Source organism: Myotis myotis, unplaced genomic scaffold (assembly GCF_014108235.1).
Source record: "Myotis myotis isolate mMyoMyo1 unplaced genomic scaffold, mMyoMyo1.p scaffold_m19_p_5, whole genome shotgun sequence".
Lineage (NCBI taxonomy): Eukaryota > Metazoa > Chordata > Mammalia > Chiroptera > Vespertilionidae > Myotis > Myotis myotis.
The window spans coordinates 103790567-103920543 of NW_023416357.1; the positions used below are offsets into that span (position 1 = coordinate 103790567).

At 48.5% G+C, this 129977-nt stretch overlaps 9 protein-coding genes and 1 pseudogene across 22 annotated transcripts in view; 5 read left to right on the forward strand and 5 right to left on the reverse strand.

The window, feature by feature from the left end:
* The window catches only part of TBC1D10B (TBC1 domain family member 10B), a 13599-nt gene extending 7562 nt beyond the window's left edge, over positions 1–6037 (reverse strand). Inside the window, exon 1 of the mRNA XM_036308195.1 lies at positions 4397–6037. Coding sequence (XP_036164088.1) covers positions 4397–5709 — 1313 coding nt within the window. The 5' untranslated portion in view covers positions 5710–6037. The remainder of the gene's footprint in view (positions 1–4396) is intronic.
* Positions 6038–9553: 3516 nt separating this feature from the next.
* MYLPF (myosin light chain, phosphorylatable, fast skeletal muscle) lies at positions 9554–11937 on the forward strand. Its single transcript, XM_036310288.1, has 7 exons — positions 9554–9691; positions 10430–10525; positions 10769–10844; positions 11047–11151; positions 11247–11325; positions 11625–11673; positions 11766–11937. Exons 1-7 carry the CDS (start codon positions 9689–9691, stop codon positions 11868–11870), a joined length of 513 nt encoding a protein of 170 aa, XP_036166181.1. The 5' UTR covers positions 9554–9688; the 3' UTR covers positions 11871–11937.
* Positions 11938–12102: 165 nt separating this feature from the next.
* On the reverse strand, positions 12103–18182 carry SEPTIN1 (septin 1). 6 transcript variants are annotated; one of them, XM_036310286.1, is made up of 11 exons: positions 17255–18180; positions 16778–16868; positions 16609–16695; positions 16262–16385; positions 15799–15933; positions 15587–15704; positions 13692–13793; positions 13474–13573; positions 13068–13233; positions 12725–12815; positions 12103–12621 (listed from the first exon to the last, which is right to left on the reverse strand). In XM_036310286.1, the coding sequence occupies exons 1-11, from the start codon at positions 17282–17284 to the stop codon at positions 12535–12537; spliced, it is 1131 nt and encodes a 376-aa protein (XP_036166179.1). In that variant the 5' UTR covers positions 17285–18180; the 3' UTR covers positions 12103–12534. The 6 variants fall into 6 exon arrangements, with proteins under 6 accessions (XP_036166179.1, XP_036166174.1, XP_036166180.1 ...); XM_036310281.1 differs by lacking the exon at positions 17255–18180 and adding an exon at positions 17026–17216 and having other exon boundaries at positions 16804–16868; XM_036310287.1 differs by lacking the exon at positions 17255–18180 and adding an exon at positions 17026–17135.
* A 7595-nt stretch (positions 18183–25777) lies between these two features.
* ZNF48 (zinc finger protein 48) lies at positions 25778–29713 on the forward strand. Of its 2 annotated transcripts, none has more exons than XM_036310138.1 (3): positions 25778–25926; positions 26439–26531; positions 27625–29713. In XM_036310138.1, exons 2-3 carry the CDS (start codon positions 26453–26455, stop codon positions 29424–29426), a joined length of 1881 nt encoding a protein of 626 aa, XP_036166031.1. In that variant the 5' UTR covers positions 25778–25926; positions 26439–26452; the 3' UTR covers positions 29427–29713. The 2 variants fall into 2 exon arrangements, with proteins under 2 accessions (XP_036166031.1, XP_036166032.1); XM_036310139.1 differs by lacking the exon at positions 25778–25926 and adding an exon at positions 26069–26270.
* A 10557-nt stretch (positions 29714–40270) lies between these two features.
* On the forward strand, positions 40271–47677 carry LOC118656762 (zinc finger protein 771-like). 4 transcript variants are annotated; one of them, XM_036310392.1, is made up of 4 exons: positions 40271–41015; positions 41195–41341; positions 41757–41861; positions 45872–47677. In XM_036310392.1, exons 1-4 carry the CDS (start codon positions 40977–40979, stop codon positions 46778–46780), a joined length of 1200 nt encoding a protein of 399 aa, XP_036166285.1. In that variant the 5' UTR covers positions 40271–40976; the 3' UTR covers positions 46781–47677. The 4 variants fall into 4 exon arrangements, with proteins under 4 accessions (XP_036166285.1, XP_036166282.1, XP_036166283.1 ...); XM_036310389.1 differs by having other exon boundaries at positions 40271–40822; XM_036310390.1 differs by lacking the exon at positions 41757–41861 and having other exon boundaries at positions 40274–40822; positions 45869–47677.
* Positions 47678–58250: 10573 nt separating this feature from the next.
* On the reverse strand, positions 58251–60414 carry LOC118656432 (selenide, water dikinase 2-like). The gene has a single exon (XM_036309768.1). It carries the CDS (start codon positions 60247–60249, stop codon positions 58906–58908), a length of 1344 nt encoding a protein of 447 aa, XP_036165661.1. The 5' UTR covers positions 60250–60414; the 3' UTR covers positions 58251–58905.
* Positions 60415–61157: 743 nt separating this feature from the next.
* Positions 61158–61740, forward strand: LOC118656433 (eukaryotic translation initiation factor 1-like). The gene has a single exon (XM_036309770.1). The coding sequence runs from the start codon at positions 61220–61222 to the stop codon at positions 61559–61561; it is 342 nt and encodes a 113-aa protein (XP_036165663.1). The 5' UTR covers positions 61158–61219; the 3' UTR covers positions 61562–61740.
* Positions 61741–69609: 7869 nt separating this feature from the next.
* Positions 69610–85135, forward strand: LOC118656380 (zinc finger protein 771). Of its 5 annotated transcripts, XM_036309645.1 has the most exons (5): positions 69735–69846; positions 70002–70122; positions 70469–70624; positions 70913–71017; positions 84034–85135. In XM_036309645.1, the coding sequence occupies exons 3-5, from the start codon at positions 70478–70480 to the stop codon at positions 84844–84846; spliced, it is 1065 nt and encodes a 354-aa protein (XP_036165538.1). In that variant the 5' UTR covers positions 69735–69846; positions 70002–70122; positions 70469–70477; the 3' UTR covers positions 84847–85135. The 5 variants fall into 5 exon arrangements, with proteins under 5 accessions (XP_036165541.1, XP_036165538.1, XP_036165537.1 ...); XM_036309648.1 differs by lacking the exon at positions 70002–70122 and having other exon boundaries at positions 69610–69846; XM_036309644.1 differs by lacking the exon at positions 69735–69846 and having other exon boundaries at positions 69853–70122.
* Positions 85136–89329: 4194 nt separating this feature from the next.
* On the reverse strand, positions 89330–93049 carry DCTPP1 (dCTP pyrophosphatase 1). The gene is made up of 3 exons (XM_036310396.1): positions 92882–93049; positions 92113–92223; positions 89330–89823 (listed from the first exon to the last, which is right to left on the reverse strand). Exons 1-3 carry the CDS (start codon positions 92980–92982, stop codon positions 89523–89525), a joined length of 513 nt encoding a protein of 170 aa, XP_036166289.1. The 5' UTR covers positions 92983–93049; the 3' UTR covers positions 89330–89522.
* An 11264-nt stretch (positions 93050–104313) lies between these two features.
* Positions 104314–105885, reverse strand: LOC118657038 (annotated as a pseudogene).
* Positions 105886–129977: the final 24092 nt, after the last annotated feature.

A 129977-nucleotide genomic window follows, 5' to 3' on the forward strand; every position in this document is an offset into this window, starting at 1 on the left:
CATTTAACTATCCAAGGCCCTAGTTAACCAAACTGAAAGGACTTCTTCCCTTTGGAAGGAATCTCTGCACAGAGATTGTGTTCTCCTGTTGGATTTCTATACAGACGTGTGTTTAAATCAGCCGTGGGCAAACTACGGCCCGCGGGCCGGATCCGGCCCGTTTGAAATGAATAAAACTAAAAAAGAAAAAAGACCGTACCCTTTTATGTAATGATGCTTACTTTGAATTTATATTAGTTCACACAAACACTCCATCCATGCTTTTGTTCCGGCCCTCCGGTCCAGTTTAAGAACCCATTGTGGCCCTCGAGTCAAAAAGTTTGCCCACCCCTGGTTCAAATCCTACTTCGGATGTATATAAGTTTGGGAAGAGAGTACAGAATATGTAAAACCATAGTTTGCATTAGACCTAAAATTCAAGTTCTAGCTTTTAACACTTATTTATTGTATAATCCTGGATAAGTCACTTAATTCCTCTAAGCCTCAATTTCCTCATGTATAAGATGTAGAGAAAAATAATATCTACCTGACAGTTTATGAGACAATACATATAGAGGTGCAGGAGATAATAACAATTATTACCCATAAAATAAAATATAGAATATACTTCTCTGTCTCCTTAGAAGCAACTGTCTTGAGTTTCCTCCTATCAGACTCTTGAGATTCCCTTGGGCCACCTGCAATTCTCTTTACCTCCTCCTCTCTGAAATCACCCCGACTCCCAGGCAAATGAAGCTTTCCTTACACTGTTTGCTCACTGTCTGTCAGAGCTACACATCAAGATGCCTCATCATGCCCTGGCCGGGTTGGCTCAGTGGATAGAGCGTCGGCCTGCGGACTGAAGGGTCCTGGGTTCGATTCCGGTCAAGGGCATGTACCTTGGTTGCGGGCACATCCCCAGTGGGGAGTGTGCAGGAGGCAGCTGATCAATGTTTCTCTCTCATCGATGTTTCTAGCTCTCTATCCCTCTCCCTTCCTCTCTGTAAAAAATCAATAAGATATATTTAAAAAAAAAAAAAAAGATGCCTCATCAGTCTTTTTTTTTTAATAGACTTTAAAAAATATTTTTGTTGATTTGAGACAGAGATAAAGAGACAAGAGAGAAAGAAACTTCAATTTGTTGTTCCACTTATTTATGCATTCATTGGTTGATTCTTGTATGTGCCCTGATTGGGGATCAAACCCGCAACCTTGGCATATAGAGATGATGCTCTGAGTGAACTACCCAGCCAAGGTCCCCATCGTCTTGAAATAATTACTTTTAGGAGTCAATACCAGGAGGTGAGTAGAATGGAAGAAAGAGCTTGGGGTTTCCAGACAGACCTGAGCTCAAATCCCATTTCTGTCCTTAGAAGTCGGGGAGTCTTGATAAGTGATAACCTGAGTCTCTTCCTCATCTGTAAAACAGGGATGTCACAACCTACATCACAAAGTTATGGGAGCCCCAGCTGGTTTGGCTCAGTGGATAGAGCATCAGCCTGTGGACTGAAGGGTCCCAGGTTTGATTCCAGTGAAGGGCACTTGGATTGCAAGCTCAATCCTCAGTGCGGGGCACGCAGGTGGCAGCCAATCAATGATTCTCTCTCATCACTGATGTTTCTATCTCTCTCTCCCTACCTCTCTGAAATCAATAAAAATATATTTTAAAATAACAAAAGAAAAACACAAAGAGATGAGAAGTCTATTGAGAAACTGTATATAAAGGACTATTAAAAGAGAGGGTTCACCCGGCCAGCATGGCTCAGTGATTGAGCGTCAACCTATGAACCAGGTCACGGTTCGATTCCCGGTCAGGGCACATGCCCAGATTTCTGGCTCGATCCCCAATTTGGGGCTTGCAGGAGGCAGCCGATCAATGATTCTCTCATCATTGACGGTTCTATTTCTCTCTCCCTTCCTCTCTGAAATTTAAAAAATAAATATGTTTTAAAAAATGCACAGAAGAGCCTGGCCAGTGTGGCTCAGTGGTTGAGCGGCAACCTATGAACCAGGTGGTCCCCAGGGCACATGCCTGGGTTGTGGGCTTGATCCCCCCTGTGGGGAGTGCAGGAGGCAGCCAATCAATGATTCTCTCTCAGCATTGATGTTTCTTTTTTGTTTTTATTTTAATATATTTTTATGGATTTCAGAGAGGAAGGGAGACGGAGAGAGATAGAAACATCAATGATGACAGGGAATCGTGATTGGCTGCCTCTTGCATGCCCCACTCTGGGGATCGGGCCCACAACCCAGGCATGTGCTCTGACTGGGAATCAAACCGTGACCTCCTGGTTCATAGGTCGACGCTCAAACGCTGAGCCACGCTGGCCTGGCTCATCACTGATGTTTCTATCTCTCTCTCCCTCCCTCTTCCTCTCTGAATTCAATAAAAAATATATTTTTAAAAAATAATAAAAATAAGCCCTAGCCGGTTTTGCTCAGTGGAGAGTGTCGGCCTACGGACTGAAGAATCCCTGGTTTGACTCCAGTCCAGGGCACGTACCTCAGTTGCAAGCTCGATCCCTGGCCCTGGTTAGGGTGTGTGCGAGAGGCAATCAATTGATGTGTCTCTCTTACATCAATGTTTCTCTGTGTCCCTCTCCCTTCCACTCTCTCTAAAAATCAATGGAAAAATATCCTCCGGTGAGGATTAACAAAAAGAAAAAAACAAAAAATTTTAAAAATGCACAGAAGAGGCATCTAATTGAAGTAGGGGAGTGGATACCAGGAAAGGCTTCCTGGAGAAGGGGACCTGTCAGGTAAGCCACAAAAGACTGGGTAGAACTTAGCGGGAAAAGGGGGAGAAAGGCATCCCTGGCCTGAGTGTGAATCAGTTCAACAGGAGCACAGCACGAAGTGCTTGGTGAGGAGCGGCAGGAGAGCAGACCAGAGGGGCTGGCAGGGCCAGATAAGGAGGCTATGCGCAGGCTAGAGCACTTGGACTTTAACCTGTGGCCAGTGGGGAGCCACTAAAAGTTTTTAAGGTGCATATGGCCCAGTCAGCCTTGTGCCTCAGTAGATTCCTCCAGCACAGAAGATGGATTTTAGAGGGACAAGACTATAAAGCAGAGAAACAGCATTCAGCACAGTGCCTGGCATACAAGGGGGGCTCACTAAAATCCGATTCAATCCAAGAGTTCCTTAGGGTGACACGGTGCTAAGGAGAGAACCACTGGTCACAGATCCAGATTGAGTAGAGCAATTCATTCAATTGCTTCTTCATTTGTAAACTGGGGACAGCACATCCCTCAAGCGTGGGAAAGCACAGGGTCAAATTTCAGTTGCCTTCCTCTTACAGGACCAAGAATGCGGGTGCACAAAGGTTTTCTGATTTTTTTTTTTTTTTGGTGGGTAATAATCCCTGACTAGAATATTCTCTCACCACCAGGCAGGTCCTCCACCAACCCCAACAGGCCCAGCCATGATTAAATGTTACATCTTCTTAAGATTCAGATTAGCTTCAGCAGGATTCCCAGACTGGGCAAAACATCCCTTCCCCAGGTGCTCACAAAATCCTGTGACCACCTCTAAGTGAAACCTAACATACACTGAAACCAAGTATTTAGGTACATTTCTCCCTCTAAATGATGAGCAACTTGAAATGACTGTTTTATCCTTAACATCCTGGACAGGGCCTGCCACCTGGGTACTCAGGTGATGCTGAACTGACCAGCAGGTTACAGGGGTAGCGGAACAATGTGCAGGATCCAAAGAGAGAAGGAAGAAGCCGGAGGTGATCACACCCCCCCTCAGGAGTGACTCAGGCCCCTGGAGGGAACTAGGAAAGAGTAAGCTGGGCTGTGGAGATGAGAAAATGGGGAAGAGACCTTCCCCACCCCCTTTCCCTCAGTGAAAACACAAGACTGTCCTCTGTTCCGCAGAGGGGCCCTGTTTTCAGAGTCTCCCTCCATCACCAGATTTCTCCACCTCCCCACCCATCAGACCTAGGGTTATGAGGAAGGTGCGACACCTGCTTCACTCACAGACTCTCCCCCTAGGGGACCAAAGATCTCTACCAGAACCCCTGCCCAGCCAACACTGTAGAATATCTGGCTCAAAGTTAGAGTCTCAAATAAAGGAGCTGGGATGATCTTAGATATCATCTCATTCAGCCTTTCATTTCATAAACTGAGCACGGAAATGGGGAAGACACCAGCTCAAGGGCACACAACCCACCAAAGGCAAAGCTTAGGCTCAAACCCAGAACTCCTGACACCGGCTCTGAAACTCACAAAAATGTGCAGAACTTCTGGGTGAGGATGCTCTAGGCTAGGGCATGATAGGAATGGCCAGGTATCCCACACCCACTGTCACCCCTGGATCCTCAGAGGAGGCTGGGCTGCCAGAGTCTGAGCAAGCTACTTCTCCCCGCACCCCCAAAACCTGCTTCACTGAAGCAGCCCCACTGGGTACTCACAGGCTGCCCGAGTACTGGCTGCCCCCAAGGAAGCCATACTTGTCCGTCTTCCGCAGGGCCAGCCCGTTTATCTCTGAGTCTGAGCCCACGGAGCTCATATCATCCAAGGACTCCAAGGTCCCAGACATGAGGCTCACGGAGTCCACGTAGCTCAGAGTGTCCGGGGCCTGCCCTCGAGGCCCAGAGATGCCAGGTCCCAGGCTGGACATGGAGCCTAGATCCTGAGAGTTTTCTGCAGGCTCTGGAGCAGGGGTCACCATCACAACCGCGACCAGAGCCTCACCAGTCCCTGAAGGCCCTGTGCCGGACCCGGAGGGGTCCTCTGGAGCCGGTCCTGTTGATGCTGATGGTGCAGCTCCATGTCCACTTGTCACCTGTCCTGCTGTCACTGCTGCAATCCGTGCAGTCACTCCTGAGGCCGCTGTGGTTCCCGGCTTGGGGGCAAGCGGGGGTTTGGCGGTCAGGGCTCCAGGAGCCGATCTGGACGAGGTTCTGGTGGAGGTCCCGGTGGAGGTTCCTGGTCCAGAGGCGGGTGAGGTTCTAGTCTCCTCCGTCTTTGGAGAGTCTGCCCCTAGGGTGTGAGCCATTGACGTCTGGTCTCCGATTACTGCCGCGGGCACCAGGACCTCCGGGCCGGAGGAGACCTGCGCTTCGGGTGAGGCCTCCAGTGTTAGCATCACCACTGTGCTGCCCGTGAACGTCGGGGCCGGGGCTGAAGCCGGGACCGGGGCTGAAGCCGGGACCGGAGCTGAGGCCGGGACCGGGGCTGAGGCCGGGATCGGGGCTGAAGCCGGGACCGGGGCTGAGGCCGGGACCGGAGCTGAGGCCGGGACCGGGGCTGAGGCCGGGATCGGAGCTGAAGCCGGGACCGGAGCTGAGGCCGGGACCGGGGCTGAGGCCGGGGCCGGAGCTGAAGCCGGGACCGGAGCTGAGGCCGGGACCGGGGCTGAGGCCGGGACCGGGGCTGAGGCCGGGGCCGGAGCTGAAGCCGGGACCGGGGCTGAGGCCGGGACCGGGGCTGAGGCCGGGGCCGGAGCTGAAGCCGGGGCCGGAGCTGAGGCCGGGATCGGAGCTGAGGCCGGGACCGGGGCTGAGGCCGGGGCCGAGGTCTGGGTGGGCCCCGGTAACCAGGTGGGCCGCGCCTCCCCGGGGGCCACCAGGGTGACCGGGGCTGAAGTGGCCGTGGTCACTGGCGGCCCCGGAGCCACCACTAAGACGGGCCCGGCCCGGGAGCCGCGGGGCGGCGGCGAGGGGGCCGCGGGGGCGCCATGACGGCGTGGCGGGGCCACAAGGGGCGCCGGGCCCGTCTCCATGGCCGCGGGCCGCCCCTCACATCCCCCTCCCGGCCAGGACGGCCGCAGAAGGCGCCGCCCTCAGGCCGCTCCGCGCCGCCCGTCGAGGAAGGGGAGGTGAAGGGCGCGGCCCGGCGCGCGCTGGGGGCGGGGACGGCGCGCGGGCGGCCGCCGGCCCGCGGAGGCGGCGCTCGGGTCCGGGGGCTCCGGGTGCCGGGGTCTCTCTCGCGCCCTCTCACCCCTACCTCTCTCTCGCCGCCGCCCCCTCTCTCCTGCTTTGGGCGAGCAACCGACCTCGCGCCTGCGCACACGACCGGGTGCCGGCTGAGCGGCCAGCGTTGCGGCGTTTCACGCCTGCGCGCGGGCCGTCCCATCGCGCTTCTTTTTGTTCCCGCCTCGTTAGAGGGCTTGGGCGAATAATAGGAGAAAGGGAACTGGGTTTCTGCCAATCGTTGTACGGGTGGGTGAGGTTGGAGGTGGGAAGAGGAAATGGAGAAAAGGTATGAGACCAATGAGAGGGCGGGTGAAGGTAGGGGGAGGCGGGACGAAAGGAGCAACTAATAGAAAATCAGGAAGCTGAACCTCCTGGCCAATAAAAATGGCGGGAGAGTGAATGACCGCGGAAGGAGGCGGGTACTGTGCGAGAAGAGGCGGGCCTGGCTAAAATAAACGATAAAAAGGCAGCCAATGAAAAGGAATAGGCGGAGGTCAAATTGACAGACAGTCACATCTATTTGGGCGGTGACAGACAGCATCTGCAGTCAATAGGAAGAACTGCGATATCCTTTACGTCTCCCAAGAAGGTCAGAAGGAATGACAGCTGGAGGGCGGGCCAAATTTGCAATTAATTTGCCTCGTCAGCCAATGAGCGCATTCTCTCCCTTTAGCCACAGGCCAAAGGGGAGGGGTGCTGCCAGCAGGCGGTGCCAGCCCAGGGATATCGGTGACAGCCGGAGACTAGCGCCGGAGGGAGGTGACAGTTGGGGACAGCGCGGAGTAGAGACGTGGGCCAGGGGCATTAGCGAAACCTTTAGCCAATCAGGATGCCGTGCTGCCCTGCCCGAGTCCTTTCTGGGCCCCCATTCTCCAGCCAGCTACCGATCTCCCCTCGCTCTCCCCCACCCTGGTGGCAGGTGCGGTCCTGAGCTCTGACACAGATCCAGTGCCCGATCCAGCGCTCTCCACCTCCACTCTGTCTGAGTCTCGACCCGGCTCCCAACCAATCCCTACACTTCAAGCCCAAACCTCCAGTGGCCAATTTCTCTGAATCCGCCATTTCCTGGGGGAATCCCAAGCCCCAAGTCCTCACACCTCATCCTTTCAATTTGCCATTCTAGTGGGGATCCCAGACCCCAAACCATGAATTCCCAGTACCATGAAATCTTACATCTGTGTTCTTATTCTTTCGGTAATTCAAAACCCTTCAGTCAACCACTATCCCCTCGTTGCCACACTTCTCTATGCTCATTTTCTGCTAAGAAACCAGACCCCAATCTTATGAGCGCCCCAGCCTATCCTAGATGCAAACACAAAGTCCTGACTTTCCGAGCCTTTTCTCCCTCTGACCCTCATTACCCTGAGCTCCCGGCTTATATGCTGATTTCCATAGAGTCCATCATCTTGAAACTTCAGTCAGGCCTAACGCCCCTGTCCTCCTGGGTTTCTGAGTTCCGGAACTCCCTCCCATTCCATGTCTGAAATATATTGCTGCTGATCTCCTTCTCAACTTCCCCACTTTCCAAGCTCCCCCGATTCCTGTCTTTGGAGTTCGCCTCGCCTCCCAGAACCCAGTAATAAGTGGGTTTCCCCTTCCCCATAGTAACCTTATAAGGTGAGGCAGCTGTCGATCGAGGCAGGGAGGGGCCAGTTCAGGAGGCCAAGAGCAGCTGCTAAGTTTAGGGTGGTTTCTTCTCTCTTCTTAGAGACAACAGGTGGCTGGGCCCCAGTGCCCAGAAAAGAAAATGTCTTAGAGGCATTGGCATGAGGCTGGAGGAGGGAAAGGGAAGGAGGCACCTTGCTCAGGACATTGGGTCCTAGAGGGAGCAAGAAGAGGAGGTGTCATTGCCAACCTGGGGCCTCCTGGAGCTTCCTCAGCCAATACTGCCCCAGACCTCCACTGTATGGAGGGGACGGGACACCGAGGCCTAGAGGGGTGGGAGAGAATACCTCAAAGTCACAGTCAGCCAAGCGGGGTTTTGTCCAGAATGGATTGAGAAGCCACTGACCATTCCAGGCAACCAAGAGGAGGTGACCAACTAATTTCTCTCTTCGTGTCTCTGACTCCCTTCCTCTGAGTTCTAACTTTCAAACTAGAATCCAAAGAAATGGTTATAGACTCACACTAGACTATGCCTTTCTCCTGTTTCAAAACTTTTCAAGGCTCCCATGGTCTCAGCTCCCAGCCTGGTGTTGAAGGCTCTCCAGTTCCAGCATCAGAGGTTTCTAGCCCCTCCGTTCATGCCCCATCATGATTCTGGCAACCTGAACACTTCTGATCTTTTGCTTCTCCAGGCCTTTGCCCATCCATGCCCTCTGCTTGGCACGCCTGCTCCTCCATGTTCACCTGACTCACCTCTACTGATCTTCATAAACTCATTTTTATGCTCCTGGACAGGGCTACTCTGCATTTATCCTGTCTTCATGACTGGACTGTAAGTTCTAAGGCAGGGCCTAAGTTATAATATGATTACATTTCACTAAACTGTTTCCAAATAGTGTTCACATCCACAAGTTCTGTGGGATGAGAGTTAAATTCTATTTTACAGAAGGGGAAACCAAGGCCCAGGGAGTTGAAGCACAAAGCCCAAGATGACAGAGCAGTCTCTCTGCCCTAGGCTGTCTAGTCTCTTCATACCTAGTGATTCCACATTTTATATCTTTCCTCACAAAATCCTCCTTCTCTGCCCTAACCGGTTTGGCTCAGTGGATAGAGCGTCGGCCTGCGGATTGAAGGGTCCCGGGTTTGATTCTGGTCAAGGGCATGTACCTGGGTTGCAGGCACATCCCCAGTAGGGAATGTGCAGGAGGCAGCTGATTGATGTTTCTCTCTCATCGATGTTTCTAACTCTCTATCCTTCTCCCTCTCCCTTCTTCTCTGTAAAAAATCAATAAAATACATTTTTTTAAAAATATAAATAAATAAATAAAAACAGTGAATTTACTTTTTTTAAAAAAATCCTCCTTCTCCATGAAGGGAATGTGGAAGACTTTCCTGGTCCTTTAGATTCCCCAGAGGGCTCTCTCCCACCTCTAAATTCTGCCACTACCCCTACACATACTCTCACTTGACTGTGAACTCCAGATGGGAGCGGTTGTGTTTGTCAAAGTGCACCCATAAAACACAGCACAACACCTGGCACACTATAGGTGCTCAATAAATTGACTGGGTTTAAATCTAGGCACACCCCACTCAGGGGTACAGGGATGTGGTTCATCTCTCTCCAAGCGCTGTGGCCCGTCTTGGGCCTTCTCTGAACTCTGCCACATTCTAACCCACTTTTGAGAGAAAGAACAACCTTTCCTGCCCAGGTCCTAGTGCAGGGGTAGGCAAACTTTTTGACTCGAGGGCCACAATGGGTTCTTAAACTGGACCGGAGGGCCGGAACAAAAGCATGGATGGAGTGTTTGTGTGAACTAATATAAATTCAAAGTAAATATCATTACATAAAAGGGTACGGTCTTTTTTTTCAATAGTTTTATTCATTTCAAACAGGCCGAATCCGGCCCGCGGGCCGTAGTTTGCCCACGGCTGTCCTAGTGAGACATGCATCCCAAGACTCATTCCCTCCTCCCTCTCTCCCTGGACTCCAGCTGCTGCAGGCCCTCCAAGAAAGGAAAGGCCCTGAGCCAGGCTATTTTGGTATCTGGGGTGGGCACCCGCAAGGCTAAGGTTACCCTGGTATGTTAAGGGCTCCCTAGGGCAAGACTATATAACCCCAGAGAGACTGCGGCAAGCTTGCTCTCTGCCACTTTCCAGCCTTGCCCCCGGGGAACTGAAGACATGGTAAGAATCCCCCCACCCCCTGCCCGCATCCCTCAGACCTCAGAGCAGCCTCACCCTTTGAAAGAAGGTAGCTGGTTCCCAGTCCATCAAGAGGAAAAAAGATGAGTCCTTCTTTTCTTGGTATCACTAATGGGTGCGTAGGGTAATCCACTCAGACACTCCATTCACTGGAGCCCAATCCCTCTCAAAGCATGCTCCATACTGCCCTGTTCTCCATCTTCCTAAAACCCTCTGGGGCCAAGCTGGCAAGGATTCCCACTCCCATGTTTTTTTAAATCTTTATTGTTGAAAGTATTACAAATGTCCCCTTCTTCCCCCATTGATCCCTTCTGCTCCCCCCCCCAACACACACACACACACACACACACACACACACACACACACACCTTCCCCACTCCCATTTTATAAATGAGAAAGTAGAGCTTCATACAGAATGAATGAGTGGATCGGGGTCACACAGGAAGTCTGGGACTCAGAGGAGGAAGGCTCAGGACACTAAGAAGAGGAAACTTCCACTTGGGTAGGATGGAGGGATGGGACTCAAGGGCTACAAGGTAGGAATTTGGGAACGCAACTGAAACAAGCACCCACAGCAAAGCAGTCACAAAGAGAAGGAAGCCTAGAGCCAGATGAGTTGCTTTACAAGAATAAACGCAAAGAACCCGGAGTCTAATCCATTGCCTCCAGAGAATAGTAGGATCTGGCCCATGGATGTCTTTGCCCAACCCTCACCCCCAGGCACCCAAGAAGGCCAAGAGAAGGGCAGCAGCAGAGGGTGGAAGCTCCAATGTCTTCTCAATGTTCGACCAGACTCAGATCCAGGAGTTCAAGGAGGTGAGTGAAGGGAAGTGAGACTGAAGGCTGACCAAAGGCACCCTTGCTGCCCTCCCCCACCCTCCCACCCCGGAATGTGCACCTGTTTTAGTGGGAGGGGAAGGGTTTAGAATTCCTTGCTCCCCTCCCTTCTTGGCACGAAAGAGGACAGCTGGCTGGGGGCCACAATCTGATCTGCCTGGAGTAAGGATGCTAAAGCCTGGCCATGGGGGCCTAACCCCTCCCTGCCCTTGCCCTCCACAGGCCTTCACAGTAATTGACCAAAACCGTGATGGCATTATTGACAAGGAAGACCTGCGGGACACCTTTGCAGCCATGGGTGAGCCCCCCACCCAGTCCCCTTAAAGGTCCAAGGCTGTAGAGTCCTGGGAATTCAGCAGCCTTGGGGGCCAGCCCTGCTGACTCCACCTCAGTCTACCCAGATGAAAAATGGGGGGGGGGGATGATGTGAATTTATGAGAAGAATCACCCTCTGATCCCAGGACCCCACTCCAGCCCATGCTTCCCCCGCCCCATTCCAGGGCGCCTCAATGTGAAGAATGAGGAGCTAGATGAAATGATGAAGGAAGCCAGCGGCCCCATCAACTTCACCGTCTTCCTGACTATGTTCGGAGAGAAGCTCAAAGGTGAATGAAGCGTCCTGGGTCCAAGCTCCCAGCTGCCCCTTCCCAGATCTTTCAGAGACAGACGCTTCAGGGACCCCTGTGCCCTCTTACTCCAGGTGCCGACCCCGAGGACGTGATCACTGGAGCCTTCAAGGTCCTGGACCCTGAAGGGAAGGGTGTTATCAAGAAGCAGTTGTAAGTGACCCCTCCAGCTGCTCACCCACAGAAAGCCTCCTTAAGTCCCTGCCAAGGGTTAGGCGTTGCGAGGGATACGGGAGAAATGAAGGCTGTGATTAGGATTAAATTTGCACATCCCATGTGGGGAGAAGGGCAAAAGCCTTTCGTGTTTGTGTTTGTGTGATCACTGGAAGGATCCAGAGTGACCCTGGTTTTCAGGAGAAACTGGGAATAGCAACAAGGATGAGGTGGGAGTGGGAAGAATTTACAAGGCCCCATCTCAACTCCCCTTGTGTCACCTCTTCATCTCTCTCCAGCTTGGAGGAGCTGCTTACCACCCAATGTGACCGCTTCTCCCAGGAAGAGGTGAGTGGGGTAGGGGCCTGGGAAAGGCAGAGGGGTGGGGGACGGGCGCCCCAGGAACCCGCAGGAAACGCGACCTGGCCGTCTTTCCCCAGATCAAGAACATGTGGGCGGCCTTCCCGCCCGACGTGACCGGCATGGTAGACTACAAGAACATCTGCTACGTCATCACGCACGGCGACGCCAAGGACCAGGAGTAGAGGGCCCTTCGGGACAGCTTGACCCCCACCCCAGTCCTAATAAAACTGAGCTGGTCTTTGTTTCTTACCCGCGGCCCCCAGCGTGTGATTGTGGGGGCGCCGGGGGAGAGTGGCTGGAACACTGCAAGGCGAGTACCCGACCAATGAATGAAGGCCGGGCCCGCCGCTATTCCCGCGGGGAAAGCGAAGACGCGTGGCCTCAGGAAACTTAGTTTTGTTTTTTAATGTTTTAATTGATCTTAGAGAGAAAATGACATCTATTTGAGGAACATCGATGCGAGAGAGAAACAGGGAACATCGATCGGTTGCAGTTGCCTCCCGAACGCACCCCGGCCGGGGCGGCATCTGGCCTTGTGCCCTGACCGGAGTCTGACCAGTGACCTTTCGGTGCACGGGACAGCGGTCAACCCGCTGAGCCACACTGGCCAGGGCAGGAACCTTAGTCGGGGTTTACTGGGGCTTGGCTGGAAGCCCCGGCTCCGGGAGGGGCGGGGGGCGGGACGGGGCCAAAGGCAGGACCGCCAGCTCTGGGGTTGGGAGAACTGTTGGCCCAGAGCCCAGTGCCAGGGCGGCTCGGGGCGAGGCGCGGGGCCGCCGGGGCTCGGGGATTGGACAAGAGACGGACGAAGGCGGAGCGGATGTAAAGCGGCACCGGCGGGGGTCCTCACAGAGCGGCCGACTGCTCGCCCTGAGCCTGGCTCTGCTGCACCTGCGCCTGCATCTTCTCCAGCATCTCTTGCATGCGACGCAGCTGTGGGGCAAGATCGCAGGCGGTGGGGCCGGGCGTGGCCGGAGGGCGGCTTCTTCGAAGAGGACTGGGGCTTTGGTCAGTGGGGGGCGGGCTGCTGGCTCACCTCTTCGTCTTTCTCGCGGATCAGCTTCTCCGTCTCGGCCAGGGGCAGCATGGGCAGCGGGATCTCCGTGGTGCTCCGGCGGGAAAGCTTACTAGAGGGAGGAAAAGGAATAGGAATCAAGGGCGGGACCGTGGTTGTGTGGGTCACGACCGCGAGGCGGGGCCTGGAAGGGGGTTGGCCTCTAGGAGGTGGGCTCTTGTCCTTGAGGTTAGGGCCGGAAGCTAGCTGGGTGGGGAAAGACTTGGGGAAAAAGATCTGGATGGTGAAGGCGGGGTCAAGGCGGGGTCATGGATGTGGTGAGGGCGAGATCATGGAGCACCTGTGAGTCCACTGCGGCTCTCACCTGCGGCTGGCCCGATCGCGAGCCCCAGGCCGGGCCAGGCTCTGTAGACAGCGGGCCCGGTAGCCCTCATAGAGCAGATCGTGTGTCACCTCCTTCAGGTCCTGCAGGTGTGTCTGCACCAGCATCCGTCGCAGGTTCAGGAAATCGCAGTGATGTGGGTTCTCCACTGGGGGACCACCGTGTGCATCAGGAAGCTGCCGGGTCCGGGCCCACCCTCTGGGTAAGGTCTGCCCGAAATCCCACCCCGCTCCTGGGGAGGGTCCACCTCTGCAGCTCAAAGACCTCTCATCTGGCTCCTAGGACCTCCCAGACCGGAGCTCACCCGCCATCACATGTTGGGTGCGGTTGACTTGGCGGTGGCCTGGGCTCCCCGCTGGCCTCAGAATGCACGCCCAGCCTTACTCACCCTCCACGGTGCCCCAGGAGTAGCGGCGTCCCCTCACTGGTCGGGTGCCTTTGTCCCTCACTACCTCGCATGAACCGACAACTGCGAAAGGGATGCTTTCCTAGAGGGTGGGAATCAGGATCACCACTGGCCCCTCAAGGACAGAAGCTTCTTCCTCAGCTTCCACCTCCACCTCTGCCTCCCCTGCTTCTCGGCCCCTTCCTCCCTTGCCTCTGCACCTTCATCTCGGCATCCTGCCTCTTGAAGTCTTCATCCTCATCTGAGTCACAATCGGGGAACTGGTAGATGTTGATTTCCTCCTCCTTCAACTGGTCCCGGATCTCAGAGCAAACAGATGCAGAGACAGTGAGAATCACAGAGGCTGTGAACAACAGACATTGCATGGCCCAGGCAGATTCAGATACTGACACTTGCCCTAGCCAGTTTGGCTCAGTGGATAGAGCATCGGCCTGTGGATTGAATGGTCCTGGGTTGGATTCCAGTCAAGGGCACCTACCTAGGTTGCAGGTTTGATCCCTGGCCCTGATTGGGGCACCTGCAGGAGGCAACTAATCAATGTTTCTCTGTCTCTCCCCCTCCCACTCTCTCTAAAAGTCAATGAAAAAATATCCTCAAGTGAGGATTTACCAAAAAAAAGTGCTCAGATACAGACACTGGGTGGTCAGACAGGAAAGACAGATGGTGAGAAATGAACTGAAAGTGCAGCCCTGGGCTGTGTGGCTCACTTGGTTGAGCATCATCCTGGGCACCGAAAGGTTGAAGGTTTGATTCCTGGTCAGGGCACATGCCCAGGTTTCAGGTTCTGTCCCTGGTCAGGGTGTGTGGAGGAGGCAAGTCATGTTTCTCATGTCAATGTATCTCTCCCTCTCCCTTCTCTCTCTAAAATCAATAAAAAAAAAAAAAATGCTCTAGCCAGTTTGGCTCAGTGGATAGAGTGCTGGCCCTCGGACTGAAAGGTCCCAGGTTCAGTTCTGGTCAAGGGCACGTACCTCAGTTACAGGCTCAATCCCCAGCCCTGTGTGGGAGGCAACCAATTGTGTCTCTCTCACATCTGTCTTTCTCTCTCTCTTTCTCTCCCTGTTTCTTCCACTCTCTAAAAATCAATGGAGCCTTAGCCAGTTTTGCTCAGTGGATAGAGTGTCAACCTGCCAACTGAAAGGTCCCAGGTTTGATTCCAGTCAAGGGCACGTACCCAGGTTGTGGGCTCGACCCCCAGTGGGGGGCTTGCAGAAGGCAGCCAATCAATGATTCTTTCTCATCATTGATGTTTCTATATTTCCCTCTACCTCCCTCTCTGAAATCAATAAAAATATATTTAAAAAAGAAACACAAATCTCACACAAGGGAGGGGCATCACACTGAATTTAATAAAAAAATTAAAATAAAAAGCAATGGAAAAAATATCCTCGGGTGAGGATTAACAAAAAACAAATAAAAGAAATGAACATAAAATCTCAGAGATAATGGGACAGTCACAGGGTGAAAAGACTGGGACAAAGACACCCTAACAGCCAAGGCAGAATCCTGGAAAGATTCTAAGATGAGGCAGATTCCAAAATACCCGGAGAGAGACATAGAAGCAGAAACAGTAGGCGCGGGCTCTGAAGACACTGGAGGGTGGGGGGCATCCGGGGTCATCACGTCTATGTTCCTACCCTCAGACAGGCTAGGCATCCAGCCCAGGGGTTCCATTCTGAGCTTCCAGAGGCACGGCTCTTTCAGGCAGCTCACTACCTACCTTCCGCAGAAACTCTAATAGCATTACACATCATGCTCCAAGAAGCCTACCCCAAGATCAAAGGAGTCAAAGCTGAGTTCAGGCCCTGACCAGTTTGGCTCAGTGGGTAGAGCATCGGCCTGTGGACTGAAGGGTCCCAGGTTCGACTCCGGTCAAGGGCATGTGCCTTGGTTTCGGGCACATCCCCAGTGGGAGGTGTGCAGGAGGCAACTGATCAATGGTTTTCTCTCATCGATGTTTCTAACTCTCTATCCCTCTCCCTTCCTCTCTGTAAAAAATCAATAAAATATATATTTTTTAAAAAAAGCTGAGTTCAGGTTTGAGCATGACTTTTGGCTTCATGTGGGGCCAAAGGTCAAAAGTCACCACACCCACCTTCTGCTTGAGAGCCTGGGTTTCTCTGGGCATCAGGGCATCTGCTTTGCCAATGACTGGGATGATGTTGACTTTCTCGTGCACCGCCCGGAGGAAGGCCACATCTAGGGGCCGGAGCCTGCACCCAAGGATTGGCCAGGGCTTGGTCTCCGGATATGGAGTCACCTCCCAAGCCCTCCCCAAACGCCCCACCCCCAGGGCGGCCCTCAGACCCCCGGCCAAAGGGTGAGATGAAGTAGAGGCAGCAGTGGACACGGGAATCCTGGATGTTCTTCCGGTTCAGGCCGCTCTCGTCCCTAAGGTACTGCTCAAATTGCTCCTCAATGAAGCGCACCACGGGCAGCCAGCTGGGGTGTGGGGAGGGAGAGAGCATGTGGTGGGAGAGCAGGGGTCACACGGCAGGCAGGGAAGGGGGCAAGACTAGCCAGGACTGTGGGGGTGGGGAGTAGTTTCTTTGTCTCCAACCAAAGAAGTCGGGAAACTGGCAGGGTCCTAAGTGAGATGTCGGGAAGCACAGGGCACTTTGGGACACACAGCCACCAGAAATGCCCCCCACCTTTCAGTCAGGGTGGGTGGGAGGCCAGGGCAGACCAGCCCTGTCACTGACCCCTCAGTTTCCACCAAGTAGCCAGCCATATTGGGAGACTATCCTTCATTCCCTCCCCCGCTCCTCACCAGTCTGAGCAATCCACCGAGTCCCCAAAGCCAGGTGTGTCCACCAAGGTCAGCTTCACCTTAATGCCCCCCTCCTCGATCTCCACGCCCCGACGCTCAATGGTCAGCGTTTGTGTCAAGCGAGCTATGGGTACGGGAAGAGATCAGGGAACTGGGTAGGGGTCTGAGGAAGGACTAGTTTCCTTTCTCAGTATCACAATTGCCCCCACCTATTGTTTTTAGGGGAAGAAGCCGTAAGCTGCCCGAGTCCCCCAGAAAGTCATGGGAGTGCAGATGGAAAGGAAGATAGTGTAGCCTGGGGAGATAGGAGGGGGTAGAGGGCCTGGAGAGGATGGGGAGGGTCTTACCGCTGGCCTCTGGCAGTTGCCGATCCTCATAGAGGTTGGTGAGAAACAGGCTGTTGATGAGGGTGGATTTCCCCAGGCCTGACTCCCCTGTGGACAGGCAGGCCCAGTTGGTCAGGTCAGAGGACAGCCAGGGTCTCTTGAGGACCCACCACCTCCAAAACCCCCAGACCTGCCACCATGAGTGTGAAGTCAAACCCCTTCTTGATGGACTTGCGGTGCAGCTGGTTGGGAAGGGCTGCGAAACCCACATACTCCTTGTCCTGTTGGTGGGGGGTAGACAATATCAGGCTGCTGGGAGCTGCAGACAGGGCCCCCAGTATAACCTGATCTCAAGGGCTAGAACTGTGGGTTGACCTGGGCCTGGCTGCCCTGGCGGTTGAGGCCTGGGGACCTGGATTCTTAGGCATAAGGACTCACCATGGCCCCCGTCGCTGTTGCTGTACCTGCTGTCTCTCCCCACTTCCTCTGGTGAGGCAGGAAGTTGAGTGCAGCAAGCAAGGGGGCGGGCAATGTAGGAAGCTGAGATGCTTAACTGGCCCCGAGAGGTGGGGAAAGCCAAGACCAAGAACACCTGGGGTCCTCACCATCTGGATCCCTTTGCCCATCATCCCTACGGGAAGCTTGAACCCCTCTGTCCTTTGCACACCTTTCTCCCAAGTCCCATTGTCTGGTGCATCACCCTGGTGGGAGGTGCAGTGTAGGCGGAGAGGAAGGAAGCAGGTTGGTCTGTCTAGCAGTGAGATGAAGGCTTTGACAGAGATGGTTAAAAAAAAAAAAAATCCTCGGTCTAAGTGATAAAACCCATAAAAGGATTGGAGGTGGGAGGGGCCGTCATTTTTTCTCACCAGCTCGTACAATGGATTTTTTTTCTTTAAATGCAATGGATTCTTAAAAAGACTACAGGTCATTGGACAACCGCCAGAGAGACCGTCCTTAGAATCCTGGCCAAGGCATTCCCTGCTTGAAACTCTTCCAGGGTTCCCCAGCGAGCTCAGAATCAAGTCCGATTTCCCGCCCGGCAGCAAAGCCTTCCCCATCTGGCCTCATCACGCCTTTACTCACTCTCCCTTCGCAAGGGCCCGCGTCCTGGACTCTGCCCATACCGAGCTTTTCCTTTTTTTGCATCAGGTGAACTCTTCATCCTTCAAGGATTTGATTAAAAGGGCTCTTCCTCCTCTGAAATCTTCCTCAACTTACCCTAGGCAGAGTCATTTTCCCTCCTCTGGACTTCCCAGCACCTTTAACAGGCCCCTCCAATGACCACATTTGCTTACCTGGATGTCTCTTCTATTCATGGCTGGGCTTTCTAAGGGCAGGGGCCATGTTTCCCTAATTTCTATATCCTCCGTGTCTTACACAAGGCCTGGCACACAGAAAGTGCCAATAAAACTCAGAAAGAACTTCTTCTATGCGGCCCTAGGCAAGTCATTTGGCCTCTCTGAACTCCGTTTCCCTAATGTAAAATGAAATACACACATTTCCACTTTATCAGGACTCAATGGTTTCAGATTACATGAACTGTGGAGTCAATCAGTTATATATCAATTGACCTTAGCATTTATGAACTGAGTGACTTCTCTGAGCCTTTTTTAAAAAAATTATTTTATTTATTTATTTATCTTAAAAATATATCTTTATTGATTTCAGAGGGGAAGGGAGAGGGAGATAGAAGCATCAATGATGAGAATCATTGGCTACCTCCTGCACGCCCCCTACTGGGGCTTGAGCCAGCAACTGGGCATATACCCTTGATCAAAATTGAACCCAGGGCTCTTCAGTCCACAGGCCTATGCTCTATCCACTAAGCCAAACCAGGTAGGGTTCTGAGCCTTTTTTAAAAAAGATTTTTTCTTGAGTTTTATTTTTTCAAAGACTTTTAGAGTGAGAGGAATGGAGAGAGAGAGAGTGAAACATCCATGTGAAACATTGATCACTTGCCTCCTGCACAACCCCTTCTCCCCCTATCAAGCCAGAAATCGGTAACCCAGGCATGTGCCCTGACCTGGAATTGAACCTGATAGACTCACCTTTCCCGGGAATGTGATTACTAAACCCACCCGTCCCTGGAATGGCGATGACTTACTGTAAATGTGATGTGGCCCCAACCCAGAAGGAACACCTTGTATGGACATATACATTGACTAACCAACCAGCTCTCACCAAGTACCCCAAGCCCTCCTGTCTTCCTCATTCTCCTTAAATAAGAGTTCTTATCGCTGCACGAGCTGCTGCTCTCCCTTTGCGAGACAGCCCGCCAGGTCTTTCCTCTAATAAAGCCTGTGTCACCTGTTTTTTCGGCCTCCGACTGACCTTTCAGAACCAGCAACCTTTAAGTGCACAGGAGGATGCTCAACCAACTAAGCCACACAGGCCAGGGCCTCTCTGAGCCTTTAAAGCTAGTCTCCTTGCCCTGGCCAGTGTGGCAAAGTGGGTTTCTGTAGATTCGGGCCTGCACACTGAAGGACCGCAGGTTTGATTCCCCGTCAAGGGCAGGCACGTACTTGGGCTCCCCACCCCCTGGACAGGGCACGCTGGGGAGGTAGCCAGTCCATGGTCTCTCTCACATCGATGTTTCACTCTCTCCCCATCCCTCCTTCCCTTCTATTTTCTCTGAAAAAGCAATGGGAAAATATCCTCAGGTGAGGATTAACAACAACAATACAAAAAGCTAGCATTAAAAAAAAAAAAAAAAAAAAAGCTAGGGCAGCCGGCATGGCTCAGTGGTTGAGCGTCGACCTAAAAACCAGGAGGTCATCGTTCGATTCCCAGTCCAGGCATATGCCTGGCTGCTGGCTGGATCCATCATTGATCTCTCTCTCTCTCTCTCTCTCTCTCTCTCTCTCTCTCTCTCTCTCAAATGAATGAAAAAATATTTTTAAAAAATAAAAAAGCTAGTCTCATTATTATGCCTTGTAAGGGCCTGCTTGATCTGGATCCTGCCCATTTTCTTTCTCCACTTCTTGTGGTTTTATTATGTCCCTTTTAGCCCATGTTATGGACTGACTTGTGTTTCTCAAAAATTCATGTGTGGGAACCCTAACCCCCAACGTGATTGTATTGGAGATAGGGCCTTTAAGGAGGTAATCAAGGTGAAATGAGGTCATAAGTGTGGGGCCCTCATCTGGTAGGTCTGGAGTCATGAGAAGAGATACCACTGATCTCTCTCTGCAGAGAGGAAAGACCATGTAAGGACCAGTGAGAAGACGGCAATCTACAGCCTCTGGAGAGAGGTCTCGCCAGAAACCAACCCTGCTGGCACCTTGAATTTGGACTTCCAATCTCTAGAACTACGAGAAAATAAATGTCTATTTAAGATTGTGGCATTCTCTTATGGCAGCCTGAGCAGATTAATACAGCCTATAGCTCAACCCTTTCCCCTCTTCACTCTAATGAGTTTAATGGGTAATTTTTGTATTGTATAAATTTTGAAATATGTGTACAATACAGTACATTTTTTATTTCATTATTATTTATTTTAGAGAAAGGGAAAGAGAAAGAGAGAGAGAAACATCTATCAGTTGTTTCCTGCACATACCCCAACCCACAACCTGGGTAAATGCCCTGATGGGGAATCAAATTCTCCTTTCGGTGTACAGAATGATGCTCCAACCAACTGAGCCACACCAGCTAGGGCTAGTATACAGTATAAATTTATGCAAATGGTTTTATATATTAATATATAAATATATGAATACATTTCTGTGAATTTTTTCATTCAGCACTATTTTTTTAAAATATATCTTATTGATTTTTTTTTACAGAGAGGAAGGGAAAGGAATAGAGAGTTAGAAACATCGAGGAGAGAGAAATATTGATCAGCTGCCTCCTGCACACTCCCCACTGGGGATGTGCCTGCAACCAAGGTACATGCCCTTAACTGGAATTGAACCTGGGACCCTTCAGTCTGCAGGCAGATGCTCTACCCACTGAACCAAACTGACCAGGGCTCAGTACTATTTATTTATTTATTTATTTATTTTTGCTACTTTATTGTGTGTGTGTGTTTTTTTTTTCAGTACTATTTTTAAAAATATATATATATTTTTTTTAAATATATATTTTATTGATTTTTTACAGAGAGGAAGGGAGAGAGATAGTTAGAAACATCGATGAGAGAGAAACATCGATCAGCTGCCTCCTGCACATCTCCCACTGGGGATATGCCCGCAACCCAGGTACATGCCCTCGACCGGAATCGAACCCGGGACCTCTCAGTCCGCAGGCCGACACTCTATCCACTGAGCCAAACCGGTTTTGGCTAAAAATATATTTTTATTGATTTCAGAGAGGAAGGGAGAGGAAGAGAGAGACAGAAACATCAACGATGAGAGAGAATCATTGATCAGCTGTCTCCTGCACACCCCACACTGGGGATCGAGCCCGCAACCCGGGCATGTGCCCTGACCAGGGATAGAACCTCAATCTCCTGGTTCATAGGTCGATGTTCAACCACTGAGCCACGCCGGCCGGGCAATTCAGCACTATTTTGAAGATTTATCCATGTTGCCATGTGTATATCTTACCTTTACTTCAACTCCGTTTTTAGTACTGTTCCCCTCATGTAACCTTGGGAAAAATCACCTCTGAGCCTCACTTTTCTCATCTACCAAATGGGTTTGGAAGCTCCTGCCACACTGAATTCACAGAAGTTGTGCAAACTTCACATGATTATAGAGACATTAAGAGTGTCCTCTTACTAGTTGTGTGACCATGGCATTTTCCTTTAACCTCTCTGTGACTTACTTTCTTTTTCTTTTATTTTTTTTGAAGGTGGTATAGCAAAGGCGGAGATTTATTGAAGAACGAGTACAGATGCCCAAGTGGGGAGGAGGAAAGAGTCCCTGACTTAGTTTCTTTATCTGTTAAATGGCACCATCAACAAATTCTACCTGATAGGGTCATGATGAAGATATGATCTAATACACAAAAAGCTGTTAGTACCGTGCCCGGCAGATGAGATGAGCCCGCACAGAATGCTAGTATTGTTATGGAATGAGCTGGGGGTGTGACAGTGCCACCAGTTCACATCTAGTGCGTTCTTGTAAATTCGTTGCTGAGGATCCAAACAGAGTGAATCAGTCAGGGTTACTTACGGTCCTCTGGGGAGACAGAAATAGCCAAAAGTGTGACAGCACTGATGCTAAGGTAGTGTAAGAGGGATAAACAGTCCTTCCAGAAGCCACGGGAAGGGAAAATGCTCCTCTCCCTTCACCACAATCCTTCCTCCTTGCTCATCAGGCTGAGCAGCCCTACTGTCAGTTAAAACTGAACTCCCCCCCACCCTTGCTCTCCACAGGATATAGCCAATGTGTGTCCAAGTGCTTCCTATCAATCAGAAAAATTGGTCCCTTTCTTTCTATACCCTCTACCCTCTTGCTCCTGCCCTCGGTTCAGACTCTGATCAGCTCTTCCCTGAGTTATTCAGCAACCTTTAAGACAATAACATGGGCCTGGCTGGCATGGTTCAGTGGTTATTGACCTATGAACCACAAGGTCATGGTTCAATTCCCAGTCAGGACGCATACCTGGGTTGCGGGCTCGATCCCCAATTTGGGGTGTGTAGGAGGCAGCCGATCAATGATTCTCTCTCATCATTGATGTTTCTATCTCTCTCTCCCTCTCCCTTCCTCTCTGAAATCAATAAAATATATTTAAAATAACATGTAAAATAAACATGTATATTCATTTATTGTACAACCAACACATATTCTCATAGAAAATTTTAAAAAATGCAAATAGATTAGAAAAATTTACATCTAATATCACACTATTAAGCCTTTTTATCTTTCTAGATTTTCTCCTATGCCTCTACATATTAATATATATTTACAAAAATAGGATCATACTATAACTTTGTTTGGAAGCCTGTTTCTGTCCATTCATACTAGTATGTTCTATACATCTTTCTCTTTTAAAATATATATTTTTATTGATTTCAGAGAGGAAAGGAGAGGGAGATAGAAACATCAATGATGAGAGAGAATCATTGACTGGCTGCCTCCTGCACGCCCCACACTGGGGATAAACCCACAACCTGGGCATGTGCCCTTGACTAGAATCGAACCAGGGACCCTTTAGTCTGAAGGCCAACGCTCTATCCACTGAGCCAAACCAGCCAGGGCTATACAGCTTTCTTTTATTTTTTATTCTTTGTACATTTTTTCTTTTTCTTTCTATGATAATAAATGCACTTCTACTTTGCTATTTTTACAGATGCTCAGTATTTAGGTTGATTCGCATTCTCCACTGGGATAAGCAATGTTGAGCAGGGACGAACATCTTTGTGGTAATATCATTGTGTACTTGTCCAGCCATTTCCTTGGGCCTAATTCCTATAAAAGGAATTGCTGAGTCAAAGGAAGTAACATAGCTCTAGCCAGTGTGGCTCAGTTGGTTGGGCAATCGTCCTGTGCACTGAAAGGTCGCCAGTTCAAGTCCCAGTCAGGGCACTTGTCTGGGTTGCTGGTTCTATCCCAGGTTGGGGTGCGTGCAGGAGTCAACTGATTGATGCTGATGTTTCTCACTCTCTCCCTTTCTCTCTGAAATCAATAAAAACATTTTAAAAAATAGTAAGTGGAACAAATCAATGTTTCTGTCTCCCTCACTCACTAAAAAATCAATAAATATATTTTTAAAATTTGCTCTGCAGAAAAGGTGCTTGGCTGGTCTTTTGTGTTAAGTTTAGAGATGATGTGAATTAATAGTGATGCAATATTCTATTTATATGCTTTTTAACTCCAACAAATCATGCATAGTCATTCATGTGATAAGGTCTGGGGGTTGTTTAGACAAAGATCCCACCTTGAGCTTCCTAAGGGGCAATGCATGGTACACAGCAGTTTTTCCATTTAATAATCTGGATTAGTTATTTTTATTTTTTTAAATATATTTTTAGCCAGGCCGGTGTGGTTCAGTGGCTGAGCATCAACCCATACACAGGAGGTTGCCAGTTCGATTCTGGTCAGGGCGGGCTGCAGGTTGCCCAGGGTGCAGGCTCAGTCCCCAGTAGGGGGGCAGGTAGGAAGCAGCAGATCAATGATTCTCTCTCATCCTTTTTTTTTTTAAATATATTTTATTGATTTTTTCACAGAGAGGAAAGGAGAGAGATAGAGAGTTAGAAACATCGATGAGAGAGAAACATCGATCAGCTGCCTCCTGCACATCTCCCACTGGGGATGTGCCCGCAACCCAGGTACATGCCCTTGACCGGAATCGAACCTGGGACCCTTCAGTCCGCAGGCCGACGCTCTCTCCACTGAGCCAAACCGGTTTTGGCTCTCTCTCATCCTTGATGTTTCCTCTCTCCTCCCTTATTCTCTGAAATCAATAAAAACATATTTAAAAATATGTTTACACATATCTACATAGTTTTTATTTGGATTAGTTCTTTTTATCTTGCTATGTTTTCATTTCCTGGAGGGGCTACTGTATCTTTAAACCCAAGTTCAGGTTCAGACCTAGTAACTCGCGGCTTTGTCTTCTCAGTCAAAGCCAGCTCTGCAAGAGTATGATGTGTGGGCTGCTCAGCTTTGGGGGGAAGGTTCCTTCAAGAGGGGCTAGCTCTTGGCCATTTTTTAACTTCTTACCTGTTTGCTGCCACAGATACCTGCCACATGTTGGACCCTCAAATGTCTGTGGCATAAATGAATAAACTTACCACACACGCTTTCACTGCTTTCCTATTATATAAACTCACGACACATTAAAATGGGAATGTTCTCAATTGCCCTCTTTGAGGATAGGTCTTAATCATCTTGGATCGCAATCTGCTAGCACATTCTAGGTTTTCAGTTAGTATGTGGGCCACTGTGCATTTCATTCCCTCCGTATGGAGTTCTTCATTCAGCCCCCACTTCAGCTGTCAGGCACAAAGACTTTGGACTTTGAAATCTTAGCTGTCCTTGAAGTACCAGCTCAAAAATGCCACACCTTCCTTGGTTACTCTAGCGGCGCCAAAGGACCAACGGCTGATATTTTTTTGCAAAGTGATTTTACACATACTAATCTTCAACCATTCAAATGAGGTATTAATGTTCCCATTTCACAGTTGAGGAAACAGAAGTACTTTCCCCAAGGTCAAACAGTAGTCAGTGACAAAGCCAGAAATCAAACAAATGACCTTAAAGCAGGTCCAACGCCACTACACTCTACAGAGGTATCCCGCTCTCTGCACTACTCCCCTTCGGTATCGGGTCATCTGCACATTTCCACACTCCAGTGGGCCGAGCGCTTCCGCATAAGCTTCTTTGTATTATTTCCAAGGCCTAAACATTGTCTAGATTGGTTGGTGAGCCATACGCAGGTGTTGACTTGTGGTCCTTGTTTCTGTCTAACATCCACGCACACAGACACCCAGAATCAAGCGGACTCGTTCCCCCATCAGAACGCCTCCTGCCCTCCCGCTACGGGGGCAAGTAACACAGGCCTTGGCGTTCATTTTCCACGATCTGCGTGCTTGTCCCTTCAGCCTGGCAGCACCCCAAGGACAAATCTTACATGCGTTCCATCGCTTGATACCACATTCTTGGCTTAGCAAAGAGTGGCTAATAAATGTGGATTAATACTGTCCCCCCTCCCCATCATCAGACGGGCTGCAGGGACTCCCAAGCGCTCGGCCCCACAGAAAGGCCGCCCCAAAGGACAGACACTGGGACTCAGGCCCAGCCAGGGCCCCCCAAGCTGGGAAACGGGGCTTAGGTTTCCGCCTCTCCCGGCGCGGCCTTGGGCAGGGCTGCGACCTGTCCCGGGTCTTGGTCTCCCCGTGGCCCTATGTCTCTGCTGGTTTCATTGTCTTCGTTGCTCGGCCTGGAGCCCTGCCTCTCCAGGACCCTGGCTGTTCTCAGCTCCTCCGCCTCCGCTCCATGACCGTGTATCTGTTTCTGCATCAGCCGCGGCCTCTCGGCTCGGCCTCAGCGTCTGCAGACTCGGCGCCCTCAGGGCACGACTCTGAGTCCGGCTCCGGGGCTCCGCTCCGGCCGCAGGTCCGACGCCTCCGCCCGCCTCTCCCCAGCGGCGTCCCCGGAGGCACCCGGCCTCCGTCTGCGCGCCGCCCCGGCCCATCCCCCGCCCCGCCCCGCCCCCACCCGGCCCGCGGCGCGCAGACCGGCCCCGCTTTGTTCCGAGGCGCGGGCCGGCCGGCTTTGTTCCCAGCGCCTCGGAGCCACGCCCCCGCCGCAGGTCGCCGCCGCCCTTTGTCTGCCGGCCGGCCCCGCACCCCGGCCGGTCCGCGGCGGGAGCTCTTTGTCTCCCCGGCCGCCGACCCGAGGGCCCGGCCCAGCGACAGTTGGGAGCGTCCGGCTCGTCAGCAGGAGGCACACGGTTAATACCACCGAGTTCGGGCCCGTCCTCGGCTCAGAGCCGCCCCCTCCCCGCCCGCCCGCCCGCCGCCCCCGAGCTCGGCCGACCGCCCGGCCGCCCCCGGCGCGCGGCTCCTCCGGGTCCTAGAGCGGCTCCGCGCGGCCCGCTCTTCCGTTTCCCGTCCCCGCCCCCGGCGGCCGCCCCGGGACGCTGGTCCGAGTCCCCTCCCCGTTGGACGCGGAGCCCGCATCCCAGAGCTGTCGGGGGCCCGGGCGCCGCGCTCACCCCGGGGCTCCGGGGAGCGCGGGGCGGCGGAGCCGGAGGCGCCCAGGGGGCGGGCGGCCGCGAGCCGGAAGGAGCAGCAGGTGCAGGGGCGCCGGCGGGGGCGGGGGTGCGGGGCGGGCACCGGGAGCCGCGCCCGGCACCTCGGACCCAGATGGTGCCCGGTGCCCGCGCCCGCCGGCGGAGGGCAACGGCCGGGCGCGGGCCGCACGTGGCCGCGTGACCGGGGCTGTGCTTGTCCCCTTGCCCAGGCGGCGAGCCTGCGATGGAGCGCGCGGGGGAGCCCTGGGGTCCGGACCTGCACGGCCGCGAGGAAGGGGAGCCGCCGGGCGGCGCCCGCACAGGTGAGGCCGCGGCGATGCGCCGCCATGTATAGGTGAGAGCTGGGCTGGGGGCCGCGATGCTGGGCTCCGCCTCGCCAAGACGCAGGAAAATCGGCCATGAACTGTGTTTCCAGGGAGAGAGGGGAGCAGGAGCAAAAACAGAGGGAGTCCGTGTGTCTGTGCACCTACTGTGCGCCGGGCCGGTAGGGCATCATCTCAGGGACTCGCCCTCCACAGCAGTCCTCGGCCCTCGCTGCCTGTGCCCGGCAGCGGGTCTCCTGCTGCCTCACCGGGCAGTGGCAACCACCTCCCTCAGCCCGCTTTTCTCCAGCGATGCACCCTGCGCCCGCATGGAGCCCAGACTGCATCCGATCTGGTCTCCTTCTAAAACCTCCCCTAGCTCCTTCTGCCTCCTAATTAAGAGTCTTAGCTTAGTGTTCGGTTCAGCCCCTAGTCCCAACCTCCCTTTCCAGCTTATCCTCTAGTGTCTGTCTGTCTGTCTGTCTCTCTCTCTCTCTCTGTATTTATACATTTGCTACTTTGGTGACAGTGCAGTTATTCTGAACCCACAAGTATGATTATTTTTGCTTTGCCTTATTTCTCCTACCAGCCCTAAGCATCTTGAGGGGTCGGTGTGTGTCTGGGGCATCTCCAGTAAACACAGACGACTGAAGTAATAAATTACAGAATGGGCTAAAACCAAAAAGACAGCATTGAAATAGCAAATACCAGTTTTTCTAAATAGGGACAATATGATGTAGTGGTGACACAGGCCTGGGGGTCAGACAGACCTGAGTTAGAAACCTGGCTGTGCTCCTTGCTAATCTTTATAACCTTGAGCAAGTGACTTAAATTCTCTGAGTCTGCAGATGGGCATAGTAATGGCATTACCTCATGGGGTCGTTTGCAAGTGTTGAGTAATGCTTAGTTCGGTGATTGGCGCGTGTCAAAGGCGTGGTTAAAAGGAAAATACTATTATTAATGAGAGGCGCAGACAATAGTAAGTTCTTTAGAAGCTCAGAGAGAGAGAGAGATCCTTGTGACGACAGATTGTCAAGAAGCCTTTCTGGGCTGAGCGGCAGGGCAGGTCTACAAATCGCTTTTCTTTCCCCAGGTCCCGGGGGTGAGAATGTGGAGATGTCTCGGGCAGATGAGTTTGAACCTACCCCACAGGAGGATGACTTGGGGTTCAAGGAAGAGGACGATTTGGCCCCAGGTGATGAAGTAGGAAATGCCTCTCTCAAGCCTGAAGGCATCCAGACCTGGGATGACTTGTGGGTCCAGAGAGAGGGACCAGGAAAACCTCAGGCTCGAGACAGAGGCCCCCGGCTCCTGGGAGAACCACGCTGGGGCCAGGCTAGTGATCGGGCTGCTGTATGTGGCGAGTGTGGCAAGAGCTTTCGGCAGATGTCGGATCTGGTGAAACATCAGCGGACACACACCGGGGAGAAACCCTACAAGTGTGGGGTCTGCGGCAAGGGCTTTGGGGATAGCTCTGCCCGGATCAAACACCAGCGAACTCATAGTGGCGAAAAGCCCTACAGAGCCAGACCGCCAGCCCAGGGCCCTCCAAAGATTCCTAGGTCCAGGGTCCCTGCCGGGGAGCGCCCCACTATCTGTGGTGAATGTGGCAAGAGCTTCCGGCAGAGTTCAGACCTGGTGAAGCACCAGCGGACACACACGGGCGAGAAGCCCTACAAGTGCGGCATCTGTGGCAAGGGCTTTGGCGACAGTTCTGCTCGCATCAAGCACCAGCGAACACACCGTGGGGAGCAGCCCCCCCGGCCCATGGTGCCCCGGCGGCCGCCCTCTCGAGCAGCCACAGCAGCCGCACAGGGACCCAAAGCCCAGGACAAGCCATATATCTGCACCGATTGCGGCAAAAGATTTGTGCTCAGCTGCAGTCTTCTGAGCCACCAGCGCAGTCACCTGGGGCCCAAACCTTTTGGCTGTGATGTGTGTGGAAAGGAATTTGCCCGGGGCTCAGACCTGGTGAAGCACCTTCGGGTGCACACGGGAGAGAAGCCCTACCTCTGCCCTGAGTGTGGCAAGGGCTTCGCCGACAGCTCTGCCAGGGTCAAGCACCTCCGCACCCACACCGGCGAGAGGCCTCACGCCTGCCCTGAGTGTGACTGCACCTTCAGCCTCAGCTCCACGCTTCTCCGCCACCGCCTGACTCACATGGAGCCGCAGGACTTCAGCTTCCCAGGCTACCCCCTGGCTCCCCTGATCCCCAGCCCACCCCCCAGCTCCAGCTCCCCGCCACCTCCTCTTGGTACCAGCCCCCCACTGACACCTCGAAGCCCTTCGCACTCAGGTGACGGGCCTTTTGGCCTGCCTGGCTTGGAGCCAGAGCCCAGGGGCCCACAGGCTGGGGAGCCACCCCCACCACTCGCGGGTGACAAGCCCCACAAGTGCCCCGAGTGTGGCAAGGGCTTCCGCCGAAGCTCAGACCTGGTGAAACACCATCGGGTGCACACGGGGGAGAAGCCCTATCTCTGCCCTGAGTGTGGCAAGGGTTTTGCTGACAGTTCAGCCCGAGTCAAGCACCTCCGTACCCACCGTGGTGAACAGGCTCGGCCGCCACCACCATCCACTCTCCTGAGGCCACATAACCCCCCCGGCCCAGCGCCCATGGCCCCTCGACCCCGAGTCCGGGCCCAGCCCTCGGGACTCAGCCAGCCCCATGTGTGCGGCTTCTGTGGGAAGGAGTTCCCGCGGAGCTCAGACCTGGTAAAACACAGGCGCACACACACGGGGGAGAAGCCATACAAGTGTGCAGAGTGTGGCAAGGGTTTTGCTGACAGCTCTGCCCGGATCAAGCACCAGCGTGGGCATCTGGTCCTGAGGCCCTTTGGGACCGGGGGTGGTCTGGCAAGGCCCCTCAAGGAGGAGCCACCAGTGGGACTGGAATGATGGGGCAGAGGGAGGGTGGAGGAGCAGGAGACCACAGGGGTGGCATCTTGCCTAATCAGAGAAGAAGGGACCTGGGAGTTGGTGGGAGAGAGAAGGAAAGAAGGTGGGAGGGGAAGAAATGGAGAAAGCAGTGAATAGATGAAGATTGGAGACAATGATCTTGAAGCTCAGGAAACTGTCCCAGCTGGGCTCAGTCAGGACCTTGCCAGTGTGGTCTATACCCCCAGCTTCTAGAACACTGCCTCGTGCACAGTAGGCACTCAATAAATCTTTGTTGAATTAAGAAACTGGTCTGAGCCTGACGTCTTTAACCCTAAATTCCTGTAGCCTCTAACCCAGGGGTGGGCTAACTTTTTGACTCGAGGGCCACAATGGGTTCTTAAACTGGACCGGAGGGCCGGAACAAAAGCATGGATGGAGTGTTTGTGTGAACTAATATAAATTCAAAGTAAACATCATTACATAAAAGGGTACGGTCTTTTTTTATTTTATTTTAGTTTTATTCATTTCAAACGGGTCGGATCCGGCCCGCGGGCCGTAGTTTGCCCACGGCTGCTCTAACCTGTTAAGAATGGGTCAGCACCCTGGACCATGGTTTGGTCCAACCTTGTGAGACTTGGGATTTAGGGGCCAGAACTAGGCAGGGGCAACTTGATCATCCTTCTAAGGAGAGTATTGCTGTGCGGCAGGCAGTGCCTAGCCTCAGGCCACTGGACATGGTCTTGGCCAGAAGGGCCCCCGTGGACAGAACCCAGACCTGCCTGCCTGGGAGGACCCCACCCACCCTGACACCTGGACGCTGGCAGAATGGGCCAGAGAGCAGGAGGAGAACTGCACGCCAGGCCCAGGCCCTGTGCACACCCGCAGAGAAAGCGGCTGGGAGGGCAGGACTGGAATGAGAAGCCAGGGAAGTTCCAAGGCCAGACAGACACAGCTCCACGTTTCCTTGCCAATAAACTGCTTGTCTGCGGCTTGGACTCGTGTGTGTGTGTGTGTGTGTGTGTGTGTGTGTGTGTGTGTGTGGTGAGGGGTGGAAAAGGTGTCCAAGGGTCACAACAGGCGGAATCCCCAAGCTGTGTGTAAACGTGTGGGTCCCTTGCCTTCTGTTCTGGTCAAAGAAGTGGACTTAGCTGTTTTCTAGCCCTGACATCTGGTTAAATAGCCACCAGTTGTCAGCAGGTCCCAGATCTTGGTGCCCACAAGGTGCCATCCACACCACGCACGCCATACAGTGTGGCCCTTAACAGGAAAATCTCTGGATCCCACAGGCTGAGGGTGTTCAGTGGCAACAAGTGGGCCGGAGTGTGGTGGGCTGCGCTGGTGCAGACAGAAGGCCCCAGCACTGATGCTCTGCCTGCTGAGAAGCCCCACTTCTCTGAGACCCTTTTTCATTTATCAAGAAACAGGTCATTTGGCTGCACATCGCAAAGAGAAGGCAAAAGGTGTACCTCTATCACCTGGAAAAGGCCAACATATTTCCCAGCGACCCAGGTGTCTTTAGGAGCGGGACTCCGATTGCTGGCTTTTTCTAAGGAGGGTGGCAATGGGGAGGAAGGAGTGAGAGGAGCTGATATGATTGGCCAGGGACAAAAAAGGCTGGGGTGGCCCTGGCAGGGTAGCTCAGTTGCTTAGCGTGTCCCCCACATGCTAAAGTTGCAGGTTCCATCTCCAGTCAGGGCACATAGAAGAGGTAACCAATGAATGCATGGATGGTCGATGCGTGTTTCTCTCTTTTCCTCCTCCTCCCTCCTCTCCTTCTCCTATTTTTCTCAAAATCAATTTAAAAAAGGAAAAAAGAGAGAGAGAGAGAGACTAGGGCAGTTCACCCACCTAAGAAATGAAGTACAAGACCGCTCTGCTACTTCCCTGGTTGGTTGTCTGCTAATCTGCATGAGGCTCTCAGATAGGAGCTCTCAGATCATAACCCTCGGACAAGCTAGCCTGAAACCCATGAGAGATGGTTACAGTGCGGTTCCTCCCTGTCCTCCCTCCCCGCCCCCCAGGTTGTTATACACACTTGAAACCTTAGAGTTTTGCATTCAGGCCCGGGCTTCTTGGAGGCTCTGGCTCACAAACCCATCGGCCTAACTGGAGGCCCTCCTTGCTGGTTTTCCTCATCTCCCCTCCTGACCAGACTGGGCCTGAAACTCACCCTGCAGAGAACTTTGTAAAATTACATCAGACTGTGGACGAAAGGGCCACACACTAAACCTGACAAGCTCCGGGGAGGCCTGCACGGCGGCCTTACAAACTCGGAGACCTGGAGTAACCACAGAGGATGGTCTGAAATGGAAACTTTCTGACTAGCCCGGCTGACGTGGCTCAGCGGTGGAGCATTGCCCTATGAACCAGGAGCTCACCGATCAATTCTTAATCAGGGCACATGCCCGGCCTGTGGGCTCGAGCCCCAGTGGGGAGGCAGCTGATTGATGATTCTCTCTCATCATTGATGTTTCTATGTCTCTGCCTCTCCCTTCCTCTCTGAAATCAATAAAATATATATATATATATTTTTAAAACAGCTTTCTGACTAAAAGCAGTTCATGGTGAGCAGTCATGCCCTAGGCAGGTATTTTCCCTAACAGAGGTCCATCTGTACCTAGGCCGAGCCTGTTGTCTTTTTTGCATCTGCAAAAATATACCTAATAACATGCCTTTGGGATATCAAAGAAACTTCCTTTTTTCAGACCCCCTCAAAGCACAACTACCAGGCCAGAGCAGAGACTACAAATCCCCTCATTGTTATGATCATGTTAATTAACTGTTAGCTATCCTATGCCCGCCTACTGTGTAAAAGAAGTATGTGTCGCCGAAACCGGTTTGGCTCAGTGGATAGAGCGTCAGCCTGCGGACTGAAAGGTCCCAGGTTCGATTCCGGTCAAGGGCATGTACCTGGGTTTCGGGCACATCCCCAGTGGGAGATGTGCAGGAGGCAGCTGATTGATGTTTCTCTCTCACTGATGTTTCTAACTCTCTATCTCTCTCCCTTCCTCTCTGTAAAAGTTCAATAAAAAATATATTAAAAAAAAAGAAGTATGTGTCTATTCCTTTTACTTTTTATTCAATCCCAGAGATTCTCTCCCCGCTACCCCTCCCCCCTCCCCCCCCCCCAATTTGCTTTGTCCTGCCTCCCTAATCTATCACCAGTGAATTTCATGTAACCCTTATGCCTCCTCCTTTGTTTGTAGTGTATAAATAAGGTGCAAAACTGCCATTCTCTGGAGCATTTTCTCAGTCTGTTGGGATTTTGCTTCCTGGCAATTGTCATCAATTTAGCTCAAATAAACTAAAAAAAAAAAAAAAAAAAAAAAATCTATAGGTTTGAACATTTCTTATTTTGACATTTACTTGGTGTAGTGCACCAAGATTCCAAAGAGGCCCACCAGGACCACCAGACCTGGACCAGCAGGAACCCAAGGTGCCCCACTGACCCGTTCTTTGTTTTGCATCTTTTTTGCATTGGGTGAACTTGGGTGAGTTTCCATTGGAATTCTGGACCTCCTGGTTTTAAGATAAGAGGCCCTGATTTTATGTGAGCCAGCTTTAAAATTTATTTATTTATGTATGTATGTATGTATGTATGTATGTTAATCCTCACCCAATGATCTTTTTCCATTGATTTTTAGAGAGAATGAAAGGCGGGCAAAAGTGAGAGAGAGAGAAACATCGATGTGAGAGAGACACATTGGTTGGTTGCCTGCCACACATACCTGATTGGGGTTGGGGATCGAACTTGCAACCCAGATATCTGCCCTTGACCAGGAATCAAACCCATGACCCTTTGATGCATGGGCTGACACTATAACCACTGAGCAAACTGGCCAGGGCATTGAGCTGTTTTTTTAAAAAAATATTTTTATTGATTTCAGAGAGGAAGGGAGAAAGAGAGAAACATCAATGGTGAGAATCATTGATTGGCCTCCTGCACGCCCCCCATTGGGGATCGAGCCTGCAACTGGCAATTGGGCATGTGCCCTGATTGGGAATCTAACTGCGACTTCCCAGTTCATAGATTGACGCTCAACCACTGACCCACACTGGCTGGGTGTGAGCTGCTTTTAAAAATCCTCCAGTAGAGCCCTGGTTGGTGTGGCTCAGTCGGTTGGAGCATTGCCCTGTACACCAAAAGACTGCAAGTTCGATCCCGTGTCAGAGCAGGTATGGAAGGCAACCATCTCTCTCTCTCTCTCTCTCTCTCTCTCTCGCTCTCAAAAATCAGTAAGCATATCCTTGGGTGAGTGTTAAAAAATAAATCCTGCCCTAGTTGGATTGGCTTAGTGGATAGAGTGTCAGCCTGTGGACTGAAGGGTCCCAGGTACGATTCCGGTCAAGGGCACATGCCTGGGTTGTGGGTTCTGTCCCCTGTAGGGGGTGTGCAGGAGGCAGCCGATCAATGAGCCTCATCATTGATGTTTCTATCTCTCCTTCTCTGAAATCAATAAAAAATATATTTTAAAAAAACCCCTCCAGATAGAACTAAGGGTTAAGGGTTGGTAGAACCCAGGCTATGGCAGGACAGGAGCAAAAAAATGAGTGGCTAATTTTTAATTTTGGTTTTTCAATTGGAATTGCTTTCTGAGAGCCTGACCAAAGAACTTTTTGCTGAATAAATGAGAACCTAAACTCGTTTGGCTATGAAGATAAGGGGCATTTCCTCCCTCCAGCCCAAATTTCCATTTTCTTTCTTTCTTTCTTTCTTTCTTTCTTTCTTTCTTTCTTTCTTTCTTTCTTTCTTTCTCTCTCTCTCTCTCTCTCATTCTTTCTTTCTTTTTAAATATATTTTATTGATTTTTTAAAATATATTTTATTGATTTTTTACAGAGAGGAAGGGAGAGAGATAGAGAGTTAGAAAGATCGATCAGCTGCCTCCTGCACACCTCTTACTGGGGATGTGCCCGCAACCCAGGTACATGCCCTTGACCGGAATTGAACCTGGGACCTTTCAGTCCGCAGGCGGACGCTCTATCCACTGAGCCACACCAGTTAGGACCCAAATTTCCATTTTTCTTTGTAGAGATGCCAGGGTGTTACCAGACAGGGGACCTGGTCCTGAGCAGGTCTGCCCAGGGCCAGCCTGTAGCATGTGGGTTCTTGACCTTGTGCAGGAAAGAGGTCACAGCATGAGTCCAGGTGATTGGGAGGATGTTTATTAAAGCTGGGCCAGTGAACCAAGGAAGGGCTTAGCATAAAACCAGCAGCAGGACAGACCTAAGGGAGGCTGCCTGGCTCTAGAAATGTTACAGGGATGAAATGAGGCCAGGCTGGGCTGCTTTTGCTCACTGGAAAGTCACAGAAAAGGGGGCCTTGGAGACAGATTCAGGCGGTGAGCCCAGGAGGAGCTGCTGTTGCCTGTTGCTCCCCGGGTTACAGGTCTCATGGGAACCCTTAAAGTTTAGGAGATGAGTGCCTGTGGGGGAGGAGGGGGGAGGGAAAGGCACGTGTGCTCCCGGGCTGGAATCTTAGGGGAAGTCTAAGGGGGAGGGATTCAGTAGAAAATGCATCAGTTTTCCAGGTGTGCCCTTTTAGGGTCATGGTCTCTACTGATTGGTCAGCATCAGGGCAGGGGGTCATTAGTCATTGCAGCTGGTCCTGGTGCAGCCCACCTGGTTTTGCTGCTTTTCTGGGCCTGGAGCTAAAATACAAGAGCCTAGATGTTATCTCTGGGGAGGTGACCGTCTGTACTGGCTGTAATTGCTGGACCAGTTTGTTCAGCATCTGTCTCATTTTCCTCATTCCACTTGGCAAGGAATTTTCTAGTGCTTTACTGGCCTGCTGCAAGGAGGCATCCCCCATGAGATGTAAGAGCCCCATAGGGAATGCCAGCTAAACTGTAATTAATTAATTGACTCATCTGGGGATGTGCACTTCAAAGGTTGTTACCTAGTGCTCTCAGTTCTCACCACTGTTTCAGAGAGCCAGGGAGAGAAAGCAGGACTCTAAGAGGGCTGAATGCAATTACGGAGGTGATGCCCCTTGCAGTCAACTCAAGCAGCACACTTCAACTCACCACACAATATCCCTAGAAATTTGTTCAGACTCTGCAGACATCCAAATAAAACTAAAATTAAATTAGGAGGCCCTAACCGGTTTGGCTCAGTGGATAGAGCATTGGCCTGCGGACTGAAAGGTCCCAGGTTCAATTCCAGTCAAGGGCATGTACCTTGGTTGCAGGCACATCCCCAGTAGGAGGTGTGCAGGAGGCAGCTGGTCGATGTTTCTCTCTCATCGATGTTTCTAACTCTCTATCCTTCTCCCTTCCTCTCTGTAAAAATATCAATAAAAAAAAAAAAATTAGGAGGAGCACAGATCAATTCTTTTTTATTTTATTTATCGATTCATTTTAGAGAGAGAAACATTGATTTGCTGCTTCACTTATTTATGCATTCACTGGTTGATTCTTGTATGTGCCCTGACCAGGGATTGAACCTGCAACCTTGGCATATTGGGATGATGCTCTAACCAACTGTCCAGCCAGGGCCGATAATTTTATTTTTAGCCGGGCCAATGTTGCTCAGTGGTTGAGCATTGACTTATGAACCAGAAGGTCACAGTTCAATTCCTGGTCAGCTTGTGGGCTTGAGCCCTACTAAGTGGCATACAGGAGGCAGCTGATCAATGATTCTCTTTCATTATTGATGTTTCTCTCTCTCCCTCTCCCTTCCTCTCTGAAAGCAATAAAAAAAAAAAATTTTTTTTTTTTTAAGTTAACAAGAAATTTTAGAGTTCTGTCTGGGTAGCTCAGCTGATTAGAGCACCATCCTGATATGCCAAGGTTGCAGGTTCGATTCCCAGTCAGGGCACATATAAGACTCAAACATGAATGCATAAATAAGTAAAACAGGGCAGGGGAGAATAAAAAAAAAAATAAGTAAAGCAACAAGTTTCCCTCTCTCTCAAATCAATAAATTAAAAAAAAAGGAACTTGTAGAGCTGTCCCTGATCTAAAGAAGACTGCTAACGCTAATAAATGCCAATACCCTGTTCTTCCCCCTTCTACAGCTCTTCCCCTATATCCTTTGCTCTCTGAGCTTTCTTGTCCGGACTTGCCCTCTCTCTCCCTTCTTCCTTCCCCTTCTATCGCCTCTCTATCTCTTCCACTACCACCTCCCATACTGACCTAGGACAGTGGTCAGCAAACTGCGGCTCGCGAGCAAACTGTGGCTCTTTGGCCGCTTGAGTGTGGCTCTTCCTAAGCCTTAGGAGTACCTTAATTAAGTTAATAACAATGTACCTACCTATATAGTTTAAGTTTAAAAAATTTGGCTCTCAAAAGAAATTTCAATCGTTGTACTGTTGATATTTGGCTCTCTTGACTAATGAGTTTGCCAACCACTGACCTAGGGGAAAGTGAGGATAGAAATTCAGACAAGGATAATGCAGGAATTCTAGCAGCTCCCTTTGGAGAAAAGCTGGTCTCAGGCAGAGGGGAACCAGCAACTGTATGTATTGCTTGGACTAGAACATAATTAAGGAATCTACCTAAAGATTTCCCTGATTTTCTCCGGGACCCTGATGGACTCACAAAGGAACTTAATGTAACTTTTAGAGCATGTGATCGTGGCCATTCCGACCTATTCCAATGAATGTACCTACTGGTTTCTGGGAGCAAAAGCAACAGAATTAATAGTTGGGGCATGCGTGGGAGGCAACTAATTCAATGTGTCTCTCTCACATTGATGTTTCTCTCTTTCTGTCTCTCCCTTGCCTTCTTCCACTCTCTCCAAAAGTCAATGGGAAAGAAATATCCTCGGGTGAGGATTAACAAAACAAAAAGAAGAAGAAGAAGAAGAAGAAGAAGAAGAAGAAGAAAGAGAAAGAGAAAGGAAGGTTATAGAAAACTGAAATGGGATTTAGAAAAAAATAAAAAGAGCCCAGCTGGTGTTGCTTAGTGGCTGAGCATCAACCTATGAACCAGGAGGTCACGACTGGATTTGGGGTTGATACTGAGTGTGGGGTGTGCAGGAGGCAGCTGATCAGTGATTCTCTCATCATTGTTTCTCTCTCTCTCTTCCTCTCTGAAATCAACAATAAAAATATATTTTTTAAAAAGCTCTACATTTATATATTTTAATTTTTTTCCTTTTTTAATAAATTTATTGGGGTGACATCGGTTAATATGATCATATAGGTTTCAGGTGTGGGTTTCTATGTTGCAGGATCTGTATATTGCATGTGTGCCCACCGCCCTGTTACAGAGCTAAAGAAACACTGCCTCAAGCTCCCACGCTGGGACACCTTCATTATAAACTTTCTAACTTTTTATTTTATTTTTAAAAATATATTTTATTGATTTTTTACAGAGAGGAAGGGAGAGGGATAGAGAGTTAGAGACATCAATGAGAGAGAAACGTCGATCAGCTGCCTCCTGCACGCCCCCTACTGGGATCAAGCTCACAACTCAGGCATGTGCTTTCATCAGGAACTGAACTGGCAACATTTCCCACCCAGTAAGCCATACTGTCGGGGCTTAATGTAACAGTCTTAACTCAGCAACTTCGCTACCTTCTCTGCCGGATGAAGACAGCAATGATTACGTTCTGCCCACTGACCACCTTCTTGTTCCTAGGAATGGTTTACAGAAAACTCCTTGGTAATGCTGACTTAACTTGGCTTCCAGATGGAGCTGTAAAAGGTGACCAGTGATATTACCTAGCTGGATACGCGATTAACTTCCAGGGTGGATATAATGGAAGGTTCTTATTTACCTCAATAAGATCTGTCCAACAAGCTGAATTAATTATTCTAACTCGGACTTGTCAATTGGCCAACAATCAAATAGCCAATATTTGTACTAATCTATCCCCTTGGTGTAGCTCACAACTCCAGAATGTTTTAGAAACAGTGAGGCCTCTTAACTTTCTCAGGACAGCGCATAAAGAATAGAAAATAGGTTGCAGAATTATTAGATGTCATACAGAAATCAAAACAATTGGCAATTATAAAAATTCCAGAGCATTCTAAAGCTGCCACCATGAAAGCAAAAGGAAACCACTTAGCTGGTGCTGCAGATTGACAGGCAGCATTAAACAGCCAAATTATCTAGACCCGAGACTGATCCTTGCTTCCTATGAAATCAAAAGGTTCACTTTTACCGTTCCAATGGACAGCTGCAGAAGGAAAGAGGATATGGCAACAAGGGGGAACCTTTGCCTTGGCCAGTGTGGCTCAGTTGGTTAGACCATTGTCTCACACACCAAAAGGTTGTGGGTTTGATTCCCGGTTGGGAAACATACGGGAGTCAACAAATCAATGTTTCCCATTCACATCAATGTTTCTCTCCCTTCCTCTCTCTCTCAAATCAATAAACAAATCCTCGGGTGAGGATTAAAAAGGTCAGGTATCGGGAATCTTTGACCCAGGCAAACACATATGGCTTGGACTCAATCAGAAACCAATCTTACCTATAGGGGCCCAACTCCCTATACTTCAGCATATACATGTAAATTATCCCAAAAAGATGATTTCATGAAGTAAGCAATATTACTAGAAATCTTCTCTTACTGTATCATAAAGTATACAGCCGATGTGCTATCTGTCCAGATATAATCCTGGAAAACCAGTCCATGGATCCCAAGGACATTTTCCACTTCCTTTAGAACCATTTGAGGTATGGTAATTCAATTTAAAAAAAAAATTTTTTTGCATATTTTTATTGATTTCAAAGTGGAAGGGAGAGAGAGATGGAAACATCAATGATGAGAGAGAATCACTGATCAGCTGCCTTCTGCACGCCCCATACTGGGGATCAAGGCCACAACCCAGGCATGTGCCCTTGACCAGAATTGAACCCAAGACCCTTCAGTCCACAGGTTGACACTCTATCCATTGAGCCAAACTGGCTAGGGTGGTATGGTAATTGAATTTTATCCAAATGCCACCATTTCATATATGATGATTTGTATGCTTTCTCACTGGGTTGAGGCATTTCCTGGCAGGAGAGCAACAACCTTAAGGCTAGGTAAATTATTATTGGGAAAAATTAAATCCCAATTGGGAAATTCCCTCTGAGTTACAGTGACTGAAGGACTCATTTCACTGGGCAAATAGTGCAATCCATTTGTAATATTTGGCCTATTTTACAGTGTTTTTATTGTGTTTACCACCCCAGTTCTCTGGGTGGGTAGAACATACAAATGGCACAATTCAAACTCAGCTAGGGAAAACCCACTGGGGCTCCCTCCCTGCCTGCTGCAGGGAGTCCCTCTGTCTCTCAATAGACTTTGCTTCCGCTTACAAAAAACAAACCACTCAACCAGGTTTATTTCCAGAAGCTTTTAATCTCTGTTGGCCAAAAGATCTCCCTATAGTGCTCCTCAACCTGAAATCTACTTCTTTTGGCAAACATAGTCTTTCTCCTTATGAAACAGTCACCAGTTACCCCATAAATCTGGATGAAGGAACATACGAACCAACTTTACTAAAAGGAGACATTCTGAATTATTACCAAGGGCTCATTACCAGCTTTTAGAAAATGATAAATGGGTGACATTTCATTTCCCTGCATACTCCTGGGAGAGGAAGACTTCAAAGACCACGACTTAGCCCGGCTGGTGTGGCTCAGCAGCTGAGCAGCTGTACCGCGGACGCAGGCTGCATCCCGCCCCATCCGGGCTCCTGCGGAAGGTTAGCCATTGATGTGAATCTCTCACATCCATGTTTCTCTCTCTCTCTCTCTTTGTGTCTCCCACTCCCACTCTCTCTAAATTGAAAAAATATCCTCGGGTGAGGATTAACAAAACAAAACAAAACAAAACAAAACAAAACAAAACAAAACAAAACAAAACACACCGACACATATTTAATTTTCAAGCGATCGTGAGACGCTTGGCATGCTGGCGCATAGCAGGCACGTGACACAAGACCGGGCAGGGGTAGCCTTTGGTGGGCGTGGGTTCGGTAAGCGTATTTCCAAGGAGCAAGATGTCTCAGAGTCCAGGGAGAGCAACGCCGGGAAGGAGAAAAGACAGCGAAGGAGGAAAGAGGAAAAGGGACGAGGTGAGGAGGAAGCAGGGTGGAGGGCGCCTGCGAGAGGCCCAGGCCGGGGCTGGAGCGCACGAGGCCTAGCTTGGGCGGAGCGGAGACCCCGAGCGGCACAGAGGGAACGCCCTGAAGGTGGGTCCGAACCGGACTGCGAGGACCTTGAGAGTCGGGGTGGAGCGGACGGGGGTCCTGGGAGCTGGGGAACGGCGGCGGCCACTGCTTCTGGGCTCTCCATCCTCCAGGGGCAGCTCGGACTGGACGCCCGGGTCCTCCGGATCCCGCCCCTAGGGGCGGGGTTAGCGGTTCTGACCAATGACAGGCCGCCCAGAGGCCCCGCCCCCGAAGCATCACAACTGTCCAAACCCGGGGAGCCCTGTCCTGGTGGGGGGATTGCGCGAATGCGGAATCTGCGGCTGGTGAGTGCGCACCCCCAGGTCTCCGCACCGATCCCGCCTCCAGCCCGTGCCCTGCAGATCGGGCCCGACCAGGCGCCGGCAGTGACTCAGCGCGGGGAGGGTGGCGACTCGTTGGCACTGGAGATTCGAACTGTTCTGGGCCTTGAACGCCGGGATGCGTGGGGTGAACAAGTGTCTTCGGAGCTGGTCGCGGGCAAGTGCTGGTGCCTAGGGCCGAGCTGGGGTGGGAGGGAGAGGGCCAACCCCCAGGGTCGGCCGAGGGAAGCCGCGCTGCACCGCCTTGCCTGGGCCAGGGCCGGGGTGCGGGGTGCGGGGTGCGGGGTACGGGGTGCGGGCTGGGTCCTGAGCTTCTGACCCAGCTGCCCGCCCTAGGACACCAAGATGCCTGACGAACAGCAGACACCGAAGGAGGAGGAGGAAGAGATGCAAGAGGAGATGGTGCTGCTGGTGAAGGATGACAATGAGGGTGAGGAGAAGTATGAGGTGTTGAAACTCAAGATCCCCGTGGACAACAAGCAGGTACGTGTCCCACACCCCGATCCCTAACCTGGAATCTGAGGATGAGCAACCCATCCTTCTGCCCCACTGCCCATGCTGAGGTCAAAGAGGTGTCACACCCACTGTGCCAGGGTCTGTGCTGGGTGACCACCATATATATATTCCGGGGTTCCCCATGGAGCCTGATGCGTAGCACTGGTAGACTGCTGAGTAACCGCGCAGCTAAAATCCTGTGTGATGAGAGCAGGCGCGGGGGCGGGGGGGGGGGGGGGGGGGGGAGAGAAGCCCGGAGCTGGGAGCCTAATGCAGACGGGGTGGGGGAGGGGCCAGGTTAGGCAACAGAAACCCCGGACCCTTGGGAGCATTTACTGTTCTCCAGGCACTGTGTTAAGCACCTCGGTTCTATAACATAGGTAGTATTTGTTCCATTTTACAGGTGAGGAAACTGAGGCCCAGGAAGCTTGATAGTTTGGTGACTGGCCAAGGTCCCAGAGTTAGTAAAGAGATGGCTTATCCGAGACCAGTGAGAGTGAGGGGTGAGGTGAGTGGCGACTCCAGGCAGAAGAAATGGGCCTTTCAGTGGCCCAGAGGGAGGGAGTGGGGCACGGGGAGAAGCGTGGATGAGCTCAGGGTGTTTGGCAGGCCAGGTAGGGCATTTGGGATTTATCCTGAGGGAGAGGAAGGTTTAACGAGAGGAGCTTTAATATCAGAATAGGAGTTAGATTTCCCCCTTCAGGCCCCAAACTGCCACAACTTCCAGTGCAGCCCTGCTCATACCTGGGGAACAGTTCTCTGGCTGGGCCAGGTTTCTGGGCCCAGGCTCTGGTTTCCTCCTGCAGGGGAGCCAGTTCCCAGGGAAAGACGTTCGGCTGCCCCCTAGTGGGTGTGGTGGGCCCTAGGGGGAGGGGACTGGCTGCTTTGGCCTCTGCTCCCAGTCAAAATAGCTCTGTAGGTCTGTATTTCTCAGGCCTCCTTGGCCCATCATCCTAGCTTACTCTGCCTCTTCTGGCCCTGTGATCTCCTGATCTCCCCATTCCACCTGTAAGTGAAGAACTCAGACTCCAGCCTGGCCAGCGTGGCTCCGTGGTTGAGCCTCAACCTATGAACCTGGAGGTCAGGGTTCCATTCCTAGTCAGGGCACATGCCCAGGTTGCAGGCTTGATTCCCAGTGTGGGGTGTGCAAGAGGCAGCCAATCAATGATTCTCTCTCTTCATTGATGTTTCTATCTCTCCGTCTCCCTTCCTCTCTGATATCAATATAAATATATTTTTTAAAAAATAAAAAGAGAACTCAGACTCTAGAGCTCAAGATGGACTTCCATCTCCATCAGCTACCAGCTGTGTCACCTTGGGCAATCTCTTCTAGATTAAATGTCTTAATTTTAAAGTCTTTGTGCCTCACTTTCCTCATTTGTAAAAGGAAAATCATACCCGCACCTACTCCTTAGGGTTGTGAGGATGAAATGAGTTAGTACATGTAAAGAGCAAGAACTGTGTATGGCACATAACAAATACTAGGTAAATATTATTCATTCTTCTTCTTCCTAAAATTTAAGGCCTTGGTCTACATCATCCTTCTGGAGGATTTTTTTTTAAATATGTATTTTTTTGTTGATTTCAGAGAAGAAGGGAGTGGGAGAGATAGAAACATCAATAATGAGAAAGAATCATTGATCTGCTGCCTCCTGCATGCCCCCTACTGGTGAACAAGCCTGCAACCCAGGCATGTGCCCTTGACCAGAATACAACCCGGGACCCTTGAGTCCCCAGGCCAACGCTCTACCCACTGAACAAACCAGCTAGGGCCTTCTGGAGAATTTTCAACTCATTTTTATCAAAGGCCTTTTTGGGGTGTATCCCGGGGCTGGGTGTGAAAGGGGAGACCCGCATGAGGGCGTAGACAGAAGATTGAGGGCCGACAGCTCAAGGCAGTGGGGAAGGTTCACAGACAAAGCTCAGTGGGCATTTGGCAAATGGAGGCAGAGGAGGGGCATTCCAGGAGGAGGAAACAGCAAAAGCAAAGGCTCAGAGGAGACGGGGCCAGAGAGCTACAGGTATTGGAAGCCGCATAGGAATTTTACATACGCGTGAGGTGATACGGTGCCATCAGAAGCCTCAGATCAGAGGAGACATGTTGGGTTTTCTGTTCAGAAGATTCACTGGCTGTTGTGGGGAGAACAGGCCATGTGAGGCTGGCAGCCTGCTCTCAGGTAGTGACAGCAGTGGAGACAAGACAGAAAGTTGGGGATATTTTCGAACCTTGATTAGACTGGCTAGAGCTAAGGATGGGATGGAGGAGGCTGGGCATGGCTGGTCATGAAATGTGTACGGAGTGCTAGACTCTAGACCAGCCGTGGGCAAACTATGGCCCACGGGCCAGATCCGGCCCATTTGAAATGAATAAAACTAAAAAAAAAAAAAAAAAAAAGACCGTACCCTTTTATGTAATGATGTTTACTTTGAATTTATATTAGTTCACACAAACACTCCATCCATGCTTTTGTTCCGGCCCTCCGGTCCAGTTTAAGAACCCATTGTGGCCCTCGAGTCAAAAAGTTTGCCCACCCCTGCTCTAGACAGAACATGTAGCAGTTAAAAGCATCGGTTCAAACCACAGCTTCACCATTTACCAGCTTTGCCTTGGCTTTCTCATCTGTAAAGTGAGATAATGAAAGTAAGATTTTTGAAAGCCAGACTGAGTATCTATCATCTGGGTGACTGGATTTGGAGGAGGAGGGTGGAATGAGGATTACTCAAACACTTCCCATCAACATTTAGCACAACACCTGCCCACAAGGTAGCTCATGAGCTTGCTGTGTGGTCTCCCTGAGTCTCAGTTTCTCTGAAGATTGTCATCTCTAAAGCTCTTTCTAGTGCTGACATCCTGCATCTCGTAGCTGTCATCACCCAGTCCCATGGCCAGTAATTGTCCAGAACAGGCCTGAATTATGCTGCACACGGGCGCTGAAGAATTCTCTCACTGCCTATCAAAATCCAACATCTCTAGCCCTAGGTGGTTTGGCTCAGTGGATAGAGCGTCAGCCTGCGAACTCAAGGGTCCCAGGTTCAATTCCAGTCAAGGGCATGTACCTTGGTTGCAGTACACATCGCCAGTAGGGAGTGTGCAAGAGGCAGCTGATTGATGTTTCTCTCTCATGGATGTTTCTAACTCTCTACTCCTCTCCTTTCCTCTCTGTAAAAAATCAACAAAATATATTTAAAAAATAAAAATAAAAATCATCATTCTCCCCTTTAAAAAAAATTAAAAATCCAATTTCTTCTTAATGAACACAAAGATATTCTCAAAGGGCTCTGTGCACATCTGATCCTCTCTCTGCTTAAACCTTTGAGTGTTTTTCTGTTTCCCTCAGGACAGTCTCAGCTCCTAGGCCTGGCATTCAAAGCTCTACCACCTGACCTCATGTCCTGACTTCATGACCCAACACCCATCCCATGCCCCAGTTCAAACAGACCTGACCCTTCCTCACCTCTGAGACGTTGCCTATGGGGTCCTTCAGCCTGTAAAACCCTCTTCACCTTTCCCACCTGCTTTCTCCAGGAGTTGTTCTCTCTTCTAGATTAAGTTTTAATTTTAACAAGCAAACAAGTCACCTGGGAATCTTGTTAAAGTGGAGATTTTGATTCAGTAGGTCTGTGGTGGGACTTGAGATTCTAACAAGTTCCCGGTGATGCTGATATGGCTGGTCTGTAGCAAGGAGCTGGTTCTCAACCTTGGCTGCACATTAGAATCACCTGGGAATCTTTTTAAAATCCTGATTTCTGGGCCTCATCCTCCAGAAATTCCGTTTCTTTGTTACTAATGTTGTGGCCCCACCCCATTCTCTGGCCAGATGACTGCAATGCAGGAGCCTCTTCCCTGGGCTCCTGATCTGCCTGCTGCCTTCTTCTACCCCAACATCCTGATAGAGGCTTTTAAAATGAGTCTCATCTGGTCATGTCCCTGCAAGGTACCGTCTAACATCTCCTCTAATGGTTCCCCATCTTTCATATTACAAGGCCCTAGGCTGAGATCCCCTCCAGGGCACCCCATCCAATACTCTCCCCTCCATGCATTCTGCCCTACATACTTTTTCTTGCCATTCCTGGGTCTTCACTGGCAAAACTGCCCCAGGGTCTTGCTGTGCCCTCTGTAGCCTGCTTTCTCACTTCTTTTAGTTTTTTCTCGTTACATCAGTTTTTAAACATTTACATTTGAAACATTCACCCAGTATCAGCATTCATCCATTTTTCCCATAAGCAGGAATTTAAAAAATATAATACAGAATCCCCAGTGCCTACAACACAGTCTGGCACCTTGCACGCCCTTAATAAATACTTGTTGAATTATTAAAGAACAAGTAGAATGACACTGGGCATGTGCTATGTACATTAGTGCAGTATCTAATTTAATGTGCGCACCAGTGCTATGAGGGAGGCACCCTGGCTTTCCTGTTTTCCATAAGCGGAACTGAGATCGCAACTTGCGGAGACCCAGGTCTCTTGCCCCGCGGCCTGTGGGTCAGGACTGACCTATCTCCTCTTTCCCAGCAGGTCCCGAGCAAGGCCGCAGCGCAGGCCGCCGCGCAGGCCGCCGATCCGGCGCGCCCACACGCGTGCGCGGACTGCGGCCGTGCTTTTGCGCGCCGGTCCACGCTGGCCAAGCATTCGCGCACGCACACGGGTGAACGGCCCTTCGAATGCCCCGAGTGCGGCCGGGGCTTCTCGCAGAAGTCGGCGCTGACCAAACACGGCCGCACGCACACCGGCGAGCGGCCCTTCGTCTGCACCGAGTGCGGCCAGCGCTTCTCCCAGAAGTCGGCGCTGACCAAACACGGCCGCATGCACACGGGCGAGCGGCCCTACAAGTGCCCGGAGTGTGACAAGAGCTTCTCCGCCGCCTCCAACCTGCAGCAACACCGGCGGCGCCATACGGGCGAGAAGCCCTACGTGTGCACGCAGTGCGGGCGCCGCTTCGCTCAGAGCTCCAACTACGCGCAGCACCTGCGCGTGCACACGGGCGAGAAGCCCTACGCCTGCCCCGACTGCGGGCGCGCCTTCGGCGGCAGCTCGTGCCTGGCGCGCCACCGACGCACGCACACCGGGGAGCGGCCGTACGCATGCGCCGACTGCGGCACGCGCTTCGCGCAGAGCTCGGCGCTGGCCAAGCACCGGCGCGTGCACACGGGCGAGAAGCCGCACCGCTGTGCCGTGTGTGGCCGCCGTTTTGGCCACCGGTCCAACCTGGCGGAGCATTCGCGCACGCACACGGGCGAGCGGCCCTACCCCTGCACCGAGTGCGGTCGGCGCTTCCGCCTCAGCTCCCACTACGTCCGCCACCGTCGTGCGCACGTGCTGCACCGTCTCTATATCTGCACTGTGTGCGGCCAAGACTTCAAGCTGCCCCCTGGCGTTTCGGCCGCCAGCGTTAGCGAGCGCTGCCCAGGGTGTGAGAGTAGGTGAGCCCCCTGTCGCTGCGGCTGCTAGTGTCTGGCTGAGGAGGCGCATGCCAGGGCCCCGACCCCCAGGGGCTGGACTAACTGGACAAGGACTGCGGGACCCTGGTCTGGGAAAGGGTGGGATGGCAGAACTGGCTGCCCGGGACCTGGGAGACATGGCAAATCCCTTACTGGGATTTTTGGGAACAGTGGCCTCTCCCACCTCACTACAAATCCTCCACCCGTGTTAGTGAATATTAAGTATTATATCCTGACGCACACCTGCCTGTGAATGAGTAGATGGGGAGAGGAGCAAAGTTGGGGTATTCCCCGGTCTTAGGTGACTTAAGTGAATCGTCACGGAACCAAGTGGGTGTCTATAAGCCCAAAAGCGTTCCTGGAACTGGGTTTGTGTGTGTGGAGTCAGGCTGAAGCTGAAGGGGCCGACAGTTTCGGTGCCCTTGCCCCCGCCCTGCCTCCCCAGGCTTCTCCCCACCCACAGCGGACATGTCACCCACTGAGCTGCTGCCCAGATGCACTACGAACCCCCAGCTCAGCTCGGAGCCCGCCTCCAGAGGCTCTGGCCAATCACGGGCGTTAGCGATTGCTTCCGGGGGCGGAGCCGCAGGAAAGGCCAGTTACTTGTGTGGAGCTTGCTATAGGCCGCGCCTTACCCGGACTGGACCAATAGGAGCAAGCTTCAGGCGCGGGCTCATAGGCCTCTGCCCTGGAATGCTTCATTGTTGGCCAAGGATCTTAAAGGTGTGGATACCAAACTGTTTGAGATGTTCTATTGCAGTGGGTCTCAACCTTCCTAATGCCGCGACCCTTTCATACAGTTCCTCATGTTGTGGTGACCCCCAACCATAAAATTATTTTCGTGGCTACTTCATAACTGTAATTTTGCTACTGTTATGAATCGTAATGTAAATATCTGATATGCAGGTTGTATTTTGATTGTTACAAATTGAACATAATTAAAGCATAGTGATTAATCACAAAAACAATATGTAATCATATATGTGTTTTCCGATGGTCTTAAGCGACCCCTGTGAAAGGGTCGTTCGACCCCCAAAGGGGTCACGACCCACAGGTTGAGAACCTCTGTTCTATTGCGTGATTAAGACATGTGTCAGACCAAATGCTAAAATTAAAGCCAGAAAAATGCTCAGTGTGGATGGATTTCAGCAAATCACTGATCATTCTATCTAGAAGACCTCATCAATAATACCTCCATTATTGCTCTCTCCCTCCAGGGAGCATGCCCGTGCCATTCCCCCACAGGAGCGTGTCTCCTAACCTCTAAGGGACCCCATGAGACTTGCAACCAGGGGAGCAATGGGCAGTGTCAGCTCCTCCTGGCTAACCTGCTGAACCTGTCTCCAAGCCCCCTTTTCTCTGACCTCCCAGTGAGCCAAAGCAGCCCAGCCTAGGCTCTCTTGTTGCTTCTATGCCCTTCCTTGTTTCACTGCCCTAAGTATGTTTTTGCTGCACCTCAATACTTGCTTGCTTTTGTACAATAATCCTATATAATCTTTATATATAAAACCCTAATATGCACCCTAACCGGTTTGGCTCAGCGGATAGAGCGTCAGCCTGCAGACTCAAGGGTCCCAGGTTCGATTCTGGTCAAGGGCACGTACCTTGGTTGCAGGCACATCCCCAGTAGGCGGCGTGCAAGAGGCAGCTGATCGATGTTTCTCTCTCATCGATGTTTCTAACTCTCTATCCCTCTTCCCTCCTCTCTGTGAAAAATCAATAAAATATATATATTTTTTAAAAACCCTGATATGCAAATAGACTGAACAGCGGAACAACCAAACAACTGGTCATTATGACGTGCACTGACCACTAGGGACCACGCGTGAAACATGGCGGGTGTTGGCAGCAGGCGGCAGAGTGCGGAACATGGCAGGTGTCGGCCCAGGGCGATGGTGGAGCAGGTGAGTGGAGGTGCCAGACCAAGGCAGGGTGCCAGTCACTGTCATCGGGGCGAGCCTCTAGTGGTTACAGAAAATTCTTTGCTCCCGTGTGCCGTGGTCCCACCTGGTGCTCGCACCTGCTGCCAGCACCGGCCTTGATCACTTGGCACCATCAGCAGGTGCAAATGGCAGCTTCCAGCCCTGATCGCCCCTGAAGCTTCTCCACCTCCCTCTGCTCCTGAGGGGTCACTGGGGCAGCAGTTGCCACTCGCACCTGCTGTTGGCGCTGGGCCCAATCGATCCTTGCCATCAGCGGGTGCTAGCGGGACAGCGCCGTCAGCACTTGGGAGCAGCGGTGGAAGTGGAGCTGCTGGCAGACAGGGGACTGGAGGCTGCGGTGGAAGGGGCCGGGCAGGGGCATGGAGGATGGGCCGAAACCTGCCCCCGTGCCCACCACAGCCTACAGTTCCTTTCAAGGTGCATGAATTCATGCACTGTGCCATTAGTAATAATAGTAATACCTTTCTTATAGAGGTAATGCAAAACCTGGGCCAATTACACAAACATGATGCTTGCCATAAGATGTCAATAGGAATATCAAGAAACCTTAGGTGCCTAACTCAGGAATGGGTCGCTAAAACTATTGCTAAGGCCCTACTGTGAGACTCAGGCTAAGGAACGGTCAATCCCATCTGATAAGCTGTCCCTCTGATAACCAGGCAAACCAAATTTACAAACTTTGGCAATACTTATGCAGTTGTATGCCTCACCTTTAAAATAATTTGAGTCTTACTATGGCTCATGGAAGTTCCATACTCAGTACTGTAATCCAAGTAACAGTCCTAGGTCGGTACCATTAGCATGAGGACCATTTTGTTGATAAGGAAACAGTTACCTAAGCCTTTACCTATTAGGTCTTGTGTTACTGCTTTCTTACTCAGATTTTTGCATTAACACCAGTCAATCCCACCTCCCTTTCATATTTGTAGCTAACTAAGGCAATTTCCAACATTCACAACCCCATCTTGAAGCAAATAAAAACTGTAAGAGGGGGAAACATCTGTAGGTGCCAGATTCCACCAGTGGAAGAGGCAAAGCACAGAGGGCTGGGAGATTGCAGGCCCGTCACTTCCCGTACGGGCATCCGATGGCGGGAAAGGGAAATGATGGGGCAGGGAGAAGGGAAGGGCGCTTGGTTAAGAACCCCAGAAATGGATGGTTTAAGAAAAAAGGGGGCCTAACTGGTTTAGCTCAGTGGATAGAGCATCGGCCTGCGGACTGAAAGGTCCCAGGTTCGATTCTGGTCAAGGGCACGTACCTTGGTTGCGGGGACATCCCCAGTAGGGGGTGTGCAGGAGGCAGCTGATCGATGTTTCTCTCTCATCGATGTTTCTAGCTCTCTACCCCTCTCCCTTCCTCTCTGTAAAAAATCAATAAAATATATTTTTTTGAAAAAGGGGGGGAATTTATTATAAGGATACAAGGATATCTCCAGAGCCCTGGCTGGTGTGGCTCCTCCTGTGCCCTGAAAGATTGCCCATTTGATTTCTGGTTAGGGCACATGCGCATGTTGCAGACTCCATTGGGGGGCTTGTAGGAGGCAGCCCATTGATTTTTTTTTAATTGTTTAAAGTATTACATAAGTCTCCTTTGTCCCTGATTGACCCCTCCCTGGCCACTCCCATCCCCCAGGACAAACCCCCACTGACCCAGGGTCCGTGTCCATTGGTTATGCTAATGTGAATGCATACAAGTCCTTTAGTTGATCTCTTACCCTCCTCCCACCCTCCCCTGCTTTCCCTCTGAGGTTAGATGGTCTGTTCCGTGTTTCTTTGTCTCTGGATCTATTTTTGTTCATCAGTTTATGTTGTTCAGCCCACTGATGTTTGCTCTCACATCAATGTTTTCTCCCTCTCTCTCTCTCTCTCTCTTCCTCTCTCTAATAATAATAAAAAATAAATCTCCAGAATACAGCTGGGCTTTAGGAATGAACTGGAACCAGGGCAGCTGTTTTAAGCATTCTACATATTTAATTCTTAGAGCAACTCATTTAATCCTCACAACAACCTATGAGGTCGGTAATATCATCGTCCTCCTCATTTTACAGATAAGGAACAGAGATATTGAGTCATTTAACAAAGCGGTCTGTAAAGTGGTAGCCAGGTTTCAACTCCAGGCAGTTTGGCTCAGAGCCTGTTTGGCCTACACTAGTAGTATATTGGGTCAAATGGTAAGTACAGTACTACGAAAACAAATTTTAAATGTATTTAAACATTATGAAGAGTGGGGGCAACTTTAGATTGCATGGCCCAGGGAAGATACGGTAAGGACTGTTTATCTACTCAACTGCCCCTTTTGTATTGGGCTGCATATCTGGCGCTTTGGCCAGACAGGTCAAGCTGTGCTGTCTGTTCCTAAAACACACAGATAGGAAGGTACTGACATCAGGCCAGTCCTTGAGATATGGTCTCATGGCCCCTTCCCAGCATGCAGGCCGTCTTTCTCAGAAGGCCCGGAAGTCTCATTCCAAATTTGGGAGACAAAGGACTGGATAAAGTATAAATAAATAGAGTGTCCTCTATATTGGGGGCCCAGAATTTGAAAGACACATTTTTCTCTGGGCCTACACAGAATTTAATAATAAAATGTAACCCCTGTAGTCTGCGCTGCAGTTCAGCCTCTGCTTCGGCAGGGTGCTGTAACTGTAGTCAGCTGGCCAGCTTAATAAAGGCTCTTAAATTTAAATTCTGAGTCGGTGGTCTATCTCGCTGAGTGAACCCATAACACTTTTCACACCTTCGTCTTTGCAGAACAGTGATTTTATTCTGGGGTCCATGTCCGCTACTTGATTATGTGGGTCTGTTGTAGGCGGCAGGAACCGCACCGGGTGTCTGACCAATGAGGTCCGATCAAATCTGGGTTCAGCAATCTCAGTACTTGGGTTCGGGCTAAGAAGAAATTCAGAGCCAAGAATCAAACTGTAAGAGAATATTTATTTGGTAAATCATGGTGTAGAAAAGGTAATTCCTAAAAGAAATGGGCTTAGGAAACAAGTTATAGAGGTAAAGGAGGAGCCCTTGGAGGTTGCGAGCTAGGAAGCTAATGGTAATGTGCCTGAAGTGGGGAGGGATGGGGTAGGGTGGGGTGGGATGGGGTGGGGAAAGACAAGGGCATGACCCTGGGAGGGAGAGCACACTGGATCGTCCGTCCTAAGGGTTTTAAGTGTGGAGATTTTAGGGGAGGTCCCAGGGGAAGATTTCAATAGAATAGTCATCATGTTTTCAGGTGTGTCCTTTCAGGGTTGTGGTCTCCACTGATTGATTGATCAGCGCCAGGGCAAGGGGTCATATTCAATGCAGCTGGTCCTGAGGTTGGTTTTGTTGCTTATCTGGGCCTGAAGAAATACAACTGAGGCCCTAGCCAGTTTGAATCAGTGGACAGAGCGACGGCCTGCAGGCTGAAGGGTCCTGGGAGGCAGCCAATCATTGATTATTTCTCATCATTGATATTTCTCTCTCTCCCCCCTCTCCCTTCCTCTCTGAAATCAATAAAAGTATATTTAAAAAAATAAAAAAGGGGAAATACAACTGAGGTGAAGATGTTATCTCTAGGGAGGAAAGGTCAGAGGGCCCAAACCTCATGAGCAGCGATATGCTAGGGGAGGAAAGGTCACCCTGGGGGCAAAGTCTTGCCCTATAATTGATTGGTCCCTGCTAGGCACCTGGGGCTTCCCACTGGTGACCTTTTGTACTTGGCCAATCCTCCTTGCTCTGCTCATGTCCGTCTGATTGAACAGCCCCATTGCCTTACTATTGATTGGTTTACGGGTGAACATGTGGCCGAGTTCTTGACAAGAAGGAGAGAGATAAAGGAAGTCTATTAGAGACTCCTAGGGAAGGTTCTTAATTCTTTTTTAGTTCTTTTTTTTAAAAAGACATAGTAAGTTTCTACCTTTGAAGTTGGTATGTGAGGATTGGATTATGAGGAGAGCTAGCCCACCAGCTGACACTGGTAGATAACAAGATGGAAGGGACCTGAATCCATTTATTTTATAAAAAATATATATGTTTTGGGGTTGTTTTTTGTTGTTGTTAATCCTCACCATAGGGTATTTTTACCATTGATCCCTAAAGAGAGTGGAAGTGAGGGAGAGAGGGTGGGTTGAGAGAGAGAAAGAGAAACATCAATGTGAGAGACACATATCAATTGGTTGCCTCCCCCACGCGCCCAGACCTGGGTGAGGATCGAACCTGCAACCCATCCAGGTATGTGCTCTTGACAAGGAATCAAACCCAAGACCCGTGGGTGCACAGGCTGACGCTCCAACCAATGAGTAACACCAGCCAGGGTTTTTAAAATATCTTTTAAAATGGATTTTAGAGAGAGAGGAAATGAGGAGAGAGAGATAGAAATATCAATGAAATAAATGTGTCCACTGCTTTCTGCACATCCCCTGACCAGGAATCGAACCAGTCACTTCTTAGTGCATGGGAAGATGTTCAATCCCCTGGGCCACACTGGTCAAGCGGAACCTGGATCCTTGATATTGCTGGGAAAATTACTTTTACAAATTCCAGAAAAGCTCTAATTTAGGATTCTGGATATATAAGTTAAAAAATCCCTTATCTGCCTAAACCGGTTTGGCTCAGTGGATAGAGCATCGGCCTGCGGACTGAAAGGTCCCAGGTTCGATTCTGGTCAAGGGCATGTACCTCGGTTGCGGGCACATCCCCAGTAGGAGATATGCAGGAGGCGGCTGATCGATGTTTCTCTCTCATCGATGTTTCTAACTCTCTCTCTCCCTTCATCTCTGTAAAAAATCAATAAAATATATTAAAAAAGAAAAAGAAAAAATCCCTTATCTGTCAAGCCATTTTCAGTTGGTTTTTCTGTAAGTTGTCTTTGAGATGGTGACATTGAAGATGAGGTGAAGGATTTAACACATGTGGCTTCAGGAGTTTGATTTCTGACAAAGCAAGTTGAAGATGCATGTAAAGTTGGCAGGTGGATTTATTAGTCTAAGCTTCAGAGGAGAGCTCAAGAGAGATTCAGATTTGGTATCTCACACCAAATGATGTAGAGAGTACATAAAGTCATGGAATTGGAGAAGCATAACTAATACAAGAATCTAGGTGGTCAAGATCATGATTCCAACATTTAGCAGTTCAACAGAGGAGAAGAGGCAGGTGAGGTAGAAGGGAAATTGGCAGAGTGTGCTGTTATGGAGGCAAGAGTGGAAAGTGCTCCACATTGAGTGGACATCTGCTTTGGATGCTGCTGAGCTACTGGGTGAATCTAGAGCACAGCATTTGCCAGTGGGTTAGGCAACATGGATATGGGAGATGGGAGATGGGAGATGGGAGATGAGAGAAAAGGGGGAGTCCCGGGTAACTTCTTGGGTTTCTAGCTTGAGTAAATTGATGGATAGTTTTGCCATTTGTTGAAAAGAGGACACAAAAGACCTGGAAGCTGGGTGGGAGGGAAGATAAATTCAATTTGGGAAACATGGAGTCTAAGATGGCTCTAGGACATCCAGATGATGTCCTGCAGGCACGTGGACACACAGGCCTGAAGTTCAGAGCATTGAGTTGCCTTATTGATCTGTGAACTAAACGTTTCAGGAACCAACTACCTTCCCTAGCACCTTCCTTGGTGTTTGCTAAACTTCTCCAAATAAGAACCCAAACACTCTTCTACTGGAAACTAAAACACACTTGGAGAGCAACTTTTTCAGGAGTCTCTGCATCTCAGGTTTTTGAATAGCCAAGAACTAGGAGTTCTAGAGCAGTGGTTCTCAACCTTCTGGCCCTTTAATACAGTTCCTCATGTTGTGACCCAATCATAAAGTTATTTTCGTTGCTACTTCATAACTGTAATGTTGCTACTATTATGAATCGTAATGTAAATATCTGATATGCAGGATGGTCTTAGGCGACCCCTGTGAAAGGGTCGTTCGACTGCCAAAGGGGTCGTGACCCACAGGTTGAGAACTGCTGTTCATGGGTCAGATGGTCCTTGGAGATTGACAAGGAGGGAGAGGCTTTCTCTCTGGGACTGCCTCAGCCCTCTGCCCAGGAGAATGGGTCAGATGGTCCTTGGAGATTGACAAGGAGGGAGAGGCTTTCTCTCTGGGACTGCCTCAGCCCTCTGCCCAGGAGATCCCTGGCTGAGCTGTCAGGCTCTTGTGAAGAATGCTGCAGGGACATCCAAGTTCTTTGCTCCACAGCTTCATCTGAAGACCAACCAAACCCAGCTCCAGCACAGCACAGAGTTGGGGGATAAGGGAGGCTGTCATGGGGGAGAGGGAACAGACCTGCACATATGATTGGCCCTATCATCTGGACTCCTCATCCCATGCTCTTTCCACCTTCACCCCCACATCCAGTCAGTTTTCATCATTCCCCTCAGACATATTTAGGCAAACCCACCTCCCTGCTTTTGCCAGGGTCACAGTGTGCTTGGTCTTGTGTTTTGGTCCACATTTGTGATTAACCCTTTAGAAACCTATGCCCACGCCCCTCTGGTGTTGGGTCACCTAGTCTTTTCAAAACTAATGTGTTTCTGGCCCAGCCGGTATGGCTCAGTGGTTGAGCATCAACCTATGAACTAGGAGGTCACAGTTTGATTCCTGGTCTCCTCAGGCCATATGTCCAGGTTGCAGGCTTGATCCCGATGTGGGACATGCAGGAGGCAGCCAATCAATGATTCTCTCTCTCTCATCATTGATGTTTCTATCGCTCTCTCCCTGTTCCTTCCTCTCTGAAATCAATAAAAATATATATTTAAAACAAACAAATAAAAAACCTAAGGTATTTCCCCAGCAAAGCTGACAAATGATTAATGACAGGATGGACGGGCTGGGACAGGCACACATGAGCATGCACACACATGCCCTTCTGCTACTCATAAGAGTTTGGCCACCTTCCTTATTAGAGCCAAGCTGTGCAACTGCTCCCAGTAAGGCTCTTTGGGAAACTCCGGAGTGGAAGAGGCAGAAGCAGCTGGAGAACAAAGTAGCAGAGGCCCATCAGCTGGGTGGGTGCTATGGGGGTGGGAGAACCTGAGCCAGTCTGAGATCTGAGAGACAAGAGTGTGTGATGGGAAACCAGGACTCGGGTTATTGGGACCCCATTAACCGATCCCCTTGGGAAGATTATTTCTCTTCTTTGAGCCTCAATTTTCAATTTATGTAATGATGGCCTTCAAGGCCCCTTCATTTGTATGCTGGGAGGACCAGGACAATACGTGTTTTGTTGATTTTTTTTTTGTTTGGTCTTTAAATATATTTTTATTGATTTCAGAGAGGAAAGGAGAGGGAGAGATAGAAACATCAGTGATGAAAGAGAATCCTTGATTGGCTGCCTCCTGCATGCCCCCTATTGGGGATCGAGCCCACAGCCCCAGCATATGCCCTTGACAGGAATCAAACCTGGGACCCTTCAGTCTGCAGGTCGATGCTCTATCCACTGAGCAGAACTGGCTAGGGCTCTGATACCAGTCTTATCCCCAAACCTTTGTACATGATCTTCCCTCTCCCCAGAAGATTTTAGGAGAGCTGGTGAATACAAGCATGGGCTCCGGAGTCACGCTGCCTAGAAGACTGACTGTGTACCCTGAAAGGTACCAATGATGAGAACCATTGGCTGGCTGCCTCCCGCACACCCCACACTGGGGAGCAAGCCCATAACCTGGGCATATGCCCGACCAGGGACTTCCTGGTTCATAGCTCAACACTCAACCACTGAGCTACGCTGGCCAGGCTTGGGCAAATTTCTTAATCTCCCGGCACCTCAACTTCCTTATTGGCAAAATGGGGTTGGGATTTTAAATTAGTTAACACACATAAAACACTTAGAACAGTGCCTGGCAAAGAGTATGCATTATATAAATGATTGAGACTATTATTATTAAAATTAATGTCATTTTTCACTCTCTGTGGTGGGAATTAAGAGGTATGTGACACAACTTTTTTTTAAAAAAACCTTCTTGTATTACTCTTTGATAAATTTCTTTCTCCCATATGCTTTATTACCTCTTCCTGGAATTTCTCTTAGATGTCGGACCTCCTGACTCACCTCTGATTTTCACATATTTTTCTCTTCTATTGTGTATCTTTTTTGTATGTGTTCTACTTTCTGGTAAACTTATTCAACTTTATCTTCTAAGTCTTCTACTGAATTTTAAAATCTGAGCTACATTTTTATATTCTACATGCTTTGTTCTTATCTTCTCATGGACACTTTATCTTCTTTTATCTTTGCCTGCATTTTTTTCTTCCACTCCCTGTATTGTCCCTTTCCTGAATTTGTTAGCTTTGACTTCTTTCAAGTTGGAGGCTTGCCTTCAATGACTGCTCCTATTTAAGACTTAGGCATTAAAAAGAATGTGCCTGAGTGAATTTTCAACTGGGAGACTTCCCTATACAGGGATTTTAACTGGGGGCTCCTCAAATGTTTCTATTTTTTCTGGGCACATTCATTTTCTCCATGAGCAGCGGTATAAGCTTCCTGCACAGTGTTTTTAATAGCCGAGGAAGAGGTTTGGGCCCTCATTTTTCAGGTTTTATTCTTCTGTTTTTGGTCAAGTCTCTTGTCCTCTGCTGTACCTGGTGTCCCTGATTTTGCAGTGTTTTTTAATTCACATTTTCCAGGAAATAAACTTCCCTTTATCTGCCAAGCTGAGGAGCAGTCTTCTGGCTGTGTGAACCAGGGAGAAGTTTGAGAATTTAAAAAATCTAATTACCCTGAATAAACTTTCAACCTGTTTTATTTTAAATACTAGAGACCCATTGCACAGCATTCGTGCACGTGGGGGGGGGGGGGCGGTCCCTCATACAGGCCTGCGCCCTTTCCCAGTCCAGGAGCCTTCAGGGGATGTCCCATGGAGAGGCTCCCACCACATCATTCTAGCTGAGCAGCACTTCCCTGTGGTTGAGGTTCTGTCCCCTGGTGGTCAGTGTGCATCAGAGGCCGGTTTTTCCAAGGTTCGGTCGATTTGCATATTACCTTTTATTATATAGGACATTTTTATTGATTCCAGACAGGGAGAGAGAGAAACATCAATGATGAGAGTCATTGATTGGCTGTCAACCGCAGGCCCCCTATTGGGAACTGAGCCCACAACCTGGGCATGTACCCTTGACCTGAATCAAACCCAGAACCCTTTAGTCTACAGGCCGACACTCTACCACTGAGCCAGACCAGCCAGGGCAGAATCAGTTTTTGATCCCATGTCCCTTAGTGTTCCCCAACCAGGAGGCATTCACACTTTGGCTTCCTCTATCCTGCCAAGGCAGTTACCCCTCTTCCACCTACTTTACATTTTCCAAGGACTGTTGGCACTTTTTACTATTTCCTCTCTCACCTTCTAGTCCTTGAGGTTTATGTCTGTTTTGTCCTTTGCTGTCAACTCAGGGGGAGGGTGCAAACCTAAATCGGGGGGTTAAATTCCCTGGTCCAGGATCAGGGAAATGTGAGAAAACTCTCTACCTGATCAGACTCTAAATGTATGAATTGATTCATTTGATAACACTGTAAAAGATTCAGAACTTCAAGGATCCAAACATTAGCCGGGTGACTTTTCAACAAAATGCTTTTTATTTAATTCACTAGAAATCACTTCACTGATTAAATCATCAGGAATTTTCAGCACAAACTTTAGCATCTTAATGACCACTGAGCCTGGGCTCTGGGGCTTCTCTGCCTCTCCCAGTCCTTAAGAGGGTTTGGAGGAAGAGGCGTCATTAACAGAGACCAGGTCAGACGGCTGCAGGCCTTCCTTTCCCAGGCATTGGACAAGCTGCTCAATTCTTGTCCAGAGCAGGAAAGGGACAGTATTTCAGAAAAGACTAGTAAAGAACCTGTCATTGCGTTATAACATCTTTCTTAACGATTTATCAACCGTTTTGGTCCAAATTTAGTTGCACATGTATACGTATTTCCCCCCAATTCTCTCAGATGGAAATTTCCTCACTCTGCTCTTGGGAAGAGGATACAGGTTTTTGTGCTCCTCTTCCAAGCCAAATAAAACCGCCCTCCCCAAAGTCCAAAATGATACTTCTGGCCTTGGATGTGCAGCTTCTGATGGGCTCTCAAATCACCTAGAAAGGGCAACTGTGGGACTACTATGCGGGCAGCCTTTGGAAATCCGTTCCTAAAGTCAACTCTTCAGAACCATCCACGATGGTGTGCACAGGCGGTAAGGTCCAGACAACTTCTGCTCTTCCATCTCAAGAGCTAGGTTCAGAGGAGGCGTTGGGATGGTCCGGAGCCAGAGCGGTAGCAGCGGTCCCACGAGGCAGGACCTCAATAACTCGAGGCTTGTCAATGATTCGGGCCGTCCGGTTGCCCTTTTCCACAATGCCAACGATCCAGGCCTGGTGACCCTCTCCGTACTTGGAAGATTTAATCTCAGAGCAAAAGCGAGCAGCCTGTTCCCTTGGCAAACAGATCAGCAACCCCCCCGAAGTTTCTGCCGAGGTTCCTTGAAGGAGCCCAAAGCGCCCACTGGCCTTGCTGATGGCGGCCATCTTGGCAATGATGGGCAGGTTGTGGATGACAAAGGACACCTCGTTTCTTTGTTGTCTGGCCAGATTCTGAGCGTGCCCCAGAATGCCAAAGCCTGTGATATCGGTGGCTGCATGGGCATTAAACGTGTGCATCAACCCAGCGGCAGTTCTGTTCAGGGTGGCCATATTGAACATGGCTTCCTGATAGGCCAGCTCCACCTCTTCTCTGGAGACCACCATCTTGATCTTATTCCACCTTTCGGGGTTATCCAGCCACTGGTGGGCATTGACAGCCACCTGGGTCCCTAAGGGTTTGGTTAACACCAGCACGTCCCCGACCACGGCACTGTCGGGCATGATGAACTCATTGGGCTGACACACCACCGTGGCCACCCCACCCACGATGACCCAAGGGTTTACCACCGTCTGTCCGCCAGTCACTGCCGTCCCGCCTTCCTCGGCAGCATCCCGAAAGCCGCGGACCAGGAGCGGGGTGACCTTCTCCCGCTCCTCCTCGGTCATGCTCTGGCTCACGCTGAGCAGCATGAGCATGTTGTCGCACTCGGTGATGCCCATGGCGTACAGGTCGCTCAGCACGTTGGCGCAGGCGATGCGCCCCATCATGTAGGGGTCGTCCACCAGCGGGTAGAAGAAGTCCGTGGTCTGCACCAGCGACAGGCCCCCGTGCCTCAGGGGGATGACGCAGGAGTCCATCCCGATGCCCAGGGCCGGCCAGCTGGGGCTGGGCTCCGCCAGGACCTGCAGGCCGGCCTCCTGGGCCACCTCTTCATGGCCTGCGGCCAGGCCCCGGCCCGGCGGGGGCCGCTCGTCGGGCCGCGTCAGTCCCGCCAGGAGTTTGAGCAGCGTCTCCTGGGGGACCTTGCAGCCTCAGCCCTTGAGGCCGGAGAAGCCCGTCAGCCGCCAGCTCGGGCTCAGCCCCAGCGCCTGCGGCTCGAACGGCCGGTAGCTCGAGAAGCCGTGACCCAGAGACAAGCCCGCCAGACCCGCCGAACCTGCCGCCGCCGCCGCCTCCCCGCCGGCACCCGTCGCCGCGGGGTCTGCCATCGCGCCTGCCTGGCCGGGCGGGAGGGGAGGAGAGCAGAGTCCCCTTTGGTTCCTTCTCCAGTGAACGCGGACCAACCGTCAGAGGTGAGCGCGGCGCCTGCAACCGGCACGACTCGCGCCGGGAGCTGCAGGCACGCCGCGCGCCGCTGCCTTCCTGGGGGCGGGGCCGCGGCCTCCGTACTGATGGCCCCGCTGATTGACAGCCCTTCCACCCAATAAGCACCGCGCACCCAGAGGCGGGCCCCCTTTGGTCTGAGAGGCGGACGTCTTACCAACCGACCTCCAACCGGCGCACTTGGGGGCGCTGCTTTCCGGAGCGGGGCTCTGGGTCGCCGCCCGCGTGTCATTTAAATGAACTCTTGCCCGCGGCCGGCGGAACCCTGCCCCCCAGAGGCCGGTTCCCGAGCACAGCGCGTTACAGACGGGAAGGTCGCCAGCTCGGCAAACCTCGTGTCCAAGGGCCACCTGACAGCGCACACGATCGATCCAGGGAAGGAAAAATAACCCGTGGAAAGAATCGGAAAGAAAGATAAGAGCCCTAACCGGTTTGGCTCAGTGAATAGAGCGTGGGCCTGAAGACTGAGGAGTCCCAAGTTCGATTCTGGTCAAGGGCGTGTACCTTGGTTGCGGCCACATCCCCAGTAGGGAGTGTGCAGGAGGCGGCTGAATTGATGGTTCTCCCTCATCGATGTTTCTAACTCTCTATCCTTGTCCCTTCCTCTGTAAAAAAAATCAAAGAAAAAAATATATATATAGAATAAGAAATTGGATAAGCTAACTCCTGCATGAAAATAATGCAAGGTTTAAAAGGACTTTAACGGCCCAGTGCCTGAGCCACCGCCGAGGACTCAGCAACCACCTCCTTGAGCCCCCTCGCTTCCCGACGCTTCGTCCCCCCTGCCCACCTTCTCCCGCCGCACCCTTCCGCAGGCCGCAGGCCGTTTCCACCGAGGAAAAGGAATCGTATCGTATGTCCGCTATCCAGAACCTCCTCTCTTTCGACCCCTTTGCTGATGCAAGTAAGGGTGATGACCTTCTTCCCGCTGGCACTGAGGATTATATCCATATAAGAATTCAACAGAGAAACGGCAGGAAGACCCTTTCTACTATCCAAGGGATCGCTGATGATTACGATAAAAAGAAACTAGTGAAGGCCTTTGAGAAGAAATTTGCCTGCAATGGTACTGTAATTGAGCATCCAGAATATGGAGAAGTAATTCAGCTGCAGGGTGACCAGCGCAAGAACATATGCCAGTTCCTCGTGGAGATTGGACTGGCTAAGGACGACCAGCTGAAGGTTCATGGGTTTTAAAGTGCTTTTGGCTCACAGAAGCTTAAGTGAGGATTTCTTTGCAATGAGTAGAATTTCCCTTCTGTCCTTTTTCACAAGTTTAAAAACCTCACAGCTTGTATAATGTAACCGTTTGGGGTCTGCTTTTACTTGGACTGGTGTTACTCCTTCATGCAATAAACTGAGAAGAGCCGTGCTGTCTAGTCTTGAAGTTCCTCATTTAAACAGAGGTCAAGCAGTAGGCGCCTGGCAGTGTCCAGCCTGAAACGGAGCAATACCGTGATGTTTCAGCCAAGCCCATGCCTGGCCAAAGCTCCTCACAGAGTTCCCTGCCCTCAGAGAATGTCACCGCCCAGCAGCCTTCGGTGAAGCTGGGAGGAGAGGGGTAAGGCAGCAGCGGCATGTGTACCACTAGAGGGAGCCTTCCGTAACCACAGATCTACACCTGACCAGGTGGTGGAGCTTAGAGCAAGCAGCCTGCCACCTTCCCTCCAGTGAGGTGTAAGGACTTCTGGCTTGCCACCGAGGTCTTTTGACCAGACAGATCCTAGCTAATTGTTGTCCAAACACCATAATTTGAGGCCAACCTTCTTATCAGAGTTAAACTTTTGACAAGGGAACGAATTTCAAACTGAAGTGTCAGTCATGTAGCTAGCTATAGAGCTTGCAACTCCCTAGCAACAGCTGCCCAATGCCATGTGAAGTAAAAAAAAAAAATGATTTTAGGGGTGTTCTTTTTTCCCTCCTTCAATTTTAATGTTATGTTATGTATTTAAACCCTTATTTAAATAAAATTTGTTTTCAGAAACACCTGAAAAAAATTTTTTAAAAAATATATTTTATTGATTTCTTACAGAGAGGAAGGGAGAGGGATAGAGTTAGAAACATCGATCAGCTGCCTCCTGCACACTCCCCACCAGGGATGTGCCCGCAACCAAGGTACATGCCCTTGACCGGAATCGAACCTGGGACCCTTGAGTCCGCAGGCCGACGCTCTATCCACTGAGCCAAACCGGTCAGGGCAAAAAAAAAAAAAAAAAAAAAAAAAAAATTTTTTTTTAAAAAAAAATAAAAGGACTTTAACGAATTTGAGGACTCCAGACACCTGCATGGGTTCTGGTGCTGTTTCCACCACCAACTCTGTGTGTCACTTTCCCTCTCCCGGCACCTGTTGACTCACCCAGACTACACAGCAGCTTACCTAGTTTTCTCTCCTGAAGTTCCTGTACCTTTAAGTTAATAGATGCGAGAATCTATGATGTATCCATGAAGGGTTGTTGCCAGTATCTATTAAAGTTATAACTGCACATACCTTTGATTCAGCAGTTTCACTTCTAGAACTTTATCCTACAGATGTCGTCACCAGCCTGAGTGGAAAATAATACATTAGTTATTGCTGTGCTGTTTATAATATCAACATACTGGAAACAACTTAAATGTTTATTCATTATGATTAAAATAAATTGTGATATCTATAATAATCAAAGCATAATATGCTAATTAGACCAGACATCCTTACGGACCAAGCCAAGGCTGCCTGGTCCCGGGTGCCAGAGGGAAGCCAGTGATGGCAGCCGGGGAAGGAAGGCCTACTCTTACACGAATTTCATGCATCGGGCCTCTAGTAGTTATATAATAAGCTACCAAGCAACTGTAAAAAAGGTTGAGAAAACCTTGATGTAAGTATATTGCTAATAGTTACAGTTCTAATAGGCACAGTTCTATGTTATTAACTTATTTAATTGATATTAACTTATTTAATTCTCATGAAACCTTTTGAGTTAGGATTCTTTCCACACCTTATATATGTAAGGAATATAAGGCACAGAATGATTAAATGACCTGGTGAAGGTTACAGGCAGTGTAGAGCAGAGCAGTATATGCATCCAATCTGCTCCAGAGACCACCAGGTTATGTGCCTGTGATGTTTGTTCAGAGAAGTGAGCAAGCTTCAGAACTGTATGTATAGAATACTATTGTTTGTTGTAAGAGAGGGAACTATATGCAACTAGAAACTGTTAACATTGATTGCCTCTGGGAAAGGAATGAAATGCTTAGGGGATATGAGATTTTTCCGTGTATTACCTTTTCTTTCATCTTTTATTAATCTTTTATTTGTATTGATTTCAGAGAGGAAGGGAGAGGAAGAGAGATAGAAACATCAATGATGAGAGAGAATCATTGATTGGCTGCCTCCTGCACGCCCCTTACTGGGGATCAAACCTGAAACCCGGGCATGTGCCCTTACCGGAATCGAACCCAGGACCCTCCAGTCCTCAGGCTGACGCTCTATCCACTGAGCCAAACCAGCTAGGGCAGTGTATTGCCTTTTTGTTCCTTTAACATTTGGAACTTTATAACGAACATCTGTAAACATTTTAATGTATTACGTACTTTTAAAAAAGTAATTGCTGATGAGAGTATAAACTGGTGCAACCATTTTGGAAAAGAGTTTCATCTCAACTGATAAAGCTGAACATATGCAAACCCATGCATCCCACCTATAGGAGGAATTCTCCCCATAGGGGAGATCTGGCACATGTGCCCCAGGATATATGCACAAGAATGTAAGAGCCCTAGAGGTGGATTGCACAATCCTGGGAATGTACTTAATATTGCTGAACTGTACAGTTACAAATGGTTAAGATGGCACATTTTGTGCTATGTGTACTTTGCAATCATTGAAAATATAAACTATATAGGAAGTACTTATAAATCTTATAGTACATCATTTCACTTGGTTTTTATTAGTGCACAACACAGTATTAAGGCCTGGAGTGAACTGGAAGGAACTTGAACTTGAGAATTAGATGGAGTTGTGATCTTGGCTTGGGTAAATTGACCTTGAGCGAATTGTCTAACCTCTAGGAACCTCAGTTTCTATTGCCTATAAAAATAGTCATTTTGCCTAAAGATAATACATACTAGATAGGAATGTTATGAGAATAAAATTTTTAAATGTGTGTAAAGCACCTAACATAATTTCTGGCGGATGGTAAACTCAAAATAAATGACAGAACCTATTATCAATTTAAATTTATAAAACTTAGAACATCTCGGAAAGTTTTTAAAATATATTTTTAATGATTTCAGAGAGGAAGGGAGGGGAGAGAGAAAAAGAATCATCAATGATAAGAGTATCACTGGTTGGCTGCCTCCCGCAGGCCCCACACTGGGGATTGAGCTGGAAACCTGGGCATGAGCCCTGACTGGGAATTTAACCGTGACTTCCTGGTTCATAGGTCAACGCTCAACCACTGAGCCACGCTGGCTGAGCTTGGAAAGTTTTTTTTGTTTTTTTTAATATATTTTATTGATTTTTTACAGAGAGGAAGGGAGAGAGATAGAGAGTCAGAAACATCGATGAGAGAGAAACATCGATCAGCTGCCTCCTGCACATCTCCCACTGGGGATGTGCCCGCAACCCAGGTACATGCCCTTTGACCATGAGCTTGGAAAGTTTTTTATAAAAACAAATCCAGCCCCAGCGGGTCTAGCTCAGTTGGTTGGAATGTTGTCCCCTAATCTGAGAGGGCCGGGGTTCAATTTCTGTTCAGGGGACATTCACAGATCATGGTTCCAATCCCTGGTGTGGGTGGGTAAGGGAGGCAATTGGCAGATGTTTCCCTCTCACATGGATGTTTCTCTCTCCCTCTTTCATCTTCTTTCCTCTCTCTCTAAAATAAATTAAATAACAACAAAAACAAACCCATTTACGGTCCTTAAAAAAAGGATAACTATAAGAGCAAAACTCTGAAAATAACCCAAGTGTCTGTTAAAGGAGAATACATGCCTGGCGGTGTGGCTGAGTGGTTGAGTGTGGACCTATGAACCAGGAGGTCACTGTTGGATTCCCGGTCAGGGCACATGCACAGGTTTTGAGCTCGATCCCCTGTGTGCGACCTGTGGGGGGCAGCTGATCAATGATTCTCTCTCATCATTGATGGTCCTGTTTCTCTCTCCCTCTCCCTTTCTCTCTGAAATCAATTAAATATATATGTATATATATATATATATATATACATATATATACATATATATATATTAAAAAAGGAGAATACATAAATAAATGTGGTATAATCACACAGTAGAATATTATTTGTCTGGGAAAATGAATTATAGGTCTAAGAATCCATATGGATAATATATTAAAAAAATGTTGGTAATAAGAAGCAAGTTACAGGGTAATTGCCGGCAGTCCCGTGCAAAGGCTGCCAAGGTTCATGCAGAGGCCCTGGAGGCACATGGCTAGCCAGTGACCCTGCGGTGGCCTCAGTGGCAAGGCCTCCCGATGCTTGGTTGGGGCTCTGGGAGCAGAATGGAGGTTGGGCCCGGGCCGCTGGTAGGGTAGGAGGTGGATGGGCCCGGAGCGGGGTGGATGCGGCAGCACCAGTCAGAGTGATGGGCACGCTCGAGGAAGAGAGTTTAGGGCCGTCTTCCTCTTTGGCCTCTGATGCAGAATTGGATACTGTGGTTGGCCATTTAGAGGACATTATCATGGATGAGAGTTCTAGTTATTACAGAGAAATTTCATGGACAAGTACTACCAGGAGTTTGAAGATATAGAAGAGAATAAACGTACCTACACACCTACTTTTTAAAAAATATGTATTTTTATTGATTTCAGAGAGGAAGTGAGAGGGAGAGATAGAACCATCAATGATGAGAGAGAATCATTGATCGGCTGCCTCCTGCATGCCCCCTTCTGGGGATTGAGCCCGCAACTCAGGCGTGTGCCCTTGATCAGAATCAAACCCTGACCTCCTGGTTCATAGGTCAATGCTCAACCACTGAGGTTCGCCATCACTGATCTAGGGAGTGTCATAAGGTCAAGTCTAATTATGCTAAGAGGACTGTGCCCTCTAAGCTGGGACTTGTCTGTGGCTTTGCTAACAGGTCAGTCCAAGGCTTAACCCGATAGCCGTGCCCTACAAGAGGCGACTTCATTCCTGGGCTGAGGGTAGTTGGAATGGATGTCCTATGGGTCCGGGAGGCAACAAAGTTTGCAGCTGCCCATTGTAGGGCTGGAAAGGGGCCTATACTAATGGAGCAGCAGACCTACCGTTACTATGGACACAGCGTGCGTGATCCTGGCGTCAGTTATTCCCGAGAGGAATTCAGGAAGAAGTAAGAGTGACCCTATCATGCTTCTCAAGGCTAGAATGGGGAACAGCAGTCTTGCCAGTGCTGAAGAATTAGGGGAAACTGATGTTGAAGTGAGGAAAGAAATCGAGGATGCCGCCCAGCTTGCTACAGTGGATCCTGGACCGCCTTTGGAAGAACTAGGCCAGTGGTCGGCAAACTGCGGCTCGCGAGCCACATGCGGCTCTTTGACCCCTTGAGTGTGGCTCTTCCACAAAATGCCATGTACAGTGCAATTGAAACTTCGTGGCCCATGCGCAGAAGTTGGCATTTTGTGGAAGAGCCACACTCAAAGAGCCAAAGAGCCGCATGTGGCTTGCCAGCTGCAGTTTGCCGACCACTGAACTAGGCTGTCACATCTACCTTTTGAAGTTCGGGTGCAAATCAGTGAATCAAGTATAAGTCCATCAGTTAATGGGAGACTGCGTGTAATGGATGGTTCCATCTTCATTTTTTTTTATATATATATTTTATTGATTTATTACAGAGAGGAAGGGAGAGAGATAGAGAGCCAGAAACATTGATGAGAGAGAAACATCGATGAGCTGCCTCCTGCACATCTCCCACTGGGGATGTGCCCGCAACCCAGGCACATGCCCTTGACCGGAATTGAACCTGGGACCCTTCAGTCCGCAGGCCGACGCTCTATCCACTGAGCCAAACCGGTTAGGGCCTGTTGCAGCTTTTCAGCTCCCTATTCTATGGAAATATACCTTCCGCTGCTCTGCAGCCCCGTGCTTTTCCATGGTCCTCTTAATTTCTAAAATTTCCTAAACCTCTTTCATCCCTAAAAATTCCCGTTTCACCGGGAAAGCAGAAACGCTCTCTGTGGGCGCTCCAGTGTGTGCTTACGCTGGAAGTAAAATCTCCTTTTCTTATAGCACGTTGAGTGTGCAGGTCTGCTTACATTTTTTCTGCATAGCTCAGTTGGTTAGGGTTTCTGTTGGGATAGAGGGTCTGTAATGCCCTCTTCCTGTCAAAACCTTCCTGCCAAGACCGACGTCTGCTGGCCTAGCTCAGCAGGAGCAGGGGGGAGCGGACAGCTTTCGGGCGCACGGCTGCTTTGAGTTGGTACATTGGCTTCGCGCTGTGTGTGATAGACCAGAAAACGGGGCTGTCACACCTCGAGAAGGAGAAAACAGTTCCATTCCCAGTGCGTACCTGAGATTTTTAAAGTGAAAATAAGAATCCGTATGACTTTTCATGTGACCGTTCTGGTTTCAAAGGATGAGCTATATATAGGCTGTGTGTTTTCTGTACTGATGGGGCACTTATTAAATACTTTTTTAAAATATATATTTTATTGATTTTTTACAGAGAGGAAGGGAGAGAGATAGTTAGAAACATCGATGAGAGAGAAACATCGATCAGCTGCCTCCTGCACATCTCCTACTGGGGATATGCCCGCAACCCAGGTACATGCCCTTGACCGGAATCGAACCTGGGACCTTTCAGTTTGCAGGCCGATGCTCTATCCACTGAGCCAAACCGGTTTCGGCTATTAAATACTTTTACCGTGAGTAAAATTTGAGGTGTTTTGCAAGAAAAAAATTAGAAGCAAGTTACAGCATAATACATAAACTATGAAGCCATTTATCTAAAGTTCAACACAGTAAGGGAGAATTGCGGCCAGCCGCTCCAGTACAGACATAGAAGGCCCACCACTGATGCTCTGCCTACTGGGACACCCGGCCGCCCTGAGACTTTTTTTATGTTTGTCAAGAAACAGGCCATTTGGCCGAACATCCCAAAGGGACTTTATCCCCTGGAAAAGGTAAACGCCCCGTGGGTTAGGAGCTGGACTCCAATTCCTAGCTTTTTCCAAGGAGGGTGTCAATAGGGAGGAAGGGGTGAGAGGAGCTGATATGACTGGCCAGGGGCAAAACAGACTGAGGCGGATCACCCACCTAAGAAATGAAGTCCTGGCCCTGCTACCAGTTTCCCTGGGTAGCCTCGTTTCTGACAGCTTGGTGCAATAGAAAGAACACGAGCTTTGGGGTCTGCTACTTCGCAGCTGTGTGACTTGGAACTACTTACTTGGGTTTTCTAACATTTAATTCCCTCGTTTGTCAAAGGGAGATACTGAGCCACACACAGCTGTTGGAAAGAGGCGAGATGGGGATTTTAAACATTTACTGACTGCATTTCTCGTTGCTTTCATCAATTTTGATCCTTAGTTGCCCCACCCATAAAATGGAAGCATTAGATATCTTTTTTTAAGAGAAACGGGAAATACAGAACTTTTAAATGAAATATCCAAATCCTGACCTGTTGGAAATAAAAAAAACTGTAAAGACTTTTTTTTTTTTTAAGCTAATTTTTAAATGTGAGAACACCCTGAGGGTCCAAGAAGGTACCACTGTGCCGTGGATTTGGCCTGCGAGCCACCCATTTTCCACTTCGGTTACTGGGTTGTGGGGTGAGGGTTATGATGTGAGAGAGACCTTACTATATAATTCAGGCAAATCAGTTTACTTCCCAGAACTTCGAATAGCCCGTCCGTAAAATGGACCCACCTTTGGGTAGATAAAGAGAGATCAACAAACTCATACGCACACCAGGGGAGGCAGTGGGGGCAGGAGGAAGTGGATAACAGCGATCAAGTATGCGGAGCCCGGAGGAGAGCAGACTTTGGGCGGCGATAGTTTACCTCAGTACATTTAATTTTTAATTTTTTTTTAAAATTTTTTATTTTTTTTGGTGCCCTGACCGGGAATCGAACCCGGGACCCTGCAGTCCGCAGGCCGACGCTCTATCTGCAGAGCCACACCAGCCAGGGCACATTTAATTTTTAAAAAGAGCTCAGGTGTGTGACACGCGTAGCATGACACCAGCGCGCAGTAGGCACACCACACAGCACGGGGCCGCGGTAGCCTTTTTTTTTTTTTTTTTTTTTGTGGGAGTAGATTGGAAAGCATGTCCCAAGGAGCCAGCTATCCCCGAGGCCAGGAGACCGGAAAAGCGTCGCTGGCGAAGGAGAAAAGACGGCCGAGGGGGAGAAACAGGAAAAGGGAAGAGGCGGGGAGGCAACAGGGCCCGCCCTCCAGGCGGGGCGCCAGCGAGAGGCCCAGGCCGGGCTGGAGCGCACGTGGCCTAGTTTGGGCGGAGCGGACGTGCCCGGCCGCAGCGGAGACCCCGAGCGGCACAGAGGGAACGCCCGGAAGGTGGGTCCGAACCGGACTGCGAGGACCGTGAGAGTAGGGGTGGAGCGGACGGGGGTCCTGGGAGCTGGGGAACGGCGGAGCCACAGGCCCTGGGTTCCCCACCCTCCCGGGGCAGCTCAGACCGGACGCTCGGGTCCTCCGGGTCCCTCCCCCAGGGGCGGCGCTAGCGGTTCTGACCAATGACAGGCCGCCCCGAGGCCCCGCCCCCGACGCCTCACGAATGCCCAACCGCCGGGAGCCTGGCCTGGGGCTGCGTGAGCGCTGAACCTGCGGCTGGTGAGTGCGCACCCGCAGGGTCCCCGCCCCGATCCCGCCTCCAGCCCGTGCCCTGGAGTTCCGGGCCCCGACCCAGGCGCCGGCAGTGACTCAGCGCGGGGAGGGTGGCGACTCGTTGGCACTGGAGATTCGAACTGTTCTGGGCCTTGAACGCCGGGATGAGTGGGGTGAACGAGTGTCTTCGGAGCTGGTCGCGGGCAAGTGCTGGTGCCTAGGGCCGAGCTGGGTGGGAGGGAGAGGGCCAACCCCCAGGGTCGGCCGAGGGAAGCCGCGCTGCACCGCCTTGCCTGGGCCAGGCCGGGGTGCGGGGTGGGTCCTGAGCTTCTGACCCAGCTGCCCGCCCTAGGACACCAAGATGCCTGGCGAACAGCAGACACCGAAGGTGGAGGAGGAGGAGGAAGAGATGCAAGAGGAGATGGTGCTGCTGGTGAAGGATGAGGAGGATGAGGGTGAGGAGAAGTATGAGGTGGTGAAACTCAAGATCCCCGTGGACAACAAGGAGGTACGTGTCCCACACCCCGATCCCTAACCTGGTTCGGGCGCAGCCTCCATCAGGCAGAAGCCCTGGATCTGCCCTTGCAGCTACAATCCTGTGTGGTGAGAGCAGGCGCGGGGGCGGGGTGGGGGGGGGGGGGAGAAGCCCGGAGCTGGGAGCCTGATGCAGACGGGGTGGGGGAGGGGCCAGGTTAGGCGACAGAAACCCGGACCCTTGGGAGCATTTACTGTTCTCCAGGCACTGTGTTAAGCACCTCGGTTCTATAACATAGGTAGTATTTGTTCCATTTTACAGGTGAGGAAACTGAGGCCCAGGAAGCTTGATAGTTTGGTGACTGGCCAAGGTCCCAGAGTTAGTAAAGAGATGGCTTATCCGAGACCAGTGAGAGTGAGGGGTGAGGTGAGTGGCGACTCCAGGCAGAAGAAATGGGCCTTTCAGTGGCCCAGAGGGAGGGAGTGGGGCACGGGGAGAAGCGTGGATGAGCTCAGGGTGTTTGGCAGGCCAGGTAGGGCATTTGGGATTTATCCTGAGGGAGAGGAAGGTTTAACGAGAGGAGCTTTAATATCAGAATAGGAGTTAGATTTCCCCCTTCAGGCCCCAAACTGCCACAACTTCCAGTGCAGCCTGCTCATACCTGGGGAACTCTGGCTGGGCCAGGTTTCTGGGCCCAGGCTCTGGTTTCTTCCTGCAGGGGAGCCAGTTCCCAGGGAAAGACGTTCGGCTGCCCCCTAGTGGGTGTGGTGGGCCCTAGGGGGAGGGGGCTGGCTGCTTTGGCCTCTGCTCCCAGTCAGAATAGCTCTGTAGGTCTGTATTTCTCAGGCCTCCTTGGCCCCTTATGCTAGCTTACTCTGCCTCTTCTGGCCCTGTGATCGCCTGATCTCCCCATTCCACCTGTAAGTTAAGAACTCAGACTCCAGAGCTCAGGGTGGACTTTGATCTCCATTTACCAGCTGTATGACCTTGGGCAAGTTTCTTAACCTCTTTGTGCCTCACGTTCCTCATTTGTAAAAGGAAAATCATACCCACACCTACTTCTTAGGGTTGTGAGGATGAAATGAGTTAACACACATAAAGAGAACTGTTTACATAATAAACACTATGTAAATGTTATTCATTCTGCGATTATTCCTTCTTCCTCTAAAGTTTAGGACCTTGGTCTAGGTCAGTGGTCGGCAAACTCATTAGTCAGTGGAGCCAAATATCAACAGTACAATGATTGAAATTTCTTTTGAGAGTCAGATTTTTAAAACTTAAACTATATAGGTAGGTACATTATTATTAATTAGGGTACTCCTAAGGCTTAGGAAGAGCCTTAAGGTCATCCTAGAGATTTTTCAACTCATTTTTATCAAAGGCCTTTTTGGGGTGTATCCCGGGGCTGGGTGTGAAAGGGGAGACCCACATGGGGGCCTAGACAGAAGATTGAGGGCAGACAGCTCAAGGCAGTGGGGAAGGTTCACAGACAAAGCTCAGTGGGCATTTGGCAAATGGAGGCAGAGGAGGGGCATTCCAGGAGGAGGAAACAGCAGAAGCAAAGGCTCACAGGAGACGGGGCCAGAGAGCTACAGGTATTGGAAGCCGCATAGGAATTTTACATACGCGTGAGGTGATACGGTGCCATCAGAAGCCTGAGATCAGAGGAGACATGTTGGGTTTTCTGTTCAGAAGATTCACTGGCTGTTGTGGGGAGAACAGGCCATGTGAGGCTGGCAGCCTGCTCTCAGGTAGTGACAGCAGTGGAGACAAGACAGAAAGTTGGGGATATTTTCAAACCTTGATTGGACTGGCTAGAGCTAAGGATGGGATGGAGGAGGCTGGGCATGGCTGGCCATGAAACGTATGGAGGGCTAGGGGTGGGTGAACTTTTTGACTCGAGGGCCACAATGGGTTCTTAAACTGGACCGGAGGGCCGGAACAAAAGCATGGATGGAGTGTTTGTTTGAACTAATATAAATTCAAAGTAAACATCATTACATAAAAGGGTACAGTCTTTTTTTTTTTTTAGTTTTATTCATTTCAAACGGCCGGATCCGGCCGCGGGCCTTAGTTTGCCCACGGCTGCTCTAGACAACATGTAGCAGTTAAAAGCATCGGTTCAAATCCCAGCTTCACCATTGACCAGCTTTGCCTACACATCCCATCAACGTTTACCATAGCACTCTGCCCACAAGGTAGCTCATGAGCTTGCTGTGTGGTCTCCCTGAGTCTGTTTCTATGAAGATTGTCGTCTCCAAAGCTCTTTCCAGTGCTGACATCCTGCATCTCGTAGCTGTCATCACCCAGTCCCATGGCCAGTCATTGTCCAGAACAGGCCTGAACTATGCTGCACACGGGCGCTGAAGCATTCTCTCACTGCCTATCAAAATCCAACCTCTCCTTAACACAAAGATATTCTCAAAGGGCTCTGTGCACATCTGATCCTCTCTCTCTGCTTAAACCTTTGAGTGTTTTTCTGTTCCCTCAGGATAGAGTCTTAGCTCCTAGGCCTGGCATTCAAAGCTCTACCACCTGACCTCATGTCCTGACTTCATGACCCAACACCCATCCCATGCCCCAGTTCAAACAGACCTGACCCTTTCTCACCTCTGAGACGTTGCCTATGGGGTCCTTCAGCCTGTAAAACCCTCTTCACCTTTCCCACCTGCTTTCTCCAGGAGTTGTTCTCTCTTCTAGATTAAATCTTAATTTTAACAAGCATACAAGTCACCTGGGAATCTTGTTAAAGTGGAGATTTTGATTCAGTAGGTCTGTGGTGGGACTTGAGATTCTAACAAGTTCCCGGTGATGCTGATATGGTTGGTCTGTAGCAAGGAGCTGGTTCTCAACCTTGGCTGCACATTAGAATCATCTGGGAATCTTTTTAAAATCCTGATTTCTGGGCCTCATCCTCCGGGAATTCTGTTTCTTTGTTATGGGGTGGGGCCACAACATTGGTAACAAAGAAATAGAATTTCCAGAGGATGAGACCCAGAAATCAGGATTTTAAAAAGATTCCCAGGTGATTCTAATGTGCAGCCAAGGTTGAGAACCACTGAGCTAGAGGGTAGGGATCGTACTACCAAAAAGAAGAGGGATTCTGAAAAGGGTCCAGGGCAGGGAGACAAGCTGTGTAGGGTGACCTCAAACTTGTCAGTGAGGTAGAACTGCAGCATGGTTAAGAGAACAGGTGTTTTGGATGATGGGACTTGGCGTTCAGACCCCAGTTCGGACATTGATTGGCTGTAGGGCCTTGTGTGGTCACTTTCCTTCTGAGTCTTACTTTCTTATCTATAAAATGGAGCTCCTGATACCTAACCCAAGGGGTTGTGAGAATTTAATGAGCACGTGAGTGAGAAGCACTTAGCACAGTCCCTGGCACATAGCTTAATTCATGGTAGTTGTTGTTATTTTAAAATAAACTTTTATTAATTTCAGGAGGAAGGGAGAGGGAGAGAGAGAGATAGAAACGTCACTGATGACAGCATCATTGATCGGCTGCCTCCTGCACGCCCCATACTGGGGTTTGAGTCCGCAGCCCAGGCCTGTGCCCTGACCTGGTATTGAACCGTGAACTCCTGGTTCATAGGTCAATGTTCAACAACTGAGCCATATTGGCTGGGTGGTAGTTATTACTGAGGAGGGAACTGGGACCTTTGCTCTGTTAAAACCAAACTAAACATAAAGCAGGAATACAAACGCAATCACTTCATGGACTTGGATCATCATATTACTATACTACATTGTATCCCCATGGGACCTTCTTGTTATAGTGCAAATACCATTTATTCTAATTTTTAAATCTAATAGCTGTAGAATTTAACACATGGAAGGGCCTTGGCTGACCACCTAGTCTGGTATTTGCCCAGCTTTAGTTGCATGTTCATCGCTCACCTGCTGTGCTCATGACTTAATGCTTTTCCTCAGGTAGGTTAGCAGCTTTTGTTAAATCCATTTTTATCCAAAAAATAATACTGATGAAACTGTGGGTTTCATGTGATGCATCTTTTTTCTAATATCCGTGAAAAAAGATACATAATGATCATAATGAGATACGAGTGCACCAGCAGAAGACTGAATCCTCTTGCATCCTGTGATGTGTGCATAGCACCAGTTGGGCACTTTTTATCTCACGGAGCCTACCTCGCCTTCCTGGGTTCACTGGGGCCTGGGACGGGAGTGACTTGCCTGTGATCTTAATGAGTTAGTCTCAGCCCCTCTTACCTAGATTTGTCCTGGGGCACCCAGAGCCCCTTCTCTTGGAGCTGCCAATGCCAAGAGTACTTGTGTGAAGAGTTTCCTTTTTCTAGTCAGTGACCCTGCGTAAGGACGCCCTCAGGAAGGCTTTAGTCATCTTAAAGATGGGTGCCAGAGACAAAAGGGCCAGAACAAAATGTAGTATAATAAGAAAAGTTCTCTCCGCAATGGCTGCTGTGCTGCAGTAAACCCAGTAGGTGTCAAAACCAGGGTAAGACTGGAAAGTGTGACCTTGAATTCTCACTGTGCCAACTCAGCTATGGGGAGTTTCTCGATATCAGGTTGTACTTTAACTTTAAATTCCTCTTGGAAAGTGCCAGGGACGTGGAGTCCAGCCTCTGTCCCATCTTGGCCGTGTGGGCGCAGGGAAGCGCAGTATAGCCTGCTAGTTAAGTGAGGGTCCTGACTCCCCTGGCTATGGGAATTTAATCTGCCTCAGCCTGTTTTCCTAAATACCAAGGATAACAGCTGACTCGAGGCAGGTGACAGGAAGATTTAATACAATGTACATCACATAGCGTTGTTGAAACTTTACACTGTAATGCTGGTATCACTGTCATTATTCTTTGTACAGTTTAAGCGAGAATTCCGATCTCCAAGGCCTTGAAGTTGCCCTTCTTGCACCTTCAGAAAGTAAAATCCTCGCCCTGGCCAGTGTCTCAGTTGGATAGGTGTAGTCCCATCTACTGGCAGGGGGTGCAGGAGGCAGCCGATCGAGATTCCCTCTCACATCAATGTCTGTCTCTCTCCCTTCCTCTCTCTTTAAAATCAATAAGCTTTTCTTTTTTTTGGCAAAAAGAAAAGAAAGTAAGGCCCTTCACGACTCACAAGCTGTCACTTACCCTCTCTTAACCAGTTTCCTTATCTATGAAATAAGACTATGGTAACTACTTTGTGGGGAGAAGCTAAGACTGTCTTGTCCTTAATATGTGTCAGATATTTCATTTAATCATTAATTAATGTACCTAATTGCTCGGCCCAACATCACTCAACATCACTTTGCCTGGATGAGCCCCCTCTTCTAAGAAGGGAGCAAGATGCCCTCAATATTCCTCTTCTTTCTACTGTTAATACAAAATACTAGGACAGTACAATGTTAACACTGTTACTACAACCTGTGCCCTTCACCTGCCTTTTAGGAAACATTTCTTTTTCTGATTTTGTCTCTAGACGCCCAGGCTTCCTGAAACTGGCTCGTTTTCATTTCAGGCCTCAGAATTGTATTTGGGTTTTACCCTTGCCTCCTTCTTCGCAGCTTAAAAAATGCTATGTGCTCTATTTTAAAAGTTTATTCAAAAGCCTGGGTTTGTTTTTGGCCTCGCTTTTTAAAAAATATATATATATATATTATTTTTTTACAGAGAGGAAGGGAGAGGGATAGAGAGTCAGAAACATCGATGAGAGAGAAACATCGACCAGCCACCTCCTGCACACCCCCCACTGGGGATATGCCCGCAACCAAGGCACATGCCCTTGACCGGAATCGAACCTGGGACTCCTCAGTCCATAGGCCGATGCTCTAGCCACAGCCAAACTGGTCAGGGCTGGCCTCGCTTCTAAGTCGCCATCCTCTCCTATCTCACTGGCTGCTCATCTTGCTGCTCCTGGTTCTCTGCCAAATCAGCTATGGGGAGTTTCTTTTAAAGGACCACGTTGTATTTTAGCAATTAACACCTCCAGCCGAGGCCTGTCTCCTGAGCTCCAGATGGTCAAGAATTGGAGATGTGACCTGAAACATTTCACCTTTCAACTTGCTCTTCCCACCATCCTCATGTCTGCAGATGGCAGCTTGACTTCTGTAGTTGCTAAATTCAAAATCTTTGGAGTCATTTTGACTCCTCTTTTCCTTACATCTCATGTCTGATCTTATTTATCAAATCTGCTGTCTGAAATGGCAAAAATATATTCAGAAGCGACCATTCTCACCACCTTCACTCCTTCGCTTGTCACCTGTCACCTGGGTCTGAGCCACTATTCTCTGGGCAGATGACTGCAGTGCAGCAGCCTCCTCCCTGGGCTCCCGTTCTGCCTGCTGCCTCCTTCTACCCCAGCATCCTGATGGAGGCTTTTAAAATGAGTCTCATCTGGTCATGTCCCTGCGAAGTACCGTCTAACAATTCCTCTAATGGTTCCCCATCTCTTTCTTCTTTTCTAATATTTATTAGATTGGTTGAGGTGACTTTGGTCAACATGAACATACAGGTTTCTGGTGTGGGTTTCTATGTTACAGGATCTGTATATTGCACCAGGTACCCACCATCGAAAATCAAATCTCCTGTCACCTTATATTAGAACCCCTACTTCTACCACCTTCAGTCAGGTAGCTCACACGCTGCTGTTTGTGTTCACGAATTTCAGTTTTATATTCCACATGTGAGCGAAATCATGTGGTTCTTAGCTTTTTGATTGTCTTACTTCACTTAGCATAATGTTCTCAAGGTCCATCCATGTTGTTGCAAATGGCACTATTTCCTGCTTTCTTACGGCTGAGTTGTGCTCCATGGTGTGTATGGACCACATCTTCTTTATCCAGTCCTCTGTCGCGGGGCACTGGCTGTTTCCATGTCTTGGCCACCGTGACTAATGCTGCAATGAACATCGGGATGCATATATCTTTGTGAATACATGATTTCGAGTTTTTTGGGTATATACCCGGGAGAGGGATTGCTGGGTTGTATGGTAGCTGTATTTTTAATTTTGTGAGGAATTGCCAGGCTGCTTTTCATAGTGATGATTCCAGTCTACATTCCCACCCGCAGTGAATGAGGGCTCCCTTTTTTCCACAGCCTCTCCAACACTTGTTGTTGCCTGTGTTGTTGATAATGGCCACTCTAACAGGTGTGAGGTGGTAGCTCATTGTAGTTTTGATTTGCATTTCCCTAGTTGCCAGTGAGGATGGACATCTTTTCATATGTCTGTTTGCTGTTCATATGTCTTCTTGGGACAAGTGTATTTTCAGGTCCTCTGTCCACTTTCTGGTTGGGTAATTTGTTGTTGAGTTTTATTAGTTCTTCATATATTTTGGAAATTAAACCTTTGTCGGGTTACTGTTTGCAAATATCACCTCCCATCTGGTTGGCTCTCCCTTTGTTTTGTTGTCAGTTTCTTTTGCTGTGCAGGTTTTTTGTTTGGTACAGTCCCATCCATTTATTTTTGTCTTGACTTCCCTTGCCTTTGTGATCAAGTTCATAAAATGTTCTCTACAAACAACATCCATAAGTTTGGTACCTATGTTTTCTTCTATGTAATTTATTGTTTCGGGTCTTATATTTAGGTCTTTTATCCATTTTGAATTAATTTTTGTGCATGGGGACAAATCAACTTTCATTCATTTGCATGTGGCTTTCTAGTTTTCCCAGCATCACTTATTGAAGAGACTATCTTTACTACATTATATGTTTCTGTCTCCTTTGTCGAAAATTATCTGTTCATATACGTGTGGTTTTATAGCGGTGCTCTCTATTCTGTTCCATTGATCTGTGTGTCGGTTTCTCTGCCAATACCATGCTGTTTTGATTATCATAACTCTAGTATAATTTAAAGTCAGGTAGCATGATAACTCCAGCTTCTTTATTTTTTCTCAGGATTCCTTTGGCTATTTGGGGTCTTTTGTGTTTCTATATAAATGATGATTTCGCATTCTCTTTTAAAAATGCCATTGGGATTTTGATGGGGATTGCATTAAATCTGTATATTGCTTTGGGTAATATGGCCATTTAAACTATGTTGGTTATTCCAGCCCATGAACATGGGATAATTTTGTTGTGTCTTTTTCAATCTCTTTTAATAATGCTTTGTAATTTTCAGTATATAGGTCTTTCATGTCTTTGTTAAGTTTATTCCTACATATTTTATGCTTTTTTTGCAATTGCAAAGGAATTGTTTTTTTTCCCATTTCTTTTTCTGAAAAAAATTTTTTTTAAAAAATATATTTTGATTAATTTCAAAGAGGAAGGGAGAGGGAGAGATAGAAACATCAGTGATGAGAAATAATCACCAATTGGCTGCCTCCTGCATGCTCCCCACTGGGGATCGAGCCCGTAACCCAGGCATGTGCCCCTGGCCAGAATCGAACCTGGGACCCTTCAGTCTGCAGGCCACACTCTAGCCACTGAGCCAAACCAGCTAGGGCCTTTTTCTGAAGTTTTATCGTTATTATACAGGAAGGCAATGCATTTTTGCACATTGATTTTGTATTGTGCAACTTGACTATATTTGTTCCTAATAGTTTTTTTAGTGGAGTCTTTTGGGTTTTTTATATACAGAATTATGTCATCTGCAAAAAGTGACAGTTTGACTTCTTTTCCTACTTAGATGCCTTTATTTCTTTCTCTTGCCTTATTGCTCGGACTGGGACTTCCAGCACTATGTTGAGTAAGAGTGGTGAGAGTGGACATTCTTGTCTCGTTCCTGATCTTAGAGGAAAAGCATTCAGTTTTCCACCATTGAGTATGATATTAGCTGAGGGTTTATCATATTTGGCCTTTATTATTATTTTTAATGTTTTTATTGACTTCAGAGAGGAAGGTTACGGGGGGGGGGGTGGAGAGATAGAAACATCAATGATGAGAGAGAATAATGGATCAGTTGCCTCCTGCAAGCCCCAAACCGGGGATTGTACCCACAACCTGGGCAAGTGCCCTGACCAGGAATCGAACCATGACCTCCTGGTTCATAGGTTGATGCTCAAACGTTGAGCCTTGCCGGCTAGGCATATAGGCATATATGGCCTTTATTTTGTTGAGCTACTTCCCTTCTATTCCTATTATTATTGAGTGTTTTAATCATAAATGGATGTTGTATCTTTTTTTTTTTAATATATTTTATTGATTTTTTACAGAGAGGAAGGGAGAGAGATAGAGAGTTAGAAACATCGATGAGAGAGAAACATCGATCAGCCGCCTTCTGCACATCTCCTGCTGGGGATGTGCCCGCAACCAAGATACATGCCCTTGACCGGAATCGAACCTGGGACCTTTCAGTCCGCAGGCCGACGCTCTATCCACTGAGCCAAACCGGTTTCGGCGCGGATGTTGTATCTTAAATGCTTTTTCTGCATCTATTGGTAAAATCACATGGTTTTGATCCTTCTTTTGTTGATGTGGTGTATTATGTTGATTGCGTACATTGAACCATTCTTGTGCCCCTGAATGAACCCCACTTGATCATGATGTATTATTTTTTGGATGTACTATTGTGTTCAAATTGCTAGTATTTTGTTTAGGATTTTTGCATCTGTATTCATCAGAGATATTGGTCTGTAGTTTTCTTTTTTTGTGTTATCTTTCCCAGGTTTTGAGAAGGATGGTTTTAAAATATCTTCTTTGAATGTCTGGTAGAATTCACTGGTGAAGCCATCTGGTCCTGGACTTTTGTTTTTTGGGAGTTTTTTGTTGTTGTTTTGTTTTTGTTTTAATCTTCAACAGGGATATTTTTCCATTGATTTTTAGAGAGAGTGGAAGAGTGAAAGAGATGGAAAGACAGAAATATCAATGTGAGAGAAACACATCAATTGGTTGCCTCTTGCATGAGCCCCTGACCAGGGCTTGGTCTGGGGAGGAGCCTGCAACCGAGGTACATGCCCTTCCTTTACCGGAATCGAATCCCGGACTCTCCGGTCTGTAGGCCAACACTCTATCCACTGAGCCAAACCAACTAGATTCTCTATATCTTTTGACCTTAACTTTTATTTCTTTAACCCAGTCATTTTTTAGTAGTATGTTGTTTAATCTGCATGTATTTGTGGGTTTCTTTACTTCATTTTTGCATTTGATTTCTAATTTCAAGGCATTGTGGTCAGAGAACATGCTTGGTAAACTTTCAGTCTTCTTGAATTTGTTGATGCTAGTTTTGTGACCCAATATATGGTTAATCTTTGAGAATGCTGTGCTCTGGAGAATGTATAATCTGATGCTCTGTGATGAAAGGTTCTGTAAATGTTAATTATGTCCATTTGGTCTAGTGTTTCATTTAAGGCCAATATTTCTTTATTGATTTTTTGTTTGGTTGATCTGTCTAGAGCTGTCAATGGAGTGTAAAGTCTCCAACTATGATTGTGTTTTGGTCTATTTCTCCCTTTAGTTCTGTGAGTAGTTTTATATATTTCGGTGCTCCCTGGTTGGGTGGGTATATATTAAGAAGTGTTATGTTTTCTTTAAAAAAAATATTTTTATTGATTTCAGAAAGGAAGGGAGAGGAAGAGAAAGGTAGAAACATCAATAATGAGAATCATTGATTGGCTGCCTCCTGCATACCCCATACTGGGGATCGAGCCCACACCCAGGAAGGTGCCCTGACCAGGAATAGAACTGACCCCTCCTGGTTCATAGGTCCACACTCAAACACTGAGCCACGCCAGCTGGGCAGTTTTTTCCCTTTTGAGTGCATCTGATCTTCATTATCCTTTTCTAGTTCAGACCTTTCCCCCTCCCCTTTGATGTTTTTGTTGTCACAAATTATCCCTATTTATGCTGTAAGTTTATTGTTGAACTTACTCATAGTGTTAAGGCCTTATGTTCTTTGTTTCAGGTAGAATAACTATTGAGTATTTCCTGCAATGGAGGTTTTCTGGTGATGAAATCCCTCAGCTTCTGTATGTCTGGGAACATCTTTATTTCTCCTTAATATTTAAAGGATAATTTTGCTGGATATATTATTTGTGGCTGGTAATTTCTCTCTTTCAGGAGTTTGACTATTTGCTTCCACTCTCTTCTGGCTTGTAGGGTTTCTGCTGAGAGTTCGGATGATTCTGATGGGTTTTCCTTTGTAGGTTACTTCCTTCTTTTCCTGGCTGCTTTGAGAACTTTTTTCTTTGTCATTAATTTGTGACAGGTCCTTGAAGAAGGCCTCTTTAGATTGAGGTAACCGGGTGTTCTGTTTGCTTGTTGGAATCGAGGATCTAGTTCTTTTTCTTTTTTTAAAAAATATATTTCTTTATTGATTTCAGAGAGGAAGGGAGAAGGAGAGATAGAAACATCAATGATGAGAATCATTGATCGGCTGCCTCCTGCACAACCCCCACTGGGGATCGAGCCTGCAACCCAGGCATGTGCCCTTGGCCAGAATCAAACCCAGGACCCTTCAGTCCACAGGCTGACACTCTATCCACTGAGCCAAGCCGGCCAGGGCGAGGATCTAGTTCTTAGCATAGATTTGGAAAGTTCGCATCCACTATTTGTTTTAATAGACTCTTCATTCCATGCTTCCTCTCTTCCTCCTCTGCAATGCCTGTAATTCTAATACTGCTTTTTCTGATGGAATCAGATAGGTCTCATAGAGCTCTTTTATTTTTCTTTATTCTCAGGTCTTTCTCTTCCCTCCGCACCATTTCTTGATTCCTGTCTTTAATATCACTAGTTCTTTCCTCTATCTCATTTCTTCTGTTTTCTATGCTCAGTAGTTTACTCTTAATCTCCTTAATTGCATACTTCGCTTCCAGGAGTTCTTATTGGTTCTTTTTTTAATCCCCTTGGTAAAGTACTCGTTTTGTTCATTGATTTGTTTTCTAAGTGCACTGAATTGCCTGTTAGTATTTTCTTGCATCTCATTGAGTATTTTCAGGACTGCAATCTTGAAATCTGTCATTTGTTATTTTAAAAAAATTTAAAATTTTTCCATTGATGTTTAGAGAGAGTAGAAGGAAGAGGGAGAGACAGAAAGAGGGAAACATCGATGTGAGAGACACATCGATTGGTTGCCTTCCATATACACCCGACTGGGGCTGGGGATCGAGCATGCAACTGAGGTGTGTGCCCTTAACTGAAATTGAACCCAGGACCCTTCAGTCTGTGGGCCAACACTCTATCCACTGAGCCACACCAGCTAGGGTGAAATCTCTGTCATTTATATCACATATTTCCATGTGTTCCAGCTTGCTTTCTGGGGATTTTTCATTTTCTTTCTGGTCATCCTCATCACTGTGGTTCTTCATGGTATTTGCTGTCTTCCTTTGCTTATGCATTTATCTCTGAAGAGGTCTTTCTACTATTTTCCAGTAAATGGTGCTGAATCACAAGATTTTTACCTCTGAACTCCCAGTCTTTTTTTTTTTTTTGAACTCCCAGTCTTGAACCTCCGTGGCTTCCCTAAGACTGTATAACTGTGCTGCTTAGGGTAGGGTTTGTGTCTCACTTCCGTGGGTCCCGTCCCAGCACCCCTCCTGGGGATCAGTCACAGAGGGACACGTATTCTACTGCAGTAGCTTTTGGTTTACAGATAATACGCTCCTGAACTTGACTTCAAGGGCAACAGGAGGCAAGTTTTGGGAGTCCAAGCAGTGGCAGGGCTCTGTGGTATATTTCTTTGAAACACCACTGCCTGTCTCCGAGCCACATGCACACGGCAGAATCCTGTGCTCTGTCAGGCATCTGCTGACTCAGACATGTTCACTCTCACTGCTTGCCACTTGCTGTGAGCTCCTGGCTACAGGGCTGCACCTGGGGCCATCTACGCTTCCTGCTCTTGTCTCCCCGTTTATTCCCGGTTGCCCCCCTTTAGATGTTTCAGTGCGCAGGTCTCCCAGGCATGCGTCTGTGTTGAGCAGGGGTTTCTTTGTTGAATTATACATGGTTAACTTTTTGAAATTTCAGGAGGAGAGGAAAAGACACAGCCTTACGCCATCATTCCTCTGACATCACCTTCCATGTCTTTCATATTACAAGGCTCTAAGCTAAGAGATCCCCTGCAGGGCACCCCATCCATTACTCTCCCCTCCATGCATTCGGCCCTATGTACTTTTTCTTGCCATTCCTGGGTCTTCACTGGCAAAACCCCTGCCTCAGGGTCTTGCTGTGCCCTCTGTAGCCTGCTTTCTCACTTCCTTTACTTTTTGCTCTTGTTACATCAGTTTTTTAACCTTATTTAAATCTGAAACATTCACCCAATACCAGCACTTGTCCATTTTTCCCATAAGCAGGAATTTAAAAATATAATACTGAATCCCCAGTGCCTGGAACACAGTCTGGCACCTTGCACGCCCTTAATAAATACTTGTTGAATTATTAAAGAACAGGTAGAATGACACTAGGCATATGCTGTGTACATTAGTGCAGTCTCTAATTTAATGTGCGCAGCAGTGCTTTCCTGTTTTCCATAAGCGGAACTGAGATTGCAGCATGCAGAGACCAGGTCTCTTGCTCACGGGACTGTGGTTCAGGACTGACTTGTCCCCTTTCTCCCCACAGGTCCCGAGGGAGGCGGCAGCGCCTTCTGCAGACCCGGCGCGTACACACGTGTGCCCGGACTGCGGCCGTGCTTTTGCGCGCCGGTCCACGCTGGCCAAGCATTCGCGCACGCACACGGGTGAACGGCCCTTCGAATGCCCCGAGTGCGGCCGGGGCTTCTCGCAGAAGTCGGCGCTGACCAAACACGGCCGCACGCACACCGGCGAGCGGCCCTACGAGTGCCCCGAGTGCGGCCAGCGCTTTTCGGCCGCCTCCAACCTGCAGCAACACCGGCGGCGCCATACGGGCGAGAAGCCCTACGTGTGCACGCAGTGCGGGCGCCGCTTCGCTCAGAGCTCCAACTACGCGCAGCACCTGCGCGTGCACACGGGCGAGAAGCCTTACACTTGCCCCGACTGCGGGCGCGCCTTCGGCGGCAGCTCGTGCCTTGTGCGCCACCGACGCACGCACACCGGGGAGCGGCCGTATGTTTGCGCCGACTGCGGCACGCGCTTCGCGCAGAGCTCGGCGCTGGCCAAGCACCGGCGCGTGCACACGGGCGAGAAGCCGCACCTCTGTACCGTGTGCGGCCGCTGTTTCCGCCACCGGTCCAACCTGGCAGATCATACCCGCACGCACACAGGCGAGCGGCCCTACCCCTGCACCGAGTGCGGCCAGCGCTTCCGCCTCAGCTCAAACTTCGTCCGCCACCGTCGTTCGCATATGATGCGCCGTCTCTATATCTGCGCTGTGTGCGGCCGAGACTTCAAGCTGCCCCCTGGCACTAAGGCCACCACTGTCACCGAGCGCTGCCCAGAGTGTGAGAGTAGATGAGCCCCCTTGTCGCTGCGGCTGCTAGTGTCTGGCTGAGGAGGCGCATGCCAGGGCCCGACCCCAGGTGCTGGACTAACTGGACAAGGACTCCGGGACCCTGGTCTGGTAAAGGGTGGGAAGGCAGAACTGGCTGCCCGGGACCTTGGAGATGTAGTTAATCCTCTACTGCAGTGATGGCAAACCTATGACACGCGTGTCAGAGGTGACACGCGAACTCATTTTTTTGGTTGATTTTTCTTTGTTAAATGGCTTTTAAATATATAAAATAAATATCAAAAATACAGTGGGGCCTTGACTTATGAGTGTCCCGACTAACGAGTTTTTTTGAGATACCAGCTGTCTCTTGGCCGATTTTTTGCTTTGAGTTGCAAGCTCAAAAAATTTTGGGTTACGAGCCAGCTTCAGATACCCCACTGCTAGTTGGCGCAGTGAACGTCACAGTGATTTGACATAGGAGTAATTTGAGTTATAAGCTCCGTCACGGAACGAATTAAACTCGTAAGTCAAGGCCCCACTGTATAAGTCTTTGTTTTACTATGGTTGGAAAGATCAAAAAATTTCTATATGGGACACGGCACCAGAGTTAAGTTAGGGTTTTTCAAAATGCTGACAGGCTGAGCTCGAAAGGTTCGCCATCACTGCTCTACTGGGATTTTTGGAAACCGTGGCCTCTTCCCCCTCACTACAAATCCTCAACCCGTGTTAGTGAATAAAGTATTATATCTTCACGCACATGTGCCTGTGAATGAATAGATGGGGAAAGGAGCAAAGCTGGAGTATTTACTGGGCTTCGGTGACTTAAGTGAATCATCACAGAACCAAGTGGGGCTATTAGCCCAAAAGGGTTCCTGGAACTGGGTTTGTGTGTGTGAAGTCATCCCACACTTGGCCCTTGGTTATGTCCTTATAACCTCTGATCTGGAAGGGTCTGTAAATAATAGCACACTAGAGGCCCGGTGCACAAAATTCGTGCACTGGGGGGTGGGGGAAGTTCCCTCAGCCTGGCCTGCCCCTTATCACACTCTGGGAGCCCTCAGGGGATGTCCTATTGATGGCTCAAGCCGCAGTCGGGCCTCCCTCTACAGGAGGCGACCAGTCGATCAGGGGAAGGCACCACCCCCATCACTCTCTCGCTGCTGCTGCTGCTGCTACTGCCTCTGGCCTCCCTCTGTGGGAGGCAACCCTGTGATCAGGGGAAGGTGACGACCCCATTACACCACTGCTGCTGCCACTGCCTGCCATGAGGCTTGCCTGAGCCTTGGGCCCTCGCAACAGCAGTGGCTATCGGCAGCTTGCCAGAGCCCTGGGCCGGCCCTGGGCAAGTAGCAGCAGCCATTGCATCCCATACGGTGCAGGTCCCCACCCCTGTTGCTGCAATGCCCTGCCCACCCATGCCTGCTGTATACTTAGCCCGCTGATCGGTTGTTACTGTGACAGCATCCCAACCAATTTGCATATTACCCTATGATTAGACTAGAGGCCTGGGGCACAAAATTCGTGCCTGGGGCGGGGGTCCCCTCAGCCCAGCCTGCACCCTCTCCAATCCGGGACCACTGGCTCTTAACTGCTCACCTGCCTGCCTGCCTGATCACCCTAAACAGCCCCCCCTGCTGGCCTGGCCACCCCTTACTGCCCCCCATGCTGGCCTGGTCACCCCCAATTGCCCCCCCACCAGCCTGGTCAACCCTCACTGCCCCCCTCTGCCGTCTTGGTTGCCCCCAACTGCCCCCCCGCGGGCCTGGTCACCCCATGCAGCCTGCTGTTTGGTCATTTGGTCTCCCCTCACTAACCCCCCTGCCGGCCTGTTCACCCCATGAAGCATGCCCCTCACTGACCCCCCCTGCCGGCCTGGTCGCCCCACATAGCCTGCTACTCAGTCCTTTGGTCATCCCTCACTAACCCCCCTGCTGGCCTGGTTGCCCCACACAGCCTATTCTGTCGTCCATTCAGTTGCAATGGTTGCTTAGGCTTTTATATATATAGATAGATTCGTGCTTAAACAGGCACCAAATTCCGCAGAGCTTTGGTGAGCAGCCATGAACATCATGGAGCGTAGTATAATGAAGAGACAATACTTTTAAAATATATATTTATTTTTACTGATTTCAGAGAGGAAAAGGAAATAGAGAAACATCAACGATAAGAATCATTGATTGGCTGTTTCCTGCATACCCATACTGGGGATTGAGCCTGGAACCCGGGCATGTGCCCTGACTGGGAATCAAGCCCATGATCTGGTTCATTGTTTGCCACTCAACCACTGAGCCAGGCCTGCTAAACAGTACTTTGTTTAAGACTTAAGTGCTTTATTATTGTCAGCTCATTTTCATCCTCAGCATCCAAGTTTGGTAATCATATCTTCATTTCTGCAGATAAGTAAGTTCTGACAGTGAGGGAATGGCAGAACTGGGACAAGTATACAGGCATTTGCAGTCCATTGTCATTTGCTACGATGGGGGGAGTTGTTGGTTAGGTTTTTAACGCAATCTGGTGAGTTTAGAGAGGTTGTCCTTGGAGGTATGTTTAAGCTGGCCTTGAAGGCTAGAAGAGAGAGAGTTTGGGAACTAGGGAGAGTCCCTGAAAGTGCCTGCCAGACTTGTTAGAGCTTGAAGATAGGGACAAAGAGCAACGAGGTTGGCAGGAGATAGACCACTGCGGATTGTAGAAGCCAGGTGACAGTATCCAAGGCAGCAAAGAAGCCTTGAGTGATAAGGGAAGGGGTGGAGTGGACATATTAAGGAGCTAGAATTCTGGGGATAAGGGAGGTGGGGCTGACTTCACTTCCTAGCTTGGATGACCACAGGTAGAGTCACAGATGGTACAGGATAAGAACAGTTGAAGTGGCAATTGTTACCCCGAATCTGGACATGTGGAATGTGAGGTCAACGTGGAGGGGTCAGAGAGGTGATTGAAAAGAACACCTTGCAATATCGGGTCTGAAGTGCATGACCCTTCTCCCAGAAAAGGGTACCCAAGAAGTACCTGGGAGGAACAGCCAGAGATAGACAAACTCAGAAATACCTTGTTTGGGAAATCTAGAGAAAAGTGTTTCAGAGGAAGTGGTCAGATTTTGCTCTGGTGCCCACTGGTCGTAGGAGTTTGGGGAAGTGGTGAGCCATTTCAGTGGATAGTGGGTTAGGATATAAATGGGAGGATGAGGCAGCAGATGGGTGGGTGTAATAACCCTTCTCAAGAGGCGTGGCTGTGAAAAGTATGAGGGCAGTAGCTGGGGAGTTTGTTGGTTTTGTCTATAGGGAAGAGACTCAATTTTTGTGCTTCTGGTGAGGGGTAATGGAAAGGAAGAGAAGTTGATTATACAGAGAGGAGATAATTGATCAAGGAGAGGTACTGAAAGCAAACCAGTAAGGAGAAGGCTCCTACTGCTATTGGTAGGGAGCAGGGTGGGCTGGGGAACACAAAGCTGAAGCAGTTCCAATCTGGGGTTTTACCTGGGAAGTAAGAGGGATAAGGTCACCGAGAGGAATGAGGCCAGTAAAGGGGAACCCTCATTTTACTGATGTGGAAACAGGTTGACAAGGGCAGCAAAAGTACTTTGAAGGTCTTTTTTCCAGCATCACCCAGGCCATGGGCATCTCAGAAAAGAAAGTGATGTGCCCGAGGTCACACAACAGGTAAATCAGACACCTAACACTATTTTTAGGGATAGAAGTGGAATGAGAAATTGGCCTGGAGATGGCAGTGCAGGGGCGAGAGGCCCAACTCCAAGAGGAGTGGAAGCCCTGTCCTGCTCCACATCAGAGATCTGATCCCAGTTTGTGCTGGGCCTGAGGCTCAGCCCTGGACCCAGGCCCAACTCAACTGTTGACATTTCCTGCTCTGGACATCTGAAAGTTGTGAGTTGAAAGTTAATAACTGGGAACTTACAAAGTCCTATGTGCCAGGCACTGTCCTAAGCACTCTACTGACAGTAATAACTCACCTAAGTTTGTTTTTACATTTTTATTGATTTCAAAGAGATAGAAACATCAATGAGAGAGAATCATTGATCAACTGCCTCCTGCATGCCCCCTACTGGGGATCGAGCCCGCAACCCGGGCATCTGCCCTGGCTAGGAATTGAACTGTAACCTCCAGGTGCATAAGCCAACGCTCAACCACTGAGCCACGCCAGCTGGGCTCACCTAAGTTTTAAAACCCTATCAGGCAGGCACTTTATTTCCATTTAGATGAGGAAATCAATGAATACCATCAGCTAAGTATGAAAGATGGCATTTGATCCCTGATGGCCTGGCTCAAAAACCTAGGCTCTTAAAGCTACGCACAGCCTCCTATCTGTTAGAGGCCCCGAAGGGGAAGGAGACTGGCTGGAATCTCACAGGCAACCTGCTTGAAGTCAGATCTCTTCCCTGCAGGTGGGAGCTACAGTAGAGAAACACGGGAGTTGGGCCCAGAGGCAACCCTGGTGCCCCTCTTCAGCACCTGCTGAGACGGAGCCTCCCCAGCCACTGCAGGAAGAATCTGGAGGCGGTTAAACAAAACTTTTATTGAGGGAGAAGAGTTACCAAGAGGCTGTCTTCCAGAGGTTCTTAAACCTCAGACCTCAGGACGTGTCCCTAGGTCTGTGATCTGTTAGGAAAGGACTAGAATGAGGTTCCCTGGGCAGGCCATTGTCTTCCTCACATGCCATGCTGAGCTGCAGATCTTGATTCCATGTTTCTAGGTTGAGGCCTGACCTGTGGACTCACAGGCAAGGTCTGCAGTCCCCACAGTCTGGTCTTCAGAGGTGGCCCCACGGGGCAGGTCTGTATACTTGCGAGAAGAGCCGCGGGACAGATGTGCTGGGTAGCGTCTCCGGTTGGTGTCCATCTTGGAGAGCACTGCTTGGGGAAGATCCACACGGCAGCGGGCTGCTAATGCTACCAGGTAGATGAGGACATCACTAAGCTCCTCTTGAAGGGCCGCCCGTTCCTTAGGGGGCCAGGCTTGGGGACCAGCCTTCCCGTCGGGCTTCCACTGACTGGGGATGGAACACACAGATAGGCACAGGCACAGAGATGCTAGCTAGGACGATGGGTTCCGCCTCCCAGGACCCCCCAGTTCTTGCAGCGATGAATTCTCACATCCTAGGAACTTCCTCCAAGGACAGTTCAACCCATATGGGCCCTGGGTAGACTCAGGGTGAGGAAGAGCCTCCAACAGATGAGTCACCCAGACGAGTCAAAGAGTTGGCAAGAGATCATTTCATTTGTCAAGACCCAATTCTTCTCTCCAGCCCTAGCCACTGCCACCCCAGACTAAATCTCAGACCTGGACTACTGGGGAAGCTTGCTAACTCATCTTCTACTCTTGCCCAGCATCATTTTTTAAAAGCACATTTACACATTACATTTTGTCCCTCTCCTGAAACTCCCTTAGCTGTGCTTGGAATAAAATCCATGTCCTCCAGGTCCTGCATGAGCTGAGTGACTCCCGCCTCTTCCAATGTCATAACCCACTACTCTCCCTAACGCCCCACCTAAAAGTCACCCTGGCCTTTTCTGACTTGCACACAGGTCAGTCAAAGTGTCCCAGGGCCTTTGCACTTACTGTTCCCATTGCCTTGAATGATCTCCCTGCTCCCCCCACAGCTTTCCCAGGGCCGGCTCCTTCCTGTTGCCCAGTTCTCGGCTCAGGTGTTACCTCCTCAGAAAAGCCTTCTCCCTCTGCTTCCTCCTTTCTCACAACCTGGTGCTATTTTACTCACAGAACTTATCACAACTGCTGATGTTTTAAAATAAGCCTGGCTGGTGTGGCTCAATGGTTGAGCATCACCCTATGAGCCAGGAGGTCATGGTTGGATTCCTGGTTAGGGCACATGCCTGTGCTGCAGGTTCCATTTCCAGTGTGGGGTGAGCAGGAGGCAGCAGATCAATGATTCTCTCTCATCACTGATCTCTCTCTTTCCCTTTCTGAAATGAATACAAATACACTAAAAAAAATAAGCTTGCTTATTTATTGTCAGTCTCCTTGCACTGTGAATGTGGGAACAATGTCTGTCTTGTGAAAGGCCCTATCTCTCTTTTACTTTTTAAAATAAATTTTATTGATTTTTTTACAGAGAGGAAGGGAGAGGGATAGAGAGTTAGAAACATCGATGAGAGAGAAACATCGATCAGCTGCCTCCTGCACACTCCCCACTGGGGATGTGCCCGCAACCAAGGTACATGCCCTTGACTGGAATCGAACCTGGGACCTTTCAGTCCGCAGGCCGATGCTCTATCCACTGAGCCAAACCAGTTAGGGCGAAAGGCCCTATCTCTTGATTCTAGAAGAGCAAGAACACAGATGAGGCTCATAAATCTGTAATAAATGACTGTCTTGCCCACACACACGTCTATGCCCTAACTTCTCCACCCCCCTGTGACTTCACTGGCTTAGGCCTCATGACCTCTGGCCTTATCTGCACCAGCCTCCTCACTGGTCTCCCTGCCCCCATTCTTTTGGTGACCCATCCACCCTGCTGACACAGTGCTCGCTCTACCACTCCCATCTGGTCAGGTCTTCTGTCCAAACTCCATCAGTTCTAACCCCAATTTTATGCTGGCTCCATATCCCACCCCTCTGCTCCACAGCCCTATCACTTACTCAGTAGATACCTACTGAATGTCTGTTGTGGGCCAGGCACTTGGCACACACCAGAGAACAAAACAGATACAAAGTCCTTGCTCTTCCTTGAGAAGCTTTCACTGGAAGAGTCTCAGGTTCTCCCTGAATTTACCACCTGGGCCAGGGGTGGGCAAACTTTTTGACTCGAGGGCCACAATGGGTTCTTAAACTGGACCGGAGGGCCGGAACAAAAGCATGGATGGAGTGTTTGTGTGAACTAATATAAATTCAAAGTAAACATCATTACATAAAAGGGTATGGTCTTTTTTTTTTTTTTTTTTTTTTTAGTTTTATTCATTTCAAACGGGCCGGATCCAGCCCGCGGGTCGTAGTTTGCCCACGGCTGACCTAGGCACATGTAGTCTCGCCTCTGCCTGGAGTGCCATGGGCACGTTCTCTATAGAATATATTCCTTTCTATCCCAGAGGCAGAGGTAAAGGAAGATTGCCCTGGCCCTTTCTTAGACCAAGATCTGCCTTGCTGTCTTCTCTCCCAGGAGGCGGGGCACCCCTCAAGGGACTGAGTCATCTTATCCCCAGCACCAGGAACAGAGCCTGGCAGTGAGAAGGGGAACTTGAACCCATGGATATTTGATGATCAAATACCCCCCACCCCCCATCCCCCCATAAAGATTCTCCCAGGAAGCCTTTCATCTACTCACAAGAGCTCCGCCAGCTCCCCCACTTCCCCCACCAGGGCCAGGAGGAGGTTCCGAGGCTGGTGGAACTGGTCCCAGTCTCTTTCCGCGGCAAACTCAGCATGGAGGCGGCGGCTGGTGGAGGAGAAAGGGGTGGAAGCCCAGTCCCAGGGTTAGGGCGCCGGGAGGAGATGCAGGGCCCCGGCAGCTGTCTCTGGTCTGTAATAGGGGCATGGGTTTCCGACAGGATTCTGCAAGTAACTCCTTGAATGGCCTTTAGTCATGTCTATAAAATGGACCAGACCCTAAACTCCATGGAAGCCCAACAATACCCTCTTTACCATTCCGTCTCCTGTTGCTGCTGCTGCGGCGGCTTCCTCCGCCTGGCACATCCCTCTCTGTGCAGACCTAAACCCTACGATCTTACAGAGACCGTGTAGGGCCGCGGACTTCCCCCGAGGAGCCTTTCTTGGTTTCCTCCAGCAAGAAACAGTGCCTCCCCCTCCCTGCATGTGTCTGTGTTCTACCTCCCATGAATGGAGGGCTGAGCATCGGCCCGAGTATTTCCTCAGGGCGGGCCTTAACACCGCTCGCCTGGCGTCACCATCCCCCTGCCTCAGGTGTGCGCTGCTAAGCCCATTTTGAATGTGAGGTTAGACTCGCCCGAGGTCAGGCTGCAGAGCTGGGACGCGAGCACAGCGGCCAGACTTCTTCCCGACACGTGGAGGGGCCTCCCCAATAAAAGGGCGAGAGGGGGTGATTTCCCAGCCCAGGTTGGGGAAAGACGGCTTACATGTCCTCGAGCGTGGGCTCCGGGCTGAAGCTGAAGGGGCGGGCAGTTTCGGTGCCCTCGCCCCCCGCGTCCCCAGGCTTCTCCCCACCCACAGTGGACATGTCGCCCACCGAGCTGCTGCCCAGATTGCCCAGGAAAACCCCGCGCTCAGCTCGGAGCCCGCCTCCAGAGGCTCTGGCCAATCACAGGCTTTAGAGATTGCTTCCGGGGGCGGAGCCGCAGGAAAGGCCAGTTACTTGTGTGGAGCTTGCTATAGCCCGCCCCTTACCCGGACTGGACCAATAGGAGCAAGCTTCAGGCGCGCGCTCATAGGCCTCTGCCCCGGAATGCTTCCGTGTTGGCCAATCATCTTAAAGGTGTGGATACCAGATTCCACCAGGTTAGGAGACAAAGGGCAGAGGGCGGGGAGAGCGCAGGCGCGTCACTTACCTATGGCGCCAGATGGCGCCAAAGCGAAATGACGGGGTGCGACCCGGAAGGACGCTCAGCGGAGAACCCCAGAAATGAAGAGTTTAAGCCAGAAGGGGGAATTTATTATTAGGGTACAAGAATATCTCCAGAATACAGCTGGGCTCTAGGAATAAACTGGAGCCAGGTAGCTGTTTTAAGCATTTTACATATTTAAGTCTTACAGCAACTCATTTAATCCTCACAACAACCTGTGAGGTAGGTAATATCATTGTCCTCATCATCATCCTCATCCTCATTTTACATATGAGGAAACAGATATTGAGTCATTTAACTCAGCAGTTAGTAAAGTGGTAGCCAGGTTTCAACTCCAGGCAGTTTGGCCTCAGAGCCCATTTGGCCTACTATTGCATCAAATGGTGATAAGTACCATGAAAACAATTTTTTTAAAAAATTTTGTTTTATTGCTTTAGTATTACAAAGAATATTACATGTCTCCTTCCCCCGCCCCCCCCCCCCTTGACCTTCCCCCGGCCTCCCCTACCTCCCAGTGTCTTGTGTCCATTGGTTATGCTCATATGCATGCATACAAGTCCTTCGGCTGATCTCTTACCCCCCTCCCACCCTCCTCCCCTCCCCAGCCTTCCTGCTGTAGTTTGACAGTCTGTTTGATGCTGCTCTGCCTCTGTATCTATTTTTGTTCATCAGTTTATAATGGTTTTTATTATCCATGAGTGAGTGAGATCATGTGGTGTTTTTCCTTCATTGACTGGCTTATTTCACTTAGCATAATGCTCTCCAGTTCCATCCATGCTGTTGCAAACGGTAAGAGTTCCTTCTTTTTTACAGCAGCATAGTATTCCATCGTGTAGATGTACCACAGTTTTCTGACGGGCACTTAGGCTGTTTCCAGATCTTAGCTATGGTGAATTGTGCTGCTATGAACATAGGGGTGCATATATCCTTTCTGATTGGTATTTCTGGTTTCTTGGGATATATTCCTAGAAGTGGGATCACAGGGTCAAATGGGAGTTCCATTTTTAACTTTTTGAGGAAACTCCATACTGTCGTCCATAGTGGCTGCACCAGTCTGCATTCCCACCAGCAGTGCACGAGTGTTCCTTTTTCTCCGCATCCTCTCCAGCACTTGTCGTTTGTGGATTTGTTGATGATAGCCAGTCTGACAGGTGTGAGATGGTACCTCATTGTTGTTTTGATTTGCATCTTTAGGATGATTAGTGATTTTGAGCATGTTTTCATATGTCTCTTGGCTTTCTGAATGTCCTCTTTTGAAAAGTGTCTATTTAGGTCCTTTTGAAAACAAATTTTAAATGTATTTAAACATGAAAAGTGGAGGCAACTTTAGATTGCATGGTCCAGAGAAGATATGGTAAGGACTGTTGTTTACCTACTCAGCTGCACTCCCCATGCCTCTATCTTTGCAGAACAGTGATTTTAATTCTGGGATCCATCCTTCTCTACTTGATTATGTGGCCCCATTGCCCTGCCATTGATCGGTTTATGGGTGAGCATGTAGCCTAGCTTTGTACAATGAGGAGATAGAGGAAGTGTGGTAGAGACTTCTGGGAAAGGTTCTTTATTCTTTTTTTTTTAAGACATAGTTATTTTTAAAAATATATATTTTTATTGGTTTCAGAGTGGAAGTGGGAGGGAAAGAGAGGTAGAAACATCAGTGATGAGAGAGAATCATTGATCAGCTGCCTCCTGCATGCCCCACACTGGGATCAAGCCCGCAACCTGGCATGTGCCCTTGACCAGAATCGAACCTGGGACCTTTCAGGCCACAGGCCTGCACTCTATCCACTGAGCCAAACTGGCTAGGACAAGATGTGGTAGGTTTTTACCTTTGATATTAGTATGTGAAGGCTGGGTAATCAGGAGAGGTAGCCCACCAGCTGAGACTGGTAGATAGCAAGATGGAAAGGACTCGGATCCTTGATAATATTGCTGGGCCACTTATTTTTACAAATTACAGAAAAACCCTAATTTAGGATTTTGGATATACAGTGGGGCCTTGACTTAGGAGTTTAATTCGTTCCAAGACCGAGCTCGTTAAGGAGCTCGTTAACTCAAATTACTCTGTCAACTCAATGCAAAAAAATCGGCTGAGAGACAGCTGGTATCTCAAAAAACTCGTTAGTCGGGACACTCGTAAGTCAAGGCCCCACTGTATAAGTTAAAAAAATCTCTATTGGTCAGGCACTTTTAGTTTTTCTGTTACTTGTCTTTGAGAAGGTGACATTGAAGCTGAGTAAAAATTAAGAAGAGAGTTCTGGGTAGAGGGAACACTAATGCTTAAAGCAGAAGACTTAACATGTTCTAAAGACAAAGAGGATTCCAGTATGGTAGGAATGTAGTGAGCAAGGGAGAGAGTTATTGGTTATGGTGTTAGAGGCCAGATCAGATCAATTACCCATGATTTTTAAATTTATATAAATTATATTTATATAATACTTTGGGATTTTAGGTATTATGGAAGCCTTTTGGAGGGTTTTAGGCAGGAGAATCATATAATCATACTTTGTATTCATGAGCCCTCTGGCTGCTGTGTTAAGAATGAATTGGGGGGGAAAAAAAAAGAATGAATTGGAGAAGGGCAAGAAAAGCAGCAGGAGGATGGGTTACTAGTGTTGTCTAGGCAAGAGATGATGGTGACGTGGACCAGGCTGATGGTGGGTGAAGATGGAGAGAAGTGGACAATATGGACATATTTTTGAGGTAGATCTATTGGCTTTGTTGGTTTTGAACTAGCTGGAAAGGATAGAATCAAACATGGCTTTTAGGTTGTGGGTGTTGAACAATTTGGTGGATGGATGATTCTTACTGGGACAAAAAAGATGAGGTGCAAGATTTAACAAATGTGGCTTCAGGAGTTTGAGTTATGACAGAGCAAGTTGAAGATGTATGTCAATTAAGCAGGTGTATTATGAGCCTGAGCTTTAGAGGAGAAATTTAGATTTGGTAGTCTCAGACACTTAGTACTTAAAGAACGAATCGGAGAGGCATAATAATAGAACAATCTACGTAGGAAAGACCATGATTTGAGGTACTCCAACATTTAGCAGTTCAGCAGAGAAGAGGCAGGTGAGGTACAAGAGAGATTGGCAGAGTGTGCTGTTATGGAGGCAAGAGTGGAAAGTGCTCCACATTGAGTGGACATCTGATTTGGAGGCTGCTGAGCTACTGGGTGAATCTAGAGCACAGCATTTGCCAGTGGATTAGGCAACATGGATATGGGAGATGGGAGATGGGAGATGAGAGAAAAGGGGGAGTCCTGGGTAACTTCTTGGGTTTCTAGCTTGAGTAAATTGATGGATAGTTTTGCCATTTGTTGAAAAGAGGACAGAGAAACCTGGAAGCTGGGTGGGAGGGAAGATAAATTCAGTTTGGGAAACATGGAGTCTAAGATGGCTCTAGGACATCCAGATGATGTCCTGCAGGCACGTGGACACACAGGCCTGAAGTTCAGAGCATTGAGTTGCCTTATGGATCTGTGAACTAAAAGTTTCAGGAACCAGCTACCTTCCCTAGCACCTTCTTTGGTGTTTGCCAAGCGTCTCCAAATAAGAACCCAAACACTCTTCTACTGGAAACTAAAACACACTTGGAGAGCAACTTTTTCAGGAGTCTCTGCATCTCAGGTTTTTGAATAGCCAAGAACTAGGAGTTCTAGAGCTCACGGGTCAGATGGTCCTTGGAGATTGACAAGGAGGGAGAGGCTTTCTCTCTGGGACTGCCTCAGCCCTCTGCCCAGGAGATCCCTGGCTGAGCTGTCAGGCTCTTGTGAAGAACGCTGCAGGGACATCCAAGTTCTTTGCTCCACAGCTTCATCTGAAGACCAACCAAACCCAGCTCCAGCACAGCACGGAGTTGGGGGATAAGGGAGGCTGTCATGGGGGAGAGGGAACAGACCTGCACATGATTGGCCCTATCATCTGGAGTCCTCATCCCATGCTCTTTCCACCCCCACCCCCACATCCAGTTTTCACCATTCCCCTCAGACATACCTAGGTGTCCTGACCTCCCAGCTTTTGTCGGGGCCACAGTGTGCTTGGTCTTGTGTTTTGGTCCACGTTTATGATGAGCCGTTTTTAAGCCTTTCCCTTCCCCAACCTCTCCTTAGACTGGTGCCCTAGTCTTTTCAAATAAAGGTGTTTCCCGAGCACAGGCTGATAAATGTTTAATGACAGGATGGACGGGCTGGGACAGGCACACATGAGCATGCACACACATGCCCTTCTGCTACTCATAAGAGTTTGGCCACCTTCCTTATTAGAGCCAAGCTGTGCAACTGCTCCCAGTAAGGCCCTCTGGGAAACCCCGGAGTGGAAGAGGCAGAAGCAGCTGGAGAACAAAGTAGCAGAGGCCCATAAGCTGGGTGGGTGCTATGGGGGTGGGAGAACCTGAGCCAGTCTGAGATCCCAGGGCTGTTCATGGTTCTATCCCCAACCTATCACAGTGCTATTCTTATTGGAGCTAGAGCCATAGGCCTTGTTGGTTTTGAACTTGGAGATGTGAGAAGGCATTTTGCTATAATTAAAAATGTTTGTTCTTGCCTTGGCAGGGTGGTTCAGTTCATTGGAGCGTCATCCCATGGACTGAAAGGTTGCCAATTCCATTCCCTCTCAGGGCACCTACCTAGGTTTCAGGTTTGATCCCTGGTGGGAGTGGGTACAGGAGGTAACCGATCGATGTTTGTCTCATACATCGATCTCTCCCCCCCCCACCTTCCCCTCTCTCTAAAATCAGTAAGACATATCCTTGGGTAGGATTAAAACAAAAGTTTGCTCTTATTAAATGTTTTGGGGGAGCCCTAGCCAGTTTGGCTCAGTGGATAGAGTGTAGGCCTGCGGAATGAAGGGTCCTGGATTCGATTCCAGTCAAGGGCACATGCCTGGGTTGTGGGCTCGATCCCAATAGGGGGTGTGCAGGAGGCAGCTGGTCAATGATTCTCTCTCATCATTGGTGTGTCTGTCTCTCTCTCTCTGAAATCAATAAAATATATTTAAGAAAACAAATGTTTTAGGGGGAGTCATGACAAGGGCTTTTAGGAATCTCTAGCTTAGCCCATTCAGGAGGAGTCTCCAACACTCTTAGAAGCTCTTCCCCAACTTACTTGCCCAGCCTTGCCCCCTTACACACATGCTGAAGTCCAGCTAGGTATTCCCACCCTCCCCCTTCCTGCCTTTGTTCACACAGCTCACTTCTCTGCATATCCAAATCCAAATTCCACCCATCCTGTAGAGCCCTGCTTCAAAGCCACCTCCTCTGGGAAGTCTTCCAGAACTTCCTCCAGAGGACAGAACTTTATTTTCTATAGCACTTCATGCACTCTAGCTCTCATGGCACTTACCACCTTTCACCTTAGTTGGGGGTGACTGGTGTCCCTTTTCTAGATGTCCTACACTGGGTCTCCTGGGGAACAGAAGCAGTGTCAGGCTTTCGTTTCCTCAGGGCCTGGTACTTGAGTAGCTCAAATAAATACTAATTTATACAAGCACATCTCATGGGATCCCCTCCCTGACTTCCTGCCACAGGTGGTGTGGCTGCACCTATTTTATGGATGAGAAAACTGGGACCCACGGCTTGTCTGAGTTCACCCAGAAAGGCATAGCTGCAGCTCACCAGCACTCCTCAATGCTCCTCAGCAAGTGGAACAAGTCTCCCACCCCCTGGGGAACCCTGGAGCAGAAGAGGCAGCAGCAGCTGGAGAACAAAGCAGTAGAAGTAAAGGAAGCCGCTCACAGGTGCGTGGTGTGGGCTGAGGTCACCTAGTCACTGCCTTTCCTTCTGTCATCCTGTCCCTTCTCTTCATCCTCCTCCAGCTTCAGCTTCCCTTTCCCTTCTCTTCCTCTTCCTTTTCCTCCATGGCTTTCCTACCCGGGCTTGTACCTGTGATTCTTTTCTAGTTTCCACCCAAGGCCCTGTCACCTCCACGACCTGCTACCTCCGTTTTGATGCCCAGCCCCTCCCCAAGGAAAAGCTGGATGCCTCCCTTGCTCTCAACCCCTCATCCTTTCTAAGTTAACTAAGAGGGCCCAGGCCAAGGAGGCATCCAGTCATTTTCCTCCCCTTTCCACTGCCCACCTCAAGCTGGAAAATGAACAGTTAGAGAGCCTTGTAAAGGGCTAACCAGGACCAAGGTCCTAATTTCTTCTCCAAAGCCTCCTCAAGGAGATCGGTGGTGTCAGCTTCCACTGCTAGGAGACAAGAGCAAGGGGAGTGTCACAATAGAGGGTGCTAGGGTCCCCAATGTGTACTTCATTCATTCATTCATTCATTGAATATATTCTGAACACTTACTATGGACCAGACACTGTTGTAGGTGCTGGGGATACAGAACATCCCCGGCCATCTTGGAGCCCACATGCTAGCAGAGACAGACAATTATAAAGTAAACTAATACAGTCTCAAGATAAGTACAAGTTAGGATAAAAGGTATGAAGCCAATAAATAGGGAGGGTAGCGAGGTGTTGGCAAAAGTCAGAGATGGCTTTTATGAGGAGGTTTTATGTGAGCTGAGCCAGGACTGAGAGTGAGCCAGCCAGGTAGCGAGCCTGAGGTGAGGTTCCAGATGGAGGGAACTGAAAGTGCAAAGGATCTTGGTTTGTTGGAAGCACCATGGAAAGGCTAATGGCCGCCCTAGTGTGTAGTGAGAGAGGTGGGGAGAGTGCCATGGGATAAAGCTGGAGATATGTAGCAGGAATTTTATGGAAAGCTATTAGGACCTTTGAGCAGGAGAAAACTGGATTTAATCAATCAAGTTAACTTAGTTATTTTTGTTAGGTAATATTAGCATCATTAGCTATGGAAAAATTTATTGCTGAGTACTATATGTGATCACATTTTATTTGTTATACAAGGTTTTATTTTCGACTAGTCGATGGGCCTCATTCTTCTCTTCCATTTGCTAGTTTTCTCTATTGTTGTTAAGTACCATTAAGCTCCAACTCCTGGCTTGAATGAGTGATGTCCGCAGAGTCCTGCCCTCAACAGCCCTTCTCAGCTCCTGTTCACTCATGTGGCTTCTTTTACGGAGTCAGTCCAGCTCGCCTTTGGTCTTCCTCTTTTCCTGCTGCTTCTATTTTCCCCAGCATTACTGTCTTTTCCAAAGAGCCCTGCCTTCTCATGATGTGCCCGAAGCAGGACAGGTTCACTTTGTCCTCTTTCCTTTAGCAACGTTTCAGGCTTCATTTGCTCTAGGACCCACTTGTGTGTGTGTGTTTAATATATATAATTATCACTAATTCATTTCACATCTTCTATTAGCCTTCCAACACACTTTTCACATTAAATGCATCAGTACCGTATCTGTTCCACTTTCCTTCTTCTGGAAGCCTTCCGGGCTCCTGTCCCAGCGTGGACTTGCTCTCCAGCATCTACCTTGATGGCCCCTTTCACCTCTCCCCCTGGCTGGGTTAGATTTCCTGAACCCCATGTTTTTTTCTTTCTTGGTGTGCTCCCTTCTTTTGCTGGAGCACATCTTCCAGTAGTTTCTTGAGAAAGAGTACATGGGATGAAACCCCTTTGATACATAGCATGTCTAAAAATGCCTTTATTCTACATTTTTGAAAAATGTGGCTAGGAATAAAATTATACATTTTAGAAAATCATTTCCCCTTGGAATTTTGAAGGCATTCCTTCATTGGCTTTTAGCTTCCAGTTTGCTATTGAGAACGCTGATAACATTCTTTTTAAAACAATTTTTTTTATTGATTTCAGAGAGGAAGGGAGAGGAAGACAGAGAGAAACATCAATGATGAGAATCATTGATTGGTTGCATCGTGCACGACCTCTACTGGGGACCCAGCCTACAACCCCGGCATGTGCCCTGACCAGGAATTGAACCCATGACCTCCTGGTTTATAGGTTGACACTCAACCATTTGAGCCACAGAGGCTGGCTTGATACTATTCTTATCCCAGAACCTTTGTGCATGATCTTCCCCTCTTCCCAGAAGATTATAGGAGAGCATAGTGAATACAAGCTTGGACTCCGGAGTCACACTGCCTAGAAGACTGATTGTGTAACCTTGAGCAAATTTATTTTTTAAATATATTTTATTGATTTCAGAGAGGGAGGGAGAGAAACATCAATGATGAGAGGGAATCATTGATCAGCTGCCTCCTGCATGCCCACACTGGGGATCCAGCCCAAAGCCCGGGCATATGCCCTGCCTGGGAATCGAACCAGGACCTCCTGGTTCATAAGTCGATGCTCAACCACTGAGCCAAGCCGGTGGGGCTTGGCCAAATTTTTTAGTCTCTCAACACCTCAGCTTCTTTATTGACAAATGGGGTTGTTGGAATTTTAAATGAGTTAATACATATAAAACACTTATAACAGTGCCTGGCAAAGAGTATGCACTATATAAACATTTGTGATGATGATTATTATTGTTAGGGTCTCTTTATTCCTGGTATTTTACATTTTAGTATTAAAATTAATGTCTTTTTTCATTGACTATGCTGGGAATTAAGAGGTACGTGACACAACTTTTAAGTTTAAAAAATTTTTTTGTATTACTCTGATAATTTTCTTTCTTCCATAGGCTTTATTGCCTCTTCCTGGAATTCCTCTTAGATGTTGAACCTCATGGCTCACCTCTGATTTTCATTTTCTCCCTTCTATTGTGTATCTTTGTTTCTTTGTTTTGTTTCTTTTACTTTCTGGAAAATTACTTAAACTGTATTTTCCTTAAAAAAAAAATCTTCACCCAAGGATACGTCTATTGATTTTGGAGAGAGGGAGGAAGGGTGAAGGGGAGGGAGAGAAGCATTCATTGGTTGCCTCTTGTTTGTGTTCCAACCAGGCACTCAACCCCCAACCTAGGTATGTGCCTGGACTGGAAATCAAACCCATACCTTTCAGTGTATGGACGATGCTCCAACCGACTGAGCAGCCCAGCCAGGACTCAACTTTATCTTTTAAGTCTTCTACTGAATATTAAAATCTGAGCTACATTTTTATATTCTACATGCTTTGTTCTTATCTTCTCAGGGACACTTTATCTTCTTTTATCTTTGCCTGCATTTTTTCCTTCCACACCCTGTATTGTCCCTTCCCTGAATTTGTTAGCTTTGACTTCTTTCAAGTTGGAGGCTTGCCTTCAATGACTGCTCCTATTTAAGACTTAGGCATTAAAAAGAATGTGCCTGAGTGAAGATTTTCAACTGGGAGACTTCCCCATACAGGAATTTTAACTGGGGGCTCCTCAAATGTTTCTATTTATGTCTTTTTTCTGGGCACATTCATTTCTCCATGAGCAGCGGTATAAGCTTCCTGCACAGTGTTTTTAATAGCCGAGGAAGAGGTTGGGGCCCTCATTTTCAGTTTTTATTCTTCTGTCTTTGGTCAAGTCCCCTGTCCTCTGCTGTGCCTGGTGTCCCTGATTTTGCAGTATTTTTTAATTCACATTTACCAGGAAATAAAATTCCCTTTATCTGCCAAGCTGAGGAGCAGTCTTCTGGCTGTGTGAACCAGGGAGAAGTTTGAGAATTTAAAAAATATCTAATTACCCTGAATAAACTTTCAACCTGTTTTATTTTAAATACTAGAGGCCCAGTGCACAGTATTCATGCATTCGGCGGGCAGAGGGGTCCCTCATCCAGGCCTGCGCCCTTTCCCAGTCCGGGAGCCCTAGGGCGATGTCCCATGGAGAGGCTCCCACCACAGCCTTCTAGCCAAGCGGCACTCCCACTGTGGTTGAGTGTCTGTCCCCTGGTGGTCAGTGTGCATCATAGCGACCGGTTGTTCCACAGTTCGGTTGATTTGCATATTACTTTTATTATATTTTTATTGATTCCAAGAGAGGGGGAGATAGATAGAAACATTAATGATGAGAATCATTGATTGGCTGCCACCCGCAGGCCCCCTATTGGGAACTGAGCCCACAACCCGGGCATGTACCCTTGACCTGAATCAAACCCAGAACCCTTTAGTCTACAGGCCGACACTCTACCACTGAGCCAGACCAGCCAGGGCCAGAATCAGTTTTTGAACCCATGTCCCTTAGTGTTCCCCAACTTGGAGGCATTCACACTTTGGCTTCCTCTATCCTGCCAAGGCAGTTACCCCTCTTCCACCTACTTTTTATTTTCCAAGGACTGTTGGCACTTTTGCTATTTCCTCTCCCACCTTCTAGTCCTTGAGGTTTATGTCTGTTTTGTCCTTTGCTGTCAACTCACGGGGAGGGTGCAAACCGAAATCTGGGGGTTAAACCCCCTGGTCCAGGATCAGGGAAATGTGAGAAAACTCTCTACCTGATCAGACTCTAAATGTATGAATTGATTCATTTGATAACACTGTAAAAGATTCAGAACTTCAAGGATCCAAACATTAGCCGGGTGACTTTTCAACAAAATGCTTTTTATTTAATTCACTAGAAATCACTTCGCTGATTAAATCATCAGGAATTTTCAGCACAAACTTTAACATCTTAATGACCACTGAGCCTGGGCTCTGGGGCTTCTCTGCCTCTCCCAGTCCTGAAAGGGATTTAGAGGAAGAGGCATCATTAACAGAGACCAGGTCAGATGGCTGCAGGTCTTCCTTTCCCAGGCATTGGACAAGCTGCTCAATTCTTGTCCAGAGCAGGAAAGGGACAGTATTTCAGAAAAGTCTAGTAAAGAACCTGTCATTGCGTTATAACATCTTTCTTAACGATTTATCAACCATATTGGTCCAAATTTAGTTGCATATGTATATGTATTTCCCCCCAATTCTCTCAGATGAACATTTCCTCACTTTGCTCTTGGAAAGAGGATACAAGTTTTTGTGCTACTCTTCCAAGCCAAATAAAACCACCCTCCCCAAAGTCCAAAATGATACTTCTGGCCTTGGATGTGCAGCTTCTGATGGGTTGACTCAAATCACCTAGAAAGGGCAACTGTGGAACTACTATGCAGGCAGCCTTCTTTGGAAATCTGTTCTTCAAGTCAACTCTTCAGAACCATCCATGATTGTGTACACAGGCTGCAAGGTCCAAACAACTTCTATTCCCTCTCAAGAGCTAGGTTCAGAGGAGGCATTGGAATGGTCCGGAGCCAGAGCGGTAGCAGTGGTCCCACGAGGCAGGACCTCAATAACTCGAGGCTTGTCAATGATGCGGGCCGTCCGGCTGCCCTTTTCCACAATGCCAACGATCCAGGCTTGGTGACCCTCTCCGTACTTGGAAGATTTTATCTCAGAGCAAAAGCGAGCAGCCTGTTCCCTTGGCAAACAGATCAGCAACCCCCCCGAAGTTTCTGCTGAGGTTCCTTGAAGGAGCCCAAAGCGCCCACTGGCCTTGCTGATGGCGGCCATCTTGGCAATGATGGGCAGGTTGTGGATGACAAAGGACACCTCGTTTCTTTGTTGTCTGGCCAGATTCTGAGCGTGCCCCAGAATGCCAAAGCCTGTGATATCTGTGGCTGCATTGGGCATTAAATGTGTGCATCAACCCAGCAGCAGTTCTGTTCAGGGTAGCCATATTGAACATGGCTTCCTGATAGGCCAGCTCCACCTCTTCTCTGGAGACCACCATCTTGATCTTACTCCACTTTTCAGGGTTATCCAGGCACTGGTGGGCATTGACAGCCACCTGGGTTCCTAAGGGTTTGGTTAACACCAGCACGTCCCCGACCACGGCACTGTCGGGCATGATGAACTCATTGGGCTGACACACCACCGTGGCCACCCCGCCCACGATGACCCAAGGGTTTACCACCGTCTGTCCGCCAGTCACTGCCGTCCCGCCTTCCTCGGCAGCATCCCGAAAGCCGCGGACCAGGAGCGGGGTGACCTTCTCCCGTTCCTCCTCGGTCATGCTCTGGCTGACGCTGAGGAGCATTAGCATGTTGTTGCATTCCGTAATGCCCATGGCATAGAGGTCGCTCAGCACATTAGTGCAGGCGATGAGCCCCATCATGTAGGGGTCGTCCACCAAGGGGTAGACGAAGTCCGTGGTCTGCACCAGCGACAGGCCTCCATGCGTCAGGGGGATGACGCAGGAGTCCATCCCAATGCCCAGGGCTGGGAAGCTGGGGCTGGGTTCCACCAGGACCTGTAGGCCGGCTTCCTGGGCCACCTCTTGGCCTCCGACCAGGCCCCAGCCCGGCGGGGGCCACTCGTCGGGCCGCGTCAGTCTCACCAGGAGTTTGAGCAGCGTCTCCTGGGAGACCTTGCAGCCTCAGCCCTTCAGGCGAGAGAAGCCTGTCAGCCGCCAGCTCGGGCTCAGTCCCAGCGCCTGCTGCTCGAAGGGCCGGTAGTTCGAGAAGCCGTGACCAGAGACAAGCCCGCCAGACCCGCTGAACCTGCCGCCGCCGCCTCCCCACCGGCACCCGTTGCCGCCAGGTCTGCCATCGCGCCTGCCTGGCCGGGCGGGAGGGGAGGAGAGCAGAGTCCCCTTTGGTTCCTTCTCCAGTGAACGCGGACCAACAGTCAGAGGTGAGCGCGGCGCCTGCAACCGGCACGACTCGCGCCCGGAGCTGCAGGCACGCCGCGCGCCGCTGCCTTCCTGAGGGCGGGGCCGCGGCCTCCGTACTGATGGCCCCGCTGATTGACAGCCCTTCCACCCAATAAGCACCGCGCACCCAGAGGCGGGCCCCCTTTGGTCTGAGAGGCGGACGTCTTACCAACCGACCTCCAGCCGGCGCACTTGGGGGCGCTGCTTTCTGAGCGGGGCTCTGGGTCGCCGCCCGCGTGTCATTTAAATGAACTCTTGCCCGCGGCCGGCGGAACCCTGCCCCCCAGAGGCCGGTTCCCGAGCACAGCGCGTTACAGACGGGAAGGTCGCCAGCTCGGCAAACCTCGTGTCCAAGGGCCACCTGACAGCGCACACGATCGATCCAGGGAAGGAAAAATAACCCGTGGAAAGAATCGGAAAGAAAGATAAGAAATTGGATAAGCAAACTCCTGCATGAAGATAATGCATGGTTTAAAAAGACTTGACAATAATTTAGCCCCAGCCCGGCATGCTCAGTGGTAGAGCATGGAGCTGTGAACCAGGAGGTCACAGTTAAGTTCGGGGTCAGGGCACATGCTCAGGTAGAGCGCTCCATCGCCAGTGGGAGTGTGCCGGAGGCAGCCAGTCAGTGATTCTCTCTTATCATCTCTCTCTCTCTCTCTCTCTCTCTCTCTCTCTCTCTCTCCCTTTCTGAAATCAATAAAGAAATAAAATAAAATAAAAAGAATTTGAGGACTCCAGACACCTGCATGGGTTCTGGTGCTGTTTCCACCACCAACTCTGTGTGTCACTTTCCCTCTCCCGGCACCTGTTGACTCACCCAGACAGCACAGCAGCTTACCTAGTTTTCTCTCCTGAAGTTCCTGTACCTTTAAGTTAATAGATGCGAGAATCTATGATGTATCCATGAAGGGTCGTTGCCAGTATCATAGTTATAACTGCACATAATACCTTTGATCCAGCAGTTTCAATTCTAGAACTTTATCCTACAGATGCCATCACCAGCCTGAGTCAGGAAAATAGTACATTAGTTTTTGCTGTGCTGTTTATAATATCAACATACTGGAAACAACTTTTTATTCATTATGATAAAAATAAATTGATATATTTATATAATAAGCTACCAAGCAACTGTAAAAAAGGATAAGAAATCATTGAGGTAATTATATTGCTAATAGTTACAGTTCTAAATGCTTTACCATATTAACTTATTTAATTCTCATGAAACCTTTTGAGTTAGGATTCTTTCCACACCTTATATATGTAAGGAACATAAGGCACAGAATGATTAAATGACCTGGTGAAGGTTACAGGCAGTGTAGAGCAGAGCAGTATATGCATCCAATCTGCTCCAGAGACCACCAGGTTATGTGCCTGTGATTTTGTTCAGAGAGGTGAGCAAGCTTCAGAACTGTGTGTGTAGAAAACTATTGTTTGTTGTAAGAGAGGGAACTATATGCAACTAGAAACTGTTAACATTGATTGCCTCTGGGAAAGGAATGAAATGCTTAGGGGATACGAGATTTTCCCGTGTATTGCCTTTTTGTTCCTTTAATGTGCCGCGCCAGCACGGCCAAGGGTGATCCTGAGTGTGTGTGTGTGTGTGTGTGTGTGTGTGTGTGTGTGTGTGAAAGGATTGAGAAAAGACAGACAAGAGAACGAAAGCTGGGTCTCGGTGGGACGCTGCTCCCTGATGAGGAGACCGCGCCAGCGTCCACAAGCCGTGTCTTTATTTTATAGCAGATGCCACGAGGCAAAGTAGGGGCGTGATCAAGTTGTTTACAGCATTCTCGTGAGTTTCACCCTCACTCAACTACATGCACCCGAACTCTAGCACAAGGCACGTGGGGCTATGTGTTCGGACCACAGGTTCAAGCTTACAACCACAGCCGTTGGCTATGATTGTGCTGGGTGGGCCCTGCCCTCCAGCTGGGACTTGCACGTGGCAATGAGCGGACCCTGTCCTTTCATTAGTCCGAGGCTTGAACCTGGCCAAAACACTGCAGCTGCACCCCACACTTTAACATTTGGAAATAAAGAACATTTTAAAACATTTTAATGTATTACATACTTTTTAAAAAAGTAACTGCTGATGGGGCAACCATTTTGTGTGTGTGTGTGTGTGTGTGTGTGTGTGTTTTGGTGCAACCATTTTGGAAAAGAGTTTCACCTTAACTGATAAAGCCAAATATAAATACATGTGACATAATCACACTGTGAAATATTTTTTATGTGTGAAAATGAATTATAGGTTTAAGAACCAATATGGATAACATGACAAACAAATGTTGGGAATAAGAAGCAAATTATAGAATCATGCATAAACTAAGACACCACTTATCTATAATTCACCTCTAGGCAAAACTATAATATATTGATATACATAAATAATTAAAACTTTTAAAAATATATTTTTATTGATTTCAGTGAGGAAGGGAGAGAGAGAGAGAAACATCAGTGAGAGAGAATCATTGATTGGCTGCCTCCTGCACGCCCCCTACTAGAGGTCGAGCACTCAGCCCAGGCATGTGCTCTAGACCGGAATCGAACCCTGGACCCTTCATTCCGCAGGCTGACATTCTAGCCACTGAGCCAAACCGGCTAGGGCAATGATAAAAACTTTTTAAAGTCTGGTCAGGGCGGTTCAGTGGTTGACCATCTGCCTATGAACCAGGAAGTCACGGTTTGAGTCCAGGTCAGGGCATATGCCTGAGTGGAGGGCTCCATTCCCAGTGGGGGCGTGCAGGAGGCAGCTGATCCCTGATTCTCTCTCATCATTGATGTTTCTATTTTTCTCTCCCTCTCCCTTCCTCTCTGAAATCAATAAGGGAATATTTTTTTAAAAAAGAAAAACGTTTTAAATGGTAAGAGTGAATGAATAACAAAATTTAGCGTAAGGATTACTGGGTTATGTTAAATTCTGTTCCTTGAGCTGGGTGGTAGGTGTTACATGATGTTCTTTAAACCATACACATATATTTTCCCACACTCTTTTGTAAGCTATATTTAAACAATAAAAAAGGAATCATGCTATATTTCAGAATAAAACATACAAAAAGAATAAATAAGGTCATGAAAAAGCAACAGATTTAGGAACAAAAGACCTTTGGGTTTTGTCTGAGCTTTGAATTTGCTCCCATTGATCTGTTTGGCCTTGAGGAAGTTATATAATCTCTCTCTCTCTCTCTCTCTCTCTCTTTAAGAAATTTTGTTGTTGTTAATCCTCTCCCGATAATCTTTTTCCATTTATTTTTGTTTGTTTTGTTTCAGAGAGAGTGGAAGGGAGGGCGAGAGACAGAGAAACATGGATGTGAGAGAGGGCTGGGGATCGAGCCTGCAACTGAAGTCTGTGCCCTTGACCAGATTCGAACCCGGGACCCTTCAGTCCACAGCCTGACGCTCTATCCACTGAGCCAAACCACCTAGGGCTATCTAACCTCTTTCCATGCTAGTTTCTACTTCTATAAAATGAGGGTCATAATCTCTGCTTAGAATCTTGTGAAAGGATCATATGAAACCTCAACTACTACGAAACGTTGTTTGCAAATGTTCAGCATGTTGTACATGTGAAGGAACCACACGTCACTAAGGGGAAACCAAAAACATTCTACTCTACCTGCGGTCACCTCATCTGGGTTAATAAGTGACTAGATAAGTTGCTCCTGGTTATTTCTTTGGACTTTTCCCTTTGGACTGTTCCCTCTCAGCATTTAGCACAATTTGTAATTATTTTTTCTAAGTTTTTATTGTCATGAAATTTTTTAACTTAAAAATATAATTTTTTTATTGATTTCAGAGAGAAGGGAGAGGGAGAGAGATAGAAACATCAATGATGAGAGAGAATTATTGATCGGCTGCCTCCCGCACGCCCCCTACTGGGGATGGAGCCCACAACCTCTGCATGTGCCCTTGACCTGGATCGAATCTGGGACCCTTTTAGTCCGCAGGCCAATGCTCTATCCACCAGCCAAACTGGCTAGGGCTATTATCATGACTTTTTAAAAATAAACATCCATATCAGTGTGGGCAGTGAGGGTGGGAGAAGAGGGGAGGGGAGGGGAGGAGGGCATGGAGTAGGAATTCTCCTCTATTGGTAGTAAAGCTCCAGGTTCATTTCATTGAGGATTTCATCTCCAATTTATAATTCCTTTTTTTAAAAAAAATCCTCAGGATATTTTCCTATTGATTTTTAGAGAGAGTGGAAGGGAGAGGAAGAGACACACAGAGAGAAACATAGGTGTGAGATAGACACATTGATTGGTTGCCTCCTGCATGCACCCTGCCCAGGGTCGGGAGCCTGCAACCAAGGTACATGCTCTTTTTTTTTTTTTTTTTTTAATATTTTTATTGATTTTTTACAGAGAGGAAGGGAGAGAGATAGAGAGTTAGAAACATCGATGAGATAGAAACATCGATAAGCTGCCTCCTGCACATCTCCTACTGGGAATGTGCCCGCAACCCAGGTACATGCCCTTGACTGGAATCGAACCTGGGACCTTTCAGTCCGCAGGCCGATGCTCTATCCACTGAGCCAAACCGGTTTCGGCAAGGTACATGCTCTTGACCAGAATCGATCCTGGGATCCTTCAGTCCACAGGCCGACACTCTATCCACTGAGCCAAACCGGCCAGGGCCAATCTGTAATTCTTTATCCATGTAATTACACCATGACTATCTATGTGCCTCACTAGTCTGTAAGCACCACAGGGCAGGGACTGGCCCTTTTTCTCCACCCTGGCTTCCCTAGCACTTTACATGGCAATAACATTTGTTGAATAAATACAGCATCTTACACAATACACTTTGCTGAGCACATATGATGAGCCAAGGGCAAGGTGCTGAGCATTTCATACTTATGTACCTCCTCGTAGCAGCCACAGGAGATTAGCATTATTATTTCCATTTCACAGATGAGAAAACTGAGGTCCCAGGTGGCTTAAGTCTTGTACAATGTCACCATCTGGGAATCAACCTGTGAAAATGCAGACCCAGGCCTGTTTGAACTGAAGGCTGCTGTTCTACCCTGCATCCTGGGGGTCACTGGCTGATTTCAATAACCCGCACCATGCCGCTTGAGGAAGCAGGACTCTTTTAGGGGAAGGCTTTTATTCATATAGTTCCCTATTGCTTCTCCTTGGAAGCAATCAATGTTCACTTGGGCCAGTGCAAAACAAGTCATGACTTTGTCTTGGCTGGTGACCAACCCACTGGCACAGAAGAAGTTCATGTGCAGGCAGTTCACAGGGGACTCTTGAGGGTGATTTTTGTGACAGTATCATGGACATTTGAAAGCATCCATTTAAAAAAACTATTTTTCTTGCCCTAGCTGGTTTGGCTCAGTGGATAGAGCATAGCCCTGCGGACTGAAGGGTCCTGGGTTCGATTCCAGTCAAGGGCACATGCCTGGGTTGCGGGCTTGATCCCCAGTAGGGGGCGTGCAGGAGGTAGCCGATCAATGATTCTCATCATTGATGTTTCTATCTCTCTCTGCCTCTCTGAAATCAATAAAAATGTATTTTAAAATATATAATAATTAAATTAAAACATCTTTTTTTTTTTGGTTTTTGTTTTTTTTTTACTGAAAGATCCACTAATCTAAATTTACTGCTTGGATTAAAGCATGTGGGTCAAAGATTGCAAAGGTAAAAAACCTAGACGTGCCCTGACCAGTGTGGCTCAGCGGATAGAGCATCAGCCTGCGGACTGAAAGGTCCCAGGTTCGATTCTGGCCAAGGGCATGTACCTTGCTTGCGGGAACATCCCCAGTAGGAGGTGTGCAAAAGGCAGCTGATTGATGTTTCTCTCTCATCGATGTTTCTAACTCTCTCTCCCTCTCTCTTCCTCTCTGTAAAAAAATCAATAAAATATATTAAAAACAAAACAAAACAAAAGAAAAACCTGACGTGAGGTTGGGAGAACAGGCCAAGGAGAAGCAAGAGAAGACCCTCGTCCCAGTGCCTCATTTGTTTCTCACATACAACAAAAACATTGGGGCGGGGCTATTAAAGTTTATTCCCATTGTGATAATCATTTAGAATTATAACACTATGCCTTAAGGTTCAGTACACTTTTTTCCAATTAAACATTTATTCTTAATTATACTAGTAGTTTACACACATGTTATGTTAGTTTCAGCTCTACAACATAGTGATTCAACATTTATATACCTTACAAAGTGATCATTGCAATAAATCTATCTGTCACCATACACATGTATTACAATAATAGGACCTCATGGCTAGGTGGGCCAGGACATTCTAAATTTCTAAAAAATTCTGTTCCCTATACTGTACATCACACCCCTGTGACTTATTTTATAACTGGACATTTGTATTTCTTAATCCCCTCCTCTTTTCTACCCAATCCTCCACCTCCTAGCTCTGGGACCATCAGTTTGTTCTATTAGCTTGTTTCTGTTTCACTTACTTGTTCTTGTTTTTTAAACTCCACATATAAGAGAAATACGGTATTCGTCTTTCTCCGTCCAATACTTATTTCAGTTAGTATAATACCCTCTAGGTTTATACATATTGTCACAAATGGAAAGATTTTATTCTTTTTTATAACAGAGTAGTAAAGTTTGTATGAGTAGGTATGTATGTATTGCCATTTTATTCATTGTTTCTGTGGATTTTTGTGTGTGTTTTCTGTAGTTTTCTGTTCTTTTCGTCTTTTCTTGCTCTTTTTTTCTGGTACATTGATGACTTTCTTTAGTGATTTGCTTGGGTTCCTTTTTCCTTATTTTTTGAATAGCTATTATAGGTTTTGATTTGTGATTGCCATAACATTTATATATAAGAAGCTATAGCCCTGGCTGGGTAGCTCCATTGATTGCAACATTGTCTCAATGCGCCAAGGTTTTGGATTCAATTCCCCGGTCAGGGCACATACAAGAATCAACCAATGAATGCATGAATAAGTGGGAAAACAAATTGATGTTTCTCTCTTTTCTTCTCTCTCTAAAATCAATACATAAAATTTTAAAAATCTCTTTTAAAAAAGCTATATTTATACCAACCTATTTTAAATTGATGGTCACTTAAGTTCAAATGCATTCTAAAAGCACTACTTTTAGGTGGTCTGATGTGAAAAAATAAAAAGCACTATTTTTTTAATTCACCCCCGACATTTGTTTTTGACATCACATTTTACATCTTTATGTGTGTATGTGTATCCCTTAATTCATTACTGTAGTCACACATGCTCTTACTACTTTTGTCTTTTGACCTTCATACTAGCTTTATAATTGGTTGATCCACTACAATTACTGAATGTTTGCCTTTATCAATGAGATTTTTCTTTCCCATATTTTCTTATTTTTAGTTTTGGCCTTTTATTTTTTAGTTAAAAAAAGTCCCTTTAACATTTTTTTTTTGTTTGTTTTGTTAATCTTCACCCAAGGATATTTTTTCCATTGATTTTTTTTTTTTTAAGAGAGAGTGGAAGGGCGGGGGGTGGGGGGGTGGGGTGGGGTGGAGAGAGACAGAGAGAGAGAAACAAAGAGAGAGAGAGACAGAGAGAAAAACATAGATGTGAGAGAGACACATCAATTGGTTGCCTCTAGCATGCACCCTGACCAGGCCCAGGGACCAAACCTGCAACATAGGTATTTGCCATTGACTGAGACTCGAACCCACAACCTTTCCATGCATGGGCTCCAACCACTGAGCACACCAGCCAAGGCCCTTTAACTTTTCTTTTAATGCTGGCTTAGTGGTGATGAAAAAAAGCTTTTGCTTTTCTGGAAATTATCTTTTTCAATTTTGAGTAATTATGCTGCATAGAGTATTCTTGGTTGTAGGTTTTTCCTTTTGTCATTTTGAATATATGATGCCATTCCCTTCTAACCTGCAAAGTTTTTGCTAAAAAATCAATTAATAGTCTTGCCGGAGGCTAAGACCAAAAAGTAGTTAGCATAATTATGCAAGAAGTCTGTTAGAAGGCTAATGGACTTTGATATTCAGCAAGGGCTGAAAATCAGCATTGTATTACCCTGCTGCTGGCTGAATGGCTGAAGGCAATTCCCTAACCTGATAATCCTTTATTGTTTACCAAACTTTACCATTGATATGTCGGTTTGCTTTGCTAAAGGGTAAATATGTATTCTAGTAAATAAAAAGCTAATGGGTCTGGGCATTCAGGGAACCTCTCCACTAAAGAGTAAGGTCTCCCCCTGGCTCCCCATGCCTTCTAAATTTATATTTCTTATCTAGTATATCCATTTGTGCAGCAGCCCCTTCTCCAGACCTTGAACCCTAGATGTGCTGGTCGCGGCTTCACAGTCTTATGCAGGAATCCCTTATATACAACTAGCTGCTTTTCTCTTCTTCTTTTTTTTACAAAAATCTTTTTTTTTTAATTAAATCTTTATTGTTCAGATTATTACATTTGTTCCTCTTTTTTCCCCCCATAACTCCCCTCCTCCCAGTTCCCGCCCCACTCTCCGCCCTCACTCCCCACCCACTGTCCTCATCCATAGGTGCACGATTTTTGTCCAGTCTCTTCCCGCATCTCCCACACCCCTTTCCCCCCCAAGAATAGTCAGTCCATTCCCTTTCTATGTCCCTGATTCTATTATGATCACCAGATTATTTATTCACTTGATTCTTAGATTCACTTGTTGATAGATGCATATTTGTTGTTCATAATTTGTATCTTTACCTTTTTCTTCTTCTTCCTCTTCTTAAAGGATACCTTTCAGCATTTCATATAATGCTGGTTTGGTGGTGATGAACTCCTTTAGCTTTTCCTTATCTGTGAAGCTCTTTATCTGACCTTCAGTTCTGAATGATAGCTTTGCTGGATAAAGTAATCTTGACATCCTGGTTCATAGGTCAATGCTCAACCACTGAGCCATGCCAGCCTGACCTGCTGGTGTTTACTGTGCCCTAAGACTTTGAGTCTGCGAGCATGCCCTTCAATGATCCCTGTCAACAGCAGGGCAGGGTGTTAGGGTGGGGTTCCCATGGTGCTCTATCTCTGCTCTGCTACCATTTTTTAGGTTCTCTCTCTCTCTCTCTCTCTCTCTCTCTCTCATTTGTGGTGCAGACGCTGTTCGGTCAGCCTTCAGACTACTCCAGGCGCATTGCTCTGTCTGAAGATGTAAATGTGATGTGTTTGCGGGAGGAGGTGAATGCCGGTCTTCCTACACCCTTACCTTGGACCAAAACTAACACTTTAAAAAATGGTCTTTATTGTGATAAAATACACACTCAGTATAATTTCAGTACACTGAAAATACTTCAGTAAGTTCAGTACACTTTTGATTAATTGTTGTCATTGTAGAAAAAATCACAAAATGCAGCTTAGTAAGAAGGAAGTTGAAATAACTTGCAGTCCCTCCTCCCAGACAGAAATATTATTAACACCTTAGCTGAGCGTATTTTAGTTTTCTTCATGTACATGGAGGGCCACCACCTCCCACTGAACTCAGGGGGCACCCTGTCATTCCCACCACACTGTGTTAAGCAGTGTACTGTGTGCTCTGTGTATACATATACTTTTAAAAAACAAAACAAAAATAGGACCATCCTGGTTTTTTTCTAGTAAGAATGTATGTTCATAGCAGCACAATTTACAATGGCTAAGATCTGGAAACAGCCCAAGTGCCCATCAGTAGACGAGTGGGTAAAAAAGCGGTGGTACAGTTACACCACGGAATACTATGCAGCCGTAATAAAGAAGGATCTCTTACCCTTGAGACAGCATGGAGGGGCCTGGAGATTATTATGCTAAGGGAAATAAGCCAGTCAGAGAAAGACAAGTATCACATGATCTCCCTCATATGTGGAATCTAATGAAGAAGGTAGATCCAGAGACATAGAGGCATGGAACCGACAGCGGAATCTCAGAGGGAAAGCAGGGGAGGGAAGAGATCAACCAAAGACCTGTATGCATGTATGCATAACCCATGGACACAGACAGTAGGGTGGTGAAGGCCTGGGGCAGTGACAGGGGTGGGGGTGGGCTAGAAGAGGTCAATGGGGTGGTGGGAGTGGACATATGTAATACTTTCAACAATAAAGATTTTTTTAAAGAAAGAAAACAATGTCACTAGACCAGAAAAAAAGAAAGAAAATAATGGCTGAAAAATATCTGGATCTAATAGATGCTCAACCCCCTTCCTGGGTTCACTCACAAGTATTTATGAAAGACCTCCTTTGTGCCGATCACTGCACTAGATGCTGGAGCTATAGCAATGAACAGAACAGACAACAAATCCCTGTCCTCATGGAGCTGACATCCTAATGGAGATAGCAATAGGCGTAAAGAACCATTTGCTAGTTAGGGACAGATACTGAGGAGAAAAAGTAAAGTCTGCAGAAAGCAGGGTCAGAATGTGTGTTGTGTGATTGTGGCCGGATAAGGCCTGGCTGAAAAGATGACTTTGAAGTAAAGGACTAGGAGAGAAATAATGCAGAAAGAGGGGTATCTCAGGCAGAGTAAATGTCAGTGAAAAAGCCCTGAGGCAGGGGTGTGCCTAAGGCAGTGATGGCGAACCTGTGACATGTGTGTCAGAGGTGACACACGAACTCATTTTTTTGGTTGATTTTTCTTTGTTAAGTGGCATTTAAATATATAAAATAAATATCAAAAATATAAATCTTTGTTTTACTATGGTTGCAAAGATCAAAAAATTTCTCTATGTGACACGGCACCAGAGTTAAGTTAGGGTTTTTCCAAATGCTGACACGCCGAGCTCAAAAGGTTCGCCACCACTGGCCTAGGGTGTTCTAAGAGCAACAAGGAGGCCAGGGCGGCTGGTGACCAATCAGAGGAGAGGCTTGTGGGAGTGGCACAGGGCGGGAAGGTAGCACAGGGTGTAGGGCCTCATAGGTCATGGCAGGACTGACGTAACCTGACCTTTCTGTAGCTTTTAATCTGCCCTCTAACCCCAGAGGCCCCAAACCTGACCAGTTAGTCTGAGACTCCACCACTCTGGCCCGGCGTCCCGGTCAGTGTCCCCATTGCCGGCTCCTGACCGGGGCCTGCCACAAGCCAGGCACAGCCCCGAGTTCCCAACCCGCACCTCCCGAGGCTGTCCCGTGGGACTTCGGCAATAGGCTCTGCCTCAGAAGACTTGAGAAATAACACCCGTGCCCACATCCCAAGTGGCAGGAAGCTTCAGCTTTGTGTCTGGGGTAAATGTGAGAAGCCCTGGTGAATCACCTCTTGTCATCAGAATGAGAGAGAGAGAGAGAGAGAGAGAGAGAGAGAGAGAGAGAGAGAGAGAGAGAGAGAGAGAGACTCAGTAATGACAGAGTCAGAGAAAGGAGGATTCGGAGCTACAGACAGGGAGTGAGAGGATGGCTTAAAGGCGGTGAGGGAGAAAGTGATGCCGTAATCCGGGGAACAGTATTCCAGGCAGAGGAACACCCATGGCGAAGGACTTGAGATGAAGCAGGCCTTCTGTGTTAGAGGAACTGAAAGGAGGCCAGTACGGCTTGTGACATGTGGGCGAGGGAGAGAGCAGGAGGAGGTGATGGGAGAGAGGAAACGAGAGGCCAGATGTATATGGAGGGCACTGTAAGGCCTTTGGATTTGGCTCTGGGTAAGATGGGAGCCATTGGGAAGTTCAGACCAGAAGAGTGACGTGGCTGTTGAGAGATCAGATGGGGTGGGGAGTAGATGCAGACAGACAGTGAGGGGGCTCCTGCAAAAACCCAGAGGAGAGAAGATGCTGGCTTGTGTGAGTGGTTACATTGGAGATAGTAAGAGGTGATGAGATTCTGGCTTTTTTTTTGAAGGTAGAGCCAAACTAATTTCCTGATGGGTTGGGTGCAAGATCTAATGGGTCATATGAAGGATTTTTGGATTTTTAATCCTAAAAGAGAAGCCACAGGATTGGTTTTAAGCAGGGGGGTGACTTGGTTGTATTTGTGTTTTTGAAAGGTCATTTTGGCCTGGCCAGTGTGTCTCAGTGGTTGATCATGGACCCATGAACCAGGAGGTCAAGGTTTGATTCCCAGTCAGGGGCTAGAAACATCAATGATGAGAATCATTGATTGGCTGCCTCCTGCACGCCCTCTACTGGGGATCGAGCTCGCAACCTAGGCATGTGCCCTTGACCAGAATCAAACCTGGGACCCTTCAGTCTCCAGACCGATGCTCTATCCACTGGGCCAAACCAGCTAGGCCCTAGCCGCTAGGGCTTTAAATAGTTTTTATTGATTTTTAGAGAGAGAGAGAAAGTGAGAGGAATAGAAAGAAACATTGATTGGTTGCCTCCTGCACACCCCTTACTAGGGATCAAGCCGACAATCTGGGCATGTGCCCTGACCAGGAATTAAACCAGTGACCTCCTGGTTCTTGGGTCAACACTCAACCACTGAGCCACATGGGCTGGGCTTTCTGTGCTCTTTAGAAATAAATTCAAACACTACAGATATATATCCTAATATGAAAGCCCCTCCAACCTCAACCTCTATACTCTAGAGATAACTCAGGACATCTCTACAGCCTAGAAATAACTATGCAGAATTTAGTAAAATTCTCCTCCATCTGTTTTAATATGTACACTACAATAACAAAATGTTTAAGAGGCAGAGATGTGGGCGAGAAAGACTGCCTGCGTAGCAGACAAACAAGATGTAACACACACCGTTTTGTAATTTGTTTTTTATAAAAATTTATTGATTGGCTTGAGAGAGAGAGAGAGACTTGTTGTTCCACTTATTTATGCATTCATTGGTTGATTCATATATGTGCCCTGACCGGCGCTCGAACCCGAAACCTTGGCGTATCAGGATAACTCTTTAACTAACCCAGCCAGAGCCTAATTTGCTTTTTAAAACTTGCATTATCATGACAATCTTTCTATATTAGGACATGTCGATATACTGTATTTTGTTAAAGACTGAATAGTATTCTACAAAATGGATTTTTAAATCAGTATAACTAACTTCCTGTTATTGCTGGATATTTAATTGATTTTCCTCCCTTTTATATTAAAAGATTTCTTGGAACACATTTGTTGCGTTTATTTTGAGACGCCAGATTTTAGGAGGGTAGTTGACACAGGTGTGTCTCCTGAGGTGGCGGAGGGCTTGCGTCTGTGCCTTATGGGGAACAGTGGGTATAACCGAGACTGTGCAGCCTGAGCGAGGAAAGAAAGGGGTGACATGAGCCCTGCCCAAATTTTGAGGGGGACTTCCAGATGGGGAGAGAACAGACTTGTCCCGGGCATTTCAGCAGGGAGGAACCACGTCTAAAGCATGAAAGTCACAAGAAGGCAACTGAGCATGTAATACAACAAAGTACTTTCCTGCCGGCAGTGGTACTGGGGACTCAAAGGGTCTCCTTGAGAAGTCTCGGGAAGTGGATACGCAGGGTCTGGCTGAAGATTTAGTACAAGGTAACATATAAGGGACGTGTGTGAGATGGTGGAGGGTTGAATTAGGTGATATTCAGGAGGCCCTTTTAGATCTGAAATTTGTTACTACACATCTAGTCAAAGGTATCCTACAGAATGGCATGGAAAAGTTGGCCTGATGCCTTCCAGGACTGGGAAGATTTTGACAAGTGGTGATGGGGAAGGCAAAGGGGACAGGCCAATGTGAGACAGAGGAGGAAAGGTAGGAATTGAGGCTAAAGAACGTTGGGGCCAAGTAGTGGAGTAAGACTGAGCTTTACCTCAGGTAACAAAGAACGTTTGGTGTTTCTGCCTAGCCCTACAGCCCCTACTGGAGAACTACCCACCCCTACCAGGGGTTGAGGGTGAGGTGGCCAGATGCTGGTTTGTGTTTAGGATGTGACCCTGTTCGCTTGGCCGTAGCTGACTACTGTATGGTGGACATTTGTGTCCAGCTGGCCCAAGCACATTCTCCCTCCTGAGTGTAGAATTCAGAGATCTCAGCCTCTGTGGCCTTTTCAGTTACTATATGTAAATTTGGGATTAGTTTGCCACTGAGGGGCAGCCCCCTTCACCCTTTGCTGAGGTGGAGAAAGGTGGCCTGCAGAGCAACAGAGAAGGATAGGGGAGATGTGGTGCTCTTTTCCGCCATCTGGAAGACCCAATTGTATCGGGGTTCCTCTAAGGCCGCGGTTCTCAACCTGGGGGTCGAACGACCCTTTCACAGGGGTCGCCTAAGACCATCAGAAAACACATATATAATTACATATTGTTTTTGTGATTAATCACTATGCTTTAATTATGTTCAATTTGTAACAATGAAATCGGGGGTCAACACAACATGAGGAACTGTATTAAAGGGTCGCGGCATTAGGAAGGTTGGGAACCACTGCTCTAAGGGCTTCATGATATCCTGTAAACAAACGTATCCTTTTGGTTTTAGTCAACTCAAATGAGTTCCTATTGCTTGCCAGAATGTGAGATTTGGCAAAGACCCTCTAAGTTAATCATCTATGTGGTTTTTTTTGTCTTGTTTTCTTTTTGTTTTGTTTTAAATATACTTTTATTGATTTCAGAGAGGAAGGAAGAGGGAGAGAGAGATAGAAACATCAATGATGAGAGAGAATCATTGATCGGCTGCCTCCTGCACGCCCCTCACTGGGGATCGAGCCCACAACCCAGGCACATGCCCTTGACCGGAATCGAACCTGGGACCCTTCAGTCCGCAGGCTGACGCTCTATCCACCGAGCCAAACCGGCTAGGGCTTTTGTCTTGTTTTTTAAAATATATTTTTATTGATTTCAGAGGGGAAGGGAGAGGGAGAGAGAGACAGAGACATCAATGATGAGAGAATCATTGATCAACTACCTCCTGCACGTCCCCCACTGGGGACTAAGCCTGCAACCCTGGCATGTGCTCTAACCAGGAATGCAACCGTGACGCTCAACCACTGGGCCATCCAAGCGTTTGAAGGGAGCCACCCACAGCTGCTGGAGGAGCGTCAGCATAGTCAGCTGCCAGAGCTGTGGCCGGCGGGGTTGGTGGTGCGGCCAGGGAGGAGGCCTTGCTATCAGTTAGGTATTAGCGATAGCTGCTGCTTCCTGCCAACACTTCACCTCAGCACACAGTGCAAACACATCTGACAATGAGGCCTGCTCCCGGCTCTGTTTAATTTGTTTCCTAGATGAACTTAAGCTGCCTATTGAGAAGACAGGAAATGCTTTTCTTTTACCCACTGAGGTAGAATGACGGAAGGGAGTTCATTTTCCTTGATGTAGCAAATAAAATACACTGGGGAGCCCTCGCTGGTTTGACTCCGTGGGTAGAGTGTGGCCTGCAGACCGAAGGGTCCCAGGTTCAATTCCAGTGAAGGACATGTACCTCGATTGCAGGCTCAATCCCCGGCCTCAGTCGGGGCACAAGCAGGAGGCACCCAATCGATGTGTTTCTCTCACACTGATGTTTCTCTCTCTGTGTCTCTCCTCCTCCCTTCCACTCTATCTAAAAATCAATGGAAAAATATCATCGGATGAGGATTAACAAAAAAAGACGACAACGCACACACTGGGTGTACTGGCATCCCCGTCACATCTGCAGCAGGCCAAATTTGGGCTTAGGCCACTTCAGAAGCTCAAGAATGATGGTCGTGTCTGGAGAATTAAGGAGGCGACCCTACGGAAGACCTCTTCAAGAGGGAGTAGAGGGATTTCCCGAGGGTGGGGAGAGACTCCTAATGGAATGAACTTGACCCAGAAACAAAGCCTTAGTTGTCAGAGAGGAGTAGGGATCCTTCATGTACATGGTGGCTATTTTTCAAGTAAATGCCTGGCTCAGCCCCCTGAACAGTCAGGGTTGAATAGAGAGAGACTGAGAAAAGGAGCGTGAGTAACGCCTGAAAGAGCTGCCCACTGGCCTGTACACACTGCAGCCCAGGAAGGAGCGCCTGGGGGACGCCTGCACCATGATGCAACTCAACGCAGAGAGATTCTCCTCACTCCACCACGCCCTCCCGCAGCTTTGGCATTTTCGAGGTTTTGAGACCAACAGTCAAGAATCGCTATATCGCCCTGGCCGGTTTGGCTCAGTGGATAGAGCACCGGCCTGCGGACTGAAGGGTCCCAGGTTCGATTCCGGTCAAGGGCATGTACCTTGGTTGCGGGCACATCCCCAGTGAGGGGTGTGCAGGAGGCGGCTGAATCGATGTTTCTCCCTCATCGATGGTTCTAACTCTCTATCCCTCTCCCTTCCTCTCTGTAAAAAAAATCAATAAAATATATTTATTTTTTAAAAAAGAATCGCTATATCTAAGGTCTTGGCTATAAAACAAGAGCCCAGATGTGAACTGGAGCAGTTCACGTGCCAGGGAGTGGAGCACTTTCTGAAATAACACAGGAATTTGCAGGAAGCTGGACACCTTGTGGCAGCAGGTGGGAGTAATAAGGCAACAACATGGGAGTCTTAAGATTAAGATGGTCCCCCGTGAACTCACAGATTGGTGAGTCCTATAGAGGTCTGAGCTGTGTACAGAGGAAGGAACTAAGGTCCAGAGAGGTGAAGAGATTCATCTATACAACATAACAACACAGTAGCTGCGGGGGCCCTGAGGTGGTGGCCTACCCAATGATTTTACCGTCCAGCATGCGGGTGACCTTCCAGGAGTAAACTGGGGCTTGATGGGGATTCCCGCTTGCCAAAACCAGGAGGCATAAAAGGAGGATGCCTAGACAGGGTCCCTTTTCAGTCTGACCTTGAGTAGGTCTGCTGTGCGCTCTACAGTCCATTGTCCTGATGTGTCTTCAGCCTTCTTGATTTGTGTGCGGTGAATCCAGCACTTCTTTCCCCCAACTTTGACAGCAGTTGGGGTGCTTAGGATGACCTGGAAAGGCCCTTCCCACCGAGGCTCAAGAGTACCTGGATCGTGTCGCTTCACCCAGACCAAATCACCAGGGGCACACACAGGTGGGCTGTTTGGGTTGGGTGTGCGGGCTTCCTGATGAGCTGCCCGGGCGATTTGGTGTACAGCTGCTGAGCTGGTCTGGAGTGCCTGTAAGGACTTGAGGAGATTTCGGTTAGATAGCGCGGCCAGCTCTTCCTCCTGCAGCTGCAGGGGGAGAGGTGGCGGTATGCCAAACATGATTTCAAAAGGAGTCAGCCCTTTTACATATGGGGTGCATCAGGCCCTGAGCAGAGCAAAGGGGAGGAGACTTACCCAGTTGTCGCCAGTCTCTAATTTTAGTTTTGTCAATGTTTCCTTAAGAGTCCGATTCATCCTTTCTACCTGTCCAAAACTTTGAGGTCTATAAATGCAATGTAACTTCCAGGTGACCTTAAGGGCCTCAGCTAGGGATTGAGTTACTTTGGCGATGAACGCTGGGCCATTGTCGGACCCCATGTATAGGTTCCGCTGCATCCAGCCTTCTTTTGAGTCCTAAAAGTAACGTTCCACAGACAGATACCAGATTCTTACCTCTCCACTGGAGGTCCAGGTGGCTCGTCGTTTTCGGATTGCATTTTTAGGAGGAAAACTCTCCACCTCCCTGGGACCCAGGACGGAGACTGGAGTGTCCTCGCCTGGGGCGTCCGGGGTGTCCACCGGCAACTCGGCCAGAGTGGATCTCGCTGGGGCCTCCAAATGTAATGGGACGACCCACGGAGACAACCACCAGGAACTCAGATCAAGATTTAGGAGCCTTTATTAAGCTGGCCAGCGACTACAGTTACAGCACCCTGCCGAAGCAAAGGCTGAACTGCAGTGCCGACTACAGGAGTTACAGCGTTTTTATTTGCAAAAACCACAAAGTTAATTACAAAACCTTATGTACACAATTAGTTCCCGACACAGTACAGTACCAGTACAATGACTACCTTCCTATCTATGTGTTCTAGGAACAGAGAGCACGGCGTGCCCCACCTGGCCGAAACGCCAGATATGCAGCCCAGCACAGGGACCAAACCTGCAACCTGGGCATGTGCCGTTGACTGGGAATCGAACTGGTGATCTTTTGTTGCCCGGGACAATGCTCAATCTACTGAGCACACTGGCCAGGGCACACCCCTTCTTTTCTACATTTTATTCATTTGAGAGCCATGAAAGAGAAAGAGTTCAGTGTAAGTATAAGTGTATGTGTGGACGGGGACTAGAGAGGCCACTGGGAATGGAGGTCACCCTCCAACTTATTGCTGTTCCTCGCTCATAGATCTCACGATTTATCTCTCATGGTATCTACTTCTCTGCAGTTCTGCACCATCTTCCCTTACTTATAACTGTTTGATCCTCTCCACATTCTTAGAAGGAACCAACTGATCGCTTCCTTGCCTCCCGTTTATTATTTAATTTTATATATTTATTAAATAAATTCCTGCCTCTGGAAATTCAGCCCTCTTCCTTTAACTCCTGTCCCTTTTGGAGATACAGCTGTTTGCTTCTAAGAGCCTAGGCCTCGGAAAGCTAAAAGGCTCAACTCTCCTCAGGGGCCAGGGCAGCCCCAAGCAAGCATTCACTCACTCAGTAAATACCAGGTGTGCCAGTTAAAAGTAACAGATTTTGTAATCAAAGAAAATACGATAATTTCAAGAGAAACAGCAAAAGTGCTTTATTCAAAGTAATGTCCATCGCGAGCTACACATTCCCCCATCTTTCAGGTAATTTGCGGATACCGTCCTAATAGAACTTTTCTTGTTTTGAGGCAAGCCATTCAGAGACCCAATTTTCCACTTCTTCGTACGTTTTGAAGTGCTGCTCAGAAAGTGCGTGTGCCATCGATCGGAACAAGTGGTAATCTGAAGCAGCAAAGTCTGGTGAATACAGTGGGTGGGTTAATACTTCCCAGACAAGATCTTTTAAAGTGTCTTTATCTGGTTTTGCAGTGTGTGATGGTGTGTCATCATGAAGCAAAATTACTTTGCTGTGTCTTCTGGCCCATCTGGTCGTTTTACAATCAAAGCGTGGTTCAAATGGATTATTTGTTGTCGGGAGCGATCAGTATTAACGGTTTCACCTGGTTTTAGAAGCTCATAATACACCACACCTTCCTGATCCCACCAAATGTAGAGCATTGTCTTCTTTCCGAAGCGATTTGGCCTTGCAGTCAGTGTTGATGGTTGACCTGGATCAACCTGTGATTTTGTGCATTTGGGATTCTCAAAATGAATCCACTTTTCATCGCCAGTCACAATTCCATGCAAAAAAGACTTTCTTGTGTGCCGTTGAAGCAACATTTTACTGACGACTTCTCAGTTTTCCATTTGTCTTTTGTTCAGTTGATGTGGCACCCATTTTCCTCCCTTTAAAATCTTTCCCATTGCTTGTAAATGATCAGAAATTGTTTGTTGAGCAACGTTTAATCTTTCTGCAAGCTGTTTTTGAGTTTGACGCGCATTTTCATCCAAAAATGCTTGTAATTGTTGGTCTTCAAACTTCTTTGGTTGACCTAGACGTTCTTTATCTTTCACATCGAAATCATCACTTTTAAAGCGTTTAAACCAGCGCTCACAAGTACCTTGAGATGGAGCATGTTCACCATAAGCTTCCCGAAGTATATGATAACTTTCAGCAGCACTTTTCTTCAAAATAAAGTAATGAATTAGGACTTTCTGCAAATGCTCTTTTTTTGGCATAAAATTCAACATTTTTAAGCATAAAAACATCTATGATGTTAACATCTTGAGAAAATTGGACATTTGAAGTTTTGAAGCTTGCTGTCAATACAACAAAATAGCATACATATCAAATCGCATACATATCAACATATGTGTAACTCCATCTATTGAAAAAAATCCGCATTATTAACCAGTACACCTGGTAGTTACTATGTACTTACCTACTGTGCTCCAGGCGCTGTTTTAGGTACTGAGGATACAGCAGTGAATAACAACAACAAATGCTACTACAGCCCCAGTGGAGTTTACGTCCCAGTAGGGAAGAGGGACAATAAACTGGATGAGTAAATAAATTAGAAAGGTAAACAGATGGCTGTGAGTGTTAAGGATCAAAGATCTAAAGGAGATAAAGGAAAGAGTTGTGAGGCTTTGCACAAGAGCAGCATGTGCAAAGGCCCTGAGGCAGCGGTGTGCTGGAATGGTAAAAGAGTGTGACTGGAAAGGAATAAGCTAGAGAGGCCAGGGAGATAATGAGACGTCCCATAGGTTAAAGCTTTATGAGCCACATGGAGAACTTCGGTTTGTAGCTTGAGTGAAAGGGAAAGTCAACGGAAGGTTTTGAGTAAGAGAGTGACATGGTCTGACATAGTTTTAAAGGATCCCTCTGGCTGCTGTGTGGAGAAGAGGCTGTAGCAGGGGCAAGGTTGGAAGCAGGTGGACCAGTTAGAGGAGGAATGCAAAATCCAGGAAGCACAAGATGATGCCATCTTGGACCAGGAAATGAGCAGTGATGAAGATGAGACATGGCTGGACACAAAGTCCTGTTATTCTATTATTATGTTGTTAATCCTCACCCAGGGATATTTTTCCAAGTCCATTGATTTTTAGAAAGAGTGGAAGAGAAAGGGAAAGACAGAGAGAAACAGTGATGTGAGAGAAAAACATTGACTGGTTGCCTCCTGCACGAGTCCTGAGCCCCGACCAGGGCCTGGTCCAGGGAGGATCCTGCAACCAAGGTATGTTCCCTTGACTGGAATTGAACTGGGGACCCTTGAGTCCGCAGGCTGACGCTTTATCCATTGAGCCAAACCAGCTAGGGCCTGTTTACTCTCTTAAGTGGGGCAAGAGAAAATGCTCTCTCATTATTTTCTCATTCATATATAGAGAAATAAGACATTATTAAAATAATTTTACTTAACAAAGGACACAGAGGACTTTTGAGGCATCCAGACCACTGGCTCTGTCTTGGATGCACAGATTCTGTGTACCCCAGGACTTCCCAGTCTAGGATCTCATTTGTGATTCGCCTGTGAGATTATATGTTTGAGTCATTTTCATGATCCTGTATAAAACAATCTATATCTATAAAACACTAATATGCAAATAGACCGAACAGCCGAACAACCGGTCACCATGACGTGCGCTGACCACCAGGGGGCGCACATGGAACATGGCGGGCATCAGCCACAGAGGGATGGTGGAGCAGGTGAGTGGGGGTGCCTGTCATCGGGGCCAGCCTCTGGTGGTTACTGAAAATTCTTTGCTCCCACACACCAGGTCCAGCTGGCTTCTTGCACCTGCTGCCGGCACCAGAGCCACTGCTCGCACCCACTGCAGCGCCTGGTGCCAGCCCCGATCGCTTGGCACCATCAGTGGGTGCGAGCGGCAGCTGCCAGCCCTGATTGCCCCTCGGGGCTTCTCCCCCTCCCCCTGCTCCTGAGGGACAATTGGGGCCAGCAGCCGCCTCTTGCACCCGCTGGTGGTGCTGGCCCCAATCACTCTGCGCCATCAGCAGGTGCAAGCAGGGCCGGCACCCTCCTCTCTAAACACTTGGCCTATCTGAACCCTGAGGAGAGAGTTGCGAAGGTAGAGCCGGGGCATGAGAGATCACGAGGCTCTTGAAGGCCATGCCAGCAAGCGGGGACTGGGTTTTGTGTACGCAAAGGGGCATCCTGAGAGGGTTTGAGGCCTAAGAGAGACGTGCTCAGGTTCTCAAGGTTAACTTGGTGGTTCGTGGGAGAGAGAGCCTTCCTGGGGGAGCCAGCGGAGGAAAGGAAGAGCTGCAGTGGCAGTGAGGGTTCTGCTGAGAACTAAGGGGCTTCCAACGAAAAGCATAGACTCGGGGGACAGTGCAGGGCGCTGGGCCCTGGGAGAGCTGACAGTCTGAGATATGAAGTCAGCCAGTCCCGTGTGTGTGTGCGTGTGTGTGTGTGTGTGTGTGTGCGTGCGTGCGTGTGTGTGTGCGTGTGTGCGTGTGTGTGTGCGTGTGTGTGTGTGTGTGTGTGTGTGCGTGCGTGCGTGTGTGTGCGTGTGTGTGTGTGTGTGCGCGCGCGCCCGTGGGGGCACATCCTGCCTCAGGACACCCCCGCGTGGTCCCTGCCGCCTGAGGTCTCTGCAGTCCGCCTCTTCAGGGGAACTACCTGCCCCCCGGGCACCCAGCCTCTGCCTGCTTCCCAGAATCCTCAGGGCTTGCTTACTTGTACTTTGTAGCTTCCTCAGCTTTATGGTCCTCAACAAGAAGGAGAAAGAGTATTCTTTTTTTTTTTCTTAAACAGAACATGATAAATATGTGAAGGAGTATCTTGCTGCTGAAACACACACAGGAACTTGTAATGCCTTTCATCCCAGGTGTTGCTACTGACACGCTTACAGTTTCTGTAAGCTTAAACCCTAATTCAAACACCCAAAATTGTTTTTAGAATAAATATTTTTATTGATTTTGAGAGAGGGAGGGAGAGGGAGGAGAAACATCCATCGGCTGCTCCTGCACGCCCCCTACTGGGGAACCGAGCCCACAGCCCAGGCACGTGGCCTGACTGAGAAGCCACAGGGGCCAGGGCGCATCCACGGGTTGAAGGCAGCCTAAGTCCCTGGTCGGCGAACTGCGGCTCGCGAGCCACATGCGGCTCTTTGGCCCCTTGAGTGTGGCTCTTCCTAAGCCTTAGGAGTGCCCTAATTAAGTTAATAGCAATGTACCTACCTATATAGTTTAAGTTTAAAAAATTTGGCTCTCAAAAGAAATTTCAATCGTTGCCCTGTTGATATTTGGCTCTGTTGTCTAATGAGTTTGCCGACCACTGGCCTAAGTAGTGGTTCTCAACCTTCCTTATGCCGCGACCCTTTCATACAGCTCCTCATGTTGTGGTGACCCCCAACCATAAGATTATTTTCGTTGCTACTTCATAACTGTCATTTTGCTACTGTTATGAATCGTCATGTAAATATCTGATATGCAGGATGTGTTTTCATTGTTTGCGACCCACAGGTTGAGAACCGCTGGAAAGGAAAACCTTCACGCTGGAGAGAGCTGATTGGACTGTTAATTCCCGGTTGATGTTCTCTGCTGAGATAATGACAGTTTTTCCAAACAGGTGAAACCTGTATGGTTAACTAGCACTAACAACATCTTGTATGACGATTGCAGGGCCCCAAGCTGTTAACAATGGTAACTTTTGAGCTTTAGAAGCAGGAGGTGGATGTTAAGAGAGAGTCTTTATCCTTTACACACTTCTGTAACTTTTGAATTTTAAAATGCATAGTGTTGTAATTTCAGAACAAAACAAAAGAATTCGGTTCAATGTAAATTGGAACTGCCATACAGAGCATCAAGAAGCCAGTCTGAATGATCAGATTTTAACTGAATTTGAAAAAGGCTCTCTGACCTCACCTAATCCCCAGGAGCCAGCGTGCCCCCTGGTAGCTGTGGGCAGGGGAGGATGAGTGACCGGCGTGCACAGTCTTCCCCAGGGCCGGACACTGGCAGCGGCCTAGCGGGGGGCAGGCCCTCCTCACCACACAGGGGAGTCTCAGTGTCCTGCCCACTTTCCCATAAACAGATACAGCGCTTCTATTCCGTTATGCTTTTAACATCTTTATCCTTTCAAAACTTCCCATTATACATCCTCGTTGTCAAATGTATTTTTTTCAGGCAATACAGAAAGTATAAACCTTATTCTGTTTGGAGTTTGGTTGTGTGTCCTTTCGGGTTTGCTTTACACTCACACACAAACACACATAATTTCAGCTTCTTCCTTTTTTGAAGTATAATTTACATATCATAAAATTACCGTTTTTAAGTGTATAATCCAGTGGTTTTTAATACATTCATAACGTTGTGCAACAAGCACCACCATCTAATTCCAGAACATTTCATCACCCCCAGAAAAAACCCTACACCCACCACAGCCACTCCTCATCCCTACTCCCCCGTCCTCTCAGCCACGAATCTACTTTCTGCCTCTCTAGATTTGCCTATGCTGGACATTCCACTTAAATAGAACCGTGCAGCACGTGACCTTTTGCGCCTGACTTCTTTAACTTATTATAACACGTACACAGTCCATCCGTGTTGTAGCAGATGCACCAGCACTTCATTGCTTTTTACGGCCAAGTAATATTCCACGGGGTGGCTACAAACCACGTTTTGTTCACCCATTCATCATGTGATGGACACTGCATTGCTCCCAGTTTTCCTAAAGTGAATAATGCTGCTATGAAAATTCATGTATGTTTTCAATTCCTTTGGGTCTATACCTAGGAATCGCTAGGTCAGATGGTAACTCTATGGTTGCCATTCCTCTGTTTGCCGCCATTTTACATCCCCTCTGGCAAAGCACAAGGGTTCCGATTCTCCAGCTTCTCACCCACACTTACTTTCTTTTTCATTCTAGCCCTCCTGGTGAGGGTGAAGTCGTATCTTATTTTGGTTTTGATTTCAATTTTTTCTAGTGACTAAATGATGTTGAGCATCTTGGTGGCCATGTGTATACCC

Coding starts and splice junctions, on each gene's coding strand:
- MYLPF (XM_036310288.1), top strand. Junction 11,326..11,624: donor GGTGTTATCAAGAAGCAGTT/GTAAGTGACCCC, acceptor ATCTCTCTCCAG/CTTGGAGGAGCTGCTTACCA. Junction 11,674..11,765: donor ACCGCTTCTCCCAGGAAGAG/GTGAGTGGGGTA, acceptor GTCTTTCCCCAG/ATCAAGAACATGTGGGCGGC.
- SEPTIN1 (XM_036310281.1), bottom strand. CDS start 17,216: ATGATGGGCAAAGGGATCCAGATGGTGAGGACCCCAGGTGTTCTTGGT. Junction 15,705..15,798: donor ATCTCACCCTTTGGCCGGGG/GTCTGAGGGCCG, acceptor CCTTGGGTGCAG/GCTCCGGCCCCTAGATGTGG. Junction 12,622..12,724: donor TCCGCGAGAAAGACGAAGAG/GTGAGCCAGCAG, acceptor CTTGCCCCACAG/CTGCGTCGCATGCAAGAGAT.
- ZNF48 (XM_036310138.1), top strand. CDS start 26,453: ATGGAGCGCGCGGGGGAGCCCTGGGGTCCGGACCTGCACGGCCGCGAG. Junction 26,532..27,624: donor GCCGGGCGGCGCCCGCACAG/GTGAGGCCGCGG, acceptor TTCTTTCCCCAG/GTCCCGGGGGTGAGAATGTG.
- LOC118656762 (XM_036310392.1), top strand. CDS start 40,977: ATGCGTGGGGTGAACAAGTGTCTTCGGAGCTGGTCGCGG. Junction 41,342..41,756: donor TCCCCGTGGACAACAAGCAG/GTACGTGTCCCA, acceptor TCCATTTTACAG/GTGAGGAAACTGAGGCCCAG. Junction 41,862..45,871: donor CAGTGAGAGTGAGGGGTGAG/GTGAGTGGCGAC, acceptor CTTTCCCAGCAG/GTCCCGAGCAAGGCCGCAGC.
- LOC118656433 (XM_036309770.1), top strand. CDS start 61,220: ATGTCCGCTATCCAGAACCTCCTCTCTTTCGACCCCTTTGCTGATGCA.
- LOC118656380 (XM_036309643.1), top strand. CDS start 70,281: ATGAGTGGGGTGAACGAGTGTCTTCGGAGCTGGTCGCGG. Junction 70,625..70,912: donor TCCCCGTGGACAACAAGGAG/GTACGTGTCCCA, acceptor TCCATTTTACAG/GTGAGGAAACTGAGGCCCAG. Junction 71,018..84,033: donor CAGTGAGAGTGAGGGGTGAG/GTGAGTGGCGAC, acceptor TTCTCCCCACAG/GTCCCGAGGGAGGCGGCAGC.
- DCTPP1 (XM_036310396.1), bottom strand. CDS start 92,982: ATGTCCACTGTGGGTGGGGAGAAGCCTGGGGACGCGGGGGGCGAGGGC. Junction 92,224..92,881: donor GAGCCCACGCTCGAGGACAT/GTAAGCCGTCTT, acceptor CTCCTCCACCAG/CCGCCGCCTCCATGCTGAGT. Junction 89,824..92,112: donor GGGGAGCTGGCGGAGCTCTT/GTGAGTAGATGA, acceptor TTCCATCCCCAG/TCAGTGGAAGCCCGACGGGA.